Source organism: Lampetra fluviatilis, chromosome 2, assembly GCF_964198595.1.
Source record: "Lampetra fluviatilis chromosome 2, kcLamFluv1.1, whole genome shotgun sequence".
In the NCBI taxonomy this organism is placed as follows: Eukaryota; Metazoa; Chordata; class Hyperoartia; order Petromyzontiformes; family Petromyzontidae; genus Lampetra; species Lampetra fluviatilis.
The window spans coordinates 30,018,150-30,161,645 of NC_136276.1; the positions used below are offsets into that span (position 1 = coordinate 30,018,150).

The 143,496-nt window shown below is 48.8% G+C and overlaps 3 protein-coding genes and 1 non-coding gene across 8 annotated transcripts; 2 read left to right on the plus strand and 2 right to left on the minus strand.

Moving 5' to 3' along the window:
• Positions 1-3,100: 3,100 nt before the first annotated feature.
• LOC144945215 (7-alpha-hydroxycholest-4-en-3-one 12-alpha-hydroxylase-like) lies at positions 3,101-30,504 on the minus strand. Of its 4 annotated transcripts, none has more exons than XM_078873569.1 (11): positions 30,403-30,504; positions 13,189-13,295; positions 12,399-12,522; positions 10,416-10,594; positions 7,748-7,924; positions 7,458-7,576; positions 6,759-6,940; positions 5,884-6,061; positions 5,202-5,389; positions 4,325-4,476; positions 3,101-3,913 (listed from the first exon to the last, which is right to left on the minus strand). In XM_078873569.1, the coding sequence occupies exons 2-11, from the start codon at positions 13,281-13,283 to the stop codon at positions 3,769-3,771; spliced, it is 1,539 nt and encodes a 512-aa protein (XP_078729695.1). In that variant the 5' UTR covers positions 13,284-13,295; positions 30,403-30,504; the 3' UTR covers positions 3,101-3,768. The 4 variants fall into 4 exon arrangements, with proteins under 4 accessions (XP_078729695.1, XP_078729675.1, XP_078729665.1 ...); XM_078873549.1 differs by having other exon boundaries at positions 30,399-30,497; XM_078873539.1 differs by having other exon boundaries at positions 30,382-30,497.
• An 18,698-nt stretch (positions 30,505-49,202) lies between these two features.
• Positions 49,203-55,657, plus strand: LOC144945228 (uncharacterized). 2 transcript variants are annotated; one of them, XM_078873593.1, is made up of 5 exons: positions 49,203-49,576; positions 51,293-51,491; positions 52,931-53,072; positions 53,845-53,949; positions 54,359-55,657. In XM_078873593.1, exons 2-5 carry the CDS (start codon positions 51,302-51,304, stop codon positions 54,429-54,431), a joined length of 510 nt encoding a protein of 169 aa, XP_078729719.1. In that variant the 5' UTR covers positions 49,203-49,576; positions 51,293-51,301; the 3' UTR covers positions 54,432-55,657. The 2 variants fall into 2 exon arrangements, with proteins under 2 accessions (XP_078729719.1, XP_078729709.1); XM_078873583.1 differs by having other exon boundaries at positions 54,414-55,657.
• A 1,067-nt stretch (positions 55,658-56,724) lies between these two features.
• On the minus strand, positions 56,725-84,620 carry RPN2 (ribophorin II). Its single transcript, XM_078873604.1, has 18 exons — positions 84,569-84,620; positions 81,315-81,493; positions 80,647-80,742; positions 78,423-78,599; positions 77,751-77,849; positions 76,923-77,057; positions 76,238-76,414; positions 71,041-71,159; positions 70,322-70,427; positions 66,741-66,832; positions 64,811-64,925; positions 64,143-64,337; positions 63,497-63,583; positions 63,049-63,144; positions 60,948-61,023; positions 59,909-60,038; positions 58,638-58,709; positions 56,725-56,851 (listed from the first exon to the last, which is right to left on the minus strand). The coding sequence occupies exons 1-18, from the start codon at positions 84,579-84,581 to the stop codon at positions 56,833-56,835; spliced, it is 1,983 nt and encodes a 660-aa protein (XP_078729730.1). The 5' UTR covers positions 84,582-84,620; the 3' UTR covers positions 56,725-56,832.
• Positions 84,621-86,721: 2,101 nt separating this feature from the next.
• Positions 86,722-86,795, plus strand: TRNAI-AAU (transfer RNA isoleucine (anticodon AAU)). The gene has a single exon. It is a non-coding gene; the product is annotated as a tRNA-Ile (tRNA).
• Positions 86,796-143,496: the final 56,701 nt, after the last annotated feature.

Genomic DNA, 143,496 nt, shown 5'->3' on the forward strand with positions numbered 1-143,496 from the left:
GTTCGCTTTAACCACATGTACTTGTGGTGAACATGTAAACAAACATGCTCTGATAATATATGTGTAGCGACGTAAATGGGCTATGTACACTTACTTGAAGGGGCAGACACAGTCCAGCAGGGGCAGTCGCAATATCCCGAGCCCCAGAGCAGGAGGGGGCTGTGGGGTGTTCTCGGATACCCCAGAGCCCCCTCTGGAACTTTCTAGAAGGTAGGCGGAGCCAGGGCTGACGCACCGGTGCTGGGTATAAAAGCCGGACCCCTGGAAGGGTCCGGGGCCAGTCCAAGACAGAAGCAAGAAGACTAGCTAGATAGGACCCTGGGACCCCTAGCCTCACTGCCTTTGTAAGGGCCGGGACTCTGTGTGGCTCAGTGGTGAGACCCTGGAATCCCCGGTCCGACATCCTTGTGAGGGCCGGGTCCGAGTGGACCAGTGGTCGGAACCCGCACCCTGACTAGGTTGGGTTAGAGTAGCCTCCCCTAGGCACCCGTAGCCGGAGGACCCAGAGGAGTGGTCCTGTGTTAGGGCACGATAGCCCAGATGCAATACCTCCCCAGGCAGTGTGTATAGAAGGGCCATTGCCCAGAGTGAGCTGGGGTTGTATTGCCGAGTGTCAGAGGAGTGGTCCAGTGTTAGGGCACGATAGCCCAGAGGCAATACCTCCCCAGGCAGTGTGTATAGAAGGGCCGTTGCCCAGAGGGAGCTGGGTGGGATTGTATTGCCGAAGTATTGTGAATAAAAGTGTTGCCTCCAAGATCAGTCTCCAACGTCTCCAGAACTTACTACACTACATATGCATTGTCTTTGAAACTGCTTGGCCTACACTAGAGAGAGCCTTCTTGAGGGCCTAGTCTCACCAGTGGCAGACGAGAGAAAGGCGAACAAAATACAAAAACAATGCACGATCAGAAGAACATTTATAGCTCAGGGTGAGCAGCTATAAGGTCCATTTTTATTCTGTTTTTGTATATAGTATCATTTGTATCACTTCTTAAACTATTCGTGCTGTATTAATCCACTATTAATACATTCTACAACAAAATAGTTTGTATAAAAAAAAATTGGAATCGGAAACGATTCACATATTTTTAACTAGCTGGCCTTTACTCCCAGAGTTCTTGGCTGTTTCTCCTAGTTTTGTTTATTTCCCCCTTTCTATGCACTGGACGTATTGGGATGATGAAATGCGCCGTCATCTCCTTGTTCTCCTTTGTCTTCTTCTCGGGAGGGGGCGTGCCCGTTAGGCCATTAACATATCGTCCCGGATGTCCCCAGGAAGTCCATTCTTGTCCCGCCTGGGGGCCCGGCGACAAGGACCCATTCCAAAACTGTTCGATTTCGACAGCCCGCCCCTTCTTGTTTTCGATGAAATTAGTTCTGACGACGTCTGGCGCGTGGCCGCAGACGCGAGCCGGGCTATGACTACTGGTTGACCTGGGGTCCTTCCCGATGCTCGCGGGCTGCGGCACGCTGACGGTCGTCGGACATTGTTCAATCCCTGGGGTCCGGGTACCGACGAAAACTATGGGTTTTCGTCAGTAATTGATAGTTATCCCTGTTGGGTTTTTTTTATTGTTCTTGTTGTTTCCACTACGCAGAGGATGGAGGTCAGCCGGGATGCTGATTTTTTTTTTAATGGGGGGGGGGGGGGGGTGATGTAGTGATATAGAATCGTGTACTTAGCAGCATAGCGCTTGTTTCTGGCAAGGAAGGGGATCTGCAGTTACAACAGCCCTGACAGCAGGTCACGTGATAGACCAGAGAGAGGGATGTAGGGGAAAGATTACAGAAGGGGCACGTGAGGGAAGCTCGGGAACCCGCTAGTAGGTTCTAGAAAGGGGGCGTGACCGGGACTGAGCGAATTCACGCCGGGAGGATAAAAGGGGGCCCTGAGCGGGAGCTCATGGCTGTCGTTTGGAGTGGGATCCCGTCGTGCTGCTGGAGTCTTCGTTGCCATCTTCGTCAGTCAGGCAGTCTGCCAGCTGTCTTGACTGGGAGCTGTAGTTACTGAGTCAGTCACTACATATTGAATGAGACATGGACTCTGCATTAGATTAGGATTCTTGCATTGGATGAGACAAGTGACATAAAATTATGGTTCTGTATTAGATGAGATGAAAGTTCTATGTCAGATTCAATGAGGGTTCTGTACTGGATGAAACACAGGTTCTATATCAGACCGAAAACCGCACGCTCGTCCGAGCAAATAAGTGCACAATTATTGTTTGTCAAGTGAAGGTCAACTTCAACCAAATATCTACTTTGCATCCTCATGCCACCCACCTACCCACCCCTCTAACTTCCCTCTGTGCACTCTGCCCCCAACCTTCACTCTGATATTGCCTCTTGTAAAACCTCGAACGTTCATCGCGCAGTCTGTTGTCATGCGGCCGTGACCCGTTCCAAGGTCACCCAGCCCACATGGCAGATGAAGAGGAGATTAGATAGGAGTGCGTGTTGAGTATAGTCTCTCCTCATGCTTTAAAAATACCGCGCGGAATGCAAAGATGCACTGTCGCTGGGTCTCCACGAAGGAATAACTCGAATAAGCTGGGAAACTGAAATTGCTCAGCTTTAAAGTAAACGATATATATATAAAAGCTAAACGGAATGGTTACTCTGGCATTTATTGCTGTGGTAGTTTGTGTAGTTTTTAGTCCAGCCGCATCATCGGATGTAATGTCACGTGTAGCTTACTTTGACTGAAAATGTATTCTATGCATCTGTAGTAGTGGTGGGGCACAGCTATAATCTGGCACTTTGGAGGAAAGGGATGGTGGGTCACACAATTATCGTGAAACTCACTTCCCATGGGCATCGAGGTACGATGCCTTGGCTTGCCAGAAGGTGGTACAGCACAGTGCAGACTTATATATGGGATAGAGCGTTGCTCTCTCGCATACTGTACACATTAATTAGTTGAAAACATGTTAATATATAGAGGACTGCAGAGCTTGGGCAATTGTTGAAAGCGCTGGCTCCCCACCTGGCTGCTGCCTTCCAGCTTGTCTGTGGTTCCTCAGCGATTGTGAGATGCAATGTGCATGAACGACGACGCGATTTAACAATTAGACATAACAATAGTACATTTATTCTACAAGATACATTTTATTCTCTTCGGGAATAGGAAATGTTGTTTGCAGGATGCGTATACTGTAATGTATTCATCCAGCCGATGTATTTTTTTCCAAACAACTTTTAATTGAAAAACACAACACTTTCCATGCCAAAGACGTCTTTACCATATGAGGCACAAATTCAGATAAAGTTCGAATCCTATGTGGGTTGGAGCACCCAGTTCTTACGTCATTGAATTCAACTAAAGCAGTCGGGAATATTTATGATCATGACAGACTGATGAAAGGATGGATATATGAATAAATACACAGGTGGGCAGACATATGAACAGGGACATAAACAACTCTGTAGATGGACAAATGGGGTATCGAAAGACGGACAGTTAGACAAACAGGTGGAGATACAGTCATGCAGCACAGAATCAAACATATACAGATGGGCAGATATCTATTCAGAGATGAATAAACGAACCAACAGATAAGTGAGAGATGGACTGACAGATGTACTGACAGATTGACAGGTGGTAGCATGGACAAGAATTTAAGCAAACAATTTGAACAATCAAAGAGGAAAGAACAGTTTCAAGCGACTAAAACAGATGTCTGAGATACAAACTACAAATTCACAGAGGAGAGGGAGAAAGAGCAGCAGGGCGGGGTTAGAGACCGGGCAAGTAGTGGTGACCGCTGTTCAGAAGCGCGGGCGGTAACGGAAGAAAATTTCGTGCGTTGGTTGCATGACGCCAAATCCGAATCGCGACACGTTGATGTCTGGCACTTTAGTGGCGGGGTCGCAGAACTCGATGTCGTAGTGGATCAGCATCAGCACAATGAACCTGAGCAGAGCCACGCACACACGCATGCACGCACATTGACACATGCACACTAATGCAGGCACATTGATGTACACACATTGAAACATGCACGCACATTGACGCATGCGCACAAACACGACGACCCCCCCACTTAAAGTTAGAGATTGTAGGGGTAACAAAAATTTACAGGTAGGAACAACAGTTCCACATTGTCCACCAGGGATTATTTGTCTGTCGTGCATAGCCCCTCCCAAACATGTACGCTCACGGATTGGTTGAAGTGCGTCACGTGACCGCGAGCTTTCTGTCGTGCACGAATGCGCTGTCCAACCAAGTTCCTACCTGCCCACTCCGAAGGAACGTGTTTGGCCCAGACTGCAGCCCCTCAAGACCCTGCGATAATCCAGCCCTCATCACAAAAGGGGAACTCACTGTTTGATCTCGTTGGTGGCGAAGAATCGACCGGGACAGATGGACACACCGGCACCCCAGGGCATTGTGGGGTACCGGAGCTTGCGCCCAGACTTTAAGAAGTCCGTCTTCTTGGAGCCGTCCACGTTCAGGAAGCGATCGAACTTAAACTCCTGTCATTGGCGGAATGAGACAACGCGTCACAGATGAGCAGGTGAGCTGCAAGGCAGCTGCCATGGGGTCCTCACCTCTTTCAGGCTGAGTGGAAATAGAGGATGGCCTAATCAGGTGCTCAAGACGTTCATGATCCTACTTGGAATGGTTTAGTAAATAAATGTTTCAGTGTTTTTGCGTGGGATGAGTCTTAAGAAAACCCATGAAGATGAGTTTTATACCACATTTAACAAATTCACGATTGAGATAGATCAGCAACTGACTTTTCTACGATGAAATCGCAATGAATGTACCCATCAAATCTAACAAGCTAAGCAGGATTGAGCCTTTTAGTACTGATATGTCTAGTTGTATTTTAAGGGCTCTGATGTTGTTGGCTTTTGGCCACAAGGTAGCCATGAGATTGCAATACAGAATTGGATTCTTAAACAAATCTGTGTAGGATTTTTAGCGTTAACTCCCCCACATGCATGGTGGGTTTTCTCTAAGTATTCTGGTTTACTCCAGGTGTGCTGGTTTCCTCTCACATGCCAAACACTCTTTAACATACTGGACAAGACGCAGCATGACGAATATATTGTTACGATGATTACTCACTGCACTGCTACCAAATTGGCCATCTAGATCATTCCGTCTTAACAAGTGTTTTTCTTCGTGTGGGAAGAAACCGGAGCACCTGCCCTGGCCTCTACGACAGACACGCACGAACAGCAGCCTCCCCCACCTCGGGATCCACGTGGATCTCGGGGTCCATGTGGGGGCTCAGGTGAGGGAACATGGCGACGCGATCGCCGGCGCGGAGCTTGGGGCCTGGTCCGCTGGCGCCCGACACCTTTAGCGTCATGTCCTGCTGGACAGCACGCACGAGGATGGGAGCCGAGCGTAGGCGCAGCATCTCCTCAATGGTGCTGTCTGCATGGGGGCGAGGGGCAGCGGAGAGATAATTAATTGGTTGGTACAATGTGCAATTAACCTATTCGATTCCCACTCGCGGCCGACTTCGGTCACAAATATCTGAACCGATTCTGGGCCTTCCTAAGATCGATCTGATGCAGTGTGTAAGCAACAGCATTGTAAAAACAAAGGTGGCCGGGCATGGTGATGGCCACCCCTCACAATTAAGCAGGTGGGTGGGTGGATGAGGGAGCAAGTGAGAGGGGGAGAATGCAAGCGGGGTGAGAGAGTGAGTGGTGAGGTGTGTAAGGCAGTGATAGGGTGAGGGAGCGAGTGGGCAAGTGAGTGAACCGGTAAGTGAGTGGGTAATTAAGTGAGGAAACGAGTAAGCGATTGAGCGAGTGAGTTGGTGAGTGGTTGAGTGAGTAGGTGAATAAGCGAGCGGGGTGGGTGAGAGAGTGGGCAGGTGGGTAAGTTTTTGAGTGGGTGGGTGAGTAGGTGAGTGGACACACCCAGCACGGGCGTGTTGACGAGCGCGTCGCGCGTCAGCGAGATCACTCGCGTCTCCGCGCCGTCGCTCTGCCCCGTCGCCTCCAGCAGCTGTTGCACCTCGGCGCGCACGGCCGCCATGGCGTCCGCGTGCCTCATCAGATACGCCAGCATCCAGAACGACGCGGGGCCCGTGTTACCCTGGTCACGTGGGGGACATTCAAGCCTGTAATCGAGCACTTAGGAGGCGAGGTTGGAAGATCACAGAATTTCAACAAAATCCATCTGTGCCTGTGCGTATTGAGGGCGCCATCTCCTGGCTTGCCTTACTACATTCTTGTAGTCAAGTATAAAAAAAATGTTGCTATCATATTTAACAAAAGCGGCAATTAAATAATAGGCATCACACCATTCCTCTTATACACTGGGTGAGAGGTCGCGCAGAATGCATTTGCGTTTGTGTAATTCGGCGTTCGCCGGAGCACCGATCTAAAGGCTCCATCAGTCCGGCGGTCATCAAACACGTGATTGTTGAAACAAGAGCGTAATACGTATCATCACCCCATGCAGAGTCTTCAAGATTGGAGTGGTAAGTACGGTATGGTAAATACAGTAACTTTTTACAGGATATTTATTTTTGTCCATTTGTATGTTTCTTTATGCCAAATTCATACCGTAAACACATTTAAAACACAAAAACACATTACACAACACCCAAAAACATTGTTATACAAGGATGTGATAAAAATGCCATTTTAAATAATAATGTGATTATTATCCGGTGTTTATTTAAATCCGGTGAATCCTTCCCCCCCCCCGCCCAAAGCCGCCCGATAATCGATGATCTACCGTAGGTGTCGTTACTCATTCCGTTTCAGAGCTGATTCAGTCGTCTCACCTGCGAGGCCCAGAGCATCATGAACAAGGTGCGATCGCGGGTCTCTTTGTCGCCCTGTAGCTCGATCAGCTTCTCGTCATGGCTCAGGAGCCAGGGGCTCAGGTGCTCACGCGCACGCAGCAGCGTGTCCCCCATGAGCTTCCAGAACCATGACTGGAGTCGCTCCACTTCCTTCCTCTGGGCTGAGATGGGGGGAAAAGCGGGGTGTGGGACAGAGGGAGATGGGCGTTCGAAAAAAAACATGCACCCAGTGGACAAGTCAGCATGGGTACAAGAGGGTGATTGAGTAGGTAGGTGGGTGGGTGGTTCAGTGAGTCAGTCGGTAGGTGAGTGTGTAGGTGAGCAGGTGGGAGCTTGGGTAAGCGGGTGGGTAGGTAGTTGAGTAGACGAGCGGCCGAGTGAGTGTGGGTGCGTGAGCGTGTGAGTGAGCAGGTAGGCGAGTTGCTAAGTGGGTAGGTAAGTGGGTGGGTGGGCATTTAGCTACGCGAATGGGCCATGCAAGACAGATTGAAACATAACATGCATGGCAGAAAACAGACACGGGAAAAAAGAGGGTCGATTTTTTTGTTGAATTGTTGCATTCGTGACAATCCATCAAATCACTACAGGCTTATGGTACCACTCGTGCCCGTGGGTTTTCTCCGGGCACTGCAGTTATAAAAGATACTTGAGAGACGTATCATGACAGTTGTGTCATACCGGGCCAGAGCGTGGACGTGGCGAGGGCAGGGAACAGCTGATCGTACTTGCGGAACTCCTTGAACACCTCCAGGGAGTTCGTGCTCTGCTCCTGGCCATACAGAGCCAGGTAGCCGGCTCTACACGCAGCACGGACAGTCATTACTCATTGACGATGATGATGACAATGGTAATGGTGACGATGACGCCAATGATGACGTCGATGATGATGTTGAAAAACTGCAATAAAAATAATGGGCAAAATGCCAAGAGGGGGCGAGAGAGGTGAAGCGGTGATTGGCGCGGCGCACCTGAACACGATGTCGTAGCAGAAGTGAAAGAGGCCGGACTCGTGCCACTTGGCGTCCCTGTGGCCCCCGCATCCCCCGCGGCCATTCCCCTCGTCAAACGAACCTGGCCCCATGAGCAGGTGCAGCTGGGACATCATTGCGTCCGTCAGGCCCACTAGCCCTTTGCCCTGCAGGTGGCTGTGAGGCGACACACACACACGAACACACGTACATGCACTCGGGAGCAAACAAAGATAAAGATCCCCCCCTGTGGCCTTTTTAAGGCCGTCACGTGCACGACGGGGTTTCGTGGCTGGCACCACGCCTGGCTGTCTTTGTCTCCCCTGTGCCGATGTTTACACACCGCACCAGGTACTTATTTATGGCTCAGTCGACCAAGGGGAGGACCCAAAACGGTTCGGATATTCGTCACGGATGTTGGCCTTCAATGGCAACTGCATGAACACACAAGAGCACAACAACAACCGCCAAGTAGTGGTGACAGCACCACGGCGCTTGAGCCAGACTAGGTGCACCTTGAGGCCACGGTGAAGTGTTGAAGGCTAGCTGGAAGGTCAGGGGACGCACCCAGGTGCCATGAGTTGACTGCCTCAGATGACTGGTAGATGCACCACCTGTGCTCCCAACTGTCAACTTGTGATGTTTTTGCCACCCACACACACAATAGTCTATACAAGCATGCATAGACATATTCAGAAATGGGCGTTAGATTCAGTGAATTCAGTCTTCTTCTCGTGGTTTGCTCCTGATTTGATCCCCCTTCTGATCAGATGCCTGGCATCTTCTATCTTTCTTCCTTCTTCACTCTCTCCACTTCCTCCTATTCTTCCTCTCCTTTATCTTCCCTACTCTCCACATCGCCGCTGGGGATCACGAGGAGCATGCGTGTACGCATTGGTCACACTTGGACAATATATTCCCATCTCCGGTTGTCTCTATATTATTTTAAATGTTTTTTTTACATGTTCGGTGTTAATTATATGGACGTGTATTGCCAGAAATTCCCTCCAAAGGCTCTATCCCAAATGGTTCTGGCTTGCAGAGTAATTTTTTCACGTAATCAAATTAAGGCTGGGCGTTAAGGCTTGAAGCCCCCCCCCCCTCCTCTTGCCTGCGCTTGCCCAGCCCAAGCAGTCAGCAGGGGATCTGGGCCAGGAAAGGGCGGCTGTGGATGCAGGAAACAAAAACCTCCTTGAGGACCTGACTGTGGAGGTACTGGGCAGCTTCTGTCTCCCATGACCGCTATGGCCCACGCGAAACCGCACTCCAACGCAACATGGGTAATGTGCGTACACATTCCGCAAATGGAATACCAAAGAATCGGCAAACTGCAGCTGTGGTGAAGTCCAAAACCTTCAAACACATCACCGACGAATGTGCCATCCAAGCAACATCCTGGCGGTGTCGGTGTGATCCGTACAGCATCTATTGCCTTCTTGGATTGGTTGAAAAAAATTAGGATTCAACTACGTTTCAAAACTGTTGCTTTTCCATCCTGCCATATGAAAGAAGTACACTGAACTCTTGATTATCTGGGGTAATGGGGGGGGAGAGAGGTGGCCTGGATAAAACAACACAAGTGATGCAAAACATATGTACAGGGTGTTTTAAAAAGATGGACCCGATTTAAAATCGCTATATCTCTGCAACCACGTACCGCCCATGAATGAATCTCTTACCACTTGAAAGGGCGGGGTATAGAGAGGGCGGGGTATAGAGAGGGCGGGGCATAGAGAGGGCGGGGAATAGAGTTTCAAATGATTACCGCGAGATGCCTCTCCCAGCGCACAAACAACCCCTAGCCTCAGTCATTCGCAAGACACACTGCCTCAACGTTGGATAGGTCGCACGGGACCCCAAGACTTGGCGCTACACTCTTGGCCCCCAAGATCCCCAGACATCACACCCTACGACTTTTTCCTGTGGGGATAAGTCAAAAGACCGTGTTTTTGTGCCACAATTAGCGACTGATCTGGATGACCTCAAAAACAGAATCACGGCAGCGGTGACGTCAGTGGAAGAAGACACTTTGAAAGGCGTTTGGGACGAATTCAACTATCGTCTCGATGTTGTCCGTACAGCAGGTGGAGGGCAAATAGAGCATTTATAAAATGGTTAGTAAAACCTGATAACTCATTAAACCGTTTGTAACTTTTCGTGTAATTGTAACATGTTGCCATCGTGAAATATACTGCTTTGAAATTGAGTCCATCTCTTTTAAACACCCTGTATATTAGGTTGCGTATTTATTGTTTCTTCGACAAATTTGACTAGGAAGTGGCCGGGTGGCTCAGGGGCCAGAGTGGCGAGCTAACACTGATAAGTGATTGGATTTGAATAATCTGAATATAGTCACCATTGAGTCTCAAGACTTTTTTTCAAGAGGGTCCTAACCCATAGCAGTTATAGTATTTTTTATTATAGTTTTTACTATGGTCGGGAACTGAAGAACCCAGAGGTAACCCATGCAGGGCAAGTGGAGAGCATACAAACTCTACACAGAAACTCACATACTCACACTCTTCAGAACAGGGAGACGACAGAAAGACACCCGTGTCGAGAATCAAACCCAGGCCCTTCTCACTATCTTAAACTATCTTACCACTGCACCCACATATACAAGACCGTGAGTGTGTTGTAGTGTGAGCTGTTGCTTGAGGCGCCGCACCTGACATTGAGGGCTTCTGTCGCCTTGGAGAATTCGGCCTTGAAGTTAACGCCGAAGACGCTGAGAACGAGCTTGCGCGCAAACTCGGTGAAGTCGAGCATGGAGCGTGCCTCGCGTGCCACGGCCATCATATCGTGTGGGTCCAGTATGAACGTCATGTACTCTCCGCCCAAGCACACCTGCGGTGGCGCAGGGGGCGGATATGCAAAGACAACGAAAGATCTGGCGTATGGCCTCCGCAGGATGCTGAAACAAGTTGCTGCTAGTGAGCACACGTGAAGGCCAGCTAGAAGTGCAAGCGGCTGGCAACTGTCCAATTTTTGTACAAGAATCACGATGCGCAGTGGGAGGAGATGCGGCACCAGCAACAAAGATAGCGTCGATGTTGCTCGGCCTAATCACCCACGTGGTTCTGCATTCAATGTAACAAGCGCTATGTCTCCCATATTCATCTGTGCAGCCACATGAATACTCAGCATAACTGCTGACAATTGTCGATGTCATCCTTGAAACCAAGGGACAGGAGGAAGATCGAGGTGGTCACGGCACACGAGAGGGTGCATTGGCCAGAAGCATTCCGTGCTGCGTTTTTGTCGCACCAATGCCTTATGTTTACACACCACATCAGCTATGAAATTATGGCTGCGTTGACCTCGAGGAGGCCCAAGATTGGTTCAAATATTTGCCACTGATGTTGGTCATGAGTAAAAATCGAACTATATTCACCGGGTGCGTAGTGAAATGCGCTATTTACTTCACTACGACAACAACAACAGCCGCCATTCACCAATAAGTGGCAGTGATTTCACCATGGTACTTTTACCAGGCACACGCTAGACTGGCAGACATGATTTTTAGGTGCACACGCGTACATAGTATTAATTTAGTAAGCATGTGAAATTTTAATCTTGATTTGAAGCTTTCGTGACTGCAGGAAATCCATACTCTTTGGTACTTTCGGTAAAGCCACGTAGATATAAAATAAAATAAATCACGTTTCGGGCGCAACACAAGTGTCCATCATCAGGTGGGAAAGCGATGGTCTGCTGCCTCACCAGCAAACCATGTTTTGCCTCAACAGCAGACCATGCTTTCCCACCTGATGACGGATCCTTGCGTTGCGCCCGAAACGTCGTGATTTATTTTATTTTATACCTACGTGACTTTACCGAAAGAACCAAAGAGTATGTTATATTTTAGCCATAGTTTTAGTCTAGTTGAAGGATATTTAACTAGGCTTTAGTCTCTGGATTTAATTTAGTCATTCGCAATCAGAAATTGAGTCCACACTTAGCCGTGAAATATTAATGTGAGCAGCGCACAATTCCACATCCCCATAATATCAGTTTCGCCAATCAGGAAACTATAGAATAACTTAACAAAGAAGGATGTAATGTGGAGCTCAAGATAAATATAGGAGAAAACGTTATAAATATACAAACCTGAAAAGCAAAATGTCTAAATTTGGTGTATCCAAAATGTTCAAAGAAAAAGTTGATACTTTTAGTTTTCGTAACCTAGGCCTCTGAAAATGTCTATATGGAGATGAAGGTTGCCCCCAGTATGGTTACCACCTGTTCTGGTTTTCCCAGGACGTCCTCTTCATGTAGATGCCATACTAGGAAACCTGCAAGTCTTCTAAACTTCTTGTGTTGTGTAAATTGCACAATAACAATATACAACTCACGACGATGCCCTATTTTGGAATTATGAGATATTCTGCTTCCCACGATATGTCCTGGGTTTTTTTGGTGCCTGTGGCAACCCGAATCCCAACTGTTATCCCTGCTGCTGTTCCCATTGTTCCCACTCCTGCTACCGTTACCATTATTCCCACTGCTGCTGTCCTCATTGTTCCCACTTCCATTGTTGCTGTTCCCATTGTCCCCACTGCTGCTGTTCCCACTTCCCACTTCCATTGTTGCTGCTCCCGTTGTTCCCACTGCTGTTGTCATTGCCATTGTCCCCACTGCCACTGCTGACCGTGAAGGTGTCTCCGTGCTTGCGCTGCATGCGCCGCAGAAAGGCGTACATGTCCTTCCGGAACTCGATGGCGTGGCCCAGCCATGGGATGAGGCCTTTATCAAGGGGAGGCTCTCCTGGGCGTCTGGGGGAGCACGGAGGGCATCGATGAGTGGGGAACGGGGGGGGGGGCGGCATTGAGGTGGGGGGAACGGAGCAAGGCCAGGGAATGAGGGCAAGGGGCAAGAGGAAGACGAATGGCATTATAGCCCAGAGGGCAGTGCACCAGGGCTATGGTCCTGTGGGCCATGATACCCAATGGTGTGGTGAGGTGTGAAGTGGTGAGTTGTGTCATGGTGAGATATGGTTTGGTTTGTTGAGGTGCAGCGAGGTGTGTAGTCGTGTGGTGAGGTATGGTGGACTATGTAGCTGTGTGGTTTGGTGAGGAGTAGTAAGTGTGTAATGGTGAGCAGTGGTGAGTGTAATGGCAGGGTATAGTGAGTAATTCATGGTGCAGAGTGGTAAGTTTGTAGTGGTGAGCAGTGAGGTGTGGCGAGGAGCGATGAAGACCGCTTGCGTTGCGATCGAAACGTCGTGGGTTTTTTTGCTTTTATAATTCCCAATTTATTATTTATATTTCTTATTATTAAAATCACTATTTTTTGTTATTTTTATTTTACTATTTTTATTTTTAGTTTTCTACCTACGTGACATTACCGAAAGAACCAAGAATATAGTGTGAGGAGTGTTGCAGTGATAAATGTTGAGGTGTCGTAGTGAGCAGTTGTGAGGAATGGCGAGGCTCGCTCACCGGCTTCTCCGTATGAAGAACAGGACGAGAACGATGAAGGCGATGACGAGGAACCCCACGACCCACGAGGACGTGAACAGGACTGAGCCGGCCATGTTGTATCACCTCTACACAACAACACAAAACAACACAATACAACACGGGATGGTGGCATAGCCCAGCAGGAGCGAGTTTGCTTGTTGTAGAGATTCATATTGCAGTTGCCATGTTGTGTTAACAATGAATATGCACCGTCTGCATTTCAGTGGACGTTAAATATCTCGTGGCATTGTTCGAAGGACAGTAGGCCACAAGTGCCGGTGTCTTGGGACAAATTTGATAAATTCCTTGTTCCTTATACAATTGTAGAGGAGTAGGGGGTGACGTCACGCTCGCCCTCGGAGAGAGTGGCGTCACAGAACGTGACGTAAGGTGGACCTTGGGGGACGGTGACGTCATGCCCCCGGGAGGGTATTTAAAGGGGGACCCAGGACGTAACCGGTAGGAGTGGGGACTCGGGGTAGTTGGTCCTCACACGAGGCTAGGGGAGGCTACTCTGCCCGACCGGCTGAGGTTGGGATAGTCCCGGCACGGGGCAGGGAGGAGAGCCGGGATAGCCGGGGTTGTAGGGATCACAGCCCCCTGTCCTCTGGGGAGTTATAGGCTAGGGTGGTTTTGGTTCGGCGTAAGCCCTCAACAAACTTGGCGTAAGCCCTCAATAAACTTGGCGTGAGCCCCTAACGGAACCTGCCTCGGAGTCGTAGATTGCGCCACAACACAATGATACAATACGAACAATGATGCAACACTTCCAGCACAACTTAACGTGCATGATATATCACAACAGAATCCATCACTGCATACTATACGATACTTTATAACAATATTGTCGTCAGCAGTCGTAATTATTATCAATCCACTGCTGGATGAAGGCCTCCATCACTCAATGCCGCGATGCAGTAATCCACGAAGAAGCTGCACAAGGACCTAATTTTATTGCTCCATCTCCTTGTTGGACACTTTGTCATTATTGTTAACCCGTGTAATCATTGTACAGCGTTTGAGATACAATTGCATGAATGACACTATGAGATTAAATTCATTATCCGGCATTATCCCTTGCCGTGGCGTGTGCTGGCACGTGCACGCACGGTGCTGTCGCAATGGTTGATGAAATCAGACTTGCAAGTGATTTCAGGACCGAATGTAAGATTGCCTGACTCTTGGGTGGGAAGATTTATGACGGAGCTTATCCCTTGTGGCGTGTGCTGGCACGTATGTAGTGACATAAGAAGGGAGGGGCTGCTGGGGGCTCTGGGTTCCCGGGCGGGTCCAGACGCTTAAGCCTCTGGGCGCCAGGCGCTGGGTTCCCAGGGGGTCCAGACGCTTAAGCCTCTGGGCGCCAGGCGTTGGGTTCCCAGGCGCTTAAGCCTTTTGGCGCCGCCAACGGGGGGGGGGGCTGTGTGTGCTCTGTGGGATGTCTGGTGGCGCACACGGCCCCACCCCTCGTTGGACTAGGCATAAAAAGGGGAGCTCCCTAGACGATCGGGGCCAGTTGTAACTCAAGACCCAAGACCCACGACCAGCCATCTGAAGACCCTGGGATGTTTTGAGAGCGAGTGGTGGGACTCTGGAACTCCCGACTCTACGACCTTGGGAGGGCGAGTTCCAGAGCGTAGCCAGAGTAGAGTATCTAGGCTGTGTACCTAGGCTGTGTACCTAGGCTGTAACAGAGTATCAGGACTGTTGGAGTGTTGTGTTGTAATAAAGAAGTTACCTCTACAAGTGTCTCCGGAACCTGTTACACGTACACGCACGGTGCTGTCGCAATGGTTGATGAAATCAGACTTGCAAGTGATTTCAGGACCGAATTTAAGATTGCCTGACTGGTCAGCGTGGGTTGGTGAAGATACCCGACATGAGGAACACACGACATACATTCAGGGGACCTCAGCCGCTTCAGCGTTACGCAGTAAACATGCAAAACAGTGGGCCAACGTTTGCACGTGGCCCAACGTTAGTCCAACATTCCATGTTTAATGAGTAACCAGCATAAAAATAGAATAGGATACGCAATTACATAATACAATACCACGCTACACAGTAGAACACAATACGATATTCCATAAGCTCTACAAAAATGCTCGTCTCAAACATCGTGGTGAAAATTCCACATGGACATGGCGAGGGAACATTCTCATTCCAACACCCGCTGTCAATAATCTCCCTACGAGCTGGGACGATTTGTTGCTTAGGTCAATTGAGTGGGCTCACTTAAATTGGTGGCCGCCCTGGCATTCTGATTCACAGAGGTAAGAAACCCCTTGCAAGCCATGTCCAGCATGACACATCTGCTGCTGCTGACGATGATGATGATATCACCAAGCCAAGCCTACCATCTCCCGTCCAGCGGCACACATGGTATGAGAGGGGAGACTTTTTTTTTTACAAACATTTCCTGTTGTCCCGATTCGTTGAGTAATTGCACCGATAATTATCAAAGTAATTGATTACCCAGCTCTAAATATATCTGCACCGCGCGGTGCACCTCATGAGATGGTATTTAATTGAATCACCTCTGGATGTGTTTGTTTTGACAATGTGAGAAATCAATTTAGCAATAACGATCATAATGATAATGTTAGGGATGTAAGTGATGATGTACTGATGTTTAGTGATGATAATGCATACTTGTCCTCTTATCAGTGCCTACCGTATTACAAACAAAGTCAGACCTTATTGGTCACCCCGTGCCCTTATACAACATTCATCCTACAAAGTCCCATCACAAGGGAGAAACACAAACAAATTGACAAAAATTATGGGGTTGTTTTGCCCGTACTGAAACGGCTGTATGCCGTATGGACCGAAAAACTAAATTTCCCTGTACAAGAATACGGGTGAACCGTATGGGTCGACAGGTATGATAATGGTTGCAATTATGTTAGTGATGATGGTGTTCGTGATGATTTAACACATTATTGAGTGATATTGCTGTGCTTGCTGTGGCGCACGAGCACGAATAACAAAACAACTCAACATATTCGTCAATAAGTAAAATATATAATGGGCGACGTTTTAGGGACATGGTCGTTCTTCATAGCACGTACAATGACGACAATGGAAGTGAAGATAATGTTAGTGACAATGACACAGATGATGGTAAAAGTGATTAGTGACAATGACACAGATATATTAGTGATGGTAAATATTATGAAGGCAGATGTTGGCTATTATCTGCGATGACAATGGCAATGTCAGCAATGGTGAATCAGGACTGAATTCTTACCTCAAGTCACGACCGATTCCAATGCTGGATGATCCTAGTAGCAAAAGTAGCTACATATGCTACAGGCCCTGCACTTTCAAGGGCCCCGCGCTAAATGCTTTAAAGCTATGCTTCCGGTTCTGTGATTCTGCACTTGCGCTATTACTATAGCGATATACTGCCTTCAACTTTTATGAACGACTGGGTGTTAACGGATAGCGATTTGTGTATTATCTGGCTGTATAGCAAATGAAAAAATACAATTACTTTACTATAAGTAAAAAAAAAATAGTGTTTTAATATAACATATGCTACAGGCCCCGCACCATCTGAATCCAGGCACTGACCGATTCACTCGCAGAGCCACTTTAATAAAAGTAATATCTCTAAAACATACACCGCATACTTGCGTGTGCAAAACGCCTACACGTGGATGGACATAAACCCATCAATATCTACAAACCTACTGCTACGATATTATTCCGTTGGATCAAATCATCTGACGTTCTCCCATTGAGCCGCGACACTGCCACACAGCTGCACATCAGACGCACGGGCACAATCTCTGCCACTCCCTGACGCTTGCCTTACTACGCTCCTAGCCCCACCTCCGCACGTCGCTGGGAGAGATAGGGGCACTGCTAACTCTTATCTCTGTTGCTTTGTCGGCGAATTTTAGTTTGCATCACAGTGATAAGCTAAAGTACTCCTGACGCAATCATCTGGCATCAATCACCGCAATGTAAATTATAGTTGTTGCTAACCTATGTGCCTCAAAACCAACAACAGCAGAGACCACCAAAACCCACAGAAATGTCTGTTGCGTCCTGCTCAAAAGGCACCGATGGACAAGCATACCAAGAAAGCAGTCCGGAAACAACTTACCAGCACCTTCAATTAAACTACCGCAAGCTCCAGATATAACAAGACCATGCACTGTCGCCGAAGTGGAAGCGGCCCTTAGGGCCGCAAAGTCCAACAAGGCACCGGGATATGATGGTCTATGAGCCAAGTTCCTACAGCACCTGGGTCTATATGGCCAACAATGGCTTGCAAACCCCTTCATCGCCATGCACAGGACAGGGAAAGTACCGAAACAATGGAAGCCAAAGTCATCGCCATTCTGAAACCTGGAAAGTCACAGGACTTGCCTTCCAGCCACAAACGAATATCCAATGTTGTCCTCCACCTCCAGGCTGAAGGAATTTACCATATGCTTGCTTGACTTTCCCCCCCGATTATTGACCCCCAACTGTCTCCCGAACAAGCTGGTTTTTGAACTGACCGTATTTGCTGTGAAAAGATCGCTCACCACCCTAATAAACCATGGTTTCGAGTCAACAGAAACTGGCACAGGAATTATTCAACTCTCTGCTGCCTCTGACACTGTTTGGCATCATGGCCTGCTGCTGAAGTTGGCCCAAATCCTTCCGATGCCATTCTACTGTGCACCTAATCCATGCAAATGCTCAGAAACCGGAATTCGCCAGTAAACATAGCCGCAACAGAATTATGAACAATGCCGTCCCTCAAGACTCGGAACGAGCACCGTCACATTTTAACATACAATATGTTTATAAATGACTTGCCAATGCAAGTAATACTATAAATGCGGTATTAAAACGATTGAATAATAATAATAATTAATTTAAAACAAACACAATTCGCCTTTTCAGGGAACTCGCAAAGAGATCTGCACGTTGGAATGGCTGGCAAGGTGAAGTGGCTGCGTTACAGTCGCACTGCAGGGATACCGTGACGCCGTCATGGATGGTGGACGCAGCCTCCAGGGTGCTTCTAGTTTGATGATGATCACGGCGCGAGCCGGAGTGAGATTTCGTTAACGCGGAAATTCGATGTGTGTTTTTTGTTAGCATTTTGACAGCAAGTATCGTGGTTAATGCAGTGACATGAATCCTTGTAAAAAGGTTTCAGTTTTGTTGCCAGAAAAATGTGGAAAAACCCTATTATTACACGATGGAACAATAAGATTGTAAATATTGTGGCGTCGCTCTCCAACACACCGGTGTGCTGTACTAGTAACGAATTGGCACGTTCTGTTTACGTGACAAACCTTACTAATTGGCTGTGTTGGGTGGTGGCGGGTTTAACGACGCATTTATATCTTTACGCGATCTAACCCAAAAAAACCTGTATTGATATTGGTCGTGAAAGCCTCCGTGTTAAACGAACAAAAAGAGGCTTTTGGAGAAGGGAAAGACAATGACCCCCTTATTGTCAAACACATGGTGATGTAGAGAAATGGAGTTAGTTACTTTAGACTTGGTGGCAAACCGCCTTAATTCTGAGTGTATTCTGCTGGCAAGATTTATGATTTTTATTTTAAAAAATACCCCGAGACAAGACGAGAAAGCGAAAATCGTTAATTATAACATTATTTAATAATGAAGACTTACTTACACGATCATACAAAGGTTCTATATCGGTTCAGGTGAGAGTTCTGTATTGGATGAGACAAAGACAAAGATCACCCGTATAGCCTTAACAGCCTGTTGGGGCAAGTGCTGTTAGCGAGCACCTATGAAGGCTGACATGGCACACGAGGGATGTTGGGCGTGAGCGGGCATCGAATTTTGGAACACAGGTTCTATATCAGACACTTTTCTGGAGCTGGTTGCCTTAGATTAGTGCCGGATGAAGCTAGTGCGGGGCCTGTAGCAAATGTTATAAAGGGGCGCTAAATAAAATAAATAAATATTAACACACATTTTTTTACTTGCATAGTAAAGTAATTGTATTTTTTCACTTGCTAGACAGCCAGATAATACGACAAATCGGTAACCTTAAACACCCAGTCGTTCATAAAAGTTGAAGGCAGTATAGTACTAGAGTAATAGAGCAAGCGCAGAATCACTGAACCGGAATTCATAGCTTGAAAGCATTTAGCGCGGGGCCCTTAAAATTGCGGGGCCCGTAGCATATGTAGCTAAATTTTTACTTAAAACTTTCGTGACTGCAGGAATTCATATTCTTTGGTTCTTTCGGTAAAGTCACGTAGATAGAAAAATCAAAGTAAATTAAATAAAAAACTACGTTTCGATCACAACACAAGCGATCGTCTTCAGGAGGAAAAAGGGAATCCTCCTGAAGACGATCTTTTGTGTTGTGATCGAAACGTCGTAGTAGTTTTTTTACTTTTATTATTATTTTTCTACCTACGTGACTTTACCGAAAGAACCAAAGAATACATGTGTAGCTACTTTTGCTACTAGGATAATCCGGCACTGCCTTAGATGTCAAATTCATCAACGCAAACCACACTCTTAAATGCGTAAATAAGTCCACTAACATTTTTTCAAGGTAAACTTCCACCGATAATCTGCACTGCACCCAACCCACCCCTCTAAACTCCACCTTGTGCACCCTGCCATAACCGTCACTCTGATATTGACGCTTGTAAAAAAAAACCTTGAAACGTTCATCGCGCAAAGTTTGTTGCCGAGTGGCCGTGACCCATAACGAAGATTAGATAGGAGTGCATGTCACATATGGTACCCCGACCTGTGATTTAGAAACATTGCACTGAATGCAAGCACGCACTGTTAAGCACAGTCACAGTCTCAATGTCGCATTGATGTATTGTCGCATGTTCAGTGTCTTACTCTTGCACGAATGCACTGTCTCACTATCCTCCTTTCCGTGTTTCTCACTATGACCCTGTCCCACTGTGTCAGGAGCGCAAATGACACGCTGTCGCACTTTCACCGTCACATTTTTGCATTTGTAATGACAGTAGAGTCAAACTACGGTGCGAGTGGACTAGTGACCACGGAAGGTAACGACAGGGGAGTCAGCCTGCAGTACGAGTGGACTGGTGGCCACGGAAGGTAATGACAGGGGAGTCAGCCTGCAGTACGAGTGGACTGGTGGCCACGGAAGGTAATGACAGGGGAGTCAGCCTGCAGTACGAGTGGACTGGTGGCCACGGAAGGTAATGACAGGGGAGTCAGCCTGCAGTACGAGTGAACTGGTGGCCACGGAAGGTAACGATAGGGCAGTCAGCCTGCAGTACGAGTGGACTGGTGGCCACAGAAGGTAATGACAGGGGAGTCAGCCTGCAGTTCGAGTGGACTAGTGGCCACGGAAGGTAACGACAGGGGAGTCAGCCTGCAGTACGAGTGGACTGGTGGCCACGGAAGGTAATGACAGGGGAGTCAGCCTGCAGTACGAGTGGACTGGTGGCCACGGAAGGTAATGACAGGGGAGTCAGCCTGCAGTACGAGTGGACTGGTGGCCACGGAAGGTAACGACAGGGCAGTCAGCCTGCAGTACGAGTGGACTGGTGGCCACGGAAGGTAATGACAGGGGAGTCAGCCTGCAGTACGAGTGGACTGGTGGCCACGGAAGGTAACGACAGGGGAGTCAGCCTGCAGTACGAGTGGACTGGTGACTACGGAAGGTAATGACAGGGGAGTCATCCTGCAGTACGAGTGGACTGGTGGCCACGGAAGGTAATGACAGGGGAGTCAGCCTGCAGTGTGAGTGGTAGGCCTCGGCAAGGTAAGGTAAATTACCCTTTTTACCGGGTAAAAGGGTAAAGGTAAAGGGTAAAGGTGTCGACATGCCAAGGGGTAAGGTAAAAGGTAGGGTAAAGGTAGCTCGGAAGAATTACCCGGTAGAGTAAAGATAGCGCGATGTATTACCCGGTAAATACGGTGCCTTGTTTACCGCTAGAAGCTCCGTGGCACAGTCCGTGGCCTCCATTTAACAAGTAATATTTAAAAAACTTGTTTTTAAAAACACGCTTTTATTAAATGTACTCGTAATGGCAGAACTCCACGACTCCAGTAAATGGCCCCGAAGCTTGCCATAACGTAAGGGGCCGTGGTGATTTACAGCCAACGTCAGTTGAGCGTGGACAATTAGAGCCAAGCTGAAACATAACGTATACAAAAGATCGTTTAAAAATATGTATTTTTTTAGTGATATAATATAGTATTGTCACCATTATGACATACGTATACCACGTTTGCAGTCGATACCACATTAGGAAGTGGGTTAAAATTGAGTTACAAGATTTGAGGATACGACAGCGACGACGACGACAACAATGACAACAACGACAACAGCAACAATAACGACAACAACAGACAGAGTGAGTTCAAAGAAAGCGTATAAAATTGGAATCGAGAGTATTCTATATGAATAAAGCGCTCTACCGAGCATTTGCCGTTATAAACCTTGTTCATGTGTAGTAGTACCCCAGTAATTACCCTGTAATCGGGTAATTTGTATGGGGTATGGGTAAAAGGTAGGGTCAAGGTAGGCTCGTTGCTTTTTACCTTTTACCTTACCTGCTAAAGGGTAAAAGGTAAGGGTAGAGTGATTGTATTGTGGTAAGGTAAAAGGTAGGGTAAAGGTAGGCTCATTGTTTTTACCTTTTAACTTTTACCTTACCTTGCCGAGGCCTAGTGAGTGGACTGGTGGCCACGAGAGGTAATGCCAGGGGAGTCAGCCTGCAGTACGAGTGGACTGGTGGCCACGGAAGGTAACAACAGGGGAGTCAGCCTGCAGTACGAGTGGACTGGTGGCCACGGAAGGTAATGACAGGGGAGTCAGCCTGCAGTACGAGTGGACTGGTGGCTACGGGAATGATCGAGAATAGAAGCGTGGCCAGGTGACGGAAGAGGGCGGTGGAGTCTGGCGGCAGAGCGAGCGGTCTAGAACCAGCGAGAAGGTTCGGGAATGGGGGCGTGGCCTCGGACCGTATATATAAGGGGGAGATGCGCATGAGACTTGGGGCTGTTCGAGTGTGAGCATGTGGCTCCTTAATAAAATAAACCATCTCAAGAGAAATACATCGAAGTTGTCTTGACACATTGACACCGTTTCAGTGTTGCACCATTTCACTGACGCACTGTCACCGGGGTTTACACAAAATAAGTCGCAGAACTCGATTAAGCCGCTCAGCTTTTAAATAAAATAAAAATCTGAGTAACTTCTGAATGTTTTCCACGACGGAATGTTTACTCTGGAGTGGCCATTACTGGCATTGTGTGCTGTGATGTACTCATCGTTTTCTGTAGCGTCATTATTCTTACTGTGATTGGATGGAATCTGCCACACGTTGCTTATTCGACCTGAAACTCATTCTACGCATCTAGTGCTGGAGCACACCTATAAACCATCACTGAGGGTGGGTGGATAACACACAAATGTGGCGTAACTCCATTTATGTGGGCGTTGGGGTGCAGACCCTGGTTTGCCTGGAGGTACAGCACAAGTGTTGCTCCCTCACACACTTGGGTTTCTCCGTGTGCTGTGGATTCCTCCCGAATATGCATACACACTCATCAATTGTGCTGAAAACATTTAAACGTATAGAGAACTGCAGAGCGTGGTCAATTTTCGAAACGCCGGCTCACTGCCTGGATGCCTTCCAGCTTGTCTGTATTTCCTCAGCGACTGCGAGATGCAATGCGGACGACGATGCTATACTGTCTAAAACGAAACATTCATACATCTATGAGATATAAATGACGCGTAGATTTTAAGCTCGTTGCGATTAGGACATGTTCTTTGAAGGGTGGGTAAACATGTTCTTTTATCGACCAACAGTGACTAACAACCATAACAAACACTCTGGCCTGCAGCAATGTTGGCTTTCGCCGTGCTTGTTGCAAACGCCATCCTTGCTCGGACTTCTGAAAAAGAACACTGTCAATAAACTCCAGCGGCTTCAAAACAACCTGGCACGTCCTGTCCTCAGCATTAGGCATGGCCACATGACTTCCATGGCTACGTGAAAAACCTTGCACTGGCTCCACATAAAATTACTGTTTCAAAGTCTCCTGCCATATCTCCCCACCCTTCTGGCTTCACTGACCACAGCTAACGTATTCGAAGTCCGTCGCACCCAGAATCACGACTGTCTTTAGCTGAGCAGCGTTCCACCGTAGCTGCACAAGCCATCCAAATCGCTCTCCCATTGCACATACTGGCTTCCAAGCACCATGCACTTTGAAGAGAAAGGTCAAAGTTTACCTGTTCAGGCTGGCGTACGAGGGACTTTAAACCCTTTAGTCCATGCCCCCGAGTTTTTTGTTATCAAACATTGTCTCCGATTTGCGATCTACTGTACGTGCACGTTAGAAATTGTGTGCGTTATTATTGATTATTGTCAGGCCAGAAGACTTATTTAAGGCTGCACAATTATTACTATTAAACAAGGCACGCATTCAGCTATAGTTAGAACCCTGTTATTATATATGTGGGGCGGAGCACCCAATTCGCATGTCGCTGAACTTTATGAAATTCAACTAAAGCAGTCAGAGGGTTTGATGATCCAGCATTCACTAATTCATTCCAGATCACTCACTCATCGGCGGTTGGTCAGTCACTCTTCTATCACCAACACAATGGTTACTGTTTCTGTCAACGTCACGCATTGATTCGCTGCCCACGTTGTGGACTTTGGAATCCCCTCTTTATTGTGCCGATTCCCAAATTTATTTCAACCTTTGTCAATTAAATAGACCTACGCGCATTTAACTCGAGTACCTATTACACGTTCGATAGTGCTGTCTGTTGCTGACCACTTGTTATTTTGGGCCGGGGCTCAACAACCGTGATAAAAATAAAACCTGAAATACTGCATTGGAAACCCGGGAAAGACTGTTTATATACTGTACACAGTATAAATGCACATCATATACATAGAGACAATTGTGACTGGGTGACTCTTGAAAATAATAAATAATTGTACCTTAGAGACTGATGATGATAATGATGTTCTCGAAGGCCTAATCCAGCCAGGTGGCTTTGTGGTAGAGTGAGCGTGGCTTGCAATCAAAATATTGCGACTTTAAATTTTGATTGGAGGTTAACTCGGCCCTTCATCCCTCTGGGGTCAATACATTGAATACCACTTTGTGGAAAGGCAACGGTGGTTATCCTATGGATATACTCGTCCTCGTCACAGGAACGAGGACTTTCCACCTCTGGCTCAGGGCTGTAGACAGTAGATGAGCACTACTTCAATTATCATTTGAGCAATAAATAACTTTGGCTTGAAAAGAACTAGAGAGCTGAAGATTGGCACAACTATAGTCGCTGCTATGGTTATAATTAAAGAGATATACGAGCAGGAAGTACCCGGCGTGGCCCGGGTCTTAAACATATTTCAAAGCTACTCTTAAAAATGTAACAGCAGTGCGTACTTACTGTGGTGGTACCTGCTATGATGACAGCAGTGCATACCGACTGTGCTGGTATCTCTTATCACGACAGTAGTACATGCTGACTCTATAGCAGTATTTATCGACTGTATAGCACAAAGTACTCACCTGACAGTGGCGTGATGAGGCCTAGTCCCGTGCAGAGCCTCCGGCCTCGCCTAGATTGTCCAGCCGGCCGAGGTGGTACCTTGGCAGGCTGGGGCTGGGCTGCTACCCCTGCCCCCCCCGCAGCCACGCTCTGCAGTAATATCTACGGCCTATAGTGGTAGCATCTAGCGACTGTATAGTAGTAATAATTACACGCATCGGGGTGGGGGGACATCACACAGTGAAGAATTAACGTGAGCGTTTAGTGTATTTGCAATAGCATTTTTAACGCGAAAGAAAATGTCCCCCTCACTCCTACCGAAGGCGTGCGACTTGGTATGGCCCGTCTCCCCCACCAAAGGCGCGTGAGTTGGTATGGCCGTGCATGCGTCATAAATAATTAAATATGTGTTTAGCGCACAAAAATCTCACTAAATCGCTAATAAAACTAATTAAAAGTTGACGGGTGCGAAAAAGGAATAGCGCTTGCTGACCGTGGGGCTTATGGCGTGGTGCCTGGCTATTTTGTTTCACGTTTACCCCACCGTTGGAGAGCCAAGCGAGTGACCACAAACAAACCCACAAAGCCACAAACCCACAATTTTTTACTTTTTTATATATAGAAAATAGAAGATATATAGAAGAAGATAGATTAAAACCAAAACCGTCAAATTTGGCACCCCGAGAACTGATGGTCCAGAGGTTTATTTGATTTCACTGATATGACAGGGTTCACCTAAAAGTCCTACGTGACTTTCAGTTTGCTGCTACAACGTGAAGTGTAAGTTATTTATCAGTGAACCAAGTAGTTCGCCTCCCGTGGAGTGTGACATGAAAGCCGATCAAAAGCAGGCAGCACAGTATTTTCTTTATTGGCCCTGTGTTGGTTATGTAATGCAAGCACCAGAGGAACAATAGCCAAAAACGTAAGAAGCCAGTAAGGAGAATGAGCAAACAATTTGGGCGTTAAAAAGCTACCTCTGCCCCTAACCCTAGCCAACCAGGCACTTGTACTAGCTCTAATGTCAAACCATAACAACCTAGCCACTAGTACTAGCTCTACCCCTAAGCACCTAGCCAACCAGGTACGAGTACTAGCTCTACACCTAACCATAACCAACCACCCTATAATGGTCCCTACCCGTAATCTTAACCAAACCAGCCACATCGGGGATGTCACTGTATGGTGCCGGCCCGGAAGGGCCGTGCCGTTCGATGTTCCTACGTCGTGGACAGCACCGTGTGGGTGGCTGTGTGTAGCACCAGCCCTAGTGGGGCTTGGCGAGCACTGGGATAGTGCGGGCACCACGCACAGCGTGTGGTGGGGGCCTCTCCCGAGGGGGAGTGGGTGGGTGAGCATCAGCCCAGGGGCAGGGTTGCCCCGGGCCATGGCACTCTGGTTGACCCCGTAGACACGTGATCCGGAGTGTCCACACAAGGGGCCCAAGGTGGGGTGGGGGGGCTAGTAGATGATCACGTGTCCGGGGAGAGCTCTTGAGAAGGATCGAGAGGGAACGAGAATGTTCAGGAAGGCGGGCGGGGCCGAGGGCGGAGCGCCCCCGACCGTAGGGGGATATTAGGTGGGTCCCTGAGAGGGACCGGGGTCGCTGCATTCTACAAGCTGGAAGCTCAACATCTAGAAGCGGGAAGCTCTACGTCTCAAGCTGAAGCTCTTCGTCCTACGAGGCAACCACGTGGTCGGAGACCCGAGTGAGGGTCCGACCCTTCGTAGCAGTAACTCCTCTGTACAGGGTAGTTAGCTGGGGGGTCCCCACCCTAAGCTGTATCTGGAAAAGGGGCAGTTACCCCTTTGTGTTACGGTGTTACAATAAATGTGTTGCCTTTAAAAGGAAAAACGTCTGCCACTCAGTTGGACTCACTACAGATGTATCAATTAAGGTTGAAGGAAGGTGGGCTTGGTTTGACACCTCATGGACAGAGGGGATGACGGCTGACGGAAGGGACGGGTTACAGAATAGCAGTCAAAGGAGAGAATGCACCCGAAATGTCGACTACCACCAGAGATGCTATCAACGAGATCAGCTCAATGTGCAATGGTGAGATGTATTGTGAACTCACAGGACCGTGAAAGGTGGTGGTGACATAGGAAGGCCCTTTCCAGCAGTCAATAGATAATGGCTCATGATGATAGCATTCACGAAAATAAAGCTTCATCGCTCAATCGGATTCCACAAGAGTAAATAAAGATTGTGATATGCGTAGCACTCACTTTCCAGCGTTAAGTTAAGCATGACATTTGTGTTGACTACGTAAAAAAAAAATGTTCCTGCAAAACGCACACCGCAACATGACTCGTGCTTTTTTTGTGGTCAGAATTTCCGGTGTTGTGCGCGTGTTTCTTTTTATTCACTTGCGCGTTATCACGCCTGAGCGCTCCTTGCATTGATCATGTATATATCGCCTTCGTTGCGCACGAGGCGAACGGACAGATCCTGCCGTTTGCTGTGCTGTGCCCAACTGACAAGCTTTGTCAGACCGAATGCGGCTCAAATTATTCAAACGCGGATTTTGGCTCGGCTAGGCTATGCCGTGGTACAATACAAAAGCGGACTGCGATGTTATCGTATTACAGCGCCCCCAAAAGTCAAATAATTTGAAGGGCAAATTTTTCGGACAAAAGGGGTCAGTTAGAGATGCCCCCCCCCCCCCCCGTGACGGAAGATGAGGCTCTCTGTCTTAGGGCCGTGTTCTTCATGGCAAGACCTGCGGGCCACTGGCGGTTCTTGGTGGTTTTTTAGTTAACACGTCTAAGGGCTTTGCCTGGTCGGATGGGGATGGTTTAGTTGTGTCTGTACAGCGTGTGTGTTTTTGGTGATTTGTTTACATTTTTTGTACTTTGCACTCCTATCGTGTTTTGAATTTCTCCAGGATAAGTAAATATTCTGATTCTGATAGTGCGCTTCTTGACGTGTGGCGCGCCAACCCGACAATACATGAATGGTGAAAACACCCCACCACCATCATCACCATCCTCATCGTGCCCTCCAACCCCCAATGGTTTCAAACGTGTGGTGGCCCTCACACTGATGACGATGTCTTCCCTCTGAAAATGAGTGAAGAACACTGGGCGAGTGGAACACATTTTGCAAAGGTTCGAGAATGTTCGAGAAAGAGGCACCGGGGGATATACAGGGTGCTTAATTTTTTTTAAACACTTCTGAAAAAATTTAACAATACCGATATAAATGTGCCAACGGATTCTGGAGACCACCTGGAGAAGATTTCAGACATGTGTTGACAATGATGGCGAACAAGTGGAGACTCTCTGACGTTTTGAAGCTATTAACATACATTTGTTATCATGTTACAGTGTATTAATATAAGTGTTAACATTTTTATTTATTCACCCTGGATATATATAGAGGGGGTTTGTAGGGGAATTCGGAGCTCACTCGGGACTGAACGTGTTAACCCCGCTACATGACCGGCTTTGATAAATAGCACTGATTAACTACGCGTTTCACTCCTCGTTAACACGCGTAAAAGACACACACACACACTTGGGTTATAGAATGGTACAGTCCACTTGCTGATCACTGCAGTCCTGAAGTTGTTACATGCACATGTAATGTACCACATCCATGCTAAAAAGGTTATCTTGCTAATCAACGACCACAAACACCATCTCCTAAGTAAGTATCAAGCGGGTTATGCATCACACCCGTGCAACTAATGACTTAAAACCTGTCTCTTCATTCACACAGTGGTAGTCCACAGGTATCATGCGTGCACAAAAGGTCACCACCATGAACCCACCCGCCCCCTCCCTTGTCCATAACAGTGGTAGAGTCCACAGGTTACACATCTGTGCAAAAGGTCAATTCTTAGACACCACTGTCAGCCCTTATTAGTTCATATTGAACAGTGCAGCGGACAAGGCATCACACCTGTCCAACGCGCACCTGCCGAGATGGAGAGTCGATCCCAAAAGACTTTGTTCCAGCAATTGGAATCGATATTACAAAATTGGTTATTGGTAAAACAAAAATATTACTCATTTAAGTCATACATTTCCATTGTTGTTAGTGTTTGGGGTATTGCATGTTAGGAATCTACTGTGCACTCCAGATATGCCATCGAGTGTATCTCCCGTCAATCGCTTGATACTGGTAGGAACCTCTTGGTTACATCAGCCCACAGGGGATTATTGTGTCCGTCCGTCCGTCGTGAAGGGAGGGGCTGGGTGGGGAGGGTGGGGCTGGGTGGGGTGGGGCAGGGTGGGGAGGGGCTGACCCTGGCCATTGACCGAGCAACCCAACGTTACTACCAGCTCCCTCCGCAGGAATGTGTTTAGTGGGACGGTGCAAATTCCACATCATCGACAGCAGCAGCAGCAATGTCGACCAATGTTACTTTTCGACAGCGATGTGGTTCCTTTTAGTTTGCTGACGAAACACGGAAGAAGGTGAAACGTGGCATTTGCAGAAAATAACTTGCTGCGTAACAGCAAAAACAACATCGCCGATGTGGAAACACCTTGGACTCTTCCATCAGAGAAAAATATTGACATGTTTAAAATGTATTACTCAACAGGGGCGTGAAAGGAGAGAGGGGAGAGCGATGACGTTCTTTTTCCTGAGTGATATCATGAGCCATGGTCTATCCATTGGTGGACAAGGGCTTTCCCATGTACATCACCATGATGTGGAGTTACAAGGCAGGTGCTTTGTTTTGGTGATGGCTGATGGCAAGGCCCCCATCATCTCTTAGTCACACGCTCCAGGTTCAGCCAGTTGTGTCTTCAATGTATGTACTGTATGTCAAGGCCGTAGCCATGGAGTCAACATTGGGGGGGACCAAATATTCCCAGTGTGTCTGGGGATCCCAACCCAGAAAAATATCTAAATTTGAAAAGTCATTTCCTGCCTAAAATATTTGGACTTTTTATTAATTTTTTACAATGTCTAATAGTGTATTGTATTCACATTGCTCTGTTTGAAATGTTTTACCATTTCTTGTTTCATTGTATGTAATGGCAGAGATTACGGATTAATAAATTACAACCATAACCACAATCATATGAACAAAAATCTATGCATTGATTTATATACATAGCATAGCAATTTTTTATAGCAATATATTGGGGGGGGGGGGCATTTAGAGCATATTTGAATATATATTATAATTACGGCCTTGCTGTATGTTGAACTTATTTTACACTGTATATAGCCAACCGTGCTAATCAGAGGTGCGGGCAACTATTCTTCTTCTTCTCTGCATACATAACATGCTCTTGGAAGTCAAGATTTATACATAACATGGTTGATCAATAGAGAGCCATCCCTTGACAGCACCCGACACAAACACACACATTGCTACACAAAGGCAAATACTGTATCCCCCGTATAGCCTGAACAGACTGTAAGGTCAAGTTAGGTCACTAATGATGGCAAGCACAGCACACGAGGGGGTTGGGGGTGGCCAACACCACGCCCGGCCGCCTTTGTCTCCCTAGTGGCGATATTTACGCACCGCACCAGGTACTCATTCGAGGCTGAGTCGACATAGCGGAGGCTCAGATAATCGTCACTGGGTGTCGGCCGTGAGCCGGGAATCGAACTCGGGCCACCGGGTTCGTAGCGCAGCGTAGCGCTCACCGCTGCACCACCGCTCCCCAACTGAAGACGCGCACGCACCTACCGGATTATAAGACGCACCTACGGGATTATAAGACGCACTCCCCCACGTTTGTCTTCATACGGTTAAAGGGTGGTTGCTGATCGCCGTTGCGAGCTCGAGCAAAGTTTGGGTTTTGTTTATCACTTTTCTTTTGTTTAACGCGTAGGCGCCAGTGGTCAGCAGAGGGCAGTAGGGGAACCAAAGTTGCTCATGCGGTACCAGCAGAGATGGGATCTCAGCGCCGTCTAGTGGACACAGCGAGTGATGGTGGTGGTGGTGGTTGTTGATGGTGGTGGTTGATGATGGTGGTGGTTGATGATGGTGGTGGTGATTGATGATGGTGGTGAATGATGGTGGTGGTGGTGGTGGTTGTTGATGGTGGGTGATGATGATGGTGGTGGTGATTGATGATGGTGGTGTTGATTGATGATGGTGGTGGTGATTGACGGTGGTGGTGGTTGATGGTGGTGGTGGTTGATGATGGTGGTGGTTGTCGGTGGTGGTGGTTGATGATGGTGGTGGTGATTGATGATGGTGGTGGTTGATGATGGTGGTGGTGGTTGATGGTGGTGGTGGTTGTCGGTGGTGGTTGATGGTGGTGGTGATTGATGATGGTGGTGGTTGATGATGGTGGTGGTTGTTGATGGTGGTGGTGGTTGATGATGATGGTGGTGGTGATTGATGCTGGTGGTTGTGGTGATTGATGGTGGTGGTTGTTATCGGTGGTGGTGGTTGATGGTGGTGGTGGTTGTTGATGGTGGTGGTGGTTGATGATGATGGTGGTGGTGATTGATGATGGTGGTGGTGGTTGATGATGATGGTGGTGATTGATGATGGTGGTGGTGGTTGTTGATGGTGGTGGTGGTTGTTGATAGTGGTGGTGGTAGATGATGATGGTGGTGGTGGTTGTTGATGATGGTGGTGATTGATGATGGTGGTGGTGGTTGATGATGGTGGTGGTGATTGACGGTGGTGGTGGTTGATGGTGGTGGTTGATGATGGTGGTGGTGGTTGATGGTGATGGTGGTTGTCGGTGGTGGTGGTGGTGGTTGATGGTGATGGTGGTTGTCGGTGGTGGTGGTGGTTGATGGTCGTGGTGATTGATGATGGTGGTGGTGGTTGTCGGTGGTGGTGGTTGATGATGGTGGTGGTGGTTGATGGTGGTGGTGGTTGTCGGTGGTGGTTGATGGTGGTGGTGTTTGATGGTGGTGGTGGTTGTCGGTGGTGGTGGTTGATGGTGGTGGTGGTTGATGATGGTGGTGGTGGTTGATGGTGGTGGTGGTTGTCGGTGGTGGTTGATGGTGGTGGTGGTGGTGGTGGTTGATGATGGTGGTGGTGGTTGATGGTGGTGGTGATTGATGATGGTGGTGGTGGTTGATGGTGGTGGTGGTTGTCGGTGGTGGTTGATGGTGGTGGTGTTTGATGGTGGTGGTGGTTGTCGGTGGTGGTGGTTGATGGTGGTGGTGGTTGATGATGGTGGTGGTGGTTGATGGTGGTGGTGGTTGTCGGTGGTGGTTGATGGTGGTGGTGATTGATGATGGTGGTGGTTGATGATGGTGGTGGTGATTGATGATGGTGGTGGTGGTTGATGGTGGTGGTGGTTGTCGGTGGTGGTTGATGGTGGTGGTGTTTGATGGTGGTGGTGGTTGTCGGTGGTGGTGGTTGATGGTGGTGGTGGTTGATGATGGTGGTGGTGGTTGATGGTGGTGGTGGTTGTCGGTGGTGGTTGATGGTGGTGGTGATTGATGATGGTGGTGGTGGTTGATGGTGGTGGTGGTTGTCGGTGGTGGTTGATGGTGGTGGTGTTTGATGGTGGTGGTGGTTGTCGGTGGTGGTGGTTGATGGTGGTGGTTGATGATGGTGGTGGTGTTTGATGGTGGTGGTGGTTGTCGGTGGTGGTGGTTGATGGTGGTGGTGATTGATGATGGTGGTGGTTGATGATGGTGGTGGTGATTGACGGTGGTGGTTGATGATGGTGGTGGTTGATGGTGGTGGTGATTGACGATGGTGGTGGTGATTGATGATGGTGGTGGTGGTTGATGATGGTGGTGATTGACGATGGTGGTGGTTGTGCGTGGCGCGGATCGTGTAGCGGTGAGCGCTACGCTGCGCTACGAACCCGGCGACCCGAGTTCGATTCCCGGCTCACGGTCAACACCGGTGACGGATGATCTGTACCGGGTCCTGGGCCTCCGCTAGGTCGACTCAGCCTCGAATGAGTACCTGGTGCGCTGTGTAAACATCGCCACTGGGGAGACAAAGGCGGTCGGGCGTGGTGTTGGCCACCCACCCCCTCGTGTGTCGCGCCGACCTTCATAGGTGCTCGCTAACAGCACTTGCCCCAACAGTTTGTTAAAGGCTATACTGGGAATCGTTGTCTTTGTTGTTGTGAGGATATGGGGGTGAGGGTGATGGCGGTTGTGTGGTGAGGATAGGGTGGTGGTGATGTTGGTGATGGTTTGTGTGGTGAGGATAGGGTAGTGGTGATGTTGTTGGTGGTGGTTTGTGTGGTGAGGATAGGGTGGTGGTGATGTTGGTGATGGTGTGTGGTGAGGATAGGGTGGTGGTGATGTTGGTGATGGTTTGTGTGGTGAGGATAGGGTAGTGGTGATGTTGTTGGTGGTGGTTTGTGTGGTGAGGATAGGGTAGTGGTGATGTTGGTGATGATGGTTTGTGTGGTGAGGATAGGGTGGTGGTGATGTTGGTGATGGTGTGTGGTGAGGATAGGGTGGTGGTGATGTTGGTGATGGTTTGTGTGGTGAGGATAGGGTAGTGGTGATGTTGTTGGTGGTGGTTTGTGTGGTGAGGATAGGGTGGTGGTGATGTTGGTGATGATGGTTTGTGTGGTGAGAATAGGGTGATGGTGATGTTGGTGGTGGTGGTGGTTTGTGTGGTGAGGATAGGGTGGTGGTGATGTTGGTGATGGTGTGTGGTGAGGATAGGGTGGTGGTGATGTTGGTGATGGTTTGTGTGGTGAGGATAGGGTAGTGGTGATGTTGTTGGTGGTGGTTTGTGTGGTGAGGATAGGGTGGTGGTGATGTTGGTGATGATGGTTTGTGTGGTGCGAATAGGGTGATGGTGATGGTGGTTTGTGTGGTGAGGATAGGGTGGTGGTGATGTTGGTGATGGTGTGTGGTGAGGATAGGGTGGTGGTGATGTTGGTGATGGTTTGTGTGGTGAGGATAGGGTAGTGGTGATGTTGTTGGTGGTGGTTTGTGTGGTGAGGATAGGGTGGTGGTGATGTTGGTGATGATGGTTTGTATGGTGAGAATAGGGTGATGGTGATGTTGGTGGTGGTGGTTTGTGTGGTGAGGATAGGGTGGTGGTGATGTTGGTGATGGTGTGTGGTGAGGATAGGGTGGTGGTGATGTTGGTGATGGTTTGTGTGGTGAGGATAGGGTAGTGGTGATGTTGTTGGTGGTGGTTTGTGTGGTGAGGATAGGGTGGTGGTAATGTTGGTGATGGTGTGTGGTGAGGATAGGGTGGTGGTGATGTTGGTGATGGTTTGTGTGGTGAGGATAGGGTAGTGGTGATGTTGTTGGTGGTGGTTTGTGTGGTGAGAATAGGGTGATGGTGATGTTGGTGGTGGTGGTGGTTTGTGTGGTGAGGATAGGGTGGTGGTGATGTTGGTGATGGTGTGTGGTGGTTTGTGTGGTCAGGATAGGGTGGTGGTGATGTTGGTGATGGTGTGTGGTGAGGATAGGGTGGTGGTGATGTTGGTGATGGTTTGTGTGGTGAGGATAGGGTAGTGGTGATGTTGTTGGTGGTGGTTTGTGTGGTGAGGATAGGGTGGTGGTGATGTTGGTGATGGTGTGTGGTGAGGATAGGGTGGTGGTGATGTTGGTGATGGTTTGTGTGGTGAGGATAGGGTAGTGGTGATGTTGTTGGTGGTGGTTTGTGTGGTGAGGATAGGGTGGTGGTGATGTTGGTGATGGTGTGTGGTGAGGATAGGGTGATGGTGATGTTGGTGATGGTTTGTGTGGTGAGGATAGGGTAGTAGTGATGTTGGTGGTGGTGGTGGTTTGTGTGGTGAGGATAGGGTGGTGGTGATGTTGGTGGTGGTTTGTGTGGTGAGGATAGGGTGATGGTGATGTTGGTGGTGGTGGTGGTTTGTGTGGTGAGGATAGGGTGGTGGTGATGTTGGTGGTGGTTTGTGTGGTGAGGATAGGGTGGTGATGTTGTTGGTGGTGGTTTGTGTGGTGAGGATAGGGTGATGGTGATGTTGGTGGTGGTGGTTTGTGTGGTGAGGATAGGGTGGTGGTGATGTTGGTGGTGGTTTGTGTGGTGAGGATAGGGTGATGGTGATGTTGGTGGTGGTGGTGGTTTGTGTGGTGAGGATAGGGTGGTGGTGATGTTGGTAATGATGGTTTGTGTGGTGAGAATAGGGTGATGGTGATGTTGGTGGTGGTAATGGGTTGTGTGGTGAGTATAGGGTGGTGGTGATGTTGGTGATGGTGTGTGGTGAGGATAGGGTGGTGGTGATGTTGGTGATGGTTTGTGTGGTGAGGATAGGGTAGTGGTGATGTTGTTGGTGGTGGTTTGTGTAGTGAGGATAGGGTAGTGGTGATGTTGGTTATGGTGGTTTGTGTGGTGAGAATAGGGTGGTGGTGATATTGGTGATGGTTTGTGTGGTGAGGATAGGGTGGTGGTGATGTTGGTGGTGGTGGTTTGTGTGGTGAGGATAGGGTGGTGGTGATGTTGGTGGTGGTGGTTTGTGTGGTGAGGATAGGGTGGTGATGTTGGTGATGGTTTGTGTGGTGAGGAAAGGGTGGTGGTGATATTGGTGGTGATGGTTTGTGTGGTGAGGATATGGTGTTGGTGATGTTGGTGATGGTGGTGTTGGTGATGGTGGTGTGTGTGGTGAGGATATGGTGTTAGTACAGGGCCAGGAGAGTCATGGAGGGTGCATTGAAAGTGGGAGCAAGGTAAACGAGAGTCAGCAAGAGAACAAGTTACGGATTCAGCTATGGGAGCATGAAAACAACAAACAAGAGGTCGATGATTGGTAATGAACACATGGTAGGCCTCGGAAGGAACAAGAAAGTTAAAGTTGATTTAGTTTAACCAGGTGATAACCCAAGAGACCAACATAGTGTCATTCACAAGAGTGACCTGGGTCGTCAAAGTGACAGACACCATAGTACTTTATGGAAATATAATCTTAACATTTAGTGGAGGGATTGTATGCAGATCTGAAATCTATTTCCCAACAATGGTTTTTTTTCGTATGTGTAGTGGTGATACGCGCTGGGGTAGGGATCGTGTGTCAGCGCGTAGTGATTGGCTGTGTGTGTTGGTGACGCACGCTGACGGTGAAGGATCAGGGGTCAGCGCGGGGTCATGGGTTATGTGGTAGTGATTGGCTGTGTGCCGGTGACGCGCTTGAGAAGGAGTGATCGAGTGGCAGCGCGGCGTGATTGGTTGTGTAGTGGTAACACGCGTTGGGGAAAACGGATTGTAGGAACAGCGCGTCGTGATTGGTCAACTAAGGAGCGATGCTCACGTCGAGGTCCGCATACACTCCGTCTCCCGTGAGCGGGGACTATATAAGGGGATGCGCACAGGCGCACGGGGGGAGAGTACCAGCGAAGACTGAAGACGGAGGAGGAGGCGGAACCCTGGGACCCGGGGCCGAACGTCCGTGAGAGGGCCGGCTCGTGGGACTCAGAGGTTGTGGCCCACGCCCAAGCTGGGGTGGGCCTGTAGGCTCCACGGACGTTACGGGGTCAAGTGAAGTGCGTGTAGCCGGAGGAATAGAAGCTATACGAGTCAAGTGAAGTGTGTGTAGCCGGAGGAATAGAAGCTACACGAGTCAAGTGAAGTGTGTGTAGCCGGAGGAATAGTAACTACACGTGTCGAGTGAAGTGTGTGGAGTCAGAGGAATAGAGACCACTCGTTGTATAGTGATAAGTCAAGATTTAATAAAAAGTGTGTTACCCGTCAAGGAGTTTCCTGCCGTCATTCAAATACTTCAACTGGCGTTAGAAGTGAAACAGTCTTCCAAGCATGGATACAAGGAAGACCCGTCGGACTCACGAGATTGACCGCGAGGATAACCTTGACGACTCGGGCCAGCTGGCATCGGGGGGTGAGGAAGAAGAAATGCCGACGCCGCAGGATCCGCCGAGGGCGCCGGACGAGCGATTGGGGACCGAAGCCGTGCTCCGCGAGGCGCACTCCCGTCTGGCGGAGCTGCTGCTCGCCGCCGCGTCCATCCTGGCGGAGATCAGCACGTCGGGAGGAGCGGGGACGTCGGCGGACATTCAACAGGGTCGCCCCGCGGATTCCCGCCAAAATGACTGGGGGATTCCCGCCCTTTCTACTGCGCGGCCATCTTTTGGCGGGAACGGCGAGCACCACGTGGCGGCGGTTCTCCAAGCGCGCCCGCTTACGTCATCAACGCGCGCTGCGGACCGCCATCAGACACCCGCCATTGGGGCCGCCATCTCGCACACCGACGGAGCGGCGGAGAGGAACCACGAGGCAGAGGACGACTTCATCTTTCAACAGCGCCTTCCAACATTGTCAGCCTTCAAGGCGGATGGTGGGGACTGGGGCCAATTCCAGCGCAGATTTCTGGCGCATCAGGAAATGTCCGCCTGGTCCGACGCTACGGCGCTGCGGGCACTGCCTGCCATGTTGGACGACAACGCGCTCGCGGCCTTCACGTCAGCACGGAGGTCGGACCGCTCCATGATTAAGGCCGCGTTGGGTCTCATGGCCAAGGTCTACGGACCTCCCTCGGCGTGTCGCCATCATTTTTACGCAAGGCGGACACGGAGACCGTGCTCGCCTACCGGACGGCGTTGCTGGCTCTCGCCGACGCCGCGTTCCCTCGTATGGACGAGGAGGGCCAGGACGCGATGGTCTTGGAGCAACTGCTCAAGTTGGCGCAGGACCTGGGGGTCCCCATCAACACGGCCGACGAGATCGATATTTCTTCCTTGCGGGTCGCAACAAGTATACAGGCGCACGAGGTCCTTCAACGTAAACAGGGGGTCGTCTGCAACGCTGCCGTGGCCTCAGCTCCGGGCCCGGTGGTCACCGAACCCCAAGTTGTCAGCCCACGAGAGGAGGCGTTCACCACGGGACGACCGGGGGACTGGAGGTCGGGGGGTCGTTCGCCTCTGCGATCGGCCCGCAAGCTGGAGCAACCGAGATCTCCGACGACCCTCATCACGTGTTATAACTGCGGCCTCCGGGGCCACGTGGCGTCCGGTTGCCGCGCTCCACGTCAGCGCGCCATGGGACCTCGGCTGGACGACGACCAAGGCCCCAAGTCGTCCCTACTAACCCCGGCAAGTCGCGGCACCTCACATGCTCGGCCTACATGCACGACACACATGGGCCGTCGCGTTGCGGCGGAGGAGAGCCGGTTAGGGTTCGGGGATTCGGTTCGGCGAGGGGGGTTCGGCCGGGACCGGGGGGACATTAAATGGTCGGAGTTGGGGCACAGAATAGTGGCTGCCTCGGCGGGATCATCCGTCGTTACGGGATTCATTCATGGGGTCGAGGTCAGGGTGTTAGTGGACACGGTGGCGTCGGCGACTATTATATCGGACCTCATTTACAACATTCTCCCCGTCCAATGTCGACCGCTGCTCCCAGTGGACGTGCCATTTTACGCCGCTAATGGGGGATCGTTGGGCATTATCGGTCAGATTAGGGCGTCCATTTGCATTGGAGATATAAAATTGTCGGGACCCGTTTTCGTTTCTTCTTCCTTGGCGGTTCCTTGTCTATTGGGCACAGATTTTTTGGCTAAAATGCCCATTAAAATTCTCATCGATCAGCGTTGCATTGAACTACCATCGGGTCGCCGTATTTCATTTTTGACGAACCCTACTGAAATTCGGACGGCGTGCGCTACGATACAAGCGTTGGCGACACAGACCATGCACGTGCCCCTGGGTTCACAGATGTTAATTCCCCTCCGGTTGCGGAAACCGTGGGTGGGGGAGACCTCAGAACAAGGCATGCTTTTGGGTCCTTCAAATAGGGCTGTCGGAGGTCTCGATTTGTCGGTGGCTCACACTTTGGTTCGGGCTGACAAGGACCCGTTTGTGATGGTTTTAAACGCTGGGTCGCGGCCGGCCGTTATTCAGCAGGGCACCGTGCTAGCTCACGCGGCACGGGTCCCTGCGGAAGAGCGGCTGGTTGCGCAGGTTGATCCGAGCCCCACGCGGAACATTACAGCGAGGGAGGACCTTGGATGGGTCGATTCGCTGTGCGCGGACTCGAACGATTTGTCAACGGTACAGTTGGGTGCGCTGCGTGCGTTGCTGATAGAGTTTTCTGATGTGTTCAGTAAGCATAAGTATGACATTGGGTGCACGAACCTGTTACGCCACCATATTGAAACGGGCGATGCGGCACCGGTCAGGCAAAATCCCTTCCGACTGAGTCCTGCTGAGAAGGAACATGTTCAGTCGGCCGTCAACGATATGCTGGAAGCCGACATTATTTCGCCTTCTTCCAGTCCTTGGGGAGCACCTATTGTGCTGATTAAAAAGCAGGACGGGTCCTTGCGATTTTGCGTAGATTTCCGTCGCCTGAATAAAATCTCTGTGGCTGACGCGTATCCGCTCCCCAGAATGGACGAGTCCCTCGATGCATTGTCTGGTGCGCGATATTTTTCGACTCTTGATTTATTATCGGGATTCTGGCAGTTGCCACTCGACGACGAGTCTAAACCTAAGACAGCATTTCAGACTCCAGGGGGCCTGTTCCAGTTTAACTGGTTACCCATGGGACTTCACTCCGCTCCCGCGACGTTTCAGCGCCTTATGGAGTTGGTTTTGTCGGGCTTGCAATGGGATACGTGCTTGATTTACCTTGACGATGTCATTGTTTTCAGTAAGACGTTTGAGGAACACCTCCAGCGATTGAGAGGGGTGTTCTTGAGAATGCGATCGGCTAATTTAAAGTTTAAACCGGCCAAATGCCACCTTCTTCGTAAGTCCGTTAGATACTTGGGCCACATTGTCGACTCTTCAGGGATCTCTACCGATCCCGCGAAGACGGACTGTGTCAGTTCATGGCCGACGCCCACGTCAGTTTCGGACGTGCGCAGTTTCATCGGGTTTGCTTCTTATTACCGCCGATTTGTTGAGCATTTCGCCACCATTGCAAAACCCTTGCACGCTCTAACGGCAAAAGGAGTCAAGTTCCGATGGGGACCGGAGGAGGAGGCCGCGTTCTGCTCCCTCCGAGACGCCTTGGTGGGTGCCCCACCCTTGCGTTATCCTGACTTTGCGAGTCCCTTCTTGCTAGACACGGATGCTAGCAACACGGGCATTGGGGGGGTGCTCTCGCAAGTCGTTGGGGGAGTCGAAAGGGTGGTCGCCTATGGTAGCAGGGTATTGTCACCGGCGGAGCAGCGCTACTGCGTCACCCGTCGCGAGCTGCTTGCTATTGTTTTTTTTGTACAACAATTTAGACCGTATCTCTATGGCCGTCACTTTACGGTCCGGACGGACCACGCGGCGCTTAAGTATTCATTGAGGGTCGCCCAACCCTCGGGCCAATTGTCACGGTGGTTGGAAGTCCTCCAGGACTATCAGTTCACGACTACATACCGTAAGGGGTTGCGCCACACAAACGCCGATGCCCTGTCGCGATTGTCGCCTTGTCACAAATGTGCGTGCTTATCGGGATCGGCGCGCTGTAAACCGACAGTTGGGGAAGGTATGGGGGCGTTGGCTGCGACCGCGGGTGCACCAATCGGGGATGTTCCCGCTACCCCTGAGGGAGAGGACTCGCTACTCTCACTGTCGCTGATTGAGTGGGGCCGTCTCCAAATGGAAGACAGCTCCCTGCTAGCATTGCGCCGCAGGGTGGGGGGTCCCGAGGAGGGCCGGGAGCGAACTGGCTCCTGGGTACTTAAGCAAGGCCTATTAATGAGATGGGATAGTTTGTCCCGGCAGCACGCACTTGTGGTGCCTTCCGCTGTGAGGGGGAAAGTTGTCCTGGCCGCACATGAACGCCTCTTGCATTTGGGAGTAAACAAAACGCTTGCTCTGCTTCAGCGTGACTATTATTGGCCGGGGATGGGGAGTGACGTGGTGAATATTCTAAAGGGATGTGTTGATTGCGCCAGACGGAAACCACCGCCCGTGGCATCTAATCCACCGCTGCAATCTATTCAGGTCTCGCGCACTAACGAGCTCGTTGCGCTCGATATTTTGGGGCCTTTTCCAGTCACGCCTAGGGGTAATAAGTACCTGCTGGTGGGTGTCGAATATTTTACCCGGTGGCCTATGGCGTGGCCACTCGCCAACCAGTCGGCGGCGGCTGTGACGGACGCCTTTGTCCAGGGCTACGTCCTGGACAAGGGGGCTCCCGAACGCTTGCTGACCGACCAAGGGAAAATTTTTTCAAGTAAATTGCTGCAAGAGGTGTGCGACCTATTGGGTACTAAGAAGGTGCGTACCTCCCCGTACCACCCACAGACGGACGGGATGGTGGAGAGACTCCACAGGACTTTGACTTCTATGCTGTGCCAGCAGGTGTGTGAGGCACATGTTGATTGGGACCTGCAGGTCCCGGGGGTCCTCGCCGCGTATAGAATGGCCCCCCATTCAGCAACAGGATTTTCCCCATTCTATCTGATGTACGGTCGGGAAGCCGACCCGCCCATGGAAACGCAGCTGGGCCTGTCCGCACCACGAACAAATTCGAAATTGGCAGAACATATTAAATTTAATATCCATAAGCTGACAGAGGCAAGGGAGGCCGCACGGCTTAATTCGCGGGCTCGCCAAATTGCAAACGAGCGGTTGCGTGCACGGAAGGTGTCCGTGCACGACTGGAAACCAGGTGATAGGGCCTGGCTGCATTGCCCTCAGGCACCTTTGGCTACGTCGCCTAAATTGTTGAGGCCATGGCGGGGACCCGTGGAGGTCGTGCGGGTTGCACGCCCCCAGTGCGTTCAAATAAAATGGGGAAAGCGCCGTTGGTACGTCCACCCCTCCCGACTGAAACCGTTCTCGCCTCCATATGGCCTCCCTTTGTGTCGTGAGGGCCGAGCATGTGACGTGACCGACGACGGCCTGATCCTCACGTGTCTCCACCTGATCCGCTTCCAGGTGTCTCGGAACTGACAGCTGCCGACCACCGGCGGCCGGATCTTCGCGGCGCGGCCGGTCCTTCCAGGCCTGATCCGCGCCGTCCAGAGCAGCCGGAGCCTTCTCCCTTCTTCTTCTTCTTCTTGTTCGTCCATCAAAGTTGATGATGACCAAGGCACGTTTGTCATTATGTTGGGTTTTGATGAGTGCGCAAATGGCTGAAGAGGCCAATCCGAGCCCGGAATTCCCTGTGGCACACTGGACAGGTCAGGGAGGATGCAGAGCTCTGAGGTGCAGCCACACGTCCTTCCTTGGTAGATTTGCGCTGCTGCCTCTTCAAGATAGCACAGGAGCGTCTCCTACTCTCACAGAGGACTGCACCGTCCTGTACTTTTCTTCTCCAGGCAGGTCGGTCCTGTGCTAGGGATTCCCAGCTTTTAAGGTCGAATCCAAAGCTCTTCAAGGAAGCTTTCAGGGTGTCCTTGTAGCGCTTTTTGGGGCCACCTTGTGCTCGCTTGCCATTCCTCAGCTCGCCAAAGAAGACTTGTTTTGGAAGTCTCGCGTAGGGCATTCTGGTCACGTGGCCAGTCCATCTAAGCTGTTCCTTCGCAAGCAAGGTGTAGATGCTGGGGATATTTGCCTTGCTGAGGACTTCCGTGTCAGGGATTCTGTCTTGCCACTTGATCCTCAGCAGTTTCCTCAGACAGCTCAAGTGGAAATGATTCAATTTCTTGGCATGGCGCTGGTAAACTGTCCAGGCTTCGCACCCATATAGAAGAGTTGGTAAGACAACAGCCCGGTAGACCTTCAGTTTTGTCTCCTGCTTGATGCCAGTCCTTTCCCATACCGAGTCACGTAGACGTCCAAAGGCTGCACTGGCCTTAACAATCCTGATGTTAACTTCATCATCTATGTGCACAGCGCGAGATAGTGTACTACCAAGGTAAGTAAACTTGTCAACGGCTGAAAGCTTTTGCCCATTCACAAAGATGGTTGGCTCAGTGTAGGGTTTCCCAGGAGCAGGTTGGTATAGGACTTCAGTCTTCTTTGTGCTGATTGTTAGGCCGAAGTTGTTGCAGGCTGAGGAGAGGTGGTCCATACTGTCCTGTAGATCTTTATTTGAGTCAGCAGCCAGAGCACAGTCATCAGCAAACAAAAGATCTCGAACAGTGATTTCCTCCACTCGAGTTTTGGCTTGCATCCTCCGCAGATTGAATAGCCCACCGTCAAAACGGTAGATGAAGTTAATCCCAGTGTTGTGGTTCTGGAATGAGTCTTGCAGCATGGCAGAAAACACCATGCTGAAGAGCGTTGGCGCTAAAACGCAGCCTTGCTTCACCCCGTTTGTGATTGGGAACGGACCAGAGAGTTCTTGCTGGTCTCTGACGCTGGCCATCATGCCATCATGGAGTTTGCGCACAATGCCAATGAACTTGTCTGGACACCCAAACTTGGCCATGATTTTCCATAGGCCCTCCCGGCTGACTGTGTCGAATGCTTTTGTTAGATCAACGAAAGCCATATATAGATCAACATTTTGTTCTTGGCATTTCTCCTGTAACTGCCGGGCAGTAAATACCATGTCAGTGGTTCCGCGGTCTTTTCTGAAACCACACTGACTCTCAGGTAGCAGACCCTGGTCTAGGTGGACAATTAGGCGGTTCAGAAGGATTCTTGCCAAGATTTTGCCAGCGACTGATAGTATGGAGATACCTCTATGGTTGTCGCAGTCCTGCCGATTGCCTTTCCTTTTATATAGATTGATTATAGTAGTGTCCTTGAACTCCTTGGGAACAGCTTCTATTTTCCACAGAGACTGGAAGAGGTCGGTCAGTTTCTCAACTAAGCGAGGCCCTCCAGCCTTGTAGATTTCTGCTGGAATGGCATCGGACCCTGGAGCTCTGCCTGACGAGAGGAGTGTTATGGCTTTGCTGGTTTCCTCAATGGATGGTAGAACAGCCAGGGACTGGTTTATTTCAACTTGAGGCAGTCTCGCAATTGCTTCCTCATTTATGAATGATGGCCGGTTGAGGACCGCGCTGTAGTGTTCGACCCATCTTGCAAGTATTTTGTGCTTCTCCGTGAGGAGTGTTGTTCCATCTGAATTCAGGAGAGGTGAAGTTCCTGAGTGTTGCGGACCATAGACCTGCTTGAGTGCATAATAGAGGCACTTGGTGTTGTTACTGTCAGCGTAGGATTGGATCTCCTCAGCTTTTTCGCACAGCCAGGCGTCTTGCATGACTCTGAGTCTCTGCTGGACAATCCTGCGAATGTTGAGGAAGGCAGTTTTCTTTAAACTTGAGCTGCTGTCATTCAGATATGCTTTATGCAGGCGGTGTTTTTCGTCAAGGAGTGCTCGGATTTCTGCATCGTTCTCATCAAACCAATCTTGATGTGTACGTAATGGAACACCAAGTGATTCAAGGGCTGTAGAATGCAGCACGGTCTTGAGAGCAGTCCAGTCTGCCTCAGCGTCTGTATGCTCAAAGCTTAGAGACTCCAGGTGATGATCTAGAGCCTCAACAAAGGCCAGTCTGGTGTGTTCCTGTTGTAGGCGAGTGATGTTAAGACGCTTGACGCGTCTATTTCCTTGTGGGCGTCTGGGAGGCTTAATCCGGATGTCCAGTTTGGAGATGATGAGACGATGGTCAGTCCAACATTCAGCACCGCACATTGCCTTGGTCACCCTGACATCGTGCCGGTCGCTCCTCCTCATGATGACGTAGTCAATCAAGTGCCAGTGGTGTGAACGAGGATGCATCCATGAGGTTTTCTTGCGCTTTGGTAGTTGGAATATCGTGTTGGTGATGAGCAGGTCAAACTCAGAGCATGTTTTCAGCAGTAGAAGACCGTTGCTGTTACATTTTCCAATGCCATGTGCACCTATGACTCCATTCCATGATTGATGGTCACTTCCAACTCTGGCGTTGAAATCACCCAGTATCAGGAGTTTGTCCGAGCTGGCTGTGGCAGCAATAATGACTTCCAGGTCATTATAAAACTTGGTTTTGACCTCGTCAGAGTTGGTCATGGTAGGGGCATAGGCACTGATGATGGTGGCCACCTTTTTACCCAATAGGTGGAGCTGTAAGGTCATTAAACTGTCGTTTATCCCCTTGGGTTGGCTTGCCAGTTGGTTGACCGGAGCCACCGGACGGTCGTCAGCGTCCTGTCCCATATGACGGACCGGCCAGGCGGACTCGCGCTAGGTCGCGCTACTTGTTATGATCTACCGATTGGGGAGTCGAGGCGGCCGGAGCGCCTCGTCACTGCATGTAGTCGCAGAGATACTGGACGCGTTCATTTTCTGGAATTCGCTTTTATTGTGTTGTTCGTCGGGCTGTACATAGCTTCTTATCTAGGTGTTGTGTGTGTTGTTGTTGACTTTTATTGCGTTGGTTGTCGATTTGTACATAGGTTGTTGTTGTTGTTGTTGCGTTACAGGGCACACTGGGGGGTGGGGTTTTTCTTGTGTTGACGTTGTGTTGTGTTGTTGTTTAGCAGCCGGGCCGGCTGCGAGCTATGTGGGAGGGGGTGATGTAGTGGTGATACGCGCTGGGGTAGGGATCGTGTGTCAGCGCGTAGTGATTGGCTGTGTGTGTTGGTGACGCGCGCTGACGGTGAAGGATCAGGGGTCAGCGCGGGGTCATGGGTTATGTGGTAGTGATTGGCTGTGTGCCGGTGACGCGCTTGAGAGGGAGTGATCGTGTGGCAGCGCGGCGTGATTGGTTGTGTAGTGGTAACACGCGCTGGGGAAAACGGATCGTAGGAACAGCGCGTCGTGATTGGTCAACTAAGGAGCGATGCTCACGTCGAGGTCCGCATACACTCCGTCTCCCGTGAGCGGGGACTATATAAGGGGATGCGCACAGGCGCACGGGGGGAGAGTACCAGCGAAGACTGAAGACGGAGGAGGAGGCGGAACCCTGGGACCCAGGGCCGAACGTCCGTGAGAGGGCCGGCTCGTGGGACTCAGAGGTTGTGGCCCACGCCCAAGCTGGGGTGGGCCTGTAGGCTCCACGGACGTTACGGGGTCAAATGAAGTGCGTGTAGCCGGAGGAATAGAAGCTACACGAGTCAAGTGAAGTGTGTGTAGCCGGAGGAATAGAAGCTACACGAGTCAAGTGAAGTGTGTGTAGCCGGAGGAATAGAAGCTACACGAGTCAAGAGAAGTGTGTGTAGCCGGAGGAATAGAAGCTACACGAGTCAAGTGAAGTGTGTGTAGCCGGAGGAATAGTAACTACACGTGTCGAGTGAAGTGTGTGGAGTCAGAGGAATAGAGACCACTCGTTGTATAGTGACAAGTCAAGATTTAATTAAAAGTGTGTTACCCGTCAAGGAGTTTCCTGCCGTCATTCAAATACTTCATATGTAGAGAAGGGATTTTCCGATGTGCCATTTTAAGAAGTAAACACTGCTGTCTGCAGTATGAGATCAGGAAAGTTCCAGGACCAGTTGGAATGACTGCGGACGTCGTCAAAGTAGTGGAATTTGCTGTTGGAACAAATTTTAGAACCTATTTATTAAGACGTTTGTACGGTAATGAAATAACTCGACAGTGCCATGATACTCAATCATTCTTCTTTTCAACAAAAAGGTTGTAAACTGACTTGAAAAAATTGAGGCACAACCAGCCTCTTGTTTCGCGTCTATAAAACACATTCCTGCAGAGGGAGCTGGTAGGAACGTTGGGTTGCTTGGTCAATGGCTAGGGTCAACGGCGGCGTGGTGTATTCCGCAAATATGCCCGACTGTGAGGGCGGGCACAAGCCGGCGTGAATAGGTTAAACGTTGAGTTTTATAAGGGCACCACGGGGTGACCAGCCCCTCCCCACCCAGCCCCATCCTTCCAACCCCCCACCCAGCCCCACCCCTCCCCACCCAGCCTCTCCCCACCCAGCCCCTCCCCACCCTCCCCACCCAGCCCCACCCCTCCCCACCCAGCCCCTCCCCACCCAGCCTCACCCCTCCCACCCTCCACCCAGCCCCACCCTCCCCACCCAACCCCTCCCCACCCTCCCCACCCAGCCCCTCCCCACCCTCCCCTCCCCATCCAGCCCCACCCTCCCCACCCAGCCCCTCCCTCCCCACTCAGCCCCTCCCTGCACGACGGACGGACACAATAATCCCCTGTGGGCTGGTGTAACCAGGAGGTTCCTACCAGTACTATTCACGAAGATCACTGGGAACAGAATGATGGACAGCTGAGAGGCCAAGCAAGCACGAGAGCAAGCTGGATTTTAGGAAAGATTTGTCTAAAATTGACCACATACATACAATACGATTTTGGAAACGTTATACACCACTTTTTTACCTTTTGTATTCATGACCACCACACCATGAAAAGGCATTTGACGTGCTGGATTGTGATACAGTCATCCAAGTGCTAATACACTAAGGCCTAAATATACCATAGTGTGAGTGGCTAGTGTTAGAGATGGAGTTAGTGTGGGTGGCATGTGTCAGAGATGGGGGCTGTTCCTGTGACCTGCAATGGAAATGGGAGGCTCATCCAATTAGAGCAGCTTTTAACTCAATTAGTGAGAGAGCCGCCACCCTTCAAAGGGTTATTCCCAACAAACTTAACCAGGAGGCATCTCTTGATCAACGCTCATTTGAAGAGAGGCACATCAATTATTAACGGATAATCCAAAATTATGCAAGGATCTGGAAACGGTTATATCGGTTGTATTGTCCATGATTAATGTTCAATGTGATATCGTTCACATTTAGCATGCACGATGCCCTTATGGTCATATTTGTAAGCGACTGCATGGAAATGTTCTAGCAAATATACATATATTTATACGTGTGCATATATGCGTGTGTGACCAATTAATATATTAATTGTGACACACTGACTGTTGGGATTGAAGACGGCACTGCTTAATGTCATCTCCCTCGTGTAACGGCAGGTTCAGATGCTGTCAACATTTTTCATTCCACAGCGCGCGTTTACCAATTACCCAAATACTGCAATCAATGGATTGATTTGAAGCTTTCGTGACTGTAGTAATCCATACTCTTTGGTTCTTTCGGTAAAGTCACGTAGATATAAAATAAAATAAATAACGACGTTTCGGGCGCAACACAAGCGTCCGTCATCAGGTGGGAAAGAACCAAAGAGTATTAAGTGATATCATTTAATGATCATACGCGGAGATAGTTGGCTTGGTGCATGTCCATTATCGGGCTCTCTAACAGTACTTGCACCCATGCAGCTGTGTGTGGAAGACCGTGAGCGTGTTAGGAGCGTCAGCGTGGTTGTTAGCGCACTGCGTTACGAACCCAGTGTCCCGCGCTCGAATCCGATTCTAAACGAACATTGTTTTTTTACCAGGTAAGGCTCACTGAGCTATAGAGTTCTTTTTCATGATTGGACCTGGTCACAATTGATAGCCCAATGAAGTGATTTATTACGCGGAAATTTATCGGAGCCAAATTTTCTACACGTATGTTTCTAAATGTGGAGGGAAAAACCGGAGGACTCGGAGAAAAATCCACGCGACCACGGGGTGAGAGAGACACGCAAACTCCAAATATACAGCAGCAGGCGTCAGGGTCGGAGTCTAACCCACGACCTCCCGTATCCGCCACCGCAGCACCCCGACTCGTCGTTAACATTAGTGGCAAATGGTAGCAGAATCTGCCTCCCCTAGGTCGACTCAGCCATAAACGAATACCCGGCGCGATGTGTCAACATTAACGCTGTGGGAGACAAAGGCGTCCGCGCTTGGTGCTGGCCGCACTATCCCCTCGGGCGCCGTTCCGGTCCTTGATTAGGTGCTGGCGAACTGCACTTGCCCCAACAACTTGTGTAGCCTACACGGGGAATCTTTGTCTTTGTTGATATAGGTGCGTGCGTGGGTTTGCAACGAAGGCGTGGAAATGTGCAGTTTCGAAATAAATGAACTCGATGACGCAAGAGGTAGGACCCTTTTCATACCTCCCACACATAGAGACTAAGACAAAGTCCCCCCGTATAGCCTTAACAGACTGTTGGGGCAAGTGCTGTTAGCGAGCACCTATGAAGGCTGGCACGGCACACGAGGGGGTGGGTGGTCAGCCCCACGCCTGCCCACCTTTGTATCCCAAGTGGCGATATTGACACAACGCATCAGGTACTCATTTGAGGCTGAGTCGACCAAAGAAAGGCCTGAGACCGGTTCAAATAATCATCATTGGTGTTGTCCGTGAGCTAGAATTGAACTCTGGTCGTCGGGTTCGTAGTGCAGCGCGTTTACCACATCACTACAGCTCCCCCATACGCATACACAAATATGAAGACAAAGATCCCCTGTATAGCCTTAACAGACGTTTGGGGCAAGTGCTGTGAGTGAGCACCTATGAAGGCCGGCACGGTACACGAGGGGGTGGGTGGCCAACACCACGCCCGACCGCCTTTGTCTCCCGAGTGGCGATGTTTACACATAGCACCAGGTACTCATTTGAGGCTGAGTCGACCTAGGGGATGGATGCTCAGGGCCGGTTCAAATAATCATCACCGGTGTTGGCCGTGAGCTGGAATCGAACTTGGGGTCCTTCCCCTGCACCTCCATTTATTACGGTTGGCTACGTACGGTGCGAAAGAAGTTCAACATGCATACGGGTCGTCGGGTTCGAAGCGCGGCTCGCTAACTACGATGCCACCGCTCCCCACATAAGCACACACACCTACAAAGATACACACACACGCACGCACACGGACACTCGCCCGCCCTCCCCCGCCTCGCCCCGACTATAAAACCACAGGTGTTCCCACCGAGAACAGGAGCAGGGAAGAGCCAGACCGAAGGTGTCACCTCCACAGAGGACTGCCTCTTACAGACCCATAGAGCCGGTGTATACAGCGCGTTTTGAGCCCGTTGCATTGAGCCGGTGTATACAGCGCCGTGAGACCGGCTCACTTCATCGACATTTTACTGAGTTTTGAAACCGGTTCGCTTCAGCGTTATACCACTGCTCTTTGAAGTCGGTGCATTAAGCGAGTATATTGTTTCGCTTTGAGTTGGGTACATTGAGCCGGTCTATAACTCCTCTTGGACTACCGGTACATTGAACCGGTATTATTAAGGCAGCCGGTGTCTGTCCCATTGATCCCTGGAAAAGATTCAGCACCACGCGGTGGTGGACAGCGCCTCCACGTGCAGGTGAGAGATTTCACAGCACACGCTCCCGAACCCGTGTCGCTCTGAGTGGCCTCCTGTCCAGCGATCTATAGATCTGTTATCGCTGTGTCTAAGATCAGCACAGATACTGGCATGGTGTGCTCCAGAGAACATAATCATATTCATGTAGTTGGCATCATCATCCACACACTCACAAAACAGTAAGGGGCATATATTCATAATTTACTCATACACGATTACATTGCATATATTCATCATAAAATACACCATAATCATGACGATCATTATCCGCACCTGTGCCTATGATCATCATCCACGCTTAGCATCAGCATCCTTACATACAGATCATCATCATCCGCACATCTTATACAGACGATTGTAAGCGATGTAAATTCCAGTATTGTTCCAGAAGGGCAAAACGCTTAGATGTAATTCTACGACAGTTTGTAACTGGAGGCTTTGAATGGTGATTCAATGGAACATGAAATCGGATATGAAATTTAATGTGCAATTTCCATTATGAGAGAATAAAGCCATTGGTCTCGCTTGGAGTGTGACATTAACGCCGACAGGAAGTGGGCGATGCTCACTAGAAAACACCAACATCGTCATAATCCACACGTACACATAGAATTAATTATCCTCATCTCCACATTCACCTTCATCATCATCATCCCCACGTACACAACGCCGGGCGGCGGTTACTATGCACTCCTGTAGTCTAGCACTGTGGAGGAGCAGCTAGGGCTGGTGGATCGCACAAATGTCCTAAGACTCCCCCGTGGGCAAATGTGGACTCCACATGTTCCATCTGGATGGGAAAGTTGCGTTGTCCCTTTGCACGCTTGGGTTTAAATTTTCCCCCCGGATCTTCCAGCTTTCCTCCCACACTAATTGGCCGATAATAAACTCCATATATAGAGGGCCGCAGAGCTTGGACAATTGTTGGCGCCGGCTGACCGCGTGGCTGCCGCCTTCCTGCTTGTCCGTGGTTCCTCCTCGTGCCTCTGAGTCATTGTCTTAGAGAGTGAGCCACAACTTGCGGCGGGGCGTTCCAGATGGGAAGTATGATGATTGTAATATAAAGACACAAGTGTCATAAACTACGACCCAATGAACTTGAATGCACACGACCTCGTCAGATCGCGGAAGCTAAGCAGGTTTGAACCTGGCTAGTACTAGTACGGGTGACCACCAGAGCTTGCGAGGTGGCCAGTCGATGGCAGTGATCTTCGCTTTTCCTCCCACGTGCCAATCATCCATTGCATTGGCCAAACAATCCAATGCAGGACCCTCCTTAAAAGGAGTCTTGACACAGTGAGGTTCTTCCTGGATAAATGATGAGCATTGTTCCAATCAGTATCAGCATTATCATCCGAACATCACTATCTTCATGTACACATACATAGGTCGTTTGCAGGTTTGGAAAATGTGCTCTGTTTGCTTTGTAACCTTTCCTCGCACTTTCAACCCTGTACCCAGCGCTATGCTACACAGTACGGCCGATGATGGCGATAACACATACCTATATCATAATTATCAGTCGTCCACGCATCCTTATATCATCATCGTCACCCACATGCGTGCACATGAACATCATCCCTCGCACACGCACGTTGACCGCATTATAACCACCGTGCACACAACAAACATCATCATTGTCGTCAACTTCCCCATCGTTTCGCACGCACGGCCGCGTGTTTCTCAGAGCCCGCGTGCGTCCCCTGCGAATCGCAGCTTCAGGCCATGCAGGAGAGGCGCGGCGCACGCTGCGGGGAAGCGATGCTGATGATGCTGCTGATGGTGGGTCTCAGAGGGGCTGCCTCGCTCCCGGCTCAACCGCGTGCGTCCCCATTCCTCCCGCCTCGGGCAGGGGTCCCCAAGGCGGGGGACCTCCTACGCCTCCCTCTCGTCTGGGGGGAGGAGGACACGGCAGGTGAGGGCCGGGGGGGTGGGGGGGGACGAGAGGGGTGGGGGTTGGGGGGAAGAGACGTTTGTAGAGAGGGGGAGGGGAAGGCAGGCAAGACATCGAGAGTGAAAGTGGGAGATGGATAGACAGGAGAGAGATACACTTGGAGAGAGGGGAAAGATAAACTTAACTATCTTTTATTTTACTGGGTAAGGCCCACTGAACTAGATAGCTATTTTTGTCAGAAGCGACCTGGTCACAAATGGTAGCTCAACGAAGCGAGGGAGAAGAGGAAAGGGGGAGAAGAGAGAGAAGAGAGAGAATATATAGAGATATATCGAGCGAGATGGAGAGAGGGAGACGAGACACGTGGATAGAGTTAGAGGGAGAGGAGGGAAGGTTTGGAGGCGATATAAAAACATCAGTATTAATGAGGATGGTGATAGTGGTGAAGTGATGATCGCTATTGACCGATGAAAATACTGGCACGGGTGCTCTGCTGCCGAGTCGCCCTTGACAAAGAGCTTCATGGCTCAACGGGCTTTACTCGGGAAAGGGGCCGTCCATAAATGACGTCACGCGATTTTGGACGATTTTTGAATCCGCCCCCCTCGTCACACGGCGTCACAAAAAGTCAGACCCCCCCCACAAATATTAAGTCACAAAGCTCTGCCCCCCCCCCCCCCCCAAAATAAAACATGCTTCAAATCGCTTTAAACTATTGTCATTGTAGTGCGTATTTAATGTGGCGCTGCACTCTGATGTTGGAGAAAACATGTATTAAAAAGTCTATTTAATTAAGTAGAACGTGTTAATATTTATTTAAATCTTCTTGGTTCTTTCGGTAAAGTCACGTAGAAGGGAAGTAATAAAATAATAAAAATAAAACATAATAAAACAATTCTCACGACGTTTCTTTATTTTTATTATTTTATTACTTCCCTTCTACGTGACTTTACCGAAAGAACCAAGAAGATGAATCCCTGCAGTCACGAAAGCTTTAAATCGAAATTTATTTATTTAAAGTTGCGCATTTTGATGTGACGTTACATTTCTCAACCCCCCCCCCCTCGTCACACATCGTCACATCGTCACAAATGTCTGACCTCCCCCCCCAGGTGCGTGACGTCATTTATGGACGGCCCCAAATACACTTCTGATTTCGATTTAAGGCTTTCGTGACTGCAGGGATTCATCTTCTTGGTTCTTTCGGTAAAGTCACGTAGAATGGAAATATTTTTTTTATTATGTTTTTTTTATTATTTCCATTCTACGTGACTTTTCCGAAAGAACCAAGAAGACACTTCTGATTCTTGTGATTATGATAGCGGCGCCAGTGTTGATGATCGTACTAGCGATGCTTGTTATGATGATGAATTAATGAGAGTTCAAGTCGTCACGTAACAACATCAACAATTACAGTCAAACCCTTCACGAGCTCTCGATCTGTTGATGTCTCCTTACAGGGGCCCTCTACGCTCTCAGAGGTCGACTCCCTCGCCTCTCCCTCCCCGGGCCCGACCGGTACAGACGCGGGATCGTCGGAATCAACACCGTGTCCCGCGATCGAACCCACGACCTCCGGGGAAGAGTCCCACCACCTCGTATGTGAGTCCCCGCGACCAAGACTGGCTTGTGTTTGGGATTCGGGCTCGAGTGGGACTAGAACTCTATCTGCCCAGGTGAGTCAGCATTTGTCTCGATGGGGTAGGCACCTCGGCAGGTACCATATAGGTCGGCATGTGAACGCCTAGGTGAGTAAGTGAGCGAGCACCTGGGTGAGTGGGTGGGTGAGTGGGCATCTGGGTGGGTGAGCACCTGAATGAGTGAGTGAGCACTTGAGTGGGTGAGCACCTGGGTGGGAGGGTGAGCACCTGAGTGAGTGGGTGAGCACCTGGGTGGGTGAGTGGGCATCTGGATGGGTGAGCACCTGAGTGAGTGAGTGTGTGAGCACCTGAGTGTGTGGGTAAGCACCTGGGTAGGTGAGCACCTGGGTAGGTGAGCACCTGGGTGGGTGGGTGAGCGCCTAGGTGGGTGAGCACCTGGGTGGGTGACTACCTGGGTGAGTGGGTGAACGCCTTGGTGGGTGAGCACCTGGGTGAGTGGGTGAGCACCTGGGTGGGTGGGTGAGCACCTGGGTGGGTGGGTGAGCACCGGGGTGAGTGGGTGAGCACCTGAATGGGTGAGCGCCTTGGTGGGTGAGCACCTGGGTGAGTGGGTGAGCACCTGGGTGGGTGGGTGAGCACCGGGGTGAGTGGGTGAGCGCCTTGGTGGGTGAGCACCTGGGTAGGTGAGCACCTGGGTGAGTGGGTGAGCACCTGGGTGGGTGGGTGAGTCACTGAGTTGTCATGCGTCCCCCTCCCCCCTTGCCCTGCCGCAGCTCTGCGCGACACGTGGACGGCTTCTTCACGCATCGCTACAGCAAGCTGCTGGGGGAGGAAGCGGCGAGACATGCGCTCCGCGCCCTCCTCACGGGGGCTCGCAGGTGCGCACTCACCTGTACACTCACCTGTACACTCACCTGTACACTCACTCGCCTTTACACACTCACCTGTACACTCACCTGTACACACTCACCTGTACACTCACCTGTACAGTCACCTGTACACACACTCACTGACCTGACACACACCATTACACACACTCACCTGTATACACAAAGACAAAGATCCCCCGTATAGCCTTAACACACTGTTGGGGCAAGTGCTGTTAGCGAGCACCTATGAAGGCCGCAATGGCACACAAGGCGGTGGGTCGCCAGTACCACGCACGACCGCCTTTGTATCCCTAGTGGCGATGTTTACACACCGCACGAAGAACTCATTTTGAGGCTGAATCGACCTCGGTGAGGCATTGCTGTTGACCATGAGCTGGAATTGATTTTGGGTCGCCAGGTTCGTCGCGCAGCGCGCTAACCGCAGCACTACCACCACCATCACCAACCACCAGGGACGAGGTCGCAGATGATGGCAGCCAGCGACGGGTACCGCTCAGACGGGAGGCGCGTGGCTTCTGGGTCAACGGCGAGGAGGACAACAGCGACGGCGGTGATGAGCAGCAGCAGCAGCAGGACGGGTGGCCCCACCATACAGGCCGCTCCAAGTCCCCCCAGCAACGACCTCGATCCAGACCCCAACCTCAAAGGCAATACTTTTGAGGACGCTCGCTTGGACCAAGAGTTCATGACCCCCCTTCAGTACTGAATGCCAGCTCGCCCCCCCCCCTCCCCAGCGTGCTCCTCTGCTAGTGGGCTGCGTGAATCATCTTATTTATTAAATGTTTTCGTTGATATTGATGTCGTCACACCATAGGTGTACGTTTATAGAACGCGTTGTCGGTGTGCGTCTGCGTGCAAAGGCGTCTGCTCGTACAGAAACCCGAGCGGATTGTAGACCGTGGCCTCACGGTGGCCTCACGGTCTACAACGAGCGGTGGCTCTCGGGAAGGTTGCTGGACGATGACATCGGCTGGTCGAAGTGAGACCTTCGAGAAATCTTTCGTGGAGTTTTACCAACTCCAATGATGGCAGCCAAACAATCTGCAACCAACCCGTGGGGCATTGAAGTAGTAAATCAGTGGGTTGACGTCTATAAACTAAACTATTTTTTATTTATTTGACCAGGTGAGGCCCACTTAGCTATGTCGCTATTTTTCCTGGCCACAAATGATAGCTCAACAAAGCGGCTCATCACGTGGACATTTATAGCAGTCAAATACTCTATAAACGCACGATAATTCTAAATGTGGAGGGAGAAACCAGAGGACCCGAACAAAAATCTCCAGTGTCGGGGGAGAGGATTGTTGAAGTGACGTCATCATTCTGTGGCGTCATCTTCTGAAAAACATTCCCCTGATATGAATTTTACCGATCGACGGAGTTTATAAAGCACATGTGTTTAAAAAAAAATACAAGCATGTATGGCAGTGATGCTGGCCATTGTTAAATCGGGTGACACCAGACAACTTAAAAAGTGGTTAAAATTCATTGAATTAAGTTAAATGGCTTGTGAAAAGGCAAGGCTTTAAGTGGACGTCGCAAATTTCACAAGCTGGTGTTGGTGTCATTCACATTTCGTCCGTTTACATTAGAAACTAAACGCTTGAAGGACGTGTCAATTGTAAACAAGAGCGAGACCTAAAGGCGGATTATTGGTGGTGATGAAATAAACACTCGAAAAAAACTTCAGAGCATTCCCTCAAGTGTAATTTCATTAAACCTGATTTAATGTTTAAATGTGATACCAATTTGTATAGTTTGTGAGCGACTGAGGAGCTTTGTCAAGTGTTGTAGATGTCAACGGGGAATCGGATATTGTGATGAGTGGGGCACATAGCCTCCTGGACATGTGAAAAAGAGCTTCATAGCTCATCGGATTCCTCCAGTTAAAATAAAGATGCTGATTCTGACGTGGATGGATGAGGACAGGACATGGAGACGGGCATTGGGGTGAGACTCAGTGGTCAGTGACCAAGGGTAAGAACTCAAGTCAGATGATGGTGCTGAGACTAGGGCTGGCTATTGAAGGAAGTACTGACTGGTGGTGGTGATGAGTGCCAGAACAGACATTGAAGGTCAGGTGTTGACTTTACTACAACTAGGGGATCTAATGGAAATTGGCAAGGTGTGGTGGTATTAATTGCATTGGCTGTGATGACCGCTTGACACCGACTGGTTATAAGAGCCACAAGAGACTGTGAGATTCCCAAGCCAAGAACACAAAATGGTTTACAAGTAGCCTTGCAAGACAAAACACACACACACAGCTCCACGCTGGCAACATTGATGCTCACAACACGTTTCTTTAGTTTTCCAATTTTATTTTGTGAAAGCCAACATCCATCCAGCTGCACCATCGCGCGATAAAGAGCCAGAAAGTTCATTAAATTAAAGGTCTTTTCGACTTTGCTGAAATGATATTTTTTGCGTGATGCTTCATTAATATTTTTTCGCTGTTCACTTAATGAGGGCACGGACGTTGGTATGGGATCGGATGTCCCTCCCGTGAAAATAATCACAAAATCCCCACCTCACCGTTCGATAAACTCGCATCCCGCTCGTTCAGAGAACGTGTGCAGACATCGAGTGTATGCGGAGGCGTGCCATGTGACCCCAGCAATTCCCGTCTTCTGCTGGCCTCAATGCTGCCTTCAATCCTCTGTCCCAACACCGATCCCAGCATCGCCATAGCCTGACCCTAACCCAGATCCCAATGACCCGATTGTCAGCCCCAGCCCTCCCTCCCTCCCTCCACCTCCCCTAACAAAAAAGACCCCCCCCCCATCCTTTATGCACAACTCCCATCATCCCCTTTTTCGGATCACGGTTTAATCCTCGTGGGAGTTGTCGCTCGTCACAGCACGGCAGCCGTCAGTGAAGTTTCGATTTGCTGTGGGGTGGGGGAGGGGAGAGGAGTGGGGAGCAGAGGTTGTGGTGGAGGGGAGTGTTACCCGTGCAAGTTCATTGCACGCACGCACACACACACGTGTGTATGCGTGAACCACGCGTCGCGCACATGTACACATGCTAACATACAACAACCGCCATTCGCCACTAAGCGGCGGTGACGTCACCAAGGCGTTTGTGCCAGGCCAGGTGCACTCCGAGACCATGTGAAGTGTCGAAGGCTGACTGCTGGCAGGAGGTCACGGAGTAGACCCAGGTGCCATGGGTTGAACGACTGAGATGACTGTGCCAATTTGCTGCATTTTAGCCGCCAGGCATGCACACATGCAACACACAAACCGTGTACTCTCGAATGGGGGCGAATGGGGGCTTGGAAGCCAGTACGCACAGGATTGTGGGATTTCTCCCCCATAATCCTGCTCTTAGATATGCGCAACTTACAGAGTTGCTCAAACGCGAGTGCCTCACACGATCCCCATGCACAGAGTTTTGCGTATTCATGTTCACCACCTTGTCAATTCAAATGCGCATGGAATCAATATTACAAATTCTCTATGGGAAAACATCTAATGTATGTAATACATTACAAAAACGTGCTATTAAGAAGGGCCATTGCCACCTATTATATATTTCCTTTTCAGGCAGTGTTTTTGACGAATGTATTGAGTTTCATCTAGGAAATATAATACATTATGACGAAACCGAGTAACCTAACAGCAATGTTAAGAATGAGTGCTGCGTTTAGGGAGCGAGTTGGAGGTGGCTATGAAACCAACGATTTAAGTTTGATTCTCAGCCACTGGCAACATCAACAGGGAGAGATATCTACACTGCGGTCCTTGGAGAGTTTCTCCCCCCCCTGCCCCCACTCGCCTTTACCAACCCGCACTTATCTGGGTGAAGTATGGTCAAAAAACCCCCATGACCAAGTGTCGGGATGCAATTCATCTTGTAGTGGAGTTACAAGGGGCTGTAAATGATGACTTTTCTTGGATTTAGAATACACAGAGTTGAAGCTTTCGTGACTGCAAGGATTCATACTCTTTGGTTTTTTCGGTAAAGTCACGCTACGTTGTCCCCACCTGAAGAAGGGCGCTTGTGATGTGCCCGAAACGTCGTGATTTTATTTAGTTGTTTTCATTTATTTTTTTACCTACGTGACTTTACCGAAAAAAACAAAGAGTTCGAATACATAGCAGGTGGTTACTCGGTATAAATAACAATTATTGGAATAAATCTTTACTCATGAAACCAAGTGAGCATCCAACACACGTTTTCAAAAGGGGTCCTGCTGAGGATGATTGCAATTTCCTTGCCGATTAGCAATGCATGTAGTAGGAACTGGGAGTGCCTGGAGAACACACACACCCATTTTAGGGGATACCACTCAGAGGTTTACATGAAAGGATTCAAGAATCCACTCACTGCGCTACCCATGTCCTGGCGCCCTCAGAGCTCAGCGCGTTTGAGAGTTTCACATGTCAGTGATCCACCGACTATCGTCTCCAAAGTGCTGGATTGTAGGCATGAGCTTCTGCACCTGGCTCAACCTACTTGCTGCACTGCAATTTAGCAGCCACCTTATAGGTCTGTAAAATGGGAATCTTGTCAATGTGACGATCACTCTCCATGATCCGCCAACCCCTGCATCATCCAAAGCGCTGGATTTCACACCGATGTTTCCCCATTGAAAATAAAATAAAATGACAAACTCAAAACGAGTCAAAACGCGGCTCCCAACTGCGAGCAGCCTGGTAACCTCGCCTCACTTTAGTCGCACGCCTCCCGTCCCCGACGCGGACCTAAACCTCGCCATCCTGCTGAGGTGCTCGTGCGAAATCCTGGAGCGGATCGGCCCCGGAGCCAGAGTAGGGGACAGTCGAGCCCCAGGGTTCGGTAAAGAGAGGGAGAGGTTGGGAGAGGGAGAAGGAGAGGGGGGCAAAGGAACAGGAAGATGGGTCAGAGGGAGAGAGAGGCGGGAGAGAGGGACAAGGAGAGGGAGGTTGGGAAGAGTAAGAAATAGGTGGGGGGAAGAGAGGGAAAATATGGTTGGAGGGAAGTGGCAGATGAATTGGAGTACAAGGATGTTGTTGGCGGTGGTCAAATGCTTGGATGAGAGATGGCCCGAGTCAAGTAAATTAAGAACGTGTCAAGGATGGGGTTCACAGTTGCCGGGGAAACGGGACAGGAGGTGGGTGAGACGGGCGGGGAGGGAAGGTGGTGAAACAAATGAAAAGCGACAGGATATACAGGTGTGGGAGAAGAGTGTTTATCGATGGCAAATAAAATGCGATGAAAAGCACAGAACACACAGAGACACGGACATCAGAACACGCGGAGAAATAGGACAAAGAAAGGCAACGTACGGAAGAAAGGTGCCAAGCCGGTATCGTTGTGTTAAATCGGTGCTCATTCACAGCACTTGACCCGAGGGTTTTTAAGAATAACCAAAGTGAAAGTGCTAGTCAGCAATTATGAAGGCTGGCACAGTAATTAGTAGTCGTGTTAGTATGCGCATCTGTCCCGGCCTCCCCCCTAGGTCGACTCCACCTTACACGAGTGTGGTGTGCAAACATGAACACTGGCAAAGCTCGTGGTTCAGACCACACCATCCCCTCTCGTGCCACCAGACCTGAATAGATCGTCGCTAACGGTGTACTCGCCAATCAAGCTAAATAAGCGATCTGCCCCTGTGAGTGAGTGCCCTGGATGTGCATGTGATTGTGTTTGTATGTGTGTGTGTAAGTGGCCTGTGAGTGGGGAGCAGTCGTGTCGTGGTTAGCGTGCAGCGCTACAAACCTGGCGGCTGGGTGTGGTGCTCGCTAACAGCACTTGCTCCTACAGTTTATTAAGGCTATATGGAGGAACTTTGTTTTTTGCCCTGTGAGTGAGTGCCTTGTGCGCGTCTGTATCTTTGCTCTTTGTGTCTGTTTGAGTGAGTGCTTTGTGTGTTTGTACGTATGTATGAATGCGAGTGTGTGTGTGTATGTATTTATGTATGCAAGTGTGCGATTGTAGGCGTCAGTGTGCGCGTACGTACCGTTTAGCCGCCATGCGAGCGAGCACGCGGTTTCCGGCGAGGAAGGTGATGATGCCGAGCACAAGCAGATACTTGAGCGTCTGGAACATATTCAGCTGCGTCCAGAACACGAACATAAGCACCAGCATGCCTGCTCGCACACAAGAGATACACACAGGCACTACATGTAACAACAGCCGCTGTTCGCCACTAAGTGTTGATGTTGTCGCCACGGCGCTTGTGCTAGGCTAAGTGCACTTTGACGTCACGTGAAGTGTGGAAGCTTCGCTGCAGACAGATCATGAGACAGATCAATGTTTTGCAGATTAAACCAATGACATGACTGGCAGATGGATCTTCTTTGCTCACAGCAGGACCAACTTGCTGTGGTTTTGCAGCTTAGCACTCTGCTTGCTTTTGTGAGCTTTGCTCACCTGCCCTTCTTTGTTACTCAAGGGCAATTGCCTTCAATTTCCTAATAGCATCCTTTACCAGTCACCTCCACAGAGACCGATCTTTTTTCGTGTGTTTAGTTTGTTGTCCTTCCCCCGCACCTCCGATTAGCATGACTGGCTACGTACGGTGCGAATGAAGTTCAACATACATACTGCAAGCTTTACTCAGCTGCATATATTCCAATCAGCATATCCCTTCTCAAGCCTGTGCCATGCCCGTTTAGCCCCCTATATCTGGCAAAAATCTAGAAAAGAGATGCTGCTTGTGCAAGTGGTGGCTGGGCCTACGGGCTACATGACAGAGGCTATATATCCTTGCCTTTTCAGGAGTTCACTCCTCACAAAATCCAATCTGGTTGTAGGCAGGTCAGCCTGTCAAGGGATCCACGTTTTGCACGTGTAAAGAAGGAGAGGCCATAATTGTGGCCGAGAAGACCTGGAGCTTCATGTGGAACAGACAGGCCAGGCAGCAACCACACAGCAATACGCAGCCGAAGGAAATATAATGCAGCTTGACTTAATCGAAGCTCTTCACTGCCATGAGCACGTTGCCTAGGCTCGGGCACTCCTCCATCTGCTCCACAACCCCCTTGCTCACGGCTCACCTGCATAGCCCAGGTGGAACAGCAACGTGCTGGGCGAGAAGGTGAAGTTGGAGATGTTGGCTCCGAGTTTTACCCACTGCAAGACAGAGACAAAGGTTCCTCGTATAGCCTTAACAGACTGTTGGGGCAAGTGCTGTTGGCGAGCACCTATGAAAGGCCGGCATGGCACAAGAGTGGGTGGGTGGGCAGCACTATGCGCGGCCGCCTTTTTTTCCCCAATGGTGATGTTTATACACTGCACAACGAACTCATTTGAGGTTGAGTGGACTTAGGAGAGCGGCTCAGGACTGGTTCAGATAACCGTCACTGGCGTGGGCAGTGAGCGGGAATCGTACCCGGGTCGCTGGGGTCGTAGCACAGCGCGCTAACTGTTACACGACTGCTCCCCACAGATTTTGACATGTGGAGGATGACATGCAACAAAAACCGCCATTCGCCACTAAGTGGCGGTGACGTCACCATGACGCTTGTGCCAGGCCATGTGCACATTGAGGATGACATACGAACACATCCACACAAACACTCACTGACATACGCACACCTAAGGAGCAAGGATTAATCCAATTAATGTACAAAGTACGACCATTGTGTGACTGTGTCAGGGTGCAAATTCGCCAAATTAAAAACATCCATATATTACTCCATTTGGATCAGCACATAGCAATCATCTGGAAAGGTAATGCCCATTCAATGACCAAGTGGTACCGAGTCACCTTGTTGCCGCACAGGGACAGCTGCCACTGAGGGTGCCCTTTCAAATGCGATGTTAAGCTCTCAAGAGACGAACAAGCATACCGGAGGCTTTATCAATCACTATCACTGTATCATTAGGCCAGGTGGCTTAGGAAGCTCACAATGGCTAAGTCAAAGCAGTTACCTTTAGTCAGCACTGCTGAGATAAGTCCAGAAAACTGGATGATGTAGCTACCTCTCCCCACTTTCTGAGGCTCATAATGGCCATATAACCTGTGCCACGGAGCCATCTCAGATTAAATCAGGTTCCCAAGTCGTAGCGTGGTTGATGTGCAAACCAAGTCACAAAGGACTCTAAAATATTCACGCTGAAAGCTGTTTTTTTTCCAAATGCAAAGACTGTTTTTGCTTTCGATAATTATTAATTCTGTTAACGGGATGTTACATGTGTTTTCGGTATTTAATTTACCTACGCCAATTTGGGTACATAATGTTTTATCCACACACTACTCACAATATTTACTGTGTGCAAGTGTGTGCACACAGTGACCATAAAAGTCAGAGGTCCACTGCTTTACGCACTTGTTTATATACAATCGGAGCGCTAATGTGTGCATTTCACGCGAGTGGCTTCTCGCACCATGCATAAATGCATCGGCCATGTATTATGTAAGCGCATGCCATGTTATATGCAGCACATACGTATGCAGGAGTTATTGTTTAATGTATACGTCGCCAAAGCCAGGTCCTGCAGTGACATGGAGGCAGAAACTGCCAATTCAAAGTCGAGTGATTTCCTGCTCAAATATTCTCATCTCATGTTTACAGCCCTGAACCAGTGGTGGCAATTACTCCTTCCTATGACGGGGCTGAGGATAACCACTATTGACTTTCCAACCAGGTAGTAGTCATTTTTATTAACCCCAGAGGGATGATGGGCCAAGTTAACCCCCCAACCAGGAATTGAACTCGCAAACTTTGATTGCAAGCTGCTTGCTCTACACAGCTTAGCATCAGCGACCACAGTGCAACTTATGAAACGTCTTCGTGAGCATAGATTGAGAATGGAGAAGTGAGAAATGCAGCTGAGCGGGGGTGAGAGAGAGAGAGAGGGGAGAGAAGAATAGTTTTTTTGGAGAGGGGAATAGAGGGGTGAGTGAAGAAGAGTTGGGAGAGGTGGGAGAAAGATGAGAGATTGAACAGGAAAAATAAAGAGAAGGGAGAGGGAAGACGGCAAGATGAGAGATAATCGAGGGCAGGAGAGAGGAGAGTGCAGGAGACAGCAGAGGGCAGGAGAGATGGCAGAAGAGCAGAGAGGGCAGGAGAGGAGACAAGGCAGGAGAGAGGAGAAGGGTAGTAGAAAGAGGAGAAGGGTAGTAGAGAGGGGAGGAGGGCAGGGCCCAGGTACCAGGATGAGCAGCAGCAGTAGCGGCGCCAGCACGAGCGCCGTGAACGCGTTTGACACGACCAGGGACGGCCGCTTTTCAGGCTCGCGGAACAAATGCTGCACACGCACACAGAGAGGACACAGTTATCCATTAGTCACAGACTGGACCGGAAAGTGTTGTTAGCGTGTATCTATTTAGACCGGCAAGGCACATGAGGGGGTTGGGTGGCCGAAAACCACACCCTGCCACCTTGGTCTCCCCAGTGTCGATGTTTATGCTGCGAACCAGGCACTCATTAAAATGTTTACATAGAGCACTGGTTAACACTGGTGAGTTAGTATTGGCAAGACATAGTTAGGATGTTGAAGCTGTGAGTTGAGGCTGTAAGAACCAGGAGGGTGATGAGGGTGTGTGGGAGGGCAACGAGAGTGAGCAGTGAGAATGTGAGGATGATGTTGGGTGCTGTACATTGATCTCAGGTTTGGGCATGAAGAGACTCTGGGATTTGGCGACTGTAGGGCTTTCCTCTTCTGGGAATTTCACCAGCACGTCCGCCTGGAACACACATGGAAAGTGCTGTTAGAAACCACCTATGAAGGCCGGCACAGCATACAAAAGGGTGGGTGGTCAGTACCACGCCCCGCCACCTTTGTCTTACCAGTGCTGATGTTTACACTTTAATTCTAGATTTGATGTTTACACGTCGCAGCAGGTACTCGTTTGAGGCCGAATCAGCCTAGGGGGGGTCCTGGACTGGTTCAGATATTTGTTACCGTTGTTAGCCGTGAGTGAGAATCGAACTCGGATCGCCGGGTTCATAGCACCACCACACTACCAAAAAAACATTAATTCACACACGCTAATATACTTTCATAGACAAACACACACTCAAAAACATTCAAACTCATTCACATACATGCATTCAAACGCATATTAGGATCCGACGATGACCCTTTTAGACTTTTGACGGAAGTGCTGCTAAGTAAGCACCCATTAGGGCTGACAAACAATTACACTGGAGGAGTTGAAACGTACACACAAGTCGTCAGATTCTCACAACATCATCATCATCGTTGTCGTCAGCAGGCCTCAACCCCCAGCACTGCGAGCTCACCAGCAGCCAGTGCACGGGGTTGTAGATGGCGGCGTCGCCCACAAGGAGGTGCACTGCGTACGCGCCCGCGACGGAGGCGAGCTCGGCGCGACGCTCTAGCACGTCCAGCTCGAAGCGGTAGACGTGGCGCGCGTCTGCCTCGGCCACAAAGAGCACCTCCTGCGCGCTGCGCTCGTGCTGCAGTCGCACAAACACCTGGGGGGAGGGCCACGGGGGAGTGTGGGGGAGCACGGGGGAGTCATCAGTTAGTCATTCAGTCAGTCAGACACTCATTAAGTCACTAATTCCTTCGGTCAATATGTCAGTCAGTCAGCAACTCATTTGCTCAGTCACTCAGTTATTCACTAACTCAGTCATCCAGTCAAGTAATTCAATCAGTTATTCAATCAGTTAGTCAACCGCTCATCCAGTTATCCAGATAGCCAGTAACTCATGAACTCTGTTACTTAGTCAGTATTTCAGACAGTCAGGGATTTAGGCATTCAATGAGTCCATTAATGATTCATGACATGGTGAGGCCTTCATCCACCAGTAGATTGACACAGCTGCAAATGTGAAAATATATGAATTTGAATTTCATTCAAATTCATATATTTAATTAATATTCATGATTGTTTGGTGAATGGGACATATCTGACTGTGACTGATAGAGGAGATGGAGGTCTTACCTGGTGAGGGGAAAGGTCAGCCCCAGAGTGGAGGTCGATGAGCTGGAAGGTGAGCACGAAATTCTGGTGTCCGTCTGCTGTGAAGGTGGTGGTTGCCTTGTGAGGGTACGCCACACTGTGCAAGCGACAAGACAGAGATCCCCCGTATAGCCTCAGCAGACTTTTGGAGCAAGTGCTTTTAGCGAGCACCTATGAAGACTGGCACGGCACACGATGGGGTTGATGGTCAGCAAACCCAGTGACGATGTTTACTCATCGCACCAGGTACTCATTTGAGGCTGAATCGACAAAGGGGAGGCCCAAGACCGGTTCAGATAATCATCACTCGTGTTGTCCGTGAGCCGGAATCGAACTCGGGTCCCCGGGTCTGAAACGCAGTGCGCTAACCACTGCGTGCCACACACACAGACATGAAGACAAACATCCTCTCTTCACAGCCTCATAGGCCATTAGCAAAAGTGCTGTTAGAGAGCCCTTATTTAGGCCTGCATGACACAAGCAGTGGTGAAGAGGTCTGAATGATGCCCTGATGCTTTTGCCTGCCCCGCATGCTGCTCCAGTAACAAATTAAGGTTGAGACAACCTAGTGGAGGCTCAGGATAGGTACAGACACCCCTCCGGCCACTGATGTTAGGCCCGGCCAGGTATGACTGGGATTTGCAGTGTAGTGTGCGAACCACTGTGGCACTGCTCTCCATCCACACGAGCACGCAAAAGACTTGATTGTACACCCCATGTGATGTATGCGCGAGTGGTGAATAGCGATTGTCGTCGTTGGCGGAGCGATTGTACAAACGTGCATGTGAGCGATGGTACAAGTGCAACCCGTGTGTCCGTGTGTGCGTCGAATGTGTGGACCTGTCTACGTGGCAAAGTGTGAATGTCTAAATTAGGATCTGACCACAGAGTGAGGCCTTCTGCTATTTGGCTTCTGCATTAACAAACAAGGGGAGAGCAAACACAGCTTGGGGAGACTCGAGAGGAGGCTCTGAAGGTTTAATTTAAACAAGAGCACTCTACTCTGGGCAAACGCAACCTCAAACGGGATATGACTTGGCCGGATGAAATCGGGGTGCTTTCTCATCCACCTCCCTCCCTCTCTGGAATGTTTTGCCGATAAACATTGGCAAACAGTGCTCCCAGCCTCGCGCAGCTATGCAAACAGCACGATTTCCATCCTAGCGCTCTGTGTGCGTGTGGTGCGTGTGTGTTGCGCGTGTGTGCGTGTGCCGTTGGGGAGCGGGAGTGCAGCGGTTAGCATGCTGTGCCATGAACCCAGGGACCCGAGTCTGATCCCCGCTCACGAGCAATAAACAGTGGCAATTATCTGAACCGGTCCTGAGCCTCCTCTACGTCGACTCAGCCTTAAATGAGTATATGGTGCGGTGTGTAAACATCGTCGCTGTGGAGAGAAAGGCGGCCGGGCATGGTGCTGGCCACCCACCCCCTTGTGTGCTGTGCCAGCCTTCATAGGAGCTTGCTAACAGCATTTGCCTCAATAGTCTGTTAAGGCTATACGGGGGATCTTTGTATTTTTAGTATGTGTAGTCTATGTGTAGTGTACGTGTGTGATGTGTTGTTTGATGTGTGCGTAGTGTGATTGTGTGACGTGCACAGTGTGTGAAGTGTGTGTGTGTAATATAAATGTAAGTGGTTGTGCTTGTTGTTATGCAATTGTTTGTGCACGATACCCTCATTATTGTTCTCCTTAAGAACCACATTCACGGCTTAAAATTCCTTCCGAGACCGTTTCATGCAACAGTCGGCATTCTGATGCTGCATGTTGCATCAAGGCACAGATGAGTGGAAAAAAGAAGAGTAAAATGCAGTTTCACTCTAGGGACTGCTTTTTCTGAAGAAGAAAAAAAAACGTTCAAACAAATTGGTCCCAGCTCTTGCGGAGAGAAGAGGTGATGCGAGTCCAACTCACGACGTCGTCTTGGTGGTGATGCTCTGGTCCTTGTCCACAATTGCGATTTCCACGTTGGCGACGCCGACCTCAGTGGCGAACTTGATTTTCAACTGCAAACAAAACATAAAGAAGATGGAGAGAGGACGGAACCCGGGTGTGGGCTGCGTGGGGCTAACTCCATGCACCACGCACCGATCCTGGTGTTCGAATCCAGGTTTCAGCTGCCCGTGATTAAACCGGGTTCTTTTGAGCGAAGCGAGTTGATAAATCAAAGCATGGTCACCAACGGGCGCCCACCAAAGATGTCATATTCAATTAGAGTTTTCGTTACATTTTCCCGAATTCTGTTAATATTTATTATTCGCTATTTAAAGCCAGGTGGATGTCAACCGAGATGACACAGCTAATCTTCACGCGAGACCTGGGTCACAAATTGGTCAAAGCAGCCTAATAAGTGGATCCCGCAAAGCAATACATTCAACGTAAGAGCAAAGATCAACAACACTGGCACAAAAAGAGGGTGGTCATTTCTTGTTCTCGTGACATGAACCGGTGGACACAATTTGAATATAATCTTGAGTAATCAGTCACACCTGCCATTCTCAAGTCAACAGCATGTGGGGAATACTGTAATGTCACAACGTCCGGTAGGTAATACTATGATGTTTTTGTAGGTATTGTCATTTTAGTTTGTATACATAAATTAATTTACACATACTGTAGACAATCACATCGACATGCAAAAGTGTGCAAAGCCAGACGTTATTTTCGGAGGCTCAGACAATCAAACTAAGGTGCTATTAAGTAAACTTAGGTTTCAGTGCAGTTGCTCAAGACATCTAAATCAAGTATCACGAAAAGTGATAAAGTCACAGGAAACCACCAAGTTGAATACATACACATGGACAAACACAAAGACAGACACATTAACAAAAAGATCCCCCTTATCGCCTTAACAGACTTTTGGGGCAAGTGCTGTTAGCAAGCACCTATGAAGGCCAATACAGCACAAGAGAGGGTGGGTGGCCAGCACCACGCCCGGCCACCTTCGTCTCCTGAGTGGCGATGTTTACACACCACACCAGGTACGCATTTGAGGCCAAGTCGATCTAGGGGAGGCCCATGACAGGTTAAGATAATCGTCACTAGTGTTGACCGTGAGCAGGAATCGAACTTGGGTGGCTGGACGTGTGTAGCGCAGCGCGCCGACCACTGAACTACCGCTCCCCACAAAGGCAGATGTACGACACACAGACACACACGACAAACACAGAGATACACGTGAAATACTCAGATGCAAACAATGACACATACAAGGACAAACGTGATGCACAAATACACAATACAACAAGCACGGAGTCACACTGAAAGACAAACACACACAAAGATACACACAACAAACAGACTCCGATGAAAAACGCACACAGACACACAAAAGCCCACGAATATTACGATCTTGCATATTGACGACACAGGTGAATGGGGTGGTCATTATTTAGTGGAATCCGAATTAGCTGTGGTATTTACTCGGGGACCTCACCAGCGGCTCACGCTCCTCGGGAGGAGCATGAGCCACCGTGGTGGGGCATCACGTTGGTGAGATGTTAACTACCTCGCCCAGTATACAGGAGGTCGTGGATTTGATCCCGACGCCTGTATATTTGGAGTTTGCATGTTTTCCCTGTGGTCATGTGGATTTTTCTCAAGGTCCTCCGGTTTTTCCTTCCACATTTAGAAACACGCGTTTAGAGTACTTGGCTGCTGGAAATGTCCACATAAGCCACTCCTCTTCGGCTATCATTTGTGGCAGGTCGCTTCTGAAAAAAAGAGCTATACAGCCGAGTGGGTCTTACCTGGCAAAATAAAAAATAGTTTGGTTTTTAAGAGATGGCACGTAACAGTGGGGATCGCGGCGGCAGTGCCGCCGGGGTACAACCACGTGCAATGACAAACACCGGCAGCCAACGCAAATGGCAGGGTGCGGCGGTGGTGCGATTAGATTAGTCAGAGGAAAGCGAAAAAAAAGACAACCGAGGAGGCGAGAAAATAAAAAAATAATGGTCCGCTGTTGCAATAGAGGGAGTGCCGGCCAGCCGTCCGGACCAAATGTGCTTTCACCTTTCACACAGTGTGTACCACGGAGCAAACAACGGAGAATCAAAGTGATTTTCTATGCTGCTTTAACACCCCCCCCCGGCCACCCTCAATTATGTTCCGGTGGAGCCGTCGAATTGGCACGGTAGGCAAAGACATTTCCATTGCAAAGCTCACAGAGAGCAGTGCATCACTCTGTGTTAGAGATGGCCCCGGAATATGTCTGGACAGAAGTACTTCTGTGTCAATTTAACGGCCATATTTGTCCATGCCAGGGGCATACACCTCCCAAGGCCCCGCAGAGACTGACTCATTGACCACAAGGGCACTTTACTTATTCATTTAACTTGCAAATTGAATTGTGAAAATTGGGTTGAATCGTGTCGGGGTGAATTGTCACACCACTGCATAAGTAGGGTTCTTGGTAATAAGAGGGAAAACCTAAGACTCAAAAACCAAATGTATCCAAACATCAGCGGGGAGAAATGTCCCAAGCTGACTAGCATGGCCGTGTTGTTTAATCTTCAAATAATGTCACTTAACCTTTAAAGACTTATTTGATAAATGACACATAGAGACCACTCAATTAAGCAATGAAACAGTCGGCAGGAATGTGAAAGAGGCGAGGAGAGCGGTGGGGCCACTGCTGAAGTGGCCGCCGTCAGGGCCAATGACCCCACACATCATAAGGTGCGGCTGGCGCGTGCGTGCGAATGTGCGTGTGAATGTGCGTGCGTTCCAAACAAGGGCCACACCTGCGCAGGCCTTCCACGATACATGGAAGCTTGCGCGACTCCGTCCATCCGTCTGTATTTATTTTCATTTTATTTACAGAGCGTATCTACGCAATTCCTTTTTTTTTTACGGATAACGATTTAACCACATCCGTGGTCATTAACGTGGCCGTCTACCTCAAGAACCCGATGGGAAAAACCCAACAAAGTAGCATGCAAATGCATCGATAAAACATTATGCTCTCACCCCGCACATTAACCGTCGTAATTCTGGGTCACCGTTCAAGTAATGAAATGATTCTTTGTTGCCATGTTTGCATTGTTCGTCTGTCGTTCTTGTCTGTAACGTTTCATCTGTATTGTCTCCTCTCTGTACTCTGTCTCATCTATACTGCATGCGCCGTCCGTCTCCTTTGTTCTAACCTTATGGAGGCATGGACAGAGAAATGCACGGATGGGACATTTCTTATGTCCACTCAACAGATGAATGGACATAAGGACAACTGCATGATTAGATGGACACACAGATGGGTAGATGGCAGAACGCCAAATAAGGATGGACGAATTGACACAAATATCGCAACATGGATGACAAGATGGATACAAGGATAGATGGATGGGCAAACGGACAAAATTAATGGACACACATACAAATGGATGAACACACAGAAGGACAAATGAACGGAAAGATGCACGGATAAACACAAGTGCAGACAGACGAACAAGACGGACACTGAGGGGACGTGAGGCCACACGAGAAACTCCCCTCACCTCAGTCTCCTTGCCAATCAGCCGAGCGTCTCCCTCCACAACAAGGCTCAGGTCGAAGTAGCCGCTGTTGGGGTTTGCCTGCAGGAAGTCGAACTCATGCACGTCCCTGTGGGGCAGCAGCATGGCAGTGGAGGGCATCGAGTGAGGGGCAGTCGGCGCTACATGGGGCATCGAGTTTTAGGCGGCAGCAGGGTGGATGTGTGTCCATTCATTTATTACATGTGTCCAACCGTCTGTTAGTCTGTCCATCTATCTGTCTCTTCATATGTTTGTCCGTTCGTCCATCCATTTGACCATCCGTGGGGGGTGGCAGTAGGCAACAGCAGCGTACATCAGGGTGTGGACAGCAGGTGAGGCAATAGAGGGCAGCAATGTACTCTCAGGACAGCAGTTTGTATCGGGGGCAAAAGAGAGCAGCAGTTTAGACGAGCGGTAGTACGTGAAGGTAGTATTCACTCGGGTGCTGCCGTATATCTGGGGCAGCGGTGAATAACGGGTGCAAGAGGGGTAAGCAGGGGGGCAGCAGGGGAGAGCAGCAGACATCAGGGTAGAACAGAGGTAGAATGGCTCAGCAGGGACAGCAGGGCTTAAACAGGGGCGGCAGGGGTTATTTGGGGGAAGCAGGGTAGAGCAGAGGAGTGCATTTCTTAGCAGGGTATAGCAGGGGTAGTAGGGTACAGCAGGGGTAGTAGGGGGCAGCAGGGGGCAGCAGGGTGTACCCTTGCTCGGTGAATGCGACTTGGCTGAGCACGCTGCGGCGGCTGGCGGCTTCGCGCGCCTTCTCCAGGATGACGACGGTGCCGCGTATGGGGCGCGACAGCACGTCCGTGACGCGCAGCTGGGACACACGCGCACAAACACACGTATGCCGTTGTTATTTTGTGTTCCATATACAAAGGAATACGGACAGGATGCTGGGGAAAAGTGCTGATAGCGAGGGGGCAGTGTGGTCAGAATCACGCCCGGCCGCCTTTGTCTCCCCAGCGCTGATGTTTATACACTACACCAGGTACTCATTTATCTGTGATTTGACATAGGGGAGGGACCAGAACCGGTTCCGATATTTGTCACTGATATTGGTCGTGAGCGGGAATACGAAGTAAAGTTGAAGGTACCCCCATGGGTTCCTCCGTATCACCAGTGATAGCAAATGTTTTCATGGAGAAATTTGAAAAAAATGCCATCCAGACATCCACCCTACGTCCTTCCTTGTGGAAGAGATACGTAGATGACACTTTCGTCATTTGGCTACATGGCCTGCCAGCATTGAACCAATTTCTCAACCACATCAATTCCATACACCCATCCATCAAATTCACCATGGAAGTGGTGAAGGATGGTAAGCTACCATTCCTGGATGTTGTTTGAGAAGAGGCCTGACGGCTCATTGGGATACTCTGTCCACAGGAAAGCCACCCAGAGATTCCTATCTAAAACCTGATTCCCACCACCATCCGGCCCAGAAGAATTCCCTCATCAAAACACTACACCATAGGGCCCACTGCATCTCAGACCAACACCACCTAGCCAGTGAAGTGGAACACGTACACCAGGCCCTCAAGATTAATGGGTACTCGGACCGCATTATTCGCAAAGCTGTTTCTCCAACCATGGAGAAACAATCTCCTGAGAAACAAATCAAAACCATCACTTTACCATACATAGCAGGTGTTACCAAACAGATTTCCAAAATCTTAAACAAACACAAGATCCAGGTCCGATTCAATACAGTACACAAAATCCGTGATCTAATCCCATCTGTGAAGGAGGTCATTCCTGACATGCAATACCCTGGAGTCTACAAACTGAGTTGTACCTGCGGTAGCAGTTACATTGGGGAAACAAAACGACATGTCTCGGAATGTGTTCGCCAACACAAGGCAGATCTGAAACATGGAAGAACCAATACCTTTGCCGTAGCTGACCATTGTTATAACGCTGTGGGCTCGCATATTGTTTTTTTCCGAGACCAAGGTACTCTGCAAACCTTCGGGCTACTATCAAAGGTTTGTTCATGAAGCCATCCAGATATATAAACAGACAAAACTTCAACCGAGAAGATGGATACAAATTGAACAATTATTGGAAGGATGTTATCAACCAGTAATGCCTTAACTAGTTGTGGTTGTTTCCATCGTACCTGCCGGTTTACTAGCACATTTGTATCTGTTCTTCCCCAGCTTCCCACTTCTAGCCCCACCCACTCCCCCCCTCCCAGCCTCACGTTCTCTTCCCCTAGCATTCACGCGGCCCCACCTCCCCCTACCACCCCCCTCTCTCTCTCCTCCCTTGCCTCCTACGGCAGCTCTCCCGCCGACTTCGGCATTTTCTTGCTGTGGTTGTCCCACCTGATGAGGATTGCTTGTGTTGTGATCGAAACGTCGTGATTTGTTTTATTTTATTTCTACCTACGTGACTTTACCGAAAGAACCAAAGAGTAAAGTTGACAGGGTTGGAAGCGAAGTGTGCTAACCGCAACAGTACCACACCCCATGTATTAAACACATACACACGTACACACAAGCATAGGGAGTGACAGCACATCCATAACACACAGCTGGGGCACACACACGTGCACACACACATACAAATAACAGAACAGCCGAGGGTCAAAAATTATGGTTATGGGTCACACCAGGGTCAAGGTCTGGGTATTTGTTATAAGTGGGATACAGGGTTCAATTAAAAAGTAATATTAAGACAAAACTTTTCAAAAACACGCTTTAATTAAATTAACCGTACTAGTAATGGAAGAACGCCACAACTCCAGGAAGTGGCCCCGAAGCTTGCCATAATGTAAGGGACCGTGACGAATTACAGCCAATGTCAGTTTACCGTGGACAAGCCGAAACATAACATATAAAACATAATGTTTAAAAATATATATTTTATATTTTTATGGTCGAATATAGTATTGTCATCAGTATGACATAAGTATACCAAGTTTGCAGTCGATACCACATTGGGAAGTGGGTTAAAATTGAGTTACAATATTTGAGGATACAACGACAACAACAGACAGAGGGAGTTAAATAAAAGCGTGTAAAATGAACAGCAATGTGACTGGGGCTATGGTTATTACCGAGTCCAGGGTTCTGATACGGAGTGTAATAATTGTCAATGTGGTATGATTAAGGTAGGGTGAATTTTTTACGTATGTGTATGGCTGTAATAATGAGACCATGGTTGTACACTTAGGGTTCTAGTTATTACTAGATTAGTTTGTAAGTTATAGACCTTGATTTTAATGCTGGAGGAGGCCAGGTTAGAGACAGGCATTGGAGTGGCACTCAGGAGTCAGCGACCAAGGGGAAGAGAAGACCTAACGCCAGATGGTGGTGGTGAAGAAAACTCGGTTCAGATTTGGCTTTGGCTCTAGTGAAGTGGCTCAAAACGCACGCTTATCTTGAGCCGGCTATGAATATGGTCTCAGCCAAGCTCATTATATCCATGAGTTGAGCCAAGCTACGGCTGAGTTGCTCCTGCGTCTTCAAAAGCAAACGGAGTGGCTCAATCCTGAGCGGAGCTGTTGTTAGAGGCCAAGGCAGTGTTGAGCATTGACCAAAAATAAAACCATCAGACTGAATCTTAAAGGTTGGGTGTTGACTGCACAACAGCCGGGTGATCGAGCAACAGCAGTGCTGTCTGTTGGCATAAATGGCATGGGTCACGACGACCTATTGCCTTGATATATGGTAAGTGTTACTCTGAGCATTATGGGAACGGGGCCAAGTCTACTTTTGAGCATGGGGTTATGGTAAAGGTTGTGAGGGGGGGGGGGGCTTAAGGGTCAAGACAACACACAGTTGGCTACGTACGGTGCGCAAGAAGTTAAACATACATATGTCATCCCGCCATTCGGTTTCGGAAGCATTGTGAGTGAGCGGCAACAGCAGCATTTTATTTTTAACAGTGGCCTCTGACATTTCCGAAGTGTGCCCTGGTAATTAATGGCAGGACAGCAAACAGGAGGTGCAGCCAATTAGAGCGAATGCACAAATCAATACGGGATCCTCTGAACACAGTGAGATCCTTGCCTCCACGGGCAACAACAACCCGAGTATTCCCTGCTGGATAATTACGGCATGCCCACCCCTGCCGCCTTTATTCCACTCACGAGTTAATCGCAGATAGGAGATGCTCAACGCAGAAACTTTAACGTAGCTGAATGAGGGTACGTCGGGCAGTGGTGTCCGCGCAGCTTAATCAAAAGTGACGATTTATATCCGTTTTGCCACATTTATATTACTTTATTAAAAACCAAAACGAAACCTGCGGAGACATTATGAGCACCCACTTAGGCTGGATTTTCTGTTGATGTCGCATCAATTAAATGGACATGAAGGAAAGCAGGCGGCCAATTAACCAAACAGCTCAAGAGATAACGAGCTGGAGTCCCACAAACGAAACGTAAGATCAGAGTTGACGCGAAACGCCGTGTGGGAGAGCCGGAGTAACGTCAGAACGATTAGGGCGCTGTACCCGGAACACTGTGACAGGACACTCAGCCTGAGGAAGGCTTTCTGGGCAGTGCCACCCACAAGGTCAACTCAGACTGAAATGATGTGCCAAGAAAATAAAGCTTCAACTTTCCAAAATACCCGTAAGAGACATTGAGTAGCGTACTTGATTAAACCTGTTAGGAGTTCAGTGTGAGCCTTCTAACTAAACACGCTTTCATCTTATGACAGCATGAGGCAGATAAAACAATTATAATAAAAAAAATATATATCTCCCGTTTGTAAGCCATTAGTGAAGTCTGACAATTGAAGAATCTATTATGTTAAGTATATTTTTTACCATCTCATTTGTATTGAGTCTCATGTTTTTCTGTCTCAATTGAACAGCAACCGGAATGTAACATTAGTATGTTATTTTCACCGATCGCTAAGCATGTATTCTTTGATGGTCGTTTCAAAGTGTATACCATGAGCGCAAGGAAATATTTTAATTGACGATTCAATGCATCCTTACGTGCCTGACCCTAAGTTACATCTTCCTCTCGCTGTCTGCCAATGTGACCAAACCTCCCAGGTAGGACCCTCCTCTAAAGCTGACGATTGGCAGGAATCACAGCACAGAGCTATCATCGCTGTGATCCTGGATTCGAATTTGGATTTCAGCCACTGGCAATAAAACTTGGTTTTCAAATGCAGTGAGTTGATACTCAAGCCCGATCACCAATATACAGCACAAAAAAACATTCCATTAAATGAGTTTTTTTAACTTAGATTTTCTAAATTTTAGCTCTGAGAATTAAATATATCCATTTGGCTACCATGCAACCAACATTTTTTATGTAATAGAGTATGTGAAGAAGTACAGCGCCCTCTATTGTGTAGATAAGGCACTCTCTAAATAAATTCTATGAAATACGCTTCTGCGGCCTGTTCTCCAACACAGCGTGATGCTCTGCGATAGTTAAGGATACTCCTTCCCCCATGAAATGCCGCTGATAGAACAATTACAATAACGTTGCAATCTTTTAATGTTATTAAGGAAAGAAAAATCGGGCATATGCATGAATTCCGCAATGTGTTCCAAAGTGTGTTTGTCTTCAGAAATATAGAATTTGTGATAACGTTACGTTCTGAACCGCACACGTGATACGGCGGCGCATCATGTGCGATGTTATAAGATGACCGTACTGTGTAATGACACCGAATGAGGTGAAGAGCAGCCTGAAAGGGGGAGAGAGCCCGCTTTGGCTGAAAAGGTTTAACTATTTGAATGCTGGTTTTATCGCTAATTTTGGGCAATCCTTTGATAAAAGTAGCTGGTTTTGTACAAGGTCCCTATACTACAATGTAAATTATATTACAGAAAGATGTTACGGAAAGACAGACGGACCGAGCGAATGCCTCACCACTTTTGACTTCAGTTGTAAAGAATGAAACAGTGCGGTGCCCCCCTCACCCGCAGGGTGGGCTGCTTGTGGGAGAGGGCCGGCGCGCCGTCCGGCTGCACCACGAGCGGCACGTGGAAGCGGTTGTTGGAGAGTTTGGTGGCCGCCAGAGCCACGCTCGATGCCTGCGCCAGCGTTGCCAGCGAGCCACGGCCCAGCACCGCGTTACTCAGCTGCACCACCTGGTTCTGTATGGGCAAAAAGCAAAGATCCCCCATATAGCCTTTAACAGACTGTTGGGGCAAGTGCTGTTGGCGAGCACCTATGAAGGCCGGCACAGCACACGAGGGGGTGGGGGGTAGCCAGTATCACATCCAGGACCGGTTCAGATAATCGTCACTGATGTTGGTCGTGAGGGGGAATCAAATGGACACACACAAATAAATGAGTGCATCTAAGATGGACAATAGTCATTTTCTGGCAAGACAGAAGAGGCTAGGGCTATGTCCAAGTGCCGGGCCTGCTGCGACCGTGTGACACATGTATGCATGCATGTTGAACGTCATTCGCACTGTATGTAGCCAACTGTGTTAATCGGAGGTGCGGGGGAAGGACAACAAACTAAACACATAAAGCAGTTCTAAAGAAATCAGTTTTCAATCTGGATGATTTAAAAGTGCAGAGCTCCAGTGGCTTCCTAATATCAGAAGGAAGAGCGTTCCAGACGGCCGCAGAAGTGCAGATGCTGCTACTCACGGGCTTGATGTTGGGCGCTTTGCCAATGTGCTCGGCGAGGCTGTAGGCTGCGTGCACGAAGCGCCCGGTCACCTCCAGGCCCTCCTCGAACTGCAGGTAGAGCCCCCCATGCTCGTCCGCTCGAGCAACCAGGTCCTGCGAGCACGGGACAAAAAACCCCAAAACAAATGAATGCGCGGGAGGCAAGAGATTGAACAAGTGGTGTTTTCGTAGCCACTTGTAAGCTTGTAATCCAAGCGTGGTCTCGTGCACTGCTGTGGGAATCTTCAGTGATGATCCAGCACTGTGGGGCTTCTTTTTCATTTCCCCCATCGTGGCTGTCACCTCCCTTTGCCTGTTCATAGGTGCTTGCTAACAACACTGTTAAGGGTATAGGGGATGTTTGTCCTTGTATAGATGTGTATACGTGTATAAACTGTGTGTGTATATACTGTATGTGCTGTGTATATCTATTGTGTCAATATGGAATTGTGTGTGTGTGTATATGGATTGTATATGTACTGATAAATGTGAGTGTGTTTGTGTACGGATATGTGGGGAGCGGGAGTGCAACGGTCAGCGCGCTGCGCTATGAACCCAGTGGCCCGAGTTCGATTCCCGCTCATGGCCAACACCAGTGACGATTATATGAACCGGTCCTGGGCCTCCCCTAAGTTGACTTAGTCTCAAATGAGTACCTGTTGTGGTGTGTAAACATCACCACTGGAGAGACCGAGGCGGCCGGGCGTGGTGCCGAACACCCAACCCCTTGTGTGCCGTGCCGGCCTTGCCCCAACAGATTGTTAAGGCTATATGGAGAAAATTTGCATTGTGTGATGAATGGCTCACCTCCACCTCCTGATAGATGCGGTTGAGGTCGGCCTGCTGTGAGAGGTAGGAAGCTGCCAGCAGGGCCTGTATCGTCCTGAAAATGTAACACCAACTCGGCTAAGTTATAGGAATCATCTTTTGCCGTCACAAACACAAACCAGGTTTTGGTCAAATGAAGCTCAAAAGATACACATACAACAGAAACTCTGCTGCTGTCATAATAAATCGGTCATGATGCTTAACAACAGATATCCCTCGATGCTGTTGCTATTAATTGTTAGTGCTGTATGAATTGAAAGTGGTATGGAACAATGAATAGAACCACTCGCATCGCTCAAATTTTCATAGCCAAATGTAGCGGGAGAAGCTGGCACAAGGCACCTTGAACACCTTATTCTTTTAATTGAAGTAAAAACATAACCGAAGTGAAACGTTACGCGTGAAACTAATTACAGCCCGGGTCTACCTCTGTCACGAAGCTTAATTATAATTTGCGAGCGCTAAGACAAATTTAATTTGACAGGTGGTAAAACATTCCCCGATTACAAATTACGGAAGTCAGTCCCCTCCGTCTCCCTCTCAAGGGGCACAGGGCAGACGTGTTGTTGGCGGTGACATCGCGTTCAACACGAAGCCGACGATAACGTTTGGTGGGGGGGGGGGGGGGAGTGGACGCGGTTGGTGACTCACGCGGGGGGGGCTGTCCTCTCTCGCCAGCGCGACGGCAAGCGCCGTCACCGCCTGCTGCGAGGAGAGCGGCAGATCGAGAGCCACTAGGGCGCCCACGGCGTGCGCCACCTCGGCCACCGTCGCGTCCTCGCTGATCAGCGCCAGCAGCCCCTCGCGCGTCTCGTTGCTCACCGACAGCTGCAACCGGGAACAGCGCGACGGGGCCGCGTTGTCAGAACGGCTTTAGTGATGGCACAGCCATGTGGGGGTCAGAGAGCATTGGCAGAGGATCGAACTCGGGTTACTGGGTGCACGCTGCCGTGTGCCAACCGCTCTGCAACAATGCTAGCCCCTTCCTCATAACCCAACCGTTATGAGGAAAAGGCTCATAACGGTTGGGTTATACTGATAGGAACCTCCTGGTTACACCAGCCCACAGGGGTTTATTGTGTCCGTCCGTCGTGCATCCAAAAATGGGAGGGGTGGGGCTGGGTGGAGAGGGTGGGGAGGGGCTGGGTGGAGAGGGTAGGACTGGGTGGGGGCTGGGAGGGGTGGGGCTGGGTGGGGAGGGGCTGGTTACCCCGTGGTGCCCTTATAAAATTCAACGTTAAACCTACTCACGCCGGCTTGTGCCCGCCCTCACAGTCGGCCATATTTGCGGAATACACCACGCCGCCGTTGACCCTGGCCATTGACCGAGCAACCCAACGTTCCGACCAGCTCCCTCCGCAGAAATGTGTGAGCCAGCACGATGACACCACTGGGCAGGCATTTAACGATCGCCCGCCACCGCTCCCCACTGCTCAGGGTTCGATGAATTGGCACAATTTCGGGATGACGATTCCATTTAAATGGTACTATTTTTTGGTATGTAGTCAATGGAAAATCAATAATGGTTGCACGGCTTACGTGACCCAATTCAAATGTAAAGGAATTGAATGTTATTAACTATTAGTAAATTAATGCCACGCACGCATCATGACCATACATTAAAATTTCCGATGCATCGTTATTTGCCTTATACTGAGATGTTGGGCTCAAGTCCTAGTACCAAATCTCTTTCTCTCAGGGCACCGATTCATAATGGCCATGACAATTACGGAGAAGACACCACCGAGTGCCTACATTAAAGTCTTGGTTCTGGGCGTCTCGTAGCGTTGATTTATAATGGCTACGTGACATCCGAATCAGACGGTTTAATTGACTGATTGTCCTATCACCTCTAATTGGCCGTCTGTACTGGCTCGTTGAGAAGAGAGCGAGGTACGGAGGGGGGGTCGATGGAAAAACGTCGCCCCCTCGTGGCCGTGGTGAACAGGGGCATGCGGCTTGCCACGATATAATTTTCCTCAGAAAAATGATCAATGTCTCTCGATTGCGATACTAGTTTCAAATACATCTGGAATTATATTGCACAGTTTAATTACACGTTTTTGCGCTTTGTGGTACTTTTAGTACATATAAAAATTACTTTCAAGTTATTCGATTGCAGTTCGCGCAACTTAAGCTTGACATGAGTCTTTTAATCGTAGCAATTTTACAATCACAGAAAATAGATACCTCAATGCTCTGTAAAAATAATGTCATAATAACTATGTGGTGAATTACTCTAAAAAGCATTTTGCAAAGCACTATTTAAATAGGTGCTTTTATTATTTCATATTGTCACGCACGGTTATGGGTGTGTCAATTAATCGCAACAGTCAATTCCTTACGCTCACGATGCATGCACATAGCACTGTGCTTGTGAGAACCCATCAAATAAGTACGCAAATTAAATGACAATTCTGCGAGGTTGCTCCAAATGTGACAGGGGCGGCCAAATTACAGGCCGTGAGCCGCAAGGGGCTCTTGGACCATTCAAGCGTTGCTCGACAGAGACGCAGCTCATTTGCAACTTTTCCACGTAAATTTACTCGAATCAGAAAATAATATGCCCAAGTGTGAGCGGCCTGGAGCACTTACCCCTGGCAGCAGAGTCAGACACTCATGGGCAATCCCACGGAATTTTACATAAATCCACAGCACAAGCGTGAGCAAATTGGCCACGTGACCACCGTGCGTGTCTTGTGGCTATGGGCCGTGTGAAGATTTTATAGTATGCGGCCCCGCAGGGTCAGGTGGTTTGGCCACCACTGCTATACGATTGACACTAGCTTGAATATGAGGCCCTGGGGGCTTGGTGAGGATTGCTGCTCTTTGGCCAGAGGGGTGGGGATGGAACCTGGTTGGGGGAGGAAGGTACCTCGCAATCGGAGAGCACTTTGCTTGTCCGGGCTGCGTAGAACACGGAGTGAACGTCAGAGGGGTCCAACTCGGCATTAATGAACTCGCAGGCAGACTGCAACACACATGGCAATTTCACACACAGGTTCATTAAAAAGTGTAACTGCTGCGTGTGCCATCATACCCAAGTTTAATCTGTGAGCCAAATGGAACTTCAGGGACAGCGTTGGCAATTCATATTAAAATTACCGCTGCCTAAGTGTTATCATCACAGATGTTTCCAAAATTATGATAGCCGTCTCAAAGTTGAGACTATCAAAAATGCGTACGATCTAATGTAAGGGCCATTATATTATGGTGAACTTCACAACTGTACCGTTCGGGTACGGTTATCGTGGGAGCTATCCCAACATTAATGTTAACATCAATGCTGACCCAATGTTGAGGTTACTTATACAGCTCTCAGTTTAAATGTTAACCTAATAGCTGTACCAATGTTCAGGGTAATCAAAACTATCACAACAGCTGTTCAAACATTAATGCATAATCACAACAGACCTTCCTATACTGAGTTAAGTACCCTTGTCCAAAAACCGTTGGGAGGCAGCAGCTCAAAGCGGACACGACTACACAATTCACAAGTCAACGACCCCAACCATGACCTCAACCTAATTCTGGCCAGGTCACCTGCTCGTCTGGGAGCCGCTCGCCGAGTGCGGCGAGGCCGGTGGCAGCGTGGTACGCCTCTTCCAGCGAGCTGTAGGGCCGGATCAGGGCGGTGTGCAGCCTCTCCACATCGCCGGTCGTGTAGAAATGCAGTGCGGTGGCAGCGTGGGCCAGCGCCAGGGCCAGCGGCAGCAGGAGTACTGCAATGACACGCAATAACAATGGTAAAGGTGATAAGAAAAATAACAAGCTGGCAAAGCTGGACCGTAAAGGGAGTCTCAAATATTGTTTGCGAGGGGATTTGCCCATACTGAGAAATGGCCACGTACAGTTGGGAATGAACTCAGTATTTCATCCATGGTAAAGATAAAAAAAGTGACAACTTTGTAGTAATAATTTACAACCCTTTGTCAATTCAGTGCTGGATTAGGACTTCTCCACGCTATGTAGGTCACAGGGGTTGTTTGATCATACTTCCTAAAACTGGTTAGTGTGGATTAGTAAAACGATTTAAGTGTGATTTGGCATGAACGGTTCACCTATCACTCACCCCTGATGTTTGCAATTACTGGGTATCGAGCTCAGGTAGCCAGATTCATAACACAACATGTTAACCACTATACCACAGCCCCAGCATATTATGTAAAATATAATTTTGTAATATTTTGTTAGTTTATTGTTACATCTGCTGTTATACTATCTGCTATACTATCTAAATGAAATTCTGCATTAAGTAGAAAATAATATAAATGCATTGTTAGACATTAAAATTCCCCCACTATTAGGTAATATGCCTGACATTAGTTGTGTCCTTCAACTTTAAATGCCTGTTCCATCTAGTGGAATGCTGATACACAATCGTATTTAATACCCGTAACTTAAAAAAATACACTACTATGAGCAGCATTTTCAAGGAACACTACGATACCGTATATATTCAGTAGGTGCAGCGGTAGTGCAGTGGTTAGTGCATTGCGCTATGAACCCAATGACCTGGGTTTTGTTTCCTAGCCACGGCTGACATCAGGAGCGCGTTATATCTGAACCGGTTCTGGACACCATTTTCAATAACTCGCACTTAAGTATGTTCAAAAATTAACATTTGACATAAAAACAGCATGAAGCCCAAGCTATTTCATGGGACCTTTTTGCCAGTATCAAAGTATAAAAAAAATAAGAATACATGTTATCCTTTCTGGCAATTCAAACAGGTGTTAAGATATTCAAACACCTAATAGAAACCGTTTGAAAAGAATCATGTCTGCATTAACCACACGTACTTGTGGGGAACATGCAAACAAACATGCTCCGATGTTTGCACTGTCTTTGAAACTCATTGGCCTACACGATAGCCAGCCTTCTTGAGGGCTTAGTCTCACCAGTGTCAGACCAGAGAACGTCAAAAGGCGAACCGTACAAACACAATTGACTATCAGAGCATGTATAGCTCTGATAGTGCATTGTCAGAAAGGGTAAAACCCATTCTTATTTTTTCATGCCAAGATATTTGTCTGAATGCAATTCAGGTTTGGTGGCCATTGCCTGACAGGGGCCAGGACGTGACCTAGCAGCAGTGCATTCATGGTATGCATCGCTTGTTGCAGAGGTTCATGTTTAAAGGCCAACAGCCACCCTTATTATTTCTGTGGGTCTAATAGCCGTAATACTATACGCCGTCTAAAATCCCGCGATATCATTCGTAACAGTAGGGGATTGTATGCTCGCATGCCAAATATGAAAATTACCCGCAAATTATTCAAATTGGGACTACACAATCATCGCCCCCTGCTGACAGACTGATGCCACAGGTTACTCTTGCAAACTAGGCTATCCTGATCTCTTGAGTTCTCACCTGGTTCAACAAACTGAAAACTTCCAAGAACTGCTACGGAAAGGAATTGAATACGAGGTAGGCCTTTGTCCAACAGTGGGAAGCTACGGGCATACTACAACTGCATTGCAATAGTGGAATGTAAAACTCAATTCGTTTTGTTAGTATCAGCTGATAACATGGTGGGGGGGGGGGGGGATCAGCTCATTATCTTTCCTGGATTGACAAAGTCGGCATCATGTTTTGTGGGCAAGTCAACAGTGGTTGTCCTATGGAACAACTGACTTCAGTCATAGGAATGTGGAATATCCACCGATAGCTCAGGGATGTAAACGGGAGATAAGCACCAATGGTCATTTGAGGATATCTTCTTAACCCCTGTATTGCAAGTGTACATTGTTAGACTTGACGATGTATCATAACACCATCAGCGCTACACCATAAAAAGTTAAATCCACTGCTGGATGAATCCCTCTCAAAACCACCGCTACATATCGAGCGCTACATCGTACGGTTTCAATATTAAGGCTCTTAATTAGTTGATGCTGTTGCGTTGGCAGAGGTGCACAATCAACAAAAATAACAACAAGTTCGTCAATAACACTTATGGGCAACTGCAAAACGCATTCGCACAAACCATGGCGGATGTGGACACTTAATGGAGAAATTGAAAATCAATAATTGATAAAGGAAAAACTCCATAGAATCTCGCTGTGACTGCGGTCACCCAGAGAAGACCATGGTTTATATAACGATGCAATGTCAGATTATTAAATACGAATGGTGTCATCACAGCGATACACTCCACTACTACGACTCCTAACGCAAGTTCAACCACCCCATTGTAAAAATAAAAGCCGTTGCTCCACATCAGCCATACGAGGAAGGCCGTGAAGGACGCATATAACCGGCGACGTTCCGGGCAACGTGCCTTCTTTATAGCGCACCCATGAAAGTGGAGGGTCATTGACCGAAACGTCGCCTAAAAAAATGACCGCACGAATTTGCCACTGGGCGCGCTGGGCCCTCTCGCTACGACAGCGGAAGCCGCGTGGAAACCCAAGAAACGCAGCCCGCCAGCCAATCACGGCGCTCCACGAGCCCCCTCCACATTCCCAAGCTCACATTGGCGCGCGCGGCCGCCGCCCATTGGTCGCGAGCAGCGCCACGTGACAACGCACCCAGCCAATGGCGGGTGAGGGTTGAGGTGGGGGGGGGTTACAGCGTACGCCCATCAGAACTATGGATTACAAAGAGGCTTCGATTCAATGTAAAAAACTAGAAGCGCTGCAATGGTTACAATGAATTAAAAATTGCGCCCGCCGACCGAATTAACCCGGCCGCAGAAAGCGGCGGCATCACAAGGGGCCGTTGCACGAGCTGCGGCTCGGACGGCGTCTGCCGGGAAGTGTTGGAGAGACGAGCGAGCCGCGGAGCCACTTACCTGAAGCGCGCATCGTCGCTGCTTGCGTTGACGCCAGAGACCGGAAGCTGGAACCTTTGACCCGGAAGTGCTAGAAGAGGGTGGTGTGGGGGGGTTTGTGAATGACAGGGACGTGGAGTGGCCCCTGCTCTGATTGGTTAAAACGACTCATCATTATTATCATTATAATTGTGATTTAAGCTCACCAATAGAGAATTCTATTCGTTAATTCAAATGGGTGTAATGCCTTGCGCAATAGCTACTAATAGTTGTAGATGTGGAGCTTTCGTGACTGCAAGGATTCATACTCTTAGGTTTTTTCGGTAAAGTCACGTAGGTAAAAAATAAATAATAAAAATAATAATTCCTATTATATTATTTCCATTTTTTTTGTTTTTTACCTAAGTGACGTTACCGTAAAAACCTAAGAGTATGAAGCTACTAATAGGTCGTTTAAAACATAAAACACGTGATTTATCATATGGTATAAAGTGCGGTGTCCAACTCTGGACTCTCTATTTACGTGCTCTGAAAAAGGGTCTTTGCCCGAAACGTCACCGCCACGGTGTTAAGATGCGAGTAAAAAAAAAGTTTTTGACAGGGGGGCGGGGCAGATCCTCAAGTGCACGCCCACTTACCCGTGACGTCACCTCCTATCCAGCCATGCGCTCTCCACTGCTGGATGAAGCCAGGGCTGTCAACCCATACGGGTTACCCCGTATTCTTGTACAGGGGAATTGAGTACGCCGTACAGCCGTTTCAATACGCGCAACATTTTTGTTTGTCTATTTGTGTTGTGTTTCTCCCTTGTGGTGGGACTTTATAGGATGAAGGTTGGGATTTATAAGGGTCACGGGGTGACCAATAAGGTGTGAATTGGTCTGTAATAAGGTAGGGACACTGAATAGGGGTAGACAGGTATGCAACCTTAAATTTCAGTTTTTATTAGGTACAGTTTTTTATTAGGTATAGCCGTGTGAACCATTTGGCTGGCTCTTGAATCGGGTGCAACTGCAACAAACAACAAACAAAAACATGAACAAGAAAACATCTTAAACGTGAATGCGCAAACAGAAAAATCCAGGAAAAAACTGCAAAGTCTTCCAGAAAAAAAGCACCGTACACCAAAGCTGTGCAAAATCCGAGTGGGATACAAGTCAAACAACAACAATCACAAGGCAACTTAGATTAAAGCCATCATTTTAACTCCGTACTACAACAAACAAATATGGCCAAACCAAAAAACTTTTCGAAATCACCAAAATAAAGCCATGAAAGCAATGAAACAGTGATCAGTAACAGTGAAATGTTGGATGATATGCAACAAAATACGTTGTATTGTTTTAAACGCTCGTTAACATGAACTTACTGTCCGCTATTATCAAAATAATTGTACAGCATGGCCAGTTATATTTTATGACCCAATCACACGGCTCGAGACTGGAAAGTGCATAACAAGGTGCCATAGGCTTGTTGCGTGCCTACGTGGTAAAGTATGGTCAAATAACTCCCACCCACCCGCGTGGGCGTGGGGGGGGGCATTCATCCAGCGGTGGATTGACACGTGCGCGCACAGACAGTGAACACGTGGAAGTTGCCACGACCTCACTGTGATTGGTCAAGCCATTGGCAACGCCCCATTCAACCCGGACCTAACCAAAGGAGGGCAGTCTCATCATTAGCAGCAGCAGCAGCCAAGGTCAATCCACTGCTGGCTGATCCTGAAATGGCTGGAACGGCACAGGATTGGGTGGGTGGCCTACACTACGCCATGCCGCCTTTGTCTCCCTAGTGGCCATGTTTACACATCCCACCAGGTACTCATTTGAGGCTGAATCGACCTAGGGGAGGCCCAGGACCGGTTCAGATAATCGTCACTGGTGTTGGCCGTGAGCGGGAATCGAACTCGGGTAGGCCCGGGTTCGTAGCGTAGCGCGCTAACCACTATACCACCGCTCCCCTGCTGTGTAATTAAAAGTCAATCTATCTCCTCGGTTCACTCCTTTATTATTCTTTGACGATTCGGTCCATCATTCACTCGAGCTGTGAGTTATCCGAAACAAGCCCAATTTACTTAACAGTTTTAATGATGTAATTAACGTGTAAATGCTCTCATCCACGCGGTCCTGTCGACTCGTCCTTAAAGGTGTTTTAAGAAGAGCTGCCATGCAACTGGCCGGTTAGCTCAGTTGGTTAGAGCGTGGTGCTAATAACGCCAAGGTCGCGGGTTCGATCCCCGTACGGGCCACGATGTTTTTATTATATTTTATAGGCCATAAAGAGTGTTAAGCTGAGAGTCTGAAAAATTTCCAGGGGGTTACAACCTAAACGCACAATTTATTTTTGTACATATGAGTGCACTCTTCGAACCTCAATCGGACATTTGGTGGTAGAGTTTATTTAAAAAAAACATTGTGGTGAATGACAGCATCACCAATGGCCGGATTCATGTTCGTACAACTGCAGCCACTAGAGGGAGCAATCTTCAACTCAATCGGGCACAATTTAAGTTTGAGTTTTATTGAATCTAACCAGATCCGAACTCAGGAGAGTAGGATTGAGTCTCGTTTGCGAGAGTAACTCGGGGCATCAATCTGCCAGTTGCGGGTGATGCTTGCTGCTGTTTAATCCCAATTAAGTAATTTACGGTGTAATTTTAAAATTCAATCTAGATTTGAAGTTTTCGTAACTACAGGGAACCATACTCTTTGGTTCTTTCGGTAAAGTCACGTAGGTATAAAAAAAAATTAAATAAATTTAATCACGACGTTTCGGGCGCAATTTTAAAATTGGTCAAATTTCGTGACGGCTCATCGATTAGCTGTGGCTGAGAGTGGTTTCAGGCGATGAATGTGATGAGTTGTGGGGTTGGAGGGTCACGACAACCATATTTGAAATCAAATAAAAATCGCAGTTGCTGAGCACAGGGCCAGAACGCCAAAGCGACCAGCAACAAACATCACTATTCAAACTCTTAGGTTTTTTCGGTAAAGTCACGTAGGTAAAAAATAATAAAAATAAAATTAAAATAAAAGAAAATAAATAAATTACATCACGACGTTTCAGGTGGGACCGTCACCGTCACAAATTCTAGTCGTCAAAAGTCGGGATGATTTCTCACCCATATAAGCATTGGGGCGGTGCTTATCTCCTCTATACATCCCTGAACCAGTGGTGGAAATTACACATTCCTATGGCGGGAACGAGTCTCCCCATTGGACAACCGCTGCTGACTCCCCCCGCAAAGTGGTATATATTTGATCGATCTCAGCGGGGTGATGGGCTGTGTCAACTCCCAACCAGGATTTGAACTCGCAACCTTTTGATTGCGAGCCACCTGACCGGTTTGTCATAGTTAGGTTGTAGATACGAATCAACAAGTTTGTGGAATTGAGCAAGGTTATTTTTAGTGGAGCAGTGCAAGGGGAAGAGGTTATTATGTTAAACTTCGTTCACAACGTACACAGCCAACCGCGCTAATCAGATGTGCCTGATTTGAATCACACTGTGATTAAATTATTTTAGAATCACACTGTATAGCACAATCTGATTCTAATATTTTGCTTCACCAATATTTTAGAATTGGATGATGAGATTAAACCGTTTGGAAGAACTATTCTCCACGCGGGTGGAGGAATCAAAGAGTGAAATTCGCGGGAGGGAACAGTAGCCATGGTAGGAGCGATAGCAGAGCGATAGAATAACAAATCGGTGGTGTCTACAGATGACAGGACAGGGAGTACAGGCAAGCTGAGTGTGCAGCAGTAGACTTAAGTTAGCAACCTCCTCACTGACTTTGGGTTTTCTATGGAAACTCTGCAAGGCTTCCTCCTAAATATAGCAAAAGTAACGGCACAAAACAATTGGACAAACATTATAATATAATTAGAGGGCATGAGACTCGGGCTTTTGTTTTAAATCAAAGGGCATTTATTTAAATTTCGATTTGATACAGCAAATCTGTCTGTGACGGTCCCACCTGATGACGGAGATTTGTGTTGCCTGCGAAACGTCGTGATTTTTTATTTTTTTTATTTTTTATAAATTTTAATTTCATTTTTTACCTACGTGACTTTACCGAAAAAACTAAGAGTATGAATCCTTGCAGTCACGAAAGCTTCAAATCTAGAATTCGATTTAAAGCTTTCGTGACAGCATGGATTCATATTATTGGTTCTTTCGGTAAAGTAACGTAGAAGGGAAATAATAAAATAATACAAATAAAACATAATGAGATAAAGAATAAGATAAAAGGCATTTATTTATTTACGTGCATTGTAGTGTCGGTGGGACTTTTACGCGACTGCGTTTCTCGCTAAATAAAGAACGTGTAAATAAAACATCGCTATGAATCGTGAGTTGTGGTCGCTGCTACGTTGGCAGTGAACACTCCGCCTCATTCATTTACACAGGGTGTCTCTCTGTTATGCCACTCTCGGCTCATGTACCAACATCGCTGACGGTTTTTGTGAAAACACAGGGAGCCGTTAATCCGCGACGATTAGAGGGCTGCGCACGTGCGTGTAAGCAACACCACTAATCGTCGCAGTAATCTTGCGACATTAAATAAACGCGTGCCATGCGAGTGTGTGATCTGTCTGTGTGGGTCAGCGCGCTGCGAACGCGGTGACCCGAGTTCGTTTGCCGCTCACGGCCAACACCACCAGTGACGATTATCTGAACCGGTGCTGGGCCTCCCCTAGGTCGACTCAGCCTCAAATGAGTATCTGGTGCGGTGTCTGAACATCGCCACTGGGGGGACAGAGGCGGCCGGGTGTGGTGTTGGCCACCCACCATCCTGTAGACCGGACCGGCCTTGATAGGTGCTCGCAAACAGTACTTGTCCCAAAAGTCTGTTAAAGCTATACGGGGGATTTTTGCCTTTATCTGTGTGTGTGGGGCACACTGAACTCCGCACCCGGGCGGTTCCAGTTCAAATTTCCGCTCACGGCCAATAACAGTGGTGATTATCTGAACCTCCCTCGGTCGACTCAGCCTTAAATGAGTACCTGTTGCGGTGTTCAAACATCAGTATTGGTTGAGATGAAGGCGGCATGGGCGTGATTGCGGCAACACACCGACCCCGCCTTGTTGCGCCCTTCTGGCTTTAATAGGTGCTCGATAATACACGAGGGATCCTTGTCTTTCTCTGTCTGTGCGTGTAATAAGGGTTGCTTGATTTTTCACAGTTCCTGCGGAGTACTGCGGTTGCAAGCCTCACGTGTCGCAGTTGTATGAAAGGAATGTTGTTTTAAACGGAACAAAACCCTGGCTTTGTACGTGGTGTACATAACAGTCTTTATATGTGCGTTGGCTATGCAAGAATGTGTAACTTGCATTTTCAAACTGGAGCGAATTCACATTACCGCACACTCTTTCACATATGAACTGAACACTTTAGGATATATAATAGGCGACGTTTCTGGTAATGGTCCTTCTTCATAGCACCTCTTTCAAATAACGTGGGACAACAAAAAACTGACGCGCTTGTGAAGGATTGCGAAGAGGTGATTCATGCTTGGAATTACGTAGAGAGAAAAATAACTTGCGCACAGTCGAAGGCTCGCTGGCTGGTCTGACAGGAGGTCACAGGGCAGACCCAGGTGCCACGGGTTGACTTACCCAGACAGATGCTCCATACTGCGCCAAATTACTGCGTTTTATTCACCCGGCGCTCCGCTCGTTGTTGTGAGCGCGGCTTCTCTGCCCTCCGTTGTTGCTGGAGGGCGACTGCCTCCAATAACATGAACGTACACAAAGACAAAGATCCCCCGTATATCCTTAACAGACTCTTGGGGCAAGTCCTGTTAGCGAACACCTATGAAGGCCGGCACGGCATACGAGGGGATGGGTAGCCAGCACCACGCCCGGCCACATTTGTCTCCTGAGTGATGATGTCTAAATACAGCACCAGGTGCTCATTTGAGGCTGAGTAGACATAGGGGAGGCCCAGGATCGATTAAAATCTTCGTCACTGGTGTTGGCCGTGAGCTGGAATTGAACTCGGGTTGCCGGGTTCGCAGCGCAGCGTGCTAACAGCTACACCACCGCTCCGCACAATAACAAGAACGTACATACACACCAGCACATAAAATACACGTACGTACGTACACACACGTGGATGTTGGGAGGAACGCCTGCCAAAGAGGGCGCATTGTGCAGTGCGTCTCGCCGGCACACAGGCGCCTCTCATGAAACGAGAGGTTTGTTTGAAAAGTAAATACTGCGGTGATTTTTTTCTTCCACCAAAGCTCTACCAACCACCAAACACCACGCAAAATAACAATTTAAATTAAGCGTTTAAATAACGATACACACAGCACGGGCGGGAGGAGGCACCAGAGCTCCTCCACTGACCACCACGCCCTGCGCATTCATGCACGTACAAAGACAAAGACCCCTCGTATAGCCTTCATAGACTGTTGGGGCAAGTGCTGTTAGCGAGTAACACACCCGTGAAGGCGGGAACGATACAGGAGGGGGTGGGTGGTCAGCACCACGCCCGGCTGCCTTTGTCTCCCTCGTGGCGATGTTTACACACCGCACCAGATACTAATTTGAGGCTGAGTCGACTTAGGGGAGGCCCATGACCGGTTCAAATACTCGTTACTGGTGATGGCCGTAGCGTAACGCGCGAATCTCTACACAACGGGGAGTGCTACTGTAGTGCTTAGCGCGTTGGCCAGCATCAGTGAAGAATATCTAAACCTGCCCTAGAACTTCTCTATGTCGATTTAGCATTAATGTAGTTTATGAATAAAATTACCGCACCGGATTATACTCTCAACCTATGCTTTAAAATATAAGTGAACAACCATAAAGGATCATGGGACCTCCTTTGCCAGTACCAAAATATACTAATAGGGTTTTTCCCCTTTTTTCTGGTGTTCGACCAGATGACGCCAAAAGGCGCCTTTTGGCGTCATCTGGTCGAACACCATATGAGACTAGGCTCTAAAGAAAGCTGTCTCTGGTGTGGACCAATCAGTTTCAAAGACAATGCATAAATTATCAGAGTATTGTTTTTCGTTTGCATTTGACTGCAAGTATTGTGGTTAATGTAAGCATGATTCCTTGCAAAAGGTGTCAGTTTTGTTGCCAGAAAAAAGGGGAAAAACCCTATTAATAACCATAAAGGAGGCATTATTCAAACACACTTATAAAAACACACATATTACAAGGAGGCTCACTTGTTATACAGACTTACTCAGCTTGTCAAACTAAAGCGCTTGGCCAAGACTCTCCCGGCCGACCCTCCCACGACCGGGCAGGCACCCACACGCGCGCATAGCAATTAGTAGCTCCTTTATTTAAGGATGTGAGGGTCTCATTGAGAGCCAGCGAGGTCTCTTGCAAAATATCCCAGGCGTGGTCGTCCACGCCCATGCCAGCATGCAGGTTCACACTGTGACGTGTAGCTCAGCGTGATACTCGCTCGACTCATGTTGGGCTGCGACGTGGCCAAGAGATGGCAGTACATCAAGTGGGTTGCTGATGATTCGTCTCTGTGGTGTAGTATTTCTGTTGAGTGTTGACCCCTTGTATGTGGGCGGGGGGGGGGGTTATACCCCAGGCGTTCTCCTGCTTTCACCCACACGCAAAGCATTACATGAAAATGTAACTGGCCAAACATCCCAAAGCAGAATTCTCATGAAATAGGTTATTCGGACTCAGTGGGGCCTTTCTGGATAAATGGAATCCATTATTATTCTCCGACTCGCCAAAATACAAACTCACATACCTTGTCACGCTGATTCATTTATTCCTCTAACAAATTTCGTGAAGAACAGCCGACATTCGCCACTAAGTGACAGTGACGTCACCACAGCGCTTGTGCCAGGCTAGGTGAACTTCGAGGACACGTGCAGTAGCCTGAAGCTGATGGTAAGGCCTCACCTCTTAGTCGCAAGCTCCAGGTTCAGCAGCAAAGTATCCAACTCCTCAGAGTAAGCAACAATGTAGAGGTCAATCCGTGTACATAATATGGTTGAGCAGTACGGAGCCATCCCTTGACCGCAGATGAAAAGTACACTGGTAGAGCCATGGAACGGTTCTCACACTCCGTGGTCAAAAAAGTAAAATAAATATCAGAGCCACGTGAAGTCCCTGTGGCATCTCAAGGTGTACAGGTAATGGCCCCGACTCCTGACCACGCAGATTTACCTGGGCTTGCCCACCATCGTGAAAGTCATTAATAACCGCAGGGTCCCCGAAAACAAAAAGAGAGAACTAACAGTCTTGGCCTCTTGATTGTAATGTAAGTCTCTACCAGGCCAATAACGCCACAGAGGCACACATCCTGTCCTGTTCAGATTCCCTACAGCACCTTTGCTGCAACCAATTATAGAGTGCCCGTGCAGAACTGCCCTGGCCTGAAAGTCCACTGGAACCCTGCAAACATCTTGCCCACCGTGCCTGGTGGAACAATGACGTAATTAAACTCGCCCAAGACCTTTTCCGGCACGCCAAGGAAGGATACGCGCTTGTCGCTGTTGCTATCAGTGCAGTCCACGACCTTTTAAAGGGGGGGGGGGTGCACAAGGGAATGATTGCAATCCTGCGGAACACGTTCTGGTGGTAACAGCAGTTGAACTAAATCAGAATATTGATTTATACTGGAGGAATCCGATTAGCTATAAAGCTCTTTTTCACAGGTGTCTAGTAGGCGCAGGTCAGAACGTTCAAACAACAAACAATACAGAAAAAGCACGATATGAGTACAAAGTATAGGAAAGGTAAACAAATGTACAGAAAGCTGCCTGGACATAATCACAACCCTCCCTCAACAGTTCGCTGGTGAGATTATCCGTGCAGGGCACTTGACAGGATCGCAAAGGCTTCATCCAGGTCGCTCTTCCCACCACCTTAGCGAATTGGCAACATCGCCTCTCCCACTCACAGTGGGTGGCCGCCCGCTTCCTCCACACGTTTGAGGCTCAGCAATCATCGCAGGGTCAGCCTTCACTGAAAGCATTTCGGAGCATACTCTTTGGTTCTTTCGGTAAAGTCACGTAGGTATAAAATGAAAAAAATCACGACGTTTCGGGCGCAACACAAGCGTCCATCATCAGGTGGGAAAGCATGGTCTGCTGCTGAGGCAGCAGACCATTGCTTGGTCTGCTGGTGAGGCAGCAGACCATTGCTTTCCCACCTGATGATGGACGCTTGTGTTGCGCCCGAAACGTCGTGATTTATTTTATTTTCTACCTACGTGACTTTACCGAAAGAACCAAAGAGTATGGATCCCCTGCAGTCACGAAAGCTTCAAATCAAGATTATTTCGGAGCATAAACGTTTAGCAATAAAATAAAAATCCGCAGAAACAATCCTCGTGTCAGAGATCAGACTGCCGTGCTTCCCCTGAAGCTTGGGAATAGGTGTGGCGTTGCAGGTTTATATTTAGTTAATATATTTGATTATTGAGAGTGATTCGTGATCGCGGGCCAATGTGCCACTTTCTATTTCCAAGGCAACCCACGATCACCACTTAAACATTACAGTGCCTGCACGGCTCTCGGAACCTCTCAGGGAAAGCTGCAGCAAGCCTCCTCATTCTTCGGAATGAGAATTAAGAATTCTTAAGAACGTGCCCATTGATTTCCTTCCCCCCCTGCGCTAGCGGGAACACTCTGTGTTTAAGCCAAACTTAATGGGACGGTCTGAATCAGATTCCCAGCGCCGACGTGGTAGCTGCAGGAGCCACAGTACTGAAACCTCACCCATTTCTGCTCGGCATCAGGAGAGGAGGTGAAGCAAACCTTAGCTGCCAGCGATGAACACATTTTTGCTTACCGTTTGCAGCAGCTGAGACCAGGCTATCACGGGTTCGAATCGGGTCACTCCGAGGTGAATGCCCATTATCACAGTGGCAGGATACAGAGTCAAGCAGCGTGTGGCATCGTTGGTGCTTTGCTGGGCCCAAGCAAGAACAGAGACACAGATTCCCTGTATAGCCTTAACAGACTGTTGGGGCAAGTGCTGTTAGCGAGGACCTATCCGAGCGAGTACGTAACCTCTGCACTACCGCTCGCTACACGTGCACACGCAAACGAACAAAGACGAAGATCCCCCGTATAGTCTTAACAGGCTGTAAGAGAAAATGCTTTTGGCGAGCACCTTTGAAGGCAGGAGCGGCACACGAGGGGGTGGGTGGTCAGCACCACGCCAGGCTGCTTTCGTCTCCCCAGTGGCGATGTTGACACGCCGCACCAGGTACAGTACTCATTTGAGGCTGAGTAGACCTATGTGAGGCCCAGAACCGGTGCAGATAATCGAACTCGGGTAGTGCGGCGCGCTAACAACTACACTACCGCTCACCAAGAAAGAACACGCGTGCACGCAGAACAGAGACAAAGATTCCCCGTATAGCCTTAACAGACTGTTGGGACAAGTGCTGTTCGCGAGCACCTATCCGATCGAGTACGTAACCTCTGCACTACCGCTTGCTGCACGTGGACATGAACAACACACCCACACAAGGCGCTCCCCTCTCCGTCCAGGCCGGTTGTTTTGTTTAATAAGGAATGGAATTTGAACATTTACGGGCACGTGTGTGTATGTGCCCACGTATGTATGTGTGTGTGTATGTATTTGTGTGCGTGTGTGGGGAGCGGTAGTGTAGCGGTTCGCGCGCTGCGCTATGAACCCGGCGGTCCAAGTTCGATTCCCGCTCACGGCCAACGCCAGCGACGATTATTTGAACCGGTTCTGGGCCTCCCCTAGGTCGACTCAGCCTCAAGTGAGTACCTGGTGCTGTGTGTAAACATCGCTACTAGGGAGACAAAGGCGGACCGGGCGTGGTGCTGGCCACTCACCCCCTCGTGAACCGTTCCGGCCTTCATAGGTGCTCGCTAACAACACGGGGGATCTTTGTATTTGTTTGACTATATACATTAATAAAAAGTGTGAACCCGTGTGTGTGCGCTAACGGGTGCACTATCGCTCCCCACACGACCATCATGAAACTAAAGCTATTATTTCAAACTACAATTTGTTTTATGAGCTGTATAGCTCTGTTTTATAAATGATAGCTCAATGAAGTGGCTGATCACGCGGATATTTATAGCAGCCAAACGCTCGAAACGCGTGTTTATACACGTGGAGAAAAAACGGAGGGACTCGGGTAATAATCTACACAGAGAGAACATGCAAACTCCAAATATACAGCCGTCAGGGTCGGGATCGAACCCACACCCTCCTGTATGCAAGGCGAGGGAGTTAACATCTCACCACCCCATGACTATCAATATTCCTCGCTTAACTTGACCACCATCATCATCGTCTACGTCAGCAGCCCTACACTATTCATCCTGAATTCATCACCACCACTAGATATTCCTCTGTCACCAACAGCATCATCATCATTATCGCCATCCGTCCCGCCCTAGCAGAACAGTCTGGTTAGCCTTGACCCCGATGTCTCTGCAGCTGCGCTTATTTTATTATCCTTTCCGCTGTTTAAAATAAAACGTGTGTGTGTGTATGCGCGCACGGGCGTGTATCGGTGTCTGTGTGCACCGTGTGTGTGTGCTATATATACGGCGTGTGTATGTATAATCTGTGTTTATATGTGTGTATGTATATGGGGGAGCGGTGGTGTAATGGTTAGTGCGCTGAGCTACGAACCCGGCGACCAGTGACGATTATCTGAAGCGGTCCTCGGCCTCCCCTAGATCGACTCAGTCTCAAATGATTATCCCACTAGGGAGACAAAGGCGGCCGGGTGTGGTGCTGGCCACTCACCAACTCGCACTGACCAGCGTGGTGAAGTATGGTCAAACAACCCCCGTGACCAACGCGGCTTGAGGATGGCCTCATCTAGCAGTGGATTGACAAAGTTCCGTAAGAAAATAGGAGAATGTAAAATTCTGGGGAATTTTGAAAATCATATTATTATTGATATTATTGCAATTGTTAATAAGGAGTGATCCATTTACAGCTATCCCATTGATTTTTCATGACCGTCTTACTTTCTTCTCAACAGGTGAGTTAGGGGCCGTCCATAAATGACGTCACGCACCTCGGGGGGGGGGGGGGGGGCAGACATTTGTGACGATGAGTGACGACGGGGGGGGGGGGGGGGTTGAGAAATGTGACGTCACATCAAAATGAGCAACTTTAAATAAATATAGACAACACGTTCTACTTAATTAAATCGACTTTTTAATAAATATTTTCTTTTACAACATCAGAGCGCAGCGCCACATTAAATACGCACTACAATGACAATAGTTTAAAACGAATTTAAGCATATTTTATTTGGGGGGGGCAGAGCTTTGTGACGTCATATTTGAGGGGGGGGGTCTGACTTTTTGTGACGCCGTGTGACAAAGGGGGGGGGGGGCAAAATCGTCCAAAATCGCGTGACGTCATTTATGGACGGCCCCTTAGTACAATACTGTGAAAGCGATGGCTCCGTATCCTATAGAGAAGACAGATAGAATAATCCATAAGTCACATTGCCATTGGTGGGAGACACGTGTACAAAGAGGCCTTGGAATAACGTGCAGTTTTCGCTAGAATTTTTCACAATTATTTTCGTGGGGTATCTATAAACGGATCACCGTGCATATTCCTTATTTGTCCTCTTTGAACAAATTCGTGAAGTGCCTCGGGTAATAAAGCACGCATCGTAAGCAGAACTCTGGTCTGCCTCTCAACGTAAAAAATAAATACGTAAATGTTTGAGACCATCAGCATCTTGGCTTCCCAGACCGATGTAATTCAGCAGCTCTTGTTTACTTAAGCAAGCGAACGCTGGTTGCCACAATTTCGATGGAGTGCTCGTGCCAATAACAGCTGGTAACTTGACAGCATTTGTTTAACGAGCCTGACACTGCTGATGAGACCCGTAAGGTCGAAACCGGTCCAGAGTTTGCCTGCTTAAACAAATGCTGCTTGATAATATCCGTTCGATAAGCCAATAGGCTGATGGAATAACACTTAACACGGAGACTCAGAACGTGTTTTTGCTTGCATGTATTTTACCCAAAATGTTCCACGGATTAATCTTGATTTTAAGCTTTCGTGACTGCAGGAATCCATACCCTTTGGTTCTTTCTGTAAAGTCACGTCGGTAGAAAAATAACAAAAATACAAATATATCACGACGTTTCGAACGCAACACAAGCGGTCGTCTTCAGGCGTAAAATAAATATATATAACCTCTTGTTGTAACAGCTCTCTCGCTGGTTCAGCAGTTCCACTGCTGGATTTTGTTTTCGGCCTGAGGACAACCGCTCGTGTTGCGATCGAAACGGCGTGATTTATTATTTATTACTTTTGGTTATTTTTCTACCCACGTGACTTTACCGAAAGAACCAACGAGTTTGGGTTCCACGGATTGTGGAATCGCAAGATCGTGGGAGGTGGCGACTGCGGCGGTTTGGGTGAGACCTTCATCCAGCAGTGCATTGATAATGGATGATGATGATGATGATAATCATGATGGTAATAACGATAATTATTTGTACTCTTTGGTTATTTCGGTAATGTCACCTAGGTGAAAAAATGTTTTATTGATTTTTTTTTACCTACGTGACTTTACCGAAAGAACCAAAGAGTATGGATTCTTGCAGTCACGAAAACTTCAAATCTAGAATAATTATTTGTATTTCAGATTTGTTTTTAGATGGCGCTCTCCTATTCGCGTGCCTGTCTCAGAGCGCGTTTGCATCTCGCCTCAACACATTTGAATGGGCACCCCCCAGTCAGTGGCAGCTGTCCCTGTGTGGCACCAAGTCTGCCGGAGGAGGGCGGTGATTGCTGCCGTGTGTAATCCCGACTGACTCACAATGTTCCGCGGAAAATGCATCGCACGTTTGTAGAATTAGCATTTCATTCATTCGGGTCGTTATCAAGTTTGTAACCCCGCGCAAATGTCACATGCAGATGCGTGGCAGAATGATGCGACGAGAAAGAGAGACAGTGTGAAAAAATGTACTGGCAAAAAGATCCCCATTTTTAGAAAGAGAGACGTCTTCAGATTCTGACAGAAGTGACGACACAGAACTCCTGGCGACTGAAGCTGCGACAGAGGCCACGTTCGCCGTGTCTGGTTCGAGAGACTCGGAGGAGGAGGCCCCTTGAGGCAGATCGGAGGTTGCGGGATGGAATGTTTGATGATCCCACGGAAGCTACATCGGCCGTTTGACCCTGAAGACTGTGTGTGTGTGTGTGCTTTGTAACACGGGACAGCGACGTTGTATTGTGAGATATTCTATTTCAATAAGGCACGTCGCCTGAAGTCCAGAAGGAGGTTAAATACGGCTTGGATTGCTGCTGCAGCAGCAGCTGGACCCTGGACTGGACCTCCTTTGAGACGTTTTTCACGATCTCTTCAGAGGTTTCACTGTGTGCCTTGAAAGAGCTCAGCTATTCGCCCGAGGCCATTGTCACAGGGCCAAGCAAGAAGTCTGTAGCACTGACTCAATTAAGATCAGCAACGGTCATGCGAACACCTGGGGGAGTTCAGCTGGTGTTGATAGAAATCTGCGGAAGCCTGCTGACCCCCTGGGGTGCTACTTCATATACTCACAACGAGACAAAGACAAAGATCCCCCGTATAGCCTTCATAGATTTGTTTTTGGCATACACACACTCGCTGACATAGTCTATACAAACATATACACGTGCACGTGTACACATATACATACCCCCCCCCCACCGTACAGCCGACATAGGCTCTTTGGGTGTTGTTAGCGAGCACCTACATACACAGACAAATAAATCCCCCATATAGCCTATAACAGACTGCTTGGGGCAAGTGCTTTTAGAAGAGCACATATGAAGGCCGGCACGGCACACGAGCGGGTGGGTGGCCAGAACCACGCCCGGCCGCCTTTGTCTCCCCAGTGGCGATGTTTACACACCGCATCAAGTACTCATTTGAGACTGAGTCGACCTATATAATACAAAGACAAAGCTCCCCCTTATAGCCTTAACAGACTGTAGGGGCAAGTGCTGTTAGCGAGCACCTATAAAGGCCGGCACGGCACACGAGGGGGTGGGTGGCCGATACCATGCCCGCTCGCCTTTGTCTCCCTAGTGGCGATGTTTACACATCGCACCAGGTACTCATTTGAGGCGGATTCGACCTAGGGGAGGCCCAGTACCGGTTCAGATAATCTTCACCGGTGTTTGCCGTGAGCAGGAATCGAACCCGGGTCGCTAGGTTCGTAGCGCAGCGCGCTAACCGCTACACCACCGCTCCCCACAATATACATACATACACATGCTTACACACACGTACATATATAGCCCGTTTAGACATACACACACGTACAGACACAAATAAATAAATAAACGCCTACATAGACTGTTGGGGCATACACACGTACAGGTAAAGTGTTCATTATAATTTCCCGAGCAAGTATTTTTCATAGGGCAACCGCTGTTGACTTGCCCACAAAGTTGTCCTTTGTTTTCATCTACCCTGGAGAAGTATGGTCAAACAACAACAACAACCCCTGTTACCGACCCAGTGTGGGGAGGCACTCCTCCAGCAGTGGATTGGCAAAGGCTTAGAATTTGTCTATTTAGTTGATTACAAAAACATCCTTGGTAGCCAGCACACAGAACGCATCCTAGAGAGGGATGACGGCCACGGGGGAGATGGAGCCATGAAATAGGTTGGGGTGCTCCATTAATGCACTGCAGAATCATTTGATGTGGCCTCGGCGTGGGCAGGCCTTCATCCAGCAGTGGATTGACCATGGTTGTTGATGATGACGACGCTAATGATGAAGATTTTCGATGCTGAGGTCACATACAAGTTGTATCCGCTGGTGATTAAGGCCGGGGTTGAAGTTTTATGGTTTTGTTGGAGCGGAGAGGTTGGCGTGGTTGGTGCTGCCGGTGGTGGTGGCCAGCTGTGATGAAGGCTGTGAGCGAGTGGTCTGTGTTAGAGTAAGCGCCTTTGATGTGAGATAAGCTCGTTTTAAGTCAAAGAGAACACGTGTGCATTTGCAAACTCACACAACGCACAAAGAACCCCCGTATAGCCTACGCTGGCTCTCGGTGCAAGGTGCTGGAAGCGAGCGTGGCGCACAAAGGGAAAGTTTAGCCAGCACCACGTCTGGCGGCCTTTGTCTCTTTGCCATCGCTCGCGTTATATCACTGTGCCAGGTACGCATTTGAGGATGAATTGACCTAAAAAGAAGCCAAGGACATGGTGAGATGCCACTCGCCAATGATGCCAACCGCGAGCAGACCGCGAATCAAAGGTTGCCTGGTTCGTTACCAATGCACTAATCATCGTGGCACTGCTCCCCAAACACACGCGGACACTTACATATATGTCCCCCATATAGACATTAACAAACTGTTGGGGCAAGTGCTGTTAGCGAGCACCTATGAAATGCAAATGAGGGCGTGAGTGGCCACCACTACGCCCGACCGCCTTTGCTAATGTTTTACACACCGTACCAGCTTCTCATTTAAGATCCAGTACCGATGTAAATCTTCGCCACTGTTACTGATCGTGAGCGCGAACCGATTTCAGGTCGCCGGGCTCGTAGCGGAGTGCGCTAACCACTGCACTACCGCTAACCACTGCACTACCGTTGACCACTGCACTACCATGGCACTACTGTTGGGGCAAGTGGGATTAGCGAGCACCTATGAAGGCCGGCACGGCACACGAGGTGGTGGGCGGCCAGCACCACGCCCGACCGCTTTTATGTCCCCCAGTGGCGATATTTTTACGCACTGCACCAGGTACTAATTTGAGGCCGAGTCGACCTAGGGGAGGTCCAGTATGAGTTCAGATAATCCTCACTGATGTTGGCCGTGAGCGGGAATCGAGCTCGGGTCGCAAAGTTGGTAGCGCAGCGCGCTAACCGCTGCACCACCGCTCCCCCCTGAACCACACACGCACATCTTCCTAGGTTTTTTCGGTAAAGTCACGTAGGTAAAACATCAAAATGAATGAAAATAAAATAAAATAAAAAATCACGACGTTTTGGAGGCAACACAAGTCTCCGTCATCAGGTGGGACCGTCACAGCCAGATTAGCTGCATCAAGTGAGGCAATGGTTCAAGATGTAATCCCTTAAAAGCGAGTTGAGGGGGGGAGGAGAGGGAGGGGGGAGCTCATCAGACTATGGTAGCCAATGAATGGAACGTATCGGGAAGGAGGGGGGGCGAGGCCAAAAGGGTGGGCGACGGCGTGCAAGCGATTGTGCGCAAGCGGCTAATTACTGCACACGCCAACACAATGGAGCGATTATGCGCAAGCGGCCAACTGCCGCACACGCCAACACAATGGGCAGAGAGGGGGAGGGAAGCTCTAATACACATGATAGACAAAAGAACGAAAATGCCCATGTTAATACCAATGCTGGCTGAACAATGAAGAGAGTACTGTTAAAAAATAACTGGGGATGTTAACACTCGGTAAAGTAAAGTAAAATAGTGCCTGTCAGATAAGATGGTCCAAAAAATTGTAATTAAGTCTTTTTTGCGTGGTTGATAACATCTTTCCAATGATTACTAAGTTTGTACCCATCATCACGGTTGAAATTATGTCTGTGTTTGTATATTTGTATGGCTTCGTGTACAAACCTTTGATGGTAGCCGGGAGGTTTGCAGAGAACCTTGGTCTCGGAAAAGACAATATCCTGAGAGCCCACCGAGTTGTAGCAATGATCGGCAACGGCAGAAGAATCAGTTCTGCCGTGTTTCAGATCTGACTTGTGCTCGCGGACACGATCAGAAACATGACGTTTCGTTTCTCCAATGTAGCAATCACCACAAATGCAACTCAATTTGTAGACTCCAGGATACTGTAAGTCAGGAACGACATCCTTCACAGATGGAATCAGATCACGGATTATATGCACTGTACTGAATCGGACTTGGATCTTATGTTTGTTTAGAATTTTGGAGATCTTTTTGGTCACGCCAGCTATGTATGGTAACGTGATGGTTTTGGTCGGAGTTTCATGTGGCTGTTTCTGTGTGGTGGGAGAGACAGCTTGGCTGATAGTACAGGCACGCAAAGACGAAGTGCCGTTCAAAGGCAACCTCTGCATCAGGTACGTGCACACGATTGGGAAAACGTAACACTTCGAGTTATGGTGACAGCTCTGTACAGTCTGGCGAGTAGAGAATTCCCAGATTCCACGTGAAATATAACCCTCCCGGTCAGAGTGCGCGCGGACTCAGCGTAAACAACACGGCGAGGAATGAGAGAGAGAGCCGTGATTGCAGCTCGCCACGCCGGGGGGATGAGGCGCGTGGGAGGCGAGCGCGAGGTGAGTGACGCGCAGAGCGGGGGGCGGTAGTGTAGCGGTCAGCGCGCTGCACTACGACCACGGCGACCCCAAGTTCGATTCGCGCTCACGGTCAACACCAGTGACGATTATCTGAACTGATACTGGGCCTCCCATAGGTCGACTCAGCTTCAAACGAGTAGCTGGTGCGGTGTGTAAACATCGCCACTGGGGAGACAAAGGCGGTCGGGCGTGGTGCTGACCACACACCCCCTCGTGTGCTGCTCTGGCCTTCATAGGTGCTCGCTAACAGCACTTGCCCCAACATTCTGTTAAGGCTATACGGGGGATCTTTGTCTTTGCGTGACACGCAGAACGGACAGAGAGATTACCGAAGGGATGAATTCAAAGACACGGCTATACTGGATTGGTGAACGTACGAAAGAGACATCCAGGGAGAGCGACAGACGGAGAGATGAATGGATTGCCAGACGAACATATGAACGAAGATAAATACAAACAGATACACGAGGAAATAGATAAGCAGACAAATACGTCTCATTTACATGTCTGCCTTTCTACAGGTACTTTTAAAGTATTCTTTTACACAGCCCGTACTCCCTACGTCGTTCTGGGAGTTTATAATTTATGCAGCATTGATTCAAAACAAGCAGATTCTGGACCGATTTTGACACGCATCAGCAGTCATGCTCGCTTATATCAATGCTGGTGAACTTCCAGATGTTATAGTCGAGTGCCCTCTCTGTTAAATATGGGTCCTAGTTTGCCTCAAAATAATATAATACACATCACATAATAATCATTATCGTCGTTATGGAGATTATAAGGAACAATATTGAGATTAACAGACACTATGCGACCTTCATATGAACCAAACGGACACACACACACAATGGATAAGCAGATAAATTAATGAATGAATGCATGGATGGGCAAAGTGAGAGATGGAGAGACAGACGCAGGGATTGGAACAGATACATGAAAGGGCAGACATCCAGACGGACCGATAGACAGACCACCAGATCCACAAACACGAAGAGCAAGTGTGTGGATCTACAAAGACAAAGATCCCCCGTATAGCCTTAACCGACTGTTAGGGGCAAGTGCTGTTAGCGAGTAGCACCCATGCAGTCCGGCACGGCGCACGAGGGGGTGGGTGGCCAGCACCACGCCTGGGCCGCCTTTGTCTCCCCAGTGACGATGTTTATAGATCGAGCCAGGTACTAATTTGAGGCTTAATCTACACACACGCACAAACGCACACAACACAAACATCTGCAGTCATAACACATTTCTCGTGGCTGATACAGAGCTCATGAAGCACTTTTTGTTGAAGATTATCCCCAAACTCACCCGGGCAAATACCGCCCCACTCCCCGCCACCCCCTCCCTAAAAAACCCTCATCCCAAATAATTCGACAGCTTTCACAGGAATGATACAGCAGCAACACTGCATTACACAACCCACCACCACCACAATTGCCAGAGCATCACCACCACCCCCTCCGACCCCGTCTCTCCGCAAGCTCTGTACGATACCACCACGGCCTTCGCAGTGCGTTTGATCTCCAACACAGGAAAGTCCATAACGCCACCCGGTATTTGTGTAATCTTTGTTCACATGGAGTCTGCGTGCCACGTGGGATGGGCACACAGAGAGAGACACAGAGAGAGAGGCGGGGTGGGGGCGTTAGGGTATTCTTATGGGTAGAGGTTGGATTTCAGCCGTGTGTTTTTTAAAATATATTTGTTTTAAAGTCCTCTGCCCGCTTCTCTTACTCTTTATTATTATGATTGTGGGGTGTTTGTTTGGGGGGGGGGAGGTAGATTTTAGCTCTCTCTCTCCCAGGCCCTATTTTATCCGGGGTCACGGTCCTGCAAAGTCAGAAACGAGTTTTCGAGCACTCGAAGCATTGCCTCCTGAAATGTTTATATAAAAATAGAATCCTGGGACGGCTCTGCAGCAGAGAGGGCCTGGCTCACAGCAGCGGCAAGAGGCTGAGGTGAAATCAAGGTCAGGGGTTGGCTCAGATCAGCATCATTCTCAGCCTCAATCTAGCAATCATCATCATCCATTTTTCAGAATCAGCATCATCCAACCATCATTACTCGTATCATCATCATCATCATCAATCATGAGCGTCATTATTAATTCATCATTATACAATCAATGATCGTGAAGATATTCATGGTGATCATTCTCATACTTTAGGATTCTTATTATTATGATGATCGTGATCATCATTATGATCATCCTAATAAGGCGTGATACTCATGAACACCGGTGGGCTAAAGCAGTGAACTATTTGTCTTTTGTCAACGTGACACTTTTTTACTGATTGGCCGTGTCGGGTGGTGGAGGGTTACGACACATTTATAAATAACGCGATCTAAACCCAAAAATCGTTGATTATGAACTATCATCATGACAATGATTGTCCAACCAACCGACCATCAACATCATCATCGACATGGGGCCAATAAAATTAGCAGCGATGCTTTACAGGTAATCAAGCCTGCTCCCCGCCATACGAATGTGGAATTCCCACCACTCGCTCTGGGTTACCAATGGAGCTCAGTGCCACCTCATGCTCACTTGAGCAGGAGACTCGTTGACTTTGACCCAGCAAAGCCTCACGGATTTCCAAAGCTATATTTTGTAGGCGCCAATTGAAGGGAACTCAGAAGCTGTTCTGCGACATCACCTCCCAGGACGTTCCTCCAACACATCGAGGCAGAGGTTGCAAACGGGTTTTGATTCCTTACCCGTACCCGGCTGCACCAGGGTCGCAAACAGGTACCCGTACCCTACCCGATACCCGGCAACCCGTACCCGGCCGGGTATCGGGTAGGGTACGGGTACCCGATTGCGACCTCTGGGATGAAGCCATGTTGCAGGCGCGGGTGGGTTGATTCTAGGAACTTGAATTGTGAGAAGAGACAAGACGTTGGAAAATGAGTGACAAACGGTGACTCACCAGTGACTCACGGCCTACCCGTACCCGTATCCGGCCGCACCAGGGTCGCAAACGGGTAGCCGGGTATCGGGTAGGGTACGGGTATCGGGTACTCGGTTGCGACCACTGCATTGAGGTGCACTGGCGCCTGCATGAATTGCCATTGGGATCCCTCCGCCTCATGACAAAGACGCCGATAACACGGCTGGGAGGGTGGGGACATGGTTTCATCGTTCTAGCTAAACGTGAGGAGGAGTGAGAGGGACTGAGTGGGAAGAGTGAGAGACGTGATGACCGTGCCTGATGGGCTGATACGCCAGAGAGAGAGAGAACGAGAGGGATACAGAGAAACACGTGTTCTGTGAATCTGCCCGCGAGGCTTTTAAAGGGCATCGTGTGCACAATCTGCCCTCTCTGTGCCGTCGTGTGAGACGGGGCCACGTTTGCATCAATCGCTGGCAGCCTTGACAGCTCGCTGTTGAACTCTGAGTGGCCCAGACACCAACACTTAACCAGGCACTCACCTCTCCCCCAGTCACACACCCTCTCACCCGCTCTCCGCGTTCGTCGACTCATCCAATCACTCAGTTACGCGCTCGCTCGCTGACTCCCAAACCTCACTCACTAACCCCACTGGTATGCACACTCATTATATGTGGAGCTTTTACCTATAAAACGAGACAATAATTTATAATGGGCTTGTATGGCTTACTGTTTTTTTTTGTGTTGAACAGGTACCCATCGTTAAGATGGAGTTATCTTACCAATAACATCTGGTCAGCCAAAAGCATTCGTTTACCAAGCCCGACTCTGTTGATGAGACCCAGAAAGTCAAAACCGGTCCAGAGTTAAATCAAATGTCGCTGGATAATATTGATCTGGAAAGCCAATATGCTCATGGACCCTAAATATGTTTAATTACTTATCAAGCTTCAAGACCAGGATGAGTGTAATTTTCGAGAGTGTCTTGGGCCATCAAAACGACAAAAGTAAAACAAACAAAATACAGCCCAGCGATGAAAGTAAATATAAATAGGGGCAAAAAACAACAGCTTCACGCGAGAAATTGAAAACGCTACACAAACACAGCGACACGTAATAAACTCCCTACCGTGTAAGTCAGCTTGGGCAGATTATCCCTAGACTGGTGGTAGCAGAATTACAAAATTAAGTTACAGACACACTGAAGTTGTGACACAGAGTTTTGCTTATATGCACTATTACTGTACACTCACTCACCACCTCCCCCACTCACTCACCCGCTTACATGCTCACTCACACGCCGACTCACCCACACATTCACTCTCGCTCACCCACTCACACTACTCCCCCACTTACTCACCTACTTACATGCTCACTCACATTCCGACTCACCCACACATTCACCCCAATCTCCACCCCCTCCCTCACCACCGCTTAGGGGCCGTCGATAAATGACGTCACGCGATTTTGGACGATTTTTGACCCCACCCCCCCTTGTCACACGGCGTCACAAAAAGTCAGACCCCCCTCAAATATGACGTCACAAAGCTTCCCCCCCCCCCCCTAAAAAAATAAAACATGCTTAAAATCGCGTTAAACTATTGTCATTGCAGTGCGTATTTAATGTACCGCTGCACTCTGATGTTGTAGGAGAAAACATTTATTAAAACGCCTATTTAATTAAGCAGAACGTGTTGTCTATCTATATATATAAAATCGCAAATCTGTCTGTCTGTGTGTGTGTCTGTGTGTCGCCGGACCATACGCAGTTTCATTGGACGAAATGTGAGGGATTTGCGAGACACGATTGGTCCGTTTGGTTTTCCTAGCGCTGCGATTGGCCCGTTCATCGAGGGCGTGGCGGAGTAGCGCAGTTGGTAGCGCCCTTGCTTCCCATGCCAAAGGTCGCGGAATCGATCCCCGCGTCCTTCACAGGCGAATATATAGTTTTTCATATATTTTTTCATCCTTTATATTAAGTTCGCTGCCACGCATATAAAGAATTTATAGTGAAAAACTTTGTTTTTACGGGTTATACTTATTATTTATTACTGCAGAGCGGCCGAGGAGATCGTGGCTGGGGGGGGGGCAGGGGTAGCAGCCCAACCCCAGCCTGCCAAGGTGACACCTTGGCCGGCTGGGTAATCTAGGCGAGGCCGGAGGCTCTGCACGGGACTAGGCCTCACCACGCCACTCTGACAGGTGAGTACTTTGTGCTATACAGTCCATAAATACTGCTATAGAGTCAGCATGTACTGCTGTAATCATAGCAGGTACCACCACAGTATGCACTGCTGCAGTGAAAGCAGGTACCACCACAGTCAGTACGCACTGCAGTTACATTATTAAGAGTAGTTTTGAAATATTTTTAAAACCCGGGCAACGCCGGGTACTTCCTGCTAGTATTTATTTAAAGTTGCGCATTTTGATGTGACGTCACATTTCTCAACCCCCCCCTGCCCTCGTCACACATCGTAACAAATGTCTGACCCCCCCCCCCAAGTGCGTGACGTCATTAATGAACGGCCCCTTACCCAAGGTCTCCTTTCACCTGGGAGCTGTGATGGTCACACCGCAGTGCCCCTACTCTAAGGCTCAATGGGTGGCTCGAAGCCAGTGGTGGAAATTCCACATTCGCATGTCGGGGACCAAGGTGTCCGCATGGCGATCACTGTTGATCGCGTGTCCTTTGTTTAACCTGGTGAAAGCAAGAATCACATTTGACCGCCCCAGCTGTAAAGTAAACCGGTGTGGTGTGTGATGTGCTGTTATGTAGTATGTTAAATGTCTTTGGCACCGTACGTATCCAACCGTGGTAATGCGAAGTGGTGTGCAGTGTAATGGTGTGCGTTATGGTGTACGGTGTGATGTGTAGTGGATGGTGCTTTAGTGTTGTGTAGTACGCGCTGTGTTGTGATGGTGGTAAGAGAGCGTGTGATGCGATTGTGCTATGGTGTGTGTAATAAAGTGTTTTGCGGTATGGTGATATGTGCTGTTATGTATACTGGTGTGCGGTATGGTGCAGTGTGTAGTGTGATGGTGTCTAGTGTTAGGGTGTAGTGTTAGGGTGTAGTATTAGGGTGTAGTGTTATGGTGTAGTGTAATGGTGTGTAGTGTTAGGGTGTGGTGTGTAGTATTAGGGTGCAGTGTTAGGGTTTAGTATTAGGGTGTAGTAATAGGGTGTAGTATTAGGGTGTAGTATTAGGGTGCGGTGTTAGGGTGTAGTGTTTAGTGTATAGTATTATGGTGTAGTGTGATGGTGTGTAGTGTGATGGTGTGTAGTGTGATGGTGTGTAGTGTGATGGTGTGTAGTGTGATGGTGTGTAGTGTGATGGTGTGTAGTGTGATGGTGTGTAGTGTGATGGTGTGTAGTGTGATGGTGTGTAGTGTGATGGTGTGTAGTGTGATGGTGTGTAGTGTGATGGTGTGTAGTGTGATGGTGTGTAGTGTGATGGTGTGTAGTGTGATGGTGTGTAGTGTGATGGTGTGTAGTGTGATGGTGTGTGTGTAGTGTTAGGGTGTAGTGCTAAGGTGTAGTGTTAGGGGGTGCAGTGTGATGGTGTGTAGTATTAGGGTGTTGTGTGTAGTGTTAGGGTGTAGTATTAGGGTGTAGTATTAGGGTGCAGTGTTAGGGTGTAATATTAGGGTGTAGTAATAGGGTGTAGTAATAGGGTGTAGTGTGATGTTGTGTAGTATTAGGGTGTAGTATTAGGGTGCAGTGTTAGGGTGTAATATTAGGGTGTAGTAATAGGGTGTAGTAATAGGGTGTAGTGTGATGTTGTGTAGTATTAGGGTGTAGTATTAGGGTGCAGTGTTAGGGTGTAATATTAGGGTGCAGTATTAGGGTGTAGTGTTAGGGTGTAGTATTAGGGTGTAGTAATAGGGTGTAGTAATAGGGTGTAGTGTGATGTTGTGTAGTATTAGGGTGCAGTGTTATGGTGTAGTGTTTAGTGTATAGTATTAGGGTGTAGTGTTAGGGTGTAGTGTGATGGTGTGTAGTGTTAGGGTGTAGTGTTAGGGGGTGTAGTGTGATGGTGTGTAGTGTTAGGGTGTAGTGTGTATTGTTAGGGTGTAGTATTAGGGTGTAGTGTTAGGGTGTAGTATTAGGGTGTAGTGTTAGGGGGTGTAGTGTGATGGTGTAGTGTTAGGGTGTAGTGTTAGGGTGTGGTGTTAGGGTGTAGTGTGTAGTGTTATGGTGTAGTATTAGGGTGTAGCATTAGGATGTAGTGTTATGGTATAGTATTAGGATGTAGTCTTGGGGTGTAGTATTAGGGTGTAGTGTTAGGGTGTAGTATTAGTGTGTAGTGTGATATTGTGTAGTGTTAGGCTGTAGTGTTTGGTGTGATGCGCTGTGTTGCGTGATTGCGAGTGCCATGGTTTTTGTTGTTGTTTCAGCAGCAGTCGTTCAGGGTTGGCTCCGGAAGGAACGAGTCGAGTATCCTGTGCAGTATTTTTAATCCTGGCTGTGGGAATTACACCGACTGGTTCTTAAAACATAAAATTGGAGCAACAACAAAAAAACCGACCCGTTTACTAAAACATAACCCGCTCCCAAAATACACGCACGCACGTACACGCACCCACGGTGCACACTCACTGACATGCGAACATAAACACGCATTTTAAAAACATATATACGTGCTGTGCATCTTGCCTGAGTAACTTGGAGGTGGAATCAACAGTTGAAATGTTGCGAGTTCCAATCATAGTCAAGGGTTGACTCAGCCAAGCACCATCATCAGCAGCAGCAGCATTGTCGTCGTCATCATCATCTTTGATAATCAATCAGGATCATCATCATCATTCAATTATCACCATAATATAATAAATAAACCTATCTTATTATTTGGTGATACAGTATTGTGTTGGTAGTGGTGCTGCACAAGCACAAATAACAAAACATACACATTCGTCAACAACGCTGTGTGACCCTAAAATAAAAAATATATATAAAAGGCAACGTTTCGGGAAATCGGCCTTCTTCATAGTACATCCTATATGTTCATTATCATCATCATCAGTCGCGATGATCAACAGTCATCATCATTACCAACTACCATCATCCTCATCATAAGCAGCACCACTTAATCACCATTTTCAGTAAAAAAAATCATGAATATTCATGGTTTAGCCATATTTGTTTGTTCTAGTACAGAGTTAGGCTGATAACTTTAATCTAAATTGTCTTATGGTTGTTATTGTTTGACTTGCATCCCACTGGGATGCAGGGGCGGTTTCTTCATTAGGGCGATTGGGCGACGCACCACCAATGTCATTCAACCACAGAGTCACGCTAGCCGTCACTGTCAGCCTCTGGATGTAGTCCAATCAGCGTCATGTCACGTTCTGTGGAGTACCGCCTCTTTTTGGGCGATTTCACTACGGCTGAGAAGCCCCATAGACTTACATTCAAAGATGTTTTTTTCGAACGGGGGCGCTGCAATGCATTCTCTATGGCTTCCGGGAGGGCATGCACTAACGTGCTTACGTCATCATACGTGCTAACATCATCATACGTAAGCACGTTTCATCCAACAATATAATTTATCGCCACCTAGTGGAATCTTTAATAAAATAAACTTGAGTGGTTTGTTTTAATAGTTAGTATATAAACAAACAAGATGTATTGTAAGAGTCACTTTATTTTTCATTAATATTAAGCTGTTAATTTATTCATTGCATGGGTGGACCTTATCCTTATCAATCATCCAGACATTTGCCCCCCCTGAGAGATTTTGCAGGAGCCGCCACTGCTGGGATGTTTGCACACAGCGTTGATATACGGTGCTTTTTTCTGGAAGACTTTGCTGATTTTCCTGGATTTTTCCGTTGCGTTTAGTCACTTTAATATGTTTCTTGTTCATGTTTTTGTTTGTTGCGGTTGCACCCGATTCAAGAGCCGCATGGCTCACAGGGCTCTACCTAATACGTGAACTGAACTGTTAGTATCATAATTTCGATGATACTACACAACATCACCACCGTCAATCATCAGCGTCGTGATCGTCCATCATAATCTACCCCTAGCTCTGATTAGTGCGGCTGGCTTCTTATATTGTGAAAGCGGTTCAACAAACACATCATCAATGTCGCTTTGTGGGAGGTTCATGGTCATATTTTGGATACACTGTTTTTGCCATGGAAATGTGGAATTGTCACTTTTGGCTCAGACCACTGGTAGCGATACACACCACGTGATGTGCGTTTAGCAAGGACACTATGTGCCTCATTACTCATTACCTCAAAGCATTTGTAGTCTACAAAGGTCAAAGAGCCAATGTCATTGCCCTATGACCTGTCCGACGATCAGTCAGCCTCCAATGAGACGTCATTCATCGACATTCATCCGTTTCTGTACAAGGAGATTCTTCACGGTCACACATCGATGCATAAAGACACATATAGACACATATAGACATGCACACATAGATGCAACGATACACAGAGACGCACAGAGACATATTTATAGATGCACAGTCACACAAAGACCCCCCGGCACGGCACACGAGGGGATGGGTGGCCAACTCCACGCCCGGCCGCCTCTGTCTACCCAGTGGCAATGTTTACACCGCACCGAGTACTCATTTGAGGCTGAGTAGACCTAGGGCAGGCCCACGAATCCGGTTCAAATAATCGTCACTGGCGTTGTGCCGGTGAACGGGAATCGAATTCGGGTCGCCGGGTTCGTAGCGCAGCGCGCTAACCGCTGCTAAACCACTCCCCACAGTTGACACACAAAGACATACAAAGATCCCCCGTATAGCCTTAACAGACTGTAGGGGAAAGTGTTGTTAGCGAGCACCTATGAAGGCCAGAACGGTACACGAGGGGATGGGTGGCCAGCACCACGCCCGACCGCCTTTGTCTCTCCAGTGGCAATGTTTACACCGCACCGGGTACTCATGTTTGAGGCTGAGTCGACCTAGGGGAGGCCCAGGACCGGTTCAGATAATCGTCACTGGTGTTGGCTGTGAGCGGGAATCGAACTCGGGTTCGCGGGTTCCCAGCGCAGCGCGCTAACCGCTACACTACCGCTCCCCACACGTACACACACACGCACACACAACAACCGCCATCCGCCACTAAGTGGCGGTGACGTCACCACGACGCTTGTGCCAGGCCATGTGCGCCTTGAGGTCACGTGAAGTGTCGAACGCCCGCTGGCAGGAGGTCACGGGGCAGACCCAGGTGCCTCGGGTCGACTGACTGAGATGACTGAGATGACGCACACACACGCACACACACACGCACGCATCCACACATAACCGCAGAGACACAAAACACAGAAAAGCAGATGCACAATTTAGCGTCGCAATCCCCGCTCCCCATCGAGCGGGGCAACCTGTGGCTGCTGGCTTGCTGCCCAGGCTCCAAATTCATTCAATGAAGGCGAAGGGGCAACAGGACGATAAATTTGTTAAACGAGACTTCGCGCGTACATATACATTGGCCGCGAACCTTTGCCTGCGTCTGCTTTCGGTAATCCGGTCGTCAGTGGGCAGAGTGGAAACTCCAGCGAACGAATTGAAATTAAAAAAACATGTCGTGGAAAGTCTGTTGCTAAAAAAAAAATATCTCGCCACGTTCCTGTAAATCACCACCCACACGTTCGTATGATGTCGTCATCATGACGCAAGTGTCATCGTGCTCATCATCATCATCCAGATACAGAGATATCATCATAATGACATGGGTGTCATCGTCATTATCATCGCTATCTACACAAAACAAGTTATCATCATAATGACATAAGCATCATCGTCATTATCATCATCCACACATAAGCATCCTTCCCCCGTACCTCCAATGAGCACGGTTGACTACGTACGGTGCGAAAGAAGTTCAACATACGTACATACAAGAAGCATCATATTCATCATCCACACGTGTGTATGACGTACCTAGGGGAGGCCCAGGACCGGTTCACATCATCGTCGCTGGCCTCGTTCGTGAGCGGGAATTGAACTCGGGTAGTGCAGTGCGCTAACCACTACACTACCGCTCCCCCACAAAAATGTAATCTGAGATGCGATGAAACATGGTCACCTACCCCAGAGGTAGCCGTGATGTCCGTTAGTCTACGAGGCACACACAAAGATAAAGATCCCCCGAATAGCCTTGACATACTGTTGGGGCAAGTGCTGTTAGCGAGCACCCATGAAGGCCGGCACGGCACACGAGGGGGGGTGGGTGGCCAGGACTACGCCCGACCGCCTTTGTATCCCCAGTGGCGATGTTTACACACCGCACCAGGTACTCATTTCAGGCTGAGTCAACCTAGGGGAGCCCCAGGACTGGTCCAGATGATCACGCCCTGGTGTTGGCCGTGTTGAGCGGGAATCAACTTCGGGTCCGCCGGGTTCCTAGCCAACCCACTTACGACCGAGCAAAAGCAAATGCGCGTGCACGCATCAACACGCGGGCCACAATATAACCGCTCCGTCTCCACCATGCTCACCCATCCTCTCTGGCGGTTTCCCTCCCTCTGGCTGCCATTCCTTCACCAGTCTCGTCCATTGGCCGTCGTCTCCCTCCCGGGCAACGTTTAACTGGAGTCCACACTCCCACTTTGTTTTCTCGGCAGTCGCACCGACGTCTATAACTGTATTTCACGCGTGCTCTCCACTCGATCGTCGCCCCTAATTGTAGTTCCAGCGATGCGCCTCTCCAACGCCGCTTTGCACAACTTAACCACGCTTGTGCAGCAGCGCCAAGACCGATTTTAATTTTTCCCAACACAAGGTGCTCAATGGCTTAACCCCGCAATATTCACAGCAACTCATCCAAGGCCGTAGCCATGGAGTCAACATTGGGGGGGACCAAATCTTCCAGGGGGTCTGGGGGTCCTCCCCAGAAAAAAATAAATCTCAATTTGAAAACGAATTTCCTGCCTAAAATTTTAAAACATTAACTAACACATGGGATGGGCTTTTTTTTACAATAATGCCTAATAGTGAATTGTATTACATTGCTGTTTTGTTTCTTTTTTACATTTTCTTGTTTAATTGTATGTAATGGCAGAGATTATGGATTTATAAAGTACAACCATAACCACAATCATATAAACAGAAATCGATTTGATAGCAATATATTGGGGGGGGGGGACATTTTGAGCATATTTGAATATTGGGGGGGATGTGTCCCCCCCAATATTATAATTACTGCCTTGAACTGATCCATATTTATGCTCCAACGGGGGTCCCTGAAATATTCGGATCGCTTTTTTCCCAGTATTTTGCCACTGCGCAACTCCCAAGATTTATTAACGCTTTACTTTTGTTATTACGACATTCAGAGTCGTCAGACATTTAAGTCTGTCTTGAAAACTCGCCTCTTTAAAGTGGCCTTGAACCCCCTCGTTCTGGCCGTTGACCCTTCACGTTCTGTCCGTTCCCCGCTTTCTATACCCGGTGGCGCATCGGGATTCTACGGATGAAATGCGCCTCGCGAATGTAAATAATTGTTACAATTCTGATTGTGAGCGTGGTTGTGGAGAATTTAAGCAACAAATGAAAGAAGCAGACAACAAGCTCTGTGGCTGATGGGATGGGAAAAATGATTCCTATTTTTTTACGTGAAAGGACAAACGTGTGAAGGAGGTAGATTGTCCTGGTGATCTATTTTGCTGCTCTCAAAACTGAGCATCGGTGATTCATCCTAATGAAGAATATTAACAATAAAAGGTGGCATTCATTCACTAACAGCTATAGCTTGACGCTTCAGCTGACAGACATTTTAAGAGAGACAACAGGCGGACAAGGGCACGGGAGACATGACGAAGTTTCCGCCTCGTCAGGGCTCATCAGCAAGCCTTGGCCAGCCGTGGAAAGAAGGTCTGCCGTGGGATGATTGGCCAAGTCCATGCTGAGTATTTCTTCACGTGCCTGGAGAAAATCCCACAACCACGAGAAGACAATTCTCGCAGATGAATGATTCACAGCGTCAGTGACAATTGGTAATTGGCAACTGTAGCCTGGGCCTTCCCCTCGGTCAACTGAGCATTAAAATGGGTAAAAGGTGGGCGGTGTTGTTGTCATGAACATACACGAGCACTGGGGGAGGAGGGGGGAGACAGAGGCAGCCAGGCCACGCACGATGTCCGTGCACTGGTGGTCACAACCCCACACTCCCACGCCATGTACCCGGCGGACCTAAATTGGTGCTCATTAGGGGCGGTGACGCAATAGGTGCTCGCTGACAGCGACCAAGAAGTGACGCATTTACGTTGTGGCGGTATTTCCCGTGCGGGCGAGCGGGTGCGTGCCTGGTACGTGCTCGAAAATCTACGCAGCAGGCGGAGAGAAGTTCAGTTTAGTTGAGGGTAGGGTAGGATAGGGGGGGTAGATGAGGGAGACGTTTGAGTGAGTTACGATTACGGCCAGAGGCTCCGCGCACGTTATTGCATTATTGCATGCGCAATGCATGTGTGGGAGGGTACGGGTTGTGCGTGTGGGATGTGGCGGGGGTGTACGTGCGGGATCGAGTCGGGGCTCTTCTGGTCGGTGAAGGTCACCGTGCAACAAAATGAGTTTGCGCGATGCGAGTGTGATTTACGCCCTCTCTGTGGTCGTGGTGTGGGTCTGGCCGCTCGCACGAATTAGAGACCATTCGAGAGGAGAACACAGCCAACTGTGTACCTTGCGCCATTACAGCACTCTCGCTAAAACACACGCCCCAGCACACACCACCCACGACATCCCGCTGATCTCGTCAAGGAGCGTAAACCATCATCACGCGCCCCCTAAGCGGCGGCTTTCGGCTGTGGGCCATCGAACAAAGACGGCCACTGCATGGCGCGCGCTTTCAGATGCGCCTCTGCGGCCGTCTGGAATGCTCTTCCTTACGATATTAGGAAGCCACTGGAGCTTTGCACTTTTAATTATACATTGAAAACCAATTTATTTTGAACTGCTTTTAGTGTTTAGTTTGCTGTCCTTACCCCGAACCTCCGATTGCCACGTTTGGCTACGTACGGTGCGAAAGAAGTTCAACCATACATACACCCCATAATCAGCATCGTTACGAACCACCGCGCTAATAGCTGCTATGGTTAGTGAGCCCTATTTCCACGCAACGCCCGGCCGCCTTTGTCTCTCCGCTGCGGGTGACTTTGACAGCGATGACATTGGTTTTGTTTTGAAGCGACGTACAGCAGAGGTGGCCGGACGACTCAGGGTGGCTCACAATGGCTGCATCGGAGCCGTTGAGCCCAGCACCTGGGTTCGAACCTGGGTTTCAGCCACCCGCGGTTAAACTTGATTCTCAGGTGGAGCGAGTTGGCTGATGGTCTCAACCTGGTCAACAACGACTGCACGAGTTCATTGGGTTAATGTTAAATTAGTGTGAAGGTGTTATGATGAGGGTTACGATTTCTGCTCGGTTACGTGACTTTACCGTTTCAAGATACATTTTGATTTAAAGCTTTCGTGACTGCAGGAATTCATATTCTTGGTTCTTTCGGTAAAGTCACGTAGAAGGGAAATAATAAAATAAAATAAATATAAAACAATATTTAACAATATATAAAAAATATTTAATATTTATTTTATTTTATTATTTCCCTTCTACGTGACTTTACCGAAAGAACCAAGAATATGAATCCCTGCAGTCACGAAAGCTTTAAATAAAAATTTGTCTTGACTTTACCAATAGAACCAAGAATACGATTCAAGATACTTTACATTTTCATGATACAGCGATTAAGGCGTTATCAATTTCCCATGACTCTGTAAATACATTTTCATTGTCTTGTGTTTGTGCTTTTACTGAAATCCTGAAATTCCAGTGTGAGTAAATATTACTTAAGAGCTCTGCAAACCGCACACGCCTGCCATTAATCATTCTAATCGTAACATCACTATCATTACTCCTTGGGTCTTTCGGTAAAGTCACGTAGGTAGAAAAATAACACAAGCGTCCATCATGACGGACGCTTGTGTTGCGTCCAAAACGTCGTGGTCTATTATTTTTCTACCTACGTGACTTTACCGAAAGACCCAAGGAGGATGGATTTCTGCAGTCACGAAAGCTTCAAATCAAGACCACTATCATTCATAACGCGCAGAACGTACACGCTGGCGTTCATACGATAAATAATAATAAAATTAAACACGAAAAAGTATGACGTCATGCAATTGCTGCGCTTGTCGTTATATATATATTTAAAAGTTTGACTGGCTGGCTGGCTGACTGGCTGGCCAGAGGGCGGGACGAACGTATGTTTACGTCCAAAGGTCTGCAGGGTTGATACTTTACTCTGAAAAAAAAAACTTTTTTGCAAAGCACGAATTAAAATGGATCATTTTATAGGTAGGCTTTCACGACCAACACTATGATTCATAGCGCGTTTATTTTGGCGAAGATCATCGTGTAGGTCGATACGCATTTGAATGTATTTACTCTGTGGAGTGGTGGAGCGTTACAGCGACGGTTACATTGCGCCGACACGACATTACCCAAAATAAACGAATTGCGAGTTTTAAGTGAACAATGGCTCTTTATTTACGACTTTAATTGTTGCGTTTGTTATGTCATACATGACTAATCAGGAAATAAAATAGTCCGGAAAAACAACGTCACAATGCACCCACATTCAGCAAAGCAGGACAATACAATTAGCGTGAATCGCATACCCGTGCACTATCATATATCACGGCCTCCTCCACAGACCACCTGTGGAGGAGGCCGTGGATCACACAAAACGTTGCGAAACTCCCTTCCCTCGGGCATCCAGGCAGTGCCAGGAGTAGGTGGTTACAGCAAAGTGTGGACTAATATAATCTGTGCCTTCCGATTAGCACGGTTGGCTACGTTCAACATACATTCATACATGGGATACAGCGTTGCACCCTTGCACGTGCGGGTTTTCTCTGGGTGCTCCGGTTTTCCTCCCACATGAGTAATTGGCTGAAAACATCTTAATATATAGAAGACTGCAGAGCTTGGATAATTGTTGGCACGTGGCTCACTGTCTGCATTATCCCGTCCAGCTTATCTGTGTTCCTCGGTGATGGTAAGATACAATTGACAAGAAGGATGGCGCTATATAAAACAAGACATTCACGTTACTAATACAGCACTCGCTTCAGCCCATCGTGGAGACACAGATAACAAGGCAGCATTGCCATGTGCGCTGTTCAGCTTTTGAACTTCGGGAGTACGATTTATCATTCTTCCTCCGATTTTTTTGAAATATTTATGGGTCCCCGAGAACCACACCCCACCTCGAAATATGCGGCCCTCCGTAAATCTGCCCGTGTTATTTTGAAGACGCAATGGACAGGACTGCGTAGGAGACGATGGTTAGCAGGATACGTTGAGGATAATGGTGAGGATGAGATTCATGGTGTGAATCGTGGTTGTAGTAAGAGTTAGGAGTATTGAGATGCGTATGAGTTTATGTGTGCTAAATAGGATAAATGGTTAGGGGTAGTAAATTAGGGTTATGGTCCGTAGTTCTATGGTTTGGCATTAAAGGGATGTGTAGGAAATTAAGTTGGGTTTTGGTTCGGATGAGGTTCGAAGTTAAGTTTAGGACGAGAGTTATGTTAAGCCCATAGGGTCATCCTCATGGTGAGAGTTACATTGCAGAGATGTGCGGGAGATGATATGGATTCAGTAAAGTTCGTGATAGGATTCTGGATAGAGTTACTATTAATATTGGGGTTAAGAATCCGGTTTCGGGTTACGATTATGGTTAGGGTTAGAATTAGGGAAAGGATTAAGGTTAGCGTTAGTATTACAGGGATGTACAGGCGATTATGATGGTGATGATGTGTAATGAGTAGGGCCAAGTGTCTGGATACTAATGAGCTGTTAGACGAGCGGGTGGTGTTGAGTTGAAGCTATTGTGGCGTTGGTGTTAGCAATGGTTGTGGTGATGGCCGCGGTGGTGGTGGTGGTCTTGGTGATGTTGGTGATGGCTGGCGGTGGTGGTGGTGGTGGTGTTGGTGGTGCGGGGCAGGTGTGGTCGTGATGGCGATGTTCGCGGTAATTGTGGCGGTAGTTGTGGTTTTGGCGGATCCCACTCGGGAGGAGGTTTCTGTGGGAGTTCATGTGATGTCTCCACATGAAAGAAACTCCAACTTTCTGAGGTGCAACCCTTCAAAGCACCGCGATCCTGTTTGGAAATTCCTGCAAATCTCTCTAAGGCTGGAAGTGAAAATTATTGTTCGGGACAAGGTGACCTCAGCGATCGCCCTAACTCTTCCTCGTATCTGGAATTTTAGGTCGAGCCGACCCAGGTGCGGGCCGCGCAAACATCACGGCGTGCCAATTGCCAGCGGTGATAATTATGCGCATCACCGGGATCAGGAATCTAACCCGGAGGTCACTGGGATTTTTTAAAAGCGCGATTCATATGGCAAGTGCTGTTATCGAACACCTATGAAGACCGGTACAGAAACACGAGGTGGTGGGTGGCCAGCACCACGCCCGGCCGCCTTTGGCTCCCCAAAGGCGATGTTTAAACATCACACCAATTACTCATTTAAGGCTGAGTCAACCTAGGGGAGGCCCGGGACCGAATCATATATTTTGAATCACCACCGATTTTAACAGCGGCCGGGGGATCGTAACACAGTGCGCAAAACCACTGCACCATCACTCCCCACGCTCACACACACACATGCATACACAGACATACATACCCACGCGTAGCAACACAGTGCATGCGTCCACACACCGTGTGATTAAACCCACACGGGTGTTTATAGTCTCTTTTATCAGCGCAGCCTGGAAATACAGCCAGTCACGCGGGTGGTCTGAGACTTCGACATATCCAGCAAGCTCCCTCTGTCTCGCTCTCTCTCTGTCTGTGTGTGTCTCTCTCTGTCTTTCTTCCTGTGTCTTTATGTCATCTGCATCTGTCTGTTTCCCTCTCTGTGTCTCCCTTTCTCTCGGTGTCTGTCTGTGTGTCTCTCTGTGTCTCTGTCGATTCTTTATTTCTATCTGTCTCTCTCTGTCTGTGTGTGTCTGTCGCCTCTATGTCTCTCGATCTGTCTCTCTCTGTCTGTGTCTCTCTGTCTCTCTCTGTCTGTGTCTCTCTGTCTGTGTCCCTCTGTCTCTCTCTGTCTGTGTCTCTCTGTCTTTCTCTCTGTCTGTGTCTCTCTGTCTCGGCGTCTCTATATCCTCTCTCTATCACCCAGCACGAGGCGACAGGACCCGTATCCCTCACGCGACACGCGGCTCACGTCAGACTAAATACAAACAGCCTCCCACACGATACGGGGAGGGGGGTGGGGGAGTTGGAGGAGGGGGGGGGGGCTTAGTCGAGGAGGACCCCCCCCCCCATTGTTTTTATATCGCCACCCATCATTATTTATTTCGCTTACTCATTCCTACTTTCACCCACCCATTCATTCACGCACCCACTCCTTAATTCGTTCACACATTCATTCGTTGACTCATTCATTCACCTAATCATTCTTACACATGCTCACCTGTTCAATCATTCATTCACGCACCCGTTCTTTAATTTGCTTAGCCATACTGTCGCTCTCACTAAACTTCTCAGCTTGCTCGCCCTATCGTAAACTCACCCAGTGACTCAATCGTTCACTACGTTATCAAATTATTCATTAATACACTCACTCACGCGCCCATCCACTCGCCCATTCAGTTCCGCAACAAACTCAAAACGTTGTTGTTGTTTCAAAGACCCTGCGTCAATGTGTGATCAATGCGCATTCGTGATGAACTGGACTCGTAAGAGTGCGCAATATCAACTGTTCTTACTTACTCACCCACCCTCCCGTCTGCCCGCATTCTACCCGCCAGACACGAATCGCCCCGCAAATTTCAGGACGGGGTCTTCCATGTTCGGAGATCGGGGATTACGATCAACGTCAACATCGAAAAATGTGGAAATATTAAGACGACAAAACTTCCTCCAGATTACGTGCGATTGTGCGCGTGTGTGTGCGCGCGGGCGCGTACACACACGCGCACACGCACGTGTATGTGTGTCTAGTGATAACTCACGAAAAACAAGTGGATTGGTCCTGGGACTCTCCGAGGTCCAATCAGTCTTAAATGAGTACCTGGTACTGTGTGTAAACATCCGCATTGGGGTAGTGTAGCGGTTAGCGCTCTGTACTGCGAACCAGACCACCCGAGTTCGATTCCCGCTCACGGCCAGCACCAGTCCTGGGCCTCCCCTTGGTCGACTCAGCCTCAAATGAGTATCTGGTGCATTGTGTAAACATTGTCACTCGGGATACAAAGGCGGCCGAGCATGGGGCTAGCCATCTTCACCCTCGTGTGCCCTGCCGGCCTTCATAGGTGCTCGCTAACAGCACTTGCCCCTACAGTCTGTTAAAGGCTACACGGGGGGTTTCTTTGTCTTTAGTGTGAACTCAAAGCCACCTTGCAATTCCGTGCAAGAGTTAAAATATGTATTGCCCTTTTCCCAATCGGATTTCAATTGTGCTGGCATGCATCCAACTAAGTGAAAAACTCAAAGCGATTCATGGCGGGTCTCGCGCAGAGCAGTGTACCACCCTGTGTTAGAGAATGGCACGCGGAAGCAGATATCACAGAACTACGTTTTTAGATCCTTTCAAGTGGCCGAGCATGTTCGCTAGGGGGGCTTTGCACTTCCAAGCGCGCCCTGCTTGAGCGAAAATGTGCGTTTCATTGCAAGCTAAATCGATACGTTGAAATATCAAATTTAAAATTAATTTAAAAAGTGAAGAAATACGTCGTTAATATGAACGGTGTTTTTTTGTGTACACTCGCTGCACTTGAGAACCCGGTTTCATTGTGGTGCAGGTGAAACCCAGATCCGAACCCAGGTACTGAGCGTTGCTGGCTCTGTGTCTCTAGCCACGGAGCCACGCGGCTGACCAAAAGTGAACATTCTCCCCGCTTGTGTTTAAATCCTTTTGCTATCGCTTTGGTGGCACACGCTGGGCACTCTCGCAAATGACACTCGAACGGTGGCCTCTTGAGTCGTCACCTGGTTCAACAAAATAAACTGACTCACCGACGATAACGACGACGACAACAACAAGGCACTCGCCCCAAGCCACCAATTGGTCTATTTGAGATGGTGTTCTCTTGCCCTGCAAAGTGGCGATTCAGGGATGAGCGTTTGAGCCTCGGAGGTGGCGTCCTTAAGCCCTGTCACCATCAATCGTGGTGCAAGGGGGGGGGGGGGCTGTTCGTGTGTGTGCACGTGTCTGTGTGCTCGTGTGTGTGTGCTCGTGTTTGTGCTGGTGGGTTTGTGTGCGCGTGTGTGTGCGCGTGAGTGTGCGCGTGTGCTCGTGTGTGTGCGTGTGTGCTCGTGTGTGTGTGTGTGTGTTCGTGTGTGTGCGCGTGTCTGTGTGCTCGTGTGTGTGCTGGTGGGTTTGTGTGCGTGTGTGTGTGTGCGCGTGTGCACGTGTGTGTGTGTGTTCGTATGTGTCTGTGTGCTCGTGTGTGTGCTGGTGGGTTTGTGTGCGTGCGCGCGTGTGTGTACGTGTGTGTATGTGCGTGTGTGCTCGTGTGTGTGTGCTCGTGTGTGTGCTGGTGGGTTTGTGTGCGTGTGTGTGCGCGTGTGAGTGTGCGCGTGTGCACGTGTGTGTGTGTGTGCGTGTGTGTGTGCTCGTTTGTGTGTTCGTGTGTGTGCGCGTGTCTGTGTGCTCGTGTGTGTGTGTGCTGGTGGGTTTGTGTGCTTGTGTGTGCGCGCGTGAGTGTGCGCGTGTGCACGTGCGTGTGTGTGTGTGTGCGCGCGTGTCTGTGTGCACGTGCGTGTACGTGTGCGTGTCTGTGTGCTCGTGTGTGTGCTCGTGTGTGCGCGTGAGTGTGCTCGTGTGTGCAATCGTGTCGTGCCTTGCCTCACTTAAAGGACCCTCCCACCTCCTCCCACCTCCTCCTCGATGGGGGTTATCTGACGATCTCTTGTCTGGGTTCCGAGAGCTGTCTCGCGCCCCCCCCCCCCCCCTGTGAGGGACGGCTGTGTGGTGGGAAGGGGAGAGGCGAGACAAAACCTCACGTGGACTTATTGGGAGGGGGGGGAGAGGTGGGAGGCGGTGCTGCGTGCATTTGTCAAAAGCATTCCTTCCCCGCGCCATATCAGTCATCAAACTGCACAAAGACAAAGATCCCCCGCTTCGCCTGAACGGACTGTTGGGGCAAGTGCTGTTAGCGAGCACCTATGAAGGTGCCGGCACTGCACACAAAGGGGTGGGTGGCCAGCACTACAAAGACAAAGGTCCCCCGTATAGTCTTAACATACTTTTTTGGGCAAGAGCTGTTAATGAGCACCTATGAAGGCCGAGGGGGTAGGTGGCCAGCATCACGCCCCCACACTCACACGTATACATCAGACACACGTGCGTGCATGTATTTGCTTGGCACGGACTGTAATGTTGGCACAGGTAAACACCCATTACGCAATGCGCATGTTCGATTGGGACCTGGTTACACAATAGAAGCCTGGTTATGGAAAAAAATACATAAAGTAATAACATAAGTTGAAAAACCATATTAATTGTATGTGGTTAAGTTCCGAAAGGCAAGTTCGTCCATTAACATTTTACCATCAGCATTACAAATAATACACGGCTAGTAGAGCGCATCTTTTATACATGCTGTATACAGAAAATGGGTGTAAAATAGGAACATATATAAGGCTTCACGAATGTGCGTGTCCTACGTACACGCACATGTAAACATGGGTATACCTATTGATGACGGTTGCTTGTGTTGCGATCGAAACGTCATGATCTATTAATTGTAATTGTTTTCATTTTCTATCTACGTGACTTTACCGAAAGAACCAAAGAATATGTATTACATATGTAGAGATATACGCACACAGTATGCATGTTGAACTTCTTTCGCACCGTACGTAGTCAACCGCGCTAATCGGAGGTGCGGGGGAAGGCCAACAAACTAAACACAAAAAGCAGTTCCAAAGAAATGTGTTTTCAACCGAGATTTTAAAAGTGCATAGCGCCAGCGGCTTCCTAATATCGGAAGGAAGAGCGTTCCAGACGGCCGCAGAAGCACATCTTCGCTCAATGGTTAACCAAAAGCCGCTGCTGCGAGGATGACCGGAATTCGCGTGATGGATTTATGCTCCTTGAGATCAGCAAGGTCTTGTGGTTTCCTCAATATATCTTTCAACGGGACTGTCCGTGCAGGTGCCATTAGCGAGCTCCTGTTAAGGCTGGCAAGGTGCACGAGCAGGTCGTGTGAACAGCAACAGACCCGGCCGCCTTCGTCTCTCCAGTATCGATTTGTGTACGACACCAGGCAATCATTTAAGGCTTAATTTACATAGGGGAAGCCCAGGATCGGTTCAAATATCACTGATGTTCGCAGTCGTCCGAAATGGAAGTCAAGTTAACCAGGAAAATGGGGCAGTTCAAAAATTAAAATATATATTTTGTTATTTTAAACTAAACTATTTTTTTTATTTTAACAGGTAAGGCCCACTTAGCTACCCGAGTTCGATTCCTGCTCACGGCCAACACCAGTCCTTGGCCTCCCCTAGGTCGACTCAGCCTTAAATGAGTATCTGGTGCATTGTGTAAACATTGCCACTAGGGAGACAAAGGCAGCCGAGCATGGGGCTGGCCATCTTCACCCTCGTGTGCCCTGCCGGCCTTCATAGGTGCTCGCTATCAGCACTTGCCCCAACAGTCTGTTAAGGCTACACGGGGGATCTTTGTCTCTCTCAGTGATACCCAGACACTCAGCAGACAGAGAGCATCTGAAGCACAGATACTCGCACGCAATCAAACATCCACCTGTTTAGCCTGACAGGCTGCAGAGGCAAGTGCTGTTAGCGAGCCCCTATTACGGCGGTCGGGGCTTTCAGAGCCACACGTGCGCGGCCGCCTTTGTCTCCCTGTGTCACTTATTGTACTTATTGTCAGCTGATTTGACCTAGCGAAAGCCCCGATGAGTGAGATGAGAATTTATACTGGTGTTGATACGTATCACGGACTGCGCTGTTCTTCATAGGTTATCGTTCACATCAACTTGCCCCAGCAGTCTGTGTGGTTTACACGGGGCATTTTTGTTTGTCTTCTTGGTTCTTTCGGTAAAGTCACGTAGAAGGGAAGCGTTGTGGCCGAAACGTCGTGAGAATTATTTTATTATGTTTTATTTTTATTATTTTATTACTTCCCGTCTACGTGACTTTACCGAAATAACCAAGAAGATGAATCCCTGCAGTCACGAAAGCTTTAAATCGAATTTTTTTTTGTGTTTGCGGTGCATGTGCATATTATCGTGCATGTCTCTGTGTGTGCGTACGTTGTGTGCATGGGTTTGTGTGCGTGCATGAGTGTGTATATTTATCTGTATGCATGTGGTGTTGGCCACCCACCCCGTTGTGTGTCGTGCCTGTCTTCGTAGGTATTCGCTGCTTGCTGTTACAGTCTGTTAAATGATATACAGTATATGGAGGGGTTCTTTGTCTTGTATATGTGGGGAGTGAGCGGTGGGCACACTGCGCTTAAAGCAACACGGCGACCCGAGTTCGGTTCCCGCTCACGGCCAACATCGTTGACGATGAAGAAACAAATAAGAATAGGCTTGACCCTTTCTGGCAATAAAACATAATTGACGATTATCTGGACCGATTCTGGGCCTCCCCTATGTCAAGTAGGTGGTTGATTGTGTGTGTGTAGGTGATTGGATGGATGTGTGTAGGTGGTTGGTTGTGTGTGTGTAGGTGATTGGATGGGTGTGTGTAGGTGGTTGGTTGTGTGTGTGTAGGTGATTGGATGGGTGTGTGTAGGTGGTTGGTTGTGTGTGTGGAGGTGGTTGGATGGGTGTGTGTAGGTGGTTGGATGGGTGTGTGTAGGTGGTTGGATGGGTGTGTGTAGGTGATTGGTTGTGTGTGTGTATGTGGTTGGATGGGTGTGTGTAGGTGGTTGGATGGGTGTGTGTAGGTGGTTGGATGGGTGTGTGTAGATGGTTGGATGGGTGTGTGTAGGTGGTTGGATGGGTGTGTGTAGGTGGTTGGATGGGTGTGTGTAGGTGATTGGTTGTGTGTGTGTATGTGGTTGGATGGGTGTGTGTAGGTGGTTGGATGGGTGTGTGTAGGTGGTTGGATGGGTGTGTGTAGATGGTTGGTTGTGTGTGTGTATGTGGTTGGATGGGTGTGTGTAGGTGGTTGGATGGGTGTGTGTAGGTGGTTGGATGGGTGTGTGTAGATGGTTGATAGGTGTGTGTAGGTGGTTGGATGGGTGTGTGTAGGTGGTTGGATGGGTGTGTGTAGGTGGTTGGATGGGTGTGTGTAGGTGGTTGGATGGGTGTGTGTAGGTGATTGGTTGTGTGTGTGTAGGTGGTTGGATGGGTGTGTGTAGGTGATTGGATGGGTGTGTGTAGGTGATTGGTTGTGTGTGTGTATGTGGTTGGATGGGTGTGTGTAGGTGGTTGGATGGGTGTGTGTAGATGGTTGGATGGGTGTGTGTAGGTGGTTGGTTGTGTGTGTGTATGTGGTTGGATGGGTGTGTGTATGTGGTTGGATGGGTGTGTGTATGTGGTTGGATGGGTGTGTGTAGATGGTTTATAGGTGTGTCATTGTTAACGCGCTGCACTACGAAGCCTGCTGCCTGAGTTCGATTCTCACCTACCAACACCAGTGGTGATTCTCTGAACCGGTCCCGGCCTTCCCCTATATCGACTCAGCCCCAAACGAGTACCTGGCGCGGTGCGTAAACATCGCTACTGGGGATACAAATGCGACCAGGTGAGGTGCTGGCCACCCACCCCCTCGTGTATCTGCCGGCCTTTATAGGTGCTCGCTAACAGCACTTGCCTCAAGTCTGTTAAAAGTCTTTGTATATATGAATGTATGAATGTGTGTGAGTGTGTAAACCAGTTCCCAGTAACAAAGGAACGATTTCCTTTGCTGTGCCGCTATCTATGTGGATGCCGGATAAGACAGCGGCCCCTGTGTTGTTGGTGGCGAGAGAGAATGCGTTCGTGTGGGGGAGGTGGTTTTTGACAAACAAGATGTGACTTTAATCAATCTCCAGGGCAGCTGAGCCTACAGAGAGAGAGAGCCAACGGGGAAGCGTCCAATCAGCTCCAGCATCAGGTAGCCAGGGGCTATGCCAAGCGGATAAGGTGACAGGATATGCGTGGGGTAGGTGGCTCACGTCAACGTTAAGCCATATTCAAAGATGAGTGTTTGATCGAGATGCGCAACTAAACTGTCCGAGACGGTGCATGTGGTGGGGGGAGCGGTGGTGTAGCGGTCAACGCACTGCGCTACGAACCCGACGACCCGAGTTCGACTCCCGCTCACGGCCAACACCAGGTGACGATTATCTGGGCCTCTCCTAGGGCCACTCAGCCTCAAATGAGTACCTAGTGCGGTGTGTAAACATCGCCACGAGGTAAACAAAGGCGGCCGGGCGTGGTGTCGGCCACCAACCCCCTCGTGTGTCGTGCTGGCCTGCATAGGTGCTCGTGAACAGCACTTGCCCCAACAGTCCGTTAAGGCTACACGGAGGGATATTTGTTATTTTGTTTGTTTGGTTTGTGCAGTTACAGCAAATAGTTCAAGCGTCACGTTTATTTCGTGCAACCAGGGCGAGAACCCACGAGGCCAATGAGAGAGAGAGTAGAGTAGGAGTCCTAATTTGGAAGAGTCACCCGGGTCACCAACATTACAAAAGAAAAAAACAAATACGACCAACCACAATACAGGGTTGTTTTGGGTTAGATCGCGCAAATATAAATGTGTCTTTAAACCCGTCAACACCTGACACAGCCAACTAGTAAGGTTTGTTACGTAAAGATAACACGCCAATTCGTCACTGGTTGCAGCAAACCGGTGTGTTGGAGAGCAAAGCCATAACATTTACAATCTGAGTACGACGTTTCGCCAGTAATTACCAGAGGTGTGGACTCGAGTCATGTGACTTGGACTCGAGTCAGACTCGAGTCATGAATTTGATGACTTGCGACTCGACTTGGACTTGCATAACAATGACTTTGTCCCACCTATGAGATGTGGACTCGAGTCATGTGACTTGGACTCGAGTCAGACTCGAGTCATGAATTTGATGACTTGCGACTCGACTTGGACTTGCATAACAATGACTTTGTCCCACCTCTGGTAATTACAACCGGCATCATCAGGCGACAGCCAGGAAGCTTTACGTGTTAAAGACAACCAAGTGCAGCAATGAAGCAAAAGTCAAAACAACAAAAATTAATTGCTACTACTTGGCTGTTATCGAAGATTTCCTCTCACGTAGAACAAAAAATGTGCTCAATAAGCTATTGGCCAAACTTCCCAATGCAGGACCCTCCTGTAAACCGAGTCTTGATTCTCGTTTAAGGATTTCCCAGCTAAATAACGAAATGAGCAAAAATTTAATATTATTCTAAATGAAATCGATTTTCTTCACGAATGAACATTAAGGCGGTGCTCAGCTCCGAGAAACGGCCCAGGGACGAGTGGTGGGAATTCCACATTCCTATGGCGACATAGAGTCTATCCATAGGTCAAGCACTGTTGACTTCCTCAAAGAGTGTTATCTTCCCGGGAGAGATGACGGGCTGAGTTAACCCCATCGAACCAGCGTTTTAATTCTCAACCTTCCGCTTGTGAACACATTGCTCAGGACAGTCCATAAGGTGGCGGTTGCTGAGTCCAGGGCAAATCCCACCGCATGGGCCTCCCGACGTCTTCAAACTAAACCCCCCCTCCAACCCAGCTTAAATATACGCTCCAAGCCTGGGGTGTTTCATTCGGACGCTGTCTTCCCGACAGACTTGTTCTTCACCTGAGGACGGCTGCTTGCGTTGTGGCCGAAACATCGTGAGAAATATTTAATTATGTTTTATTTTTATTATTTTTATTTTTATTATTTCCCTTCTACGTGACTTTACCGAAAGAACCAAGATGATAAACCCGAATGATTACATCTGGCATTGTGATGTCGGAGCCCCCCCACCCCAAAGCGCGGGGCGCAGGGCGGTCGACCACCATTCGCCGTACCCCGAGGGATGTCTCTGGCCTTGCTCCAGCGCTGAGCCACCCAGCCCGACACACGCGCACACACATTCAGCGGTAACAACAACAGCAACAACAAACAAAAGGTCACGTAGCCCACATCTCAAATTGCCTGCAACTCTAAACATTGACACAGACATCTGATTTACGAATAGATGAAATGTTGTACACCTGATTGCGGCAAGCGATTCTGTATCGGGCGAGATCGGTGGTGGCGCTAGGTATAAGAAAAACAACCACACGCGTAGGACCCCAATTGGCTCAAGGGGCTCCAGTTAAATGAACAAATAGGGTTGAGCCAAACAAATATCGTCTAGAATTTTGATCCTACCAAACGCATTTTTTTAAACTTAAAATACGAATTCAGCTTTATTTAGTCGGCATCTCCTCTTTCATCTTACCACATAGTATAGTCTACAAGTCTCCCATACAACTGCATCTCTGTTTGTCGTCTGTATCTCTCTTCTTTCATCTTGCTACATCTGTCTCTCTTGCCGACATCTCGTCTGTCATCTCACTGGGAGTTTATGAATTCCTAAAAATAATTCCTGCTCAGGGCCCCCAGTTGGCCAACATCATCAGTGGATGAAATCACGAATGTGCATCGATACAAGTGTTCGGTTTCCCAATTGCAGTCCTGTGTATTAGACTTAACACATTCTCCAATTCAACACTGTAGCCTTAAATAAGAAAAACATGTTTTTCTTATTTTACCAGGTAAGGACCACTGAGCTAAACAGCTCCTTTTCAGAAGCGACCTGCCCATAAAATGACAGCCCAAATGAAGTGGAGCATCACGTGGGGATTTATAGGAGCCAACTACTCTAAACGCGTGTGTTTTTTGTTAAATGTGGAAGTAAAAACCGGAGGACTCGGAGAGAAAAAAAACACGCGACCACGGAGAGAGAGATCATGCAACCTCCAAATATACAGCAGGCGTCAGTGTCAGGATCCAACCACTCTTTCTCTCAACCACTCTCATCTTATTGCAATTGTATAATTGCTGTAAAGCGCCTTGCAATAAGGCGTTATATAAATATAAACAGGATAAAATTCGATACAATAGGCGACGTTTTAGCCAATGCCATTCAATCTGTTCATTGTGCTTGTGCACCACAACCGACGCAGCTTCACCAAAGAATTAGCATAACCATGCGTAACTTTATCGATTAATATCGAGTCTCAAGCCCAGGATATATGCACCGACTTGCATTATGTAAGAACTGATCTTTATCAATTCGCGTGTGTTGTTTGTTGTGGATTCGTGTGTGACCCCGCCGGTCACTAGAGGCCGCTAAATTCACCGCAATGTAAATGACGGGTGAATTGAGTCCCAGCTTTGAATCGCAACAATTCATTGGGTTTGGCAGCTAGCACAGACGATGGTTCCCTGTCACTGTGATCCACCAACCCCAGGCTTATAAATAAAGACAAATATCCACTGTGTAGCTTCCGTAGGTTGTTAGGGCAAGTGCTGTTCGCGAGCACCTGTGAAGACTGCCACGACACACGAGGGGCTGGGTGGCCAGCACCACGCCCGGTTGCCTCTGTCTCGCCAGTGCTGATGTTTATAGACCTCGCCAGGTACTAATTTAAGGATGAGTCGACATAGGTGAGGCCCAGGAACCTTGGTTCAGATATTCGTCACTAACGTTGGCCGTGAGTGAGAGTCGAACTCGAGTCGCCGGGTTGGTAGCGCAGTGCGCGAACCGCTCGATTCAATGAGACGACGATTCTGTGTTAAGTGAGTTGAAGGTTCTGTATTGGACAAAACACGGAATCCTTATTGCATGAGATGTTGATGCCGATTCAGACAAGCGTTACCTACATGATCGTATATTGATTCTCCGTCAGATGAAACAAGCACACTACAGTATATCAGGCAAATGCCCCTTATTTGTATAATAATTCTGTAGCAGATGAGATTAGGGTTCTGTGTTGGACAAGTTTTGAGTATCAGATGTTAGATCGATTCTACATCGGATGAGACGATAGTTCTGCACCGAGCACACCATGTTTCCGTATTGGATATTATCACGATACTTTATCAATAAAAGACAAGGGCACTATACAACATAAATATACATACTCTTAGTTTTTTCGGTAAAGTCACGTAGGTAAAAAATGAAATAAAAAGTAATAAAAATAGATTTGCTGTATCAAGTGAGGCCTCACTTGATACAGCAAATCTGGCTGTGACGGTCCCACCTGATGATGGAGACTTATGTTGCCTCCGAAACGTCGTAATTTTATTATTAATTTATTTTTATTTTTATAAAATTTTATTTCATTTTTTACCTACTTGACTTTACCGAAAAAACTAAGAGCATGAATCCTTGCAGTCACGAAAGCTTCACATCTAGAATAAATATACATATTTCAATCAGAAAGTGTTCCGTATCAAATGTCTGTACATATGTTGAACTTCGTTCACACCGTACGTAGCCGACCGTGCTCATCGGAGGTGCAACCGGAGGAGACGGCAAACGACGATTCCGTATCGTACGAGACGACGACGTCTCGGTGTGGAGACGAGACAGGGTGCCCCCCTGTACCGCACAGGGTCACCGAGGGAGCATTCCAGTGGATTCGGGCCGGCGGCACGAGGTCACGAGGTCAAGGAGGTGGTCAGGAGGTGCGCGGCAAGCGGAGCGGCGTGACCGCTGCGGCGTCCACTCGGGTAGCCGGCAGCCTCATGGGAACGTTTACAAAACGCGGCCTGGCGAAGAGCACCGGGCCACCGATCATCTGACAACCCCCCCCTCCGCTACTGTGGCCACAAATGTCACGCCGGTCCCAGACACAGGCGAGCTCCGATCGCGTCCCATCGTCTCTCCTCGCCACCGTTTGCTTTATAATGGGTTCCTCAAAAGTAAACACGGGCACACCTGTGTTGACAAGCCGGCCGACAGCGGGGTAACCCCACACCCCTGGGAGGTTTCGCTGGGGCGAGCGGTGCGGGGTGGGGAGGTGGGCACGTGACAGGGGGTCGTGTTGTGTCCAGAACTCCGTTCCTGGATTTACTTGCTGTGAGCAAAGGCTGATTGGATCATCGTCGTCATCATCATTGGTGTCATTATTGTTGTGATCATCGTCATCAGTTGTCTTCATTGGTTTATTGTAATGATGATGATCAGGACCATTATCATCAAAAGTATGTCAAAATAGCATCATCATCAAAATCAACACCGCCATCATCTTGGGAAGGACAAAGGTGGTCTTGGGCAGGACGAAATTGGTATTGGGGCAGGATACATTGCTTAGAAAGGATGATAGCAGATGGACAAGACTGGTGAAGGAATGGCCGCTTGGATATGGAGCGATGGGAGAAGATCATTTACAGGAACGAGATGGGTTGTGGACGTCTGGGACTATGGGAGATGGTGGCGACGTGGGGAGGCCTTAATCAAGCAGGGGATAGATCATGGCTGATGATGCTGCTGATGACGATCATCATCAGAATTTATCACCGGCAGCAGCAACATTAGCATCACCATCGTCAGTGTAATCATGGTCATAATCATCATAGAATGTGTGTAAAGCGAGGCACACCTGGTGAGGCTATACGTATTGGCTCTACCATAGGAAGGTGGAATTTCCACCACTTGGTAAGTTGGTAAGAGAGTCAACACTGAATGTGGTGCTCAAGAAGGAGAGACTGGGCTCTGCCAATAGAATGTGGACTTTCCACCCACTGCCTTTGTGGGCCAATAACAAATAAGTGTTGTGTTACCGATAAGAGTCATGCCATGATAATGTGGAATTTCCACTATTGCTTGAAGATTGGCAACAGCGATGAGCACTGCCCCAAATGTCCTAAATGATAACATGTGAATGCTGAAAACTGTACCGTTTGTTTTATTTTCAAGATTTAATCTGCGTGAGATTATATTGTGCCCCTTTAATTACTTCACATTTTGCTCAGTAAATGTTTTACAGCTGGGAATTAGAATGTGGGCGTTTAAATGTGGGAATAAAGCAAAACAAAAACATTGGCATAACCAAGTTAAGAATACTTAAGTAATAATAATTATTCTTATTATAATTCACAGCCCTTGACAATATTCTGTGTGAAGGCCTCCGCACTCCCTGTCGGATTATAGACTTGTTTGTACATACTTCACCACTCTGGTCAGTGCGGGTGAGTGAAGGAGGAGTGGTGAAAGGTGGACCACTGGGTTAACACTCCTCCATTGACCACAGTGTTTCCATCACAGCTGGACTTTTTCTTCTGTTCTTGTCTGACTTCACGCTAGTTTATGTGTATTTTTCTCTGTAATGACTAACGTAGTGCATGGGTTAGTACAGGCAGGGTAGGAAGCACATTCCATGGGTGTGTTTTGAAGGTGGAGGGTGTAAGACCAGGGTGCTGGCGGGTGGGTGGCTGGGTGGGTGGTTCGTTGGGCGAATGTGCGGATGGGTGACTGCTTTGGGTTTGCGGGGTGACAGTGTGATTAGGTGGTTGGATGTCTGTGTGAAGGTAGTTGGTCGGTGGGGGATGGTAGTGCAACGGTTAGCGTGCTGCGCTACGAACCTGGCGACCACCAACTCCAATAAGGATGATTTGCACCGGTCCCAAGCCTCCCCTAGGTCGACTCAGCCTCAAATGAGTACCTTGTGTGGTGTGAAAAAATTGCCTCTAGGGAGACAAAGGTGGCCGGGAATGGTGCTGGCCACCCACCTCGTCGTGTGCCGTGCCAGCCTTCATAGGTGCTCGCTAACAGCACTTGCCCCAAAAGTCGGTTAAGCCTATACGGGGGATCTTTGTTTTTGTATTTTGGTAGGAGGGCTGGACGGTTGTTTTGGTGGGTGTGTTGGTTGGAGAGTGGCTGGGTAAGTAGGTGGGCAACTAGCTGGGTGGGGGCAAGATGAGTGGGTGACCGAGTAGGTAGCTGGACGGCTGATTGGCTGAGTAGGTAGCTATGAGACTAGCAGGGTGGCTGGTGGGATGTTTGGGTGACTGAGTAGATAGCTGGGCGAATGGACGGATAGGTAGATGAGTGACAGGCTGGATAGGCACAAGAGTGGCTGGATGGTTGGGTTGGTGGGTGGATGGGTGGGCGGCTGGGGGTTGGGGTCGGGTGGGTGTCAGATTTACTGGTTACAAAAGGGAGGGGCTGACGGGACTGGAATGGGGCTCAGGTAGAGGGATGTTTGACATTTCCTGAGCAGGAGGGAGAACAGGGATATATACGTGTGTGCGTGTGCATGTGTGTGCGTATGTATGTGGGAAGCGGTAGTGTAGTGGTTAGCGCGCTGCACTATGAACCAGGAAGCCGGAGTTTGATTCCCGTTCACGGCCAACACCAGTGACGATTTTCTTAACCGGCCCTGGGCCTCCCCTAGGTCGACTCAGCCTCAAATGAGTACCTGGTGCGGTGTGTAAACATTGCCACTGGGGAGACAAAGACGGCCGGGCGTGGTACTGGCCACCCACCCCCTCGTGTGCCGTGACGCCCTCAATAGACGCTCGATAACAACACTTTCCCCAACAGTCTAGTAAAGTCTACATGGGAAACGCGCGTTTTTTTTGTGTCCACGTACATGTGTCCTCCCACCCTAGCGACCCATGTTCGTTTGTCAGCCACGATACATTCCATCATCGGGAGACAATTGGCATCTGAACGTTTTCCGGACACCCACCGCTACGCCAATTCACCTTGAAATGGCTACCTGCACAGTGGCGCGGTCAACATCATTAACACCGGGGGAGACAAAGTCGGTGGGAATTCATGCTGCCGGCCACATCACTGCCAAGTGCCTTCACGCACGAGGGCCTAAACCCCACCCCGTGGACTCCTTAACAGGTGCTCACGAACAATGGCACTTACCCACAAACCCACCGAACTCACGGTAAATCCCGGCTAAATGGAGGGATCTGAATTTCCTTTGTTGAGAAGCTTTAACTGGGTTTTGTTGAGGCTGCGGGGAATTGAATTACCTCCCCACAACAATTATACGCGGCTGAGTTTTCAAGATAAACACGCCGAGTCAAACGCGCTCCGTGCCCTAATCTCGCTTTGCTTGGGCACTAAGTGGACGCAGGGGTTGGTGGGGTGAAGAACGAGCCCGTGGCATTGACGTTTTTCCCCCTCCACATCTAGAAACATGCTTTTAGAGTATTTGTCTGCTATAAATCTCCGCACGATAAGCTGAGTGGTTGAGCTGTCATTTGCGGCCAGGTCGCTTTAGAAAAAAGAGCTAACTTAAAAAAGAGAGCTATCTGGACATCTGTGAAAAATAACTTCATAGCTCATAGGATTCCTCCAGTATCAATAAATATTCTGCCATATCAGAAATATTCTGATTCTGATACAGCTCAGTGGGCCTTACCTGGTAATAAAAAACCAAAAAGTGTAGTTTTATAGCTTAGTGCTGTGGCTGCCGACGCGTGGTCCCGCAACCCCAGCCACCGAAGGCGAATTTGAACGGCGCTCGCAATTTCCTTTCGAGGCGACCTTCACCGCTCTCTGCGAACGCAACTCTGTCGCGTCTCTGTTTCGCAACGCTGTCGCGTGTCAACGGGCCCATCGCCGTCACGCGAACCACCACGGGAACTCCGGTCACCCTCGCAGCGGGGGCTTTTGGCTCGCCATCGAACAAAGAGGGCCACCGTGTCGCGCGCGCTGTCAGATGCGCTTCTGGCAGGACACAATGTCGAGACCCTTTTGCTCAAATCCATTCTCAAGATCTTCTCTCCTGCCTGCGACTCTCTCTCTGTCTATGTTAGGGGGCCGGCAGCCTGCGGCTACGGAGCCGGATGCGGCTTTCATGAGGACTGATTCGTGACGTTATTTATCAAGGACCGCAGTCTTGTATTCACCGTGATGCATTGCCGCTCTGAAAATGTTGAGGTTTAATTTGACCGATTTCGAAAAAAAAGCCTCTTTTTGTTATTTTGGTTGCCGATCCCTGGTCTATGCAGTGTCTTCTTTGGCTCCTCTACGATAATGCAGTCTTGGGCTCTCTCTGTCTGGCCTATACAATTCTACCCATAATCTCCTGCAGTACTGCAAAACACAATCCTCTTGCAACGCTTTGGACGTGCACGCCTCCCCATTCGTACTGAGTCTTGAGATGCAGTGGGATTTATTTGTATATACACTTTCTAAGTCACGGGTAGACGGTGCAGCTGAAGCAGGATCGGGCAGAGAAAAAGAAGCTACTGCAGCATTAGCTGTGATGGACTCTTTAACTTGAGTCACCTGAGCTCTGAACGGAGGCGCACTGCTCTTCAATAGGGGGACACCCCCCCTCTCGCCCCACTATTCATCATCATCATCACGATCCATGGTCAGATAGCCCCGCAGGTGCCCACTGCACATGTCGTCATTTGGTTCCACTTTCCTCTGCTTTGTGTCAATATGCTCACGTAGTGGCCACAACTTTCTGGCACCACTCTCTCTCGTGTCGTCGTCAAGCCATTCTCTGTTAGGTCTTCCTCTCTTTCCAGGTCCATCCATTTTCCCGAACAAAACACATTTACGTTTTCCTGTTGTTGTCCATCCTGCACGTGTGTCCAAATAGTCATGCCGGTTTATATTCTTTGGGTCTTTCGGTAAAGTCACGTAGATAGGTTCAAATAAAAACTACGACGTTTCGATCGCAACACAAGTGGTCGTCATCAGGATAGGGATGTGTTGCGATCGAAACGTCGTCATTTTTTGTTATTTTCTTTGAACCTATCTACGTGACTTTACCGAAAGACCCAAATAATATGAATTCCTGCAGTCACGAAAGCTTTAAGTCAAAATTTAGTGCCAGTGTCCTTCTCATCACTGCCTGCATCGGGTCTTCTTCTATGTGCAAACCCTTTTTTCTAACTTATACATTGGTCACTCTTTGGGGTCCCCTATTACTCCCATAAAATACTCAGCGCGAGGGAGACATCCTGAGCCAACATGAGCCGACTGCCGTGTTTGTTTGTTTTCTTTGGACAGAGATTGTGCGTCGATAATTATTAACCATCATTTCAACGACAGCTGCTTTCAGTGTGGGAATTTTAGAAAGAGGCAAATGAAATGCCTGCTGACCGCGCAGATGGGCCCTCATACATCGGGTCAGCTTGGGCCCTAAGGCAAAGCACTCCCTCCCACCTCTGTGGTTGAAACCATCAGCCCAATAATCGTTACTATTCATCCAGGAGTCTCAGGAATAATTTTCAAGAGGGTCCTGCTACATTGGAATGTTTTGCCAATCCCGTCAATGAGTGCGTGGCTTGCTTCAGGAAAACCGGAGTAGCCGGAGAAAACCCACCACAAATATGAAGGGATAAGGCTCGAAGTTACACCACACGTGTTAGTCGACAGCCCTCTCTCGATGCCCTGCTGTGTGATAGGCCTCCTTATGCCGTGTCGGTCATGGGGGTTGCTGGACCAAACATCACCACGCTTGGCGAAGTGGCGTGGCCCGCGACCGTTTCAGATATCGTTCGCTGCTGAATGACACGCACGGCCTGGCAACCAGGCTCGTGACGTATTGGGCAAACCGCTGCACCACGGCTCCACCGCGAACGTTGATTGAGCTGACAATGTTTTTTGCCCTCATTCGGCCTTTGAGATTAAAACACCACTGTGGCATTTTTGGCTTCGAGTTCACCGAACATCCGTGAAGAGAATGGAATGAACCAGCGCTAATTCTACCCTTAAACCCCAAGCCACACGTTGTACACCACAAATGCGTCCGGTTCATATAACTTAAATGGGTTTTTTTCCTTCTTCCTGAACTCGTTGCTCCTGTGTGTGTGTGGGAGCGGTAGTGTAGCGGTGCACATGGCCTGGCACAAGCGTCGTGGTGACGTCACCACCACTTGGTGGCGAATAGCGGTTGTTGTAGCGGTTAGCGCGCTGTGCTTACGAATCCGGCGGCCCGAGGTCGATTTCCGCTCACGGCCAACACCACCAGTGACGATTATCTGAACCGGTCCTGGGTTCTCCCCTAGGTCAACTCAGCCTCAAATAAGTACCTGGTGCGGTGTGTAAACATCGCCACTGGGGAGACAAAGGCGGCCGGGCGTGGTGCTGGCCACCCGCCCCCTCATGTACCGTTCCGGCCTTCATAGGTGCTCGCTAACAGCACTTGCCCCTACAGTCTGTTAAGGCTATACGGGGGATCTTTGTCTTTTTTAGTCTGTACTTTCGACTTCAGGGTCCCATGGAAGAGCTGTCTAATGTGGTTTACATTATTAAGTTGTCCCGCATACACACACAGATATGCTTGTCAGCCTACCAGCCTCTTTTGGTTAATAGAACTTCCACTTACCTACCTATTTATTTACAGACCTCCCTACAAGACTGCATACCTGAGTACTGTATCTCACAATCTGCCAAACCACTGGACCGTGGAGCGGCCGACCAGTAGCGCGCTCACCGTTTGTTGCAGAGGTTCAGCGGTTCGAGCCTGGCGGCTGCCCTGATTAATACTGCCGGCCTATGAACCAAAGATTCACGCCGTCCTGTTTCACAGTGGACGACGAAGGGCCTGTGACGTTGCCGTATTCGAAAAAGAGTAGGCCGTGTCGTGCTGGAGTCACGGTAAAAAAACAGTTACGTTTTAAAGTTACCTGCAAATTAATGAATTGTGTAAAGACATATTGCAACATCGCCCACTACTAGCCAACCTACCTGCCGACAGGGCCAGATTAAGGCATGGGCTTTAGGGGCTGCAGCCCAGGGGCCTCCAGAGATTAAGTGAAAAGTTATTTCATTTGTGAATGCTGAATTTTATTTATTGTTAGCCTTGTACAAATACATTTTATTTTTTATTTAACTTTGTTTTCCTTTAGAAAATATTACTGGGGGCCTCACAGTACCTGTAGCCCCGGGGCCTACTAAATCTTAATCCGACCCTGCCTGCCTACCTCAAGTCTACACGCTTACCTGCCTATCTGAGAGCCTACGAGCCGACCTTGAAGCCTATACGCCTACCTGAAAGTCTACGAGCCTGCCTCCCTACGTGTAAGTCCACAAACCCACCTACCTGAAAGCCTACAAGCTTACCTTGCTGCCTACCTCAAAGGATGCAGCTCTATTTGCCTACAAGCCTCACCTACCTGCAGTTGTCCGAAGAGGGCCGTTCCTCGCCCATGAGTTCTGAGAAAGACGAGGCCAGTATCGTGGTAGGAAGCGTCAAGCCAGGATGACAGCTAACAGGCGTCACACTTTCACTGGATCTCTGACAAGGGCCCTTACCAGGTTAAAGATAGGGCCCAGCGCTGACTCGCATGATTGATGGGGCTGACACACCGGCATTTCTGTCGGTCATTCTAGGGGATAGCTTGCAGTCAAACATAAATGTGTGCCCGTGCGCGCGCGTGTGTTTTCCCCTTCCTTTTTAAACATTTCTGACCTTTGCTCCGGGGCAAGGTGCAGTGCAGGAGTGTGCAGTGAACCCATCTGTAGCCCAACCCAAGCCCGCCCCCCCGCCCCTGCCCCCAGTCCTCTGTGTGTGACCTTGGGCCAGACTTGGGGAAAATTGGTGTACGATTCTCGTTTAAGGCACATTCCTAAGCAGTGCAGAGCGAGGGAAGGGAGGGAGTTCTAACTTATGCACAGACGTGTGTGTCTGTTAACGTATATATACGCGCGTGGGTGTGGTGGAGCGGTGGCGTAGTGGTCAGCATTACAGAGGTAAGAACCTGGCTGCCTGAGTTTGATTTCCGCTCACTCACAATATCAGTGGCGAATATCTGAACCAATCCTGGGCCTCCCCTAGGTCGACTCAGCCTTAAACGAGTACTCGTCGTTGTGTGTAAATGTAAGCACAGGGGTGACAAAGGCGGCCGGGCGTGGTGTTTGCTACACGACCAACTCTTGTGCCGTGCCGGCCGTTATAAGGTGCTCACTAATAACACTTGGCCCAACAGTCTGTGTAGGCTACATGGGAGATAATAATAGGCTTTGTCCCATTTTTTCTAGAAACAAAACTGCCGGGCAAAAAGGGGAAACAAATTATTATTATATTTTGGTATTGGCAAAGGAGGCCTCATGATATACGGGATATATTTGTCTGTGTGTGAATCCATGTGAGCGTTTACGTATGATGTGTGAATTCCCGCGGTTAAACCGATTTTTTAGGGGGGTTACCAATAACCGCATGCAAAAAATGGGGTTAAAACCCAGTTATCGTTTTTTTTTTAAGATGCGGCAACGAGGCGGAGGGCTGTCAGCGACGGTTGGTGCGAGGGGCAACCCCAGTGCTGGATCACAGATCACTCGCCACCGATGTTAACCGTGACCGGGAATTGAACTTAGGCTGTCGCTGGGTTTCACAGCGCTACAGACTGCGCCACCGCCGCTCCATCTCGTTCAGCTATGTAGCATCCGGGGTGGGAGGTAAAATCTGAGCCCCCCCCTCTTCTAAGGGGCGCCACGGTGGCGAGATGTTAACTACCTCGCCTGGTATGCAGGAGGTCGTGGATTCGATCCCGACCCTGACGATGCCCGTGTATTTGGAGTTTGCACCACCTCTCCGTGGTCGCGTGGATTTTCTCCGGGTCCTCTGGTTTTTCCCTCCAGAAGAATTGCTCTAAAACAAGCATTTGTGGCGAGGTCGCTTCTGAAAAATATCTATGTAGCTCAGTGGGACTTACCTGGTAAAATAATAAAAAACAGTTTAATTTTTTATTCATATATTTATTATGTATTTATATAAAATAGTTTTAATTTAATAGTTTCAAGTTCGTATCGCAGTCTTCACTGAGATCAATCAGACAGCGGCCGAGAGCCAGAGTGGAATGCACGGTAGACCAAAGTGGGTCGCACCGTCAACTCATTCTGTCCTGGCGGTTATTAACATGTGTTTAAAGAGTGTTTGAGCGTGTTCTATGAAGAGCGAACGATTGCCCGAAAGGTCGCCTGTCATGTTTTTCTTTTAATGCCGCAGACTGTTGTTGTTATTGACACGAAACGTGTTGTTGTTGTTGTGGCATTGTGCACCACTGGCAAAGCAGCAGCAGCAGTACCATCGTCAAGTGTTTTAACCTTTTAGGTTAGTTAAGTGTGGGTGAGTAAATTTGCACATGATGATAAAGCCACTTCGTTGAGCTATCGTTTGTGATAGCCAGGTCACTTCTGAAAAATAGCTCTCCAGCCTTACCTGGTCAAATATTTTTTTTTAAAGATAATTTTAGTTATACTATAAGAACTTTAGTGCCCCCACCTCGTCACCCCCCCCCCCTTAAGTTTGCGTATGACCCACCCGCAGCACCCACCTTGAAAACAAAGTCACTGTAGCCTTGATATCGTTCTCAATATTTACATTAATAGCCGAAAGTTGTAAACGTGTTTTTTTTGTACACCGCCAAAGTCCCGCGGGAAGTCAGGGGAAAGAAAGTGAGTTCATGATTGCAGGTTAACAAACGCCTCATTATGTTCAAACAATCGGCAGCAGCACTTGTTGTGAACCTCTCAGTTTCAAAATATGCTCGGAGATGCAAAAACTGTGGGCACACACACACACGTGTGCCCACACACGTGTGTGTGTGTGTGAGAGAGCTTGCTGTGGTTTATAAACATCGCCACTGGGGAGACAAAGGCGGCCGAGCGTGGTGTTGGCCACCCACCCTCTTGTGTGCCTGTGCCGGCGTTCAGAGGTGCTTGCTAACAGCACTTGCCCCAGCAGTCTGTTAAGGCTACACGGGGGGTCTTTGTGAGAACTCCAGTGGGGAGCGGTGGCGCTGTGGTTACGAACCCGGCGACCCGACTTAAAAATCCCGCTCGCGACCAATAACAGTGGCGAATATTTGAACATGTCTCGGATCTCCCCCTAGGTCGACTCAGCCTTAAATTAGTAACATGGCGCCGTGTGTAAACCTCAGCACTGGGGGAGACAAAGGCGACCGGGCGTGATTCTCGTCACACCGCCCCTTACCCAGCCGTTGCCACAGCCTTGCGCTCGCACCAGAGGTGCACGGCTCGAATCCAGCGGCCGCCCTCATCATTACTGCGCGGTGTAACAACCGTACACCGTGCGTACGTTGCACTTCTTTCGCACCGTACGTAGCCGACCGTGCCAATTCGGAGGTGCGGGAGACCGGAGCAAAGCCACGCGCAGCGACAATCGCTCCCTGCCGGCAGACTGATGCTCCTGGTCACTCCACGCAAATTGAGACTCATCCCTGGTCTCCCGAGCTTCTCACCTGGGCTGAACATTACAAACGTTGAAACCATGAAGAAGGATGAAGGCGCGGCCCTGCGACTGCTTGCACGAGCCACCGCTGCTGGGCGGAAAGGGTCACCGCGTTCGAGAGCCTCGAAGAGGGCCTCTCTCGAGGGTATCTTGAGGGCCTACTCTTCCACGCTGGGGAGGTGGGGGGGGGATTGCCCACACTTTACACAGCAAGATGACTCAATTAGGATCACGAAGCAGCAGTGATCAATCGCCCCCCTACTGGCAGACCAATGGCCCCAGGTCCCAGGGCCGTCCATTAGAGGGGCGTGGTGGGACCGGAGCAAATCCCATTGTGTGGGCCACTCTGACGCCTTCAAACTAAACCGGTATTACAAGTATTACGTCTGATGTCGAAGTGCGCCGCCCCCCCCTACCACCTCCCCCCAAAGCACGGGGCCCGGGGCGGTCTCCCCGATTCGCCGTACTTTCGGGACGGCTCTGCCCAGGTCACTCTTGCACAATGAGACTCACACCCTGCCCGCGTGAGTTCTCACCGCCTCGTTACAACAACGACGACGACAAAAAAAAATCAACTTAATTCCATAACAGCTGCTTGCTGAAAGCACTTTGCTAGCACAACCGGCCCATGGCTGACCGACGCGCAACGCTGGGAAGGGGTCGATGGGTCGTTACGCA

Bases quoted from the DNA above. Each gene is read 5' to 3' on its own strand.
- LOC144945215 (XM_078873569.1), bottom strand. From the start codon at position 13,283: ATGGCCGGCTCAGTCCTGTTCACGTCCTCGTGGGTCGTGGGGTTCCTC. The intron at 12,523-13,188 runs GTGAGCGAGCCT...GTGCTCCCCCAG, and splicing joins TTCTTCATACGGAGAAGCCG to ACGCCCAGGAGAGCCTCCCC. The intron at 6,941-7,457 runs GTATGACACAAC...CCCCCATCTCAG, and splicing joins CACGTCCACGCTCTGGCCCG to CCCAGAGGAAGGAAGTGGAG.
- LOC144945228 (XM_078873583.1), top strand. From the start codon at position 51,302: ATGCAGGAGAGGCGCGGCGCACGCTGCGGGGAAGCGATGCTGATGATG. The intron at 51,492-52,930 runs GTGAGGGCCGGG...GTCTCCTTACAG, and splicing joins GGGGGAGGAGGACACGGCAG to GGGCCCTCTACGCTCTCAGA. The intron at 53,950-54,413 runs GTGCGCACTCAC...ACCAACCACCAG, and splicing joins CTCCTCACGGGGGCTCGCAG to GGACGAGGTCGCAGATGATG.
- RPN2 (XM_078873604.1), bottom strand. The intron at 64,926-66,740 runs GTGAGTTGGACT...TCGCTTGCACAG, and splicing joins ATCACCACCAAGACGACGTC to TGTGGCGTACCCTCACAAGG. The intron at 60,039-60,947 runs GTGAGCCGTGAG...GTGTGCGAGCAG, and splicing joins GTTCCACCTGGGCTATGCAG to GCATGCTGGTGCTTATGTTC.